Genomic DNA, 115238 nt, shown 5'->3' with positions numbered 1-115238 from the left:
GGTGACAGGTGAATACATTGGACCTCTTTCTCTGTGAAAAGGAAAATGTTTTACTCTTACTGGGATAAATGCTTGTTCTGGTTATAAGTTTGCCTTTCCTGAGCATAATGCTTAATCCAAAACCACCATCTATGGACTTACAGAATGCCTTATCAACTGTCATGGTATTCCACACAGTATTGCTTCTGACTAGGGAACTCATTTCACAGCCAGAGATGTGTGACCGTGGGCCCATGATCATGGAATCCACTGGTCTTACCATGTTCCCCACCATCCTGAAGTAGCTGGTCTGATAAAAAGATGGAATGACCTTTTAAAGACACAATTACAGCACCAGCTATGTGGCAGCAGCACGGAGGGCTGGGGCAGAGTTCTACAGAAGGCAGTACATGCTTTGAATCAGCATCTGATATAGGGTACAGTTTCTCCCATAGCCAGGATCCACTGGTCCAGGAATCAAGGGATGGAAAAGGGAATAGTTCCTGTCACTATCACTCCTAGTGACTCTCTAGGAAAGTGACTCTTGACTTCCTGTCTGCACAATTCTAGGTTGCGCTGGCCTAGAAATTTTGGTTCCAGAGTGGGAAGTGCTCCTGTCTGGAGCCACAACAAACATTCCATTGAACTGGAAGCTCAGACTTTCCCCTGGTTGTTTTGGGTTTCTTTTTTCTTTTTTTCTTTTTTTTAAAGATTTATTTATTTATTTATTTATTTATTTATTATATGTAAATACACTGTAGCTGTCTTCAGACACACCAGAAGAGGGCATCAGATCTCATTACGGATGGTTGTGAGCCACCATGTGGTTGTTGGGACTTGAACTCAGGACCTCTGGAAAAGCAGACAGTGCTCTTAACCGCTGAGCCATCTCTCCAGCCCCCTGTTTTGGGTTTCTAATGCCCTTAAACCAAAAGGCCAAGAGAGGTTAGGAGGAGTGATAGATCCAGATTACCATGGGGAAATTGGATTGCATCTTCATAATGGAGGTAAGAAGGATTATGTCTGAAATGCAGGAGATCCTTTAGGGCATCTCTTAGTACTACCGTGTCCTGTGATTAAAGTCAGTGGGAAACTACAACAGCTTAATCCAAGCAGGATGACAAAGGTCACAGATCCATCAGGAATAAAAGTGTCACTCCTCCAGGAAAAGAGCCAAGACCTGCTGAGGTGCTTGCAGAGGGTGGAAGAAATACAGAATGAAAGGTAAAGGAAGGTAGTTATAAATTCCACTAAGGCCACATGACCAGTTGCAGAATGAGGATTATAAGGGTCACAAGTACTTCTGTGTTGTTGTTGTTGTTGTTGTTGTTGTTGTTCCTGTTGTTGTTAAGAACACATTTGTAAGACTGGAGATGGCTCAGTGGTTAAGAGTGCTGAGTGCTCTTTCAGAGGTCCTGAGTTCAATTCCTAGTAACCACATGGTGGCTCACAACTATCTGTAATGAGATCTGGTGTCCTTTTCTGGTGTGTGTCTGAAGACAGGGTACTCATATAAATAAAAATAAATCAATCTTTTTTTAAAAAAAAAACAACAAAAAGAACACATTTGTAAAGATATTTGTGCTTTCTTCCAAATTTTTAACATCAATTAAGAGATTATCAATCAATATTTAAGTTGAGATACTAAAAGGATGTTCCCAAGGAACATTGACCTATTTTAAATTTACAGTGCATTTGTGATTGTATGAGGGATAGTTATATCATGTTAGGCATATTTGTGACCTTGTTATTGTTTCATTTAGACATGAGATATGATTTGTGTCAAGTTGACAAGGGATGGATTGCAATGGCTATTCCTGGTTGCCAACTTGACTACATCTGTAATGAACTACAACCCAGGGTGGAGGGCACACCCGTGATCCAGATCAGGAGGCTAGAAGACACAGACTTTTGACCCAGATCTTGATATAAGATGACATATGCTTTTGATTCAGATCTTGAGGCATAGTAGCCATGAAAAACCTAGGCCCAGGCAAGGGAGTGCACACCTTTAATTCCAGGGGACAAAGACAAGCAGATCATTGAGTTCAAGGCCAGCTTGGGACAGAGCAATATCCAAATCCATGCATGGTGACACGCATCTTTAATATGGGCCATACCGTCTGCTGAAGGACAATGGAAAAAGAAAGAGTTTGGTCTCTTTCACCTGCTTGCATTTGCCAGCACATCTGTTGGAACCCAATTCGTCGAGATTCCAGCTCATCCAGAGGACCAGCCTTGTGGGACTGAGCAACTACTAGATTCTTGGACTTCCCACTCACAGCTGCCCACTGTTGGGTTAGCTGGACTACAGACTCAATCATTCTAATAATTTCCCTTAATATGCAGAGATATTCCATAAGTCCTGGGACTCTAGGGAACCCTGACTAATAAATACGTGCCTTGTCTATACATTTCCATTGTACTGTCATTCTGATAGAACCTCTTGGGTCCCTCACATTGCCTACTTTCAATCTGTGACCTTGTTTTTGATGTAATTACTACATCTTAAGATTTATTTATTTTTATGCATATCTGTTTTCTGTTTACAGGTCTGTGCAAGGGTAGAAGGGTAGAACTCTGGAAATGGAGTTACAGACACTTGTGAGCTGCCATGTGGGTGCTGGGAATTGAACTCATGACCCCCTGGAAGAACAGCCAGTGCTCTTAACTGCTAAACTATCTCTCTAGACCCTAATTACTACTTCTTTATCTAATGAAGACCAGATATTTAGTCTTCTAAACTCAGAGGAAGCCATACTGTCTTAGATGATTTTTGGTCACAATAATGGAAGAGATGCAAGGAAGGAGTGTGAAACAGGTCCGTCTGCATCCTGGCTTGGATCCTGAAGGGTGCCTGGAAATGTTCTCCCAGCATCATCGTGGGTTAACAAAGTCACTCCCTAGGTTCTTTATATGGCTTTATCCCCCAGGTTTCTACAACCTGGAAAGCACAGAGAACTCATCTTGAGACTTCGAGTTATGCATCGTACTGCAGTGATCAAATCCATCTCGAAAAACACCACTCATTGGCCTGACAAGAGTTATTGTGTGGATCTCTCAGATTACACTTTCCAAAGTGGAAAAAAAAGCGTATGCACAGGACTCAGAAGTGATCTCTTTTATGATATCTGTAACAACTACTTCCCCAGGGTCACCTCTGCTCCACACAGATCTATTCTCTCTCTAGAGTCCCAGCTACTCTGCAAGGCCACAAGAATTTTTGCAGTTCCATGAAACCCTTTAGGCAGTGGCTGATACTTCAGAAAGAGATATTCTCCTTACATAGAGCAAGACCCAGGGAAGAAGTCGGTATTATAGGACTGAAAGTAAGAGTTTCTTACTAAGCAACAGAGATGCAAGTCCTCCTACAACTTACTGCAGCTTTTAACATTCAAGCGTTGCATGAAGAGAGGGAAGCAGATAGGAAGGTTGCAAGGCAACGAGGAAGGACCTGCCATTTGGTCTGCAGAGCTAGCATGTGTGCTGTGCATGCGTGTGTGCTGTGCATGCATGCGTGCTGTGCACACGTGTGTGCTGCCCCACCGCTTTGTGCTACTCTAGACTGGCAGTTCCCATCCGAAGGAGTTCTTGTCCCCAACGAACATGACAAAATCATAATGACTTTGTCTCATATGACAACATCTCAAGAAACTTTTGGTCTTCACAATTTGCCAAACACTGGCATCTACAAGTAGAGCTCAAACTAATTTTTTAAAAAAGGCTTTAAGGCCAGGCATAGTACCTGTAACTTAGGAAACTGAGGCAGGGGGATCATGAGTGTGAGGCCAGCCTGGATTCAGAGAAAAACTCTGTCTGCAAACAAAAGAGAGGAGTGTTTAATGGGAGACCCTAGCTCAAGTTTGGGGGTGAGGAAAGCTTCCTTGGAAAAGCGTCTCATGAGCTGTCCTGAAACACTCGTGGAAATCCAGCAGATGTGGGCTACTTTAGAGATTTTCCCTTTTTTTTTATAATATGGATCTCAGCCGAGCAAAAGCACAGGTTTGCGACTTTCTCTGAATGCCAAGATTGAGATAAATAGCCTAGCCCACACTCAGCTAAACAGTCCCCACATCTTTTCTTTTGTGGTTCCTGCACTATTGTTCTAGTCTAGGTTGGTTATTTTTCTTGTTACTGTGATAAAACAGCCTGGAAATATCAATTTAAGGGAAAAAATGTATTCCGGCTTAGCGTTTAACGTAAGCATTCCACCATGGTGAGGAAGACATGGCTGCAGGCAGGAAAGGCAGGTCAGCAGGAGCAGTCAGAAGGCCACATTTCACCAAGAGTCAGGAAGCAGAGAGAGATGAATCTGAGTTCCCTTCCTCCTTTTTCAATCCAGGACCCAAACAGTATTCGGGACCCCCACAAGAGAGATGGACCTCAGGAGAGCCGGGATCACACGAGTGGGACCCTGCCAGGACATAGTGTTGTGGCCTGCCAGTGTCAGTACTAAAGCAGGACTGTGGCCTGGTGTGGCAAGAAAATTGGTGGGTCACTTTTTAAATATTTCCCACAACAATGTAATATATAAGAAAATAAATTAATTTAAAAAGTTCACTGGAGGGCACACATTTGCCTTATTACAAATGCATCCAAGACAAGAGCAGACCAGATTCACATTTCTGGTCTCATACCTGGATGTGAGAATGGTTTGACCCTCTAAATTTTGGGGTCCATTAGGGGAAGAGAAACATTTCATTGTTTAGAGATGGGTGTGCCTGCAGCTCCGTGCAAGTTGAGTCCTCTGTTGCTAGCCAGTTGCTAAGTGCATTTTTCAGAGTGGATTATGTGTGTGCAGCACACACAGTTAAGAGGCGCAGACTGCCCATTATTATTAGGAAACAGTTGCGAATATAGCCCAGACCAAGTGGAGTCCCAGCTTGCTAAGCCATCCCCTACGCTCTTGCCTCGACTGGGCAAGAATCGATGTCTACACAGGGCTGTTTTCCTCCTGAGGTCTCCAAGGAGAGTCCACCCTCTGTGTTTTCGGGCTTTCTTAGGCTGCCTGCATTCCTTGATTCATAGTCTCTTCTGCCATCTTCAAAGGGCTTTACACTGCCTTCCAGTTTCTTATTTCTTTTCCACCTCTACTTTCATCCCTCTCCTAAATCTGTCACTACCACATCCCTGTTATAAACGCTCAGGATTACATTGGGTCAGCTGAGATAACAGAGACTAGCTTCCCCATGCCACAGTCATGGTCTCAAAGCTTGCTTTTCTTCATTAAGAAACATTCAGCTGTGACTCATTCCTAAAACTGATATAAACCCATCGTATGGCCCAGTTATTCTATTATCCACCTAAGAAAAATTAAAATGTATACCTATCCGGTCACTGACTCATACATGAGTGCTCTTTGCAGATCTTTAAAGGTTTATTTAAAACATTACAGATCTTTAAAACATTAAAACATTACAAACCTTCACATAATGATGCTCAGAAAACAAATATGTTCAAATGGATGTAATTTAAATAAACATGGTGTCCTTCAGAGGTCCATGCTAAAGGACTTGGTCCCTTGGGTACCAACACTGGGAGATACTGTGCTCCTTTAAGAGGCAGGGCCCTTGCTGAATTCTGAGGAGCTCCTGTCAGTTATTCTGCTTTCCAACTGTGAAGCAAGCTGTTTGCTCCATCATGTGCTCTGCTATGAAGATCAGCCATCTCCAGAGGCTCAAAGAATAGGGCCACCGAAGTTTGAACTGGAACCTTCCAAACTGACAAAGTAAACCTTATCTTTTTTTAAGTTAGCTGCCTCAGGTATCACATTACAGTACAGAGAAAGAGACTGATACCATAGGTTTTGAGAAAAAAAAAGAGCAGGTTTTGAGAATTCAAACACAGGCATCTGGAGAGATGTAATTATCTATCTACCAACTATTTAAGGCAACAGTTAGCTTTTTAATTTGTCAGGCTTCCAATATCTGTAGGTAATGAGCTCCTTAGAAGATGAGAACATTGTAATACTGGATATTCTGGACTTCTATTTCCAATAAATTAGTATCTTAGTTAGGTCTTTATTGCTGTGATAAAACACCATGACCAAAAAGAACTTAGGGTCCCCATATCACAGTTCACCATCAAAGGCAACCAGGGCAGGAACTCAAGCAAACAAGGAACCTGGAAGCAGGGGCTGTTGCAGAGGCCATGGAAGGAGCAGGGCTGCTTACTGGCTTGCTCCTCATGACTTGCTCACTCTGCTTTCCTGGAGAATCCAGAACCATCCAGGAGTAGCCTTACCCACAATGGGCTGAGCCCTCCCTCATCAATATCCAATTAAGAAAATGCCGTACAGGCTTGCCTCTAGCTAGACATTACGGGGGCATTTTCTCAGTTGGGGTTCCCTTGTCTCAGATGACTTCAGGTTGCATCAGGTTTACATAAAAACTAGCCAGTATAATCAGTATGTTGGACTAGGCTGCCACAGTAAGTGATGACGATGGTGACCGTGACTTTGTCCCATCACTTCCATTATGACCATTCAGGATATCTGACCATGTCTGCAGACATATTTACCTGCCCCGAATGGGCTCGGTGGGTGTGTACAACTGTTACGTAAAGGTCAGAGATACTATTAAATATTTCACAACGCACAGACAGCCCCATTTGGACCATTTAACCATCCCAAAGTTAATTTGAGAAACACCAAATCAGACCATCACTCCTAGTCAGTGTGGCCCTTTGAGCAGTATCTTTGGCGTGACGTCCAGCATCCGGGCTTCGGCTGAACCAGGAGATGCACTCTAAGATCCCCTGGCTCCTCAAACGCACACTGAAGTCTGAAATGGGCCAGAGAGATGCCTTCCAGTCCAGGCTGCACTCTAGTATCACTCTGGGTAGTTCTAATGATGCCCTGCTGGAGAATATCAACCCTGAGGTCTCTGAAATGTGATGCCATTCAATGTGGAGGAATCTAAAGCTGATGGAGACCCTGAGAACTAGAACCCACACTTCGCAAGATCCTCAGGTGAGTCCTAGGCATGGTAAGTTGGAGAAGACTTGGAGAGTAGACTGTGCCTGTAATTCCAGCAGTGAGGAGGCAGGAGATCTCAACATTCTGTCTCAAAAAAAGAAAAAAAAAATCAAGAAACCCTGTTTTTAACAGTTTTCTTCCTACTTTAAAAACAAACAAGCAAACAAACCTATTTCTTTTCTAAATATAAGATGCAGGTTTGTGGAGGCCATTCACTCGACCCCTACACGATGGAAGCTGTTCAAAATCTCCTTTAAACAATGCTCTTCTGTTTCCAAATGCTGAGTGTTCCAATGACTATACTTAGTGGTGCTACTTACAGGCAAACCCTTATATTCTAAGCAACTCCCAGCTTGTCGGAGGCTAGGAAAAGTCTTTCTTAACAAAGCAGTATGTGGAAAAGCACTCTGTCCATCAAGAAGCAGGGGCGTGGCCAACAGCAAGAAACTCTGAGACTTGCCTGGGAAAGTGGAGTCTGTAGCAGAGACACACCCAGACTGTGACAAAAGGACAGGAGAGATGACTTATGGTGAACAAACACGGACTGGGAGGAAATCCAGAAGAGCAGATGTTTGCAGAGAACTGGGAACGGAGGTGTGGATTCCCGGTGACCAATACAGACCTCGTCATTCAGGTCCCAGAGTGAGTTATGAGCAAACACATTCCAGCTTCTCATCTAAAATAAAGTAAGAAAAATAGAATGAGCTGTGGAAGAGAAAGGAGAGACGGAGAAATGGATTTCTTTACAGTGTTTGGTCTTTAAAATAGGAATTACGCTGCTCATCTCATAGAAGCTTTTAAAAAATAAAAATAAAAAACTAGGAGAGATTTGGTGACTTGCTGAAGGACCCAAGAGCAGGCTAAGATTTAAGCACAGTCTTCTTTCTCACTGCTGTTCACCAGACACACAGTATGTCCTCACATACTATGCGCTTGAGGTTCTGCCATATTGAATGGCATACTATGAAACACAGTTCGTAGCTCCCAGTGTTTACGGTGCGGGTTGCTTTGCTACCTTGCCTAAGGCCCCAGGAACGGCCGTGCCACCTGCCCCCACCCAGATGCCCTTGAATCCACGGATAAAAAACGTGGACACACACAGTTGTTCAATTTCAACTTGCTTTTTTGACACAATTGCTGGGCTCTGCTTATCTCCTGCCTGGAGAAGCCTGCCCTTATCAATACCCTTAGCTCCGCAGCTCTCCACCTGCGCTCAACTTTAGCTGTTCAGTTAAAAATACTCCAAGAGAAACATTCCCAACCACCTGCCTGTAGGAGCCGCCTGTGGCCACTCCATCCGAGATCTCACATAACTTGTCATCTTTTCTCCCTTTCCTCTCCTCTCCTCTCCTCTCCTCTCCTCTCCTCTCCTCTCCTCTCCTCTCCTCTCCTCTCCTCTCCTCTTCTCTCCTCTTCTTTCCTCTTCTTCCCTCCCCTGCCTTCCCCTGCCTTCCCCTCTCCTCTTCTCCCCTCCCCTCCCCTGCCTCACCCTCCCCTGCCTTCCCCTCTTCTCTCCTCTGTCCATTAGCCTTCCAGGACCTGGAAGTCCCGCCTATTCTTTTTGCCCAACAATTGGCTCATGGCTTCTTTACTGCTAGATCAAGAACCAATTGGGGAACAGTACCTTAGCATCAGAACCACCCCTATGTGTTTATATGTTCAAGACCCAAGTCACTCTAGCTCAGCATTCTAACTTATTTTATGGAGGTAATCAATTTGAACTGAAATAGAGTGCTAATCCAATATGGTCAGTGTCCTTCCATAAACAGGAAATCTAGAGAGACCATTTATAAAGACTGTGTGACTAAATCCAGGAAAGAAATGGTCATCAAAAAGCAAAGACACCGACCTGTGCTATAGTTCTCTCTTACGAGTCTCACAGAAGCCAGCCCTGTGGGCACCTTCATTTCCGACTTCTGGCCTCCAGAGCTGAGGCTCGAAGGCCTGCAGTTTAAGACACCCAGGTTGTGACACTTGATTATGACAGGCCTGGGAAAATGAAGAGACACTATGATCAGGAGTCAATCTTTAAAAAGGAAAAAGAAAAACCAGAAGCCATAACAGTGATGCATTAACTTAAACTGGCTAAGCAGGTGGCTACCAGGCTGGCCCACACTAGAAATTTCAGGAAGCAGCTGCACTCTCCAGAGATAGAGAACAAAAGGTTATCTGGATCCAGGGGTCTCGGGAAGGGAAGCCCCGCTGAGTGGGGCCCAGCCTGGGGGGCTGCCTGTCTCCAGGGGGATGCTGGGAATTTCCACTTGGAAGTGCAGAGAAGCTCAGAAACCAGAACCGCGGGTCATCTCCAGAAACTTTCCTTGGAGGCCCTGACGGCAGAGTATGACGGACCTCCAGCAGCCTTCCAGCGTCCGTCCGCTCACATCGGAGGTCAGAGCATCTCAGCGAGCCAGCTGGGCACACACAGACGAGACCGTACTGACGGTTCCCTGTCTACAAAGGCGCCTTCAAGAGTAGTACGCCTTCAAGACGACTCCATTTAGCATCCTTTGCAGGGCCTCCTTGCCAGTAGCCCTGCTAACTGCTAAGTGAAAGAGACGTCCTTGTCGGGAAACTCCTTCCTTAATGCCCCCTCGGTGTGCCTTTCTTTCATCTCCACTAAAATATTTTGGGGAAATCCGAGCATGCTCAGAGGCATTCATGCCTGCCATCTTTAGAACAAGCTTAAGCAAGCTGAACATCCCTCAAAGTATTCCTGTCCATGACCTTGAGCTGGGCATGGTTCAAAATGTGTCTGAGTGTGTACAGACGCCTCAGTGACGTCCCCAAGCTGCCTTTGTTCAGGGAGGATACTGCTTTGAAAAAATTCCCATTGTTCACCATATATATATGTATGTATGTGTGTATGTATATATATATATATAGAAATATGTATATATATATGTATATATGTATATATATATATATGTATATATGTATAAGTATGTATAAAACTTTGTACTCTTTCTTTCTTTTCTTTCTTTTCCTTCAGGGTCTCACTATGTATTCCTGGCTGGCCTGGAATTAACAAAGATCCGTCTACCTCTGCCTACAGAGTGCTGGGATTACAGACATACCCTGCCGTGTGTGGCTCTACTCTGATCTTTTAGTTTGGGTTTTGGTTGTTTTCATTCTATGCTCACCAAGATGTGAACTCCCTTGGTGATCGTCCTAGAATTTAACAGAGTTCACTTGTACCATAAGGTTCAGGTCTTTTGTTTTGAGGGGCGTTTTTGGGGGGTACATTTATTTTATTTTATATGTATGAGTGTTTTGCCTGCATGTGTGCCTGTGCACTACGTGCCTGGTACCTGCAGAGGCCAGAACAGTCTTAGGTCCCGCGGAACTGTAATTTCAAATGGTTATGTGCCACCTCGAAGATGCTGGGAACCAAATCCAGCTCCTCATCAAGAACAAGCACTGTAAACTGCGGAGCCATCCTCCAAACCTAATTTTTTATTTAATTTTTGAGATTATAATTACATCATCTCTCCTTTTCCTCCCACCAAGCCTTCCCATCTCCAAATTCACAGCCTCTTTTTCACCAATTGTTATTGAGTGCATGTATGTATGTATGTATGTATGTATGTATGTATGTATGTATGTGTATATACATATATATGCCTAAATATAACCTGTTGAGTCTGTGTAATGTTACTGGGGTGTATGTTTTCAGAGCTGACCATTTACCACTGGACAACCAGCTGGTGTGCTCTTCCCTGGGGAGGACCCCTCTTAGTCCCAGCGTTCCTCAGTTCTTTGTGGAGGGCTGAGGACTCACGGGCATGTCCATGGTCACTGCTATCACCCCTGCTCAGCTCACATTTGCACTGTCATGTTAATGAGCTCTTATGGGTGTCGCTTCTAATATTATAAGGGATAGCATCTCACAACAAACTCTCTACTCATCTGGCTCTTATGATCTTTCTGCCTACATTTTAAAAAAAAAAGAGCTAAGCCAGTCCGTGGTGGCGCACACCTTTAATCCCAGCACTTGGGAGGCAGAGGCAGGCAGATTTCTGAATTCGAGGCCAGCCTGGTCTACAGAGTGAGTCCCAGGACAGCCAGGACTACATAGAGAAACCCTGTCTCAGAAAAACAAACAAACAAACAAACAAACAACCCAAAAAACAAAAATACTTCTCTTTTACATTCCTCTTTAAAAAAAAAAAAACTTTAGTAACATAATTGTCTCTATATACCCATTTTCGTTCAACCTCAGCCACGCCCACAGACCTGACCTGCCATGATTTCACTGGTCCCCGTTTAATGACCTTATTCATGTCTGGTCCATGTAGTTCCCTGCATCACCTCCTCCAGCCCTCCCCTCCATCCTAGCATGGTCTATGTAGTCCCTCCATCCTTCTCTTTAGCCTGCCCCTCCATCCTAGCATGGTCTATGTAGTCCCTCCATCCTTCTCTCCAGCCTGCCCCTCCATCCCAGCATGGTCTATGTAGTCCCTCCATCCTTCTCTCCAGCCCTCCCCTCCATCCGGGCATGGTCTATGTAGTCCCTCCATCCTTCTCTCCAGCCTGCCTCTCCATCCCAGCATGGTCTATGTAGTCCCTCCATCCTTCTCTCCAGCCCTCCCCTCCATCCGGGCATGGTCTATGTAGTCCCTCCATCCTTCTCTCCAGCCTGCCTCTCCATCCTAGCATGGTCTATGTAGTCCCTCCATCCTTCTCTCCAGCCTGCCCCTCCATCCTAGCATGGTCTATGTAGTCCCTCCATCCTTCTCTCTAGCCTGCCCCTCCATCCCGGCATGGTCTATGTAGTCCCTCCATCCTTCTCTCCAGCCTGCCCCTCCATCCTAGCATTCCTTCCCATGAAAATAGTTTACCAGATGCGACTGCCTCACCTTGACCCCTCCCTCCAAGCTGACCTAAATATCCTAACTCTTGTCCCTCTTGCCTGCCCCAAGTAGGAGTCCCAGTCCTCCTGACCCTGGGTCCCCTGTTGCCTGTGTGGGTCCCTCCTACTTCTTTGCTCACACTTACCTCATCTGTGTCTTTAATCTCACCTTCTTCAGGCCCTTCCCCCCTCCATGGCTTGCTCAGCCCTGATTCCTCTTCATCCGTTTTGCTGAGTGTTCCCTCACGGTCTCACTCCTCAGTCATCCAGCTGTCCCTCATTATCATTCACCTTCCCTGGGACAGCACTGGCCAAATGACCAAATTCATTGTGTACTTCATGTATTCTGCACACACACACACACACACACACACACATACACACACACACACACACACACATCCTTAGATACATGCAGACATGTGCATGCACACACATACTCACAGACATACACGCACATATACATATACACATATGCATATAGATATATGCACACACATACACACATACACACATGTCATTGACATTTTAGAAACACATATACACACCCATATGTCATTGACATTTTAGAAAAAGGTAAAATAAATTTGTTTGTTTTTTAAAAGGTCTCTGTAGAGAGCATGTGTGAGACAGCTAGGGTTGTCAGGATGGACTAAAATAGAAGCTGGAAATAGTTTGGAGGACAAAGAATGTTGACACTGTAATCTCAGCCACTGACAGCCTTTGGAGAGCATTTCTAGTTAGCAAGCATACTAACTAGAATACTGTGAATACTGAATGTTTGCCCCTGTCACCGCCAAGATACTGGAGTCTCATTACATGAGGCTAAAAAAAAAAATCTATTTTAAAAATAGCTTCCTTACCTTTAACACTGAGAAGAAGCTGATACTTCAGCTTTTCTGAAGGACATAAGGTTGATATTGCTCTGCAGAGATAGTAAGGGAACTGTATTGACACCTGCTATTGTGTGCCAGGTCTGGAGCAGGGATGTTACACACGGAATCTGAGATAATGTAAGCTCAGGTCACGTACAGCCAGCTCTTCTGTGTCACATAACTGAGCAGACTGGGGTCCAGAGATATTAAAGCCTTTACAACCACAACACATCTTATGCATCGCAGACCTAAATTTGAACAGGAAGAAAGCCTGTGCTCTTCCTGGTTTATCAAACCATGTCCCCAGATGAAAAGCCTTAGCTACTACCCTGTGTCTTCCCAGAAACCATGGCAAATACAGCCTTGAAACTACAAACCTTCTGGAACTTTCCATCCCACAATATAAATAACAGTGAAATCCATTCTTAGTATGTAGGTTTCAAAATAACCTTTGCAAGAGTTTAGTAGGCCCACTATAACAAAGTGCCACAGGCTTGGTAGCTTAAATGACAAAAATTTACTGGAAGTCCAAAATAAAGGGGTCTGCAGCAGACTGAGCTTCCTCTGAGGCAGCAGCCTTCCCACTCTGTCCTTGTACAGCCCTTTCTCTGCAGGTATAGATTTTGGTGTCTCCACGTGTCTAAATGTCCTCTTAGATCCAGGGAACACATTAAATTGAGTTAGAACCCCTGACAATGTCATTTTAGCTTGACTGCTTCTCTAAGGCAAATATAGTCACCATCTGAGCTACATGAGGGTCAGAGCTTCAGAATGAATGTTAAAGGGACACACTTCAAACCATTACGATTTTCACAAGAAAAATAAAGACTCAGGCATTGTTCCTGTCTTACTCAGTGTTCCTATTGCTGTGATGAAATACCGTGACCAAAAGCAACTTGGAGAGAAAGTGATCTTTTTCTTTATGCAGCTCGACATCATGTCCATCACTGACAGAAGTGATGGGGAGGAATCAGAGGGCAGGAACTAGAGCACAGGCCACAGAGGAACACTGCTTACTAGCTTCCTCCCCAAAGCTTGCTCAGTCTGCTTTCTTAAATACCCCAAGACCACATGTCCAGGAGTGGCACCACCCACAGCGGGCTGGGTCCACTCACATCAATTACTAATTAAGAATATGTACCACAGTCTTGCCCACTGGCCATTCTGGTCAAGGTATTTTCTTAGTTGGGGTTCCCTCTTCCCAAATGACTCTTATCTTGTTTCAAGTTGACATAAAACTAGACAGCACAGGTGCCAAATCTTGAATTGTAGTTATCAAGATCCAATGCCCCTAAGGCATAAAATCCTATTGTTATGATATCATATTATGACATTAAAATTTTCATATATCTCAATTTAATTGAGTCCTCCTAAAATCCCACTGATCTCTAAGACACTGTGATCAACTAGATTTAGAAACAGGAGCAGGTAAGAAGTTCACATACACTAGAGTTCCCAGACAGCATTGAAGCCTTAAATGTTCATGCCTGGTCTTTCGTATTCTTTGACAGTTTCACTGCCACTGTGTGATCTGTAGCTTTTCTGTTTACAACCTATAGTTAAATCCTGTTGTCATTCTTCTACCCTGTGCTAGTCCAGAACCTGACAACTGGGGTGTCTGAATATGTGAAGAAAAACAACTAGACTTGATTTGAAGGATTGAAGTTCTTACCCCTGTATGAACTCTCCGGCATATGGTTTCACCAAGATCCATCCTGGTGACTTACTGACATTGCCTGAACCTCCAAGACCCAGCTCTGTTCAGACTGTTGAGGCTTCTTCCCCATCCAACTCCAGTGGCAGGTCGGCGAGATGTTACAGGCTAGTAAAACCCAGCAAGTATATATATCCCGCCTTTCCGCAGAGGAGAACCTTGGCTTTGACAGGGAAATTCTAGGATCTTTTGAAAATGTACAGATTCATGGATAACACATTGGCATACCTCAGTCCTTCAGATGGTGTGATTTGCATCTGTGGGTTGAACCAAATTAGATGGGAAAATAGGGTATGTCTAATATCTATCTGTTGGATGTAATTTTAAAGCACACGTGTCTGCCTTCCTGGTGGTCGTGGCTTGGCTTTGGGATCGCGCTGCCTCTGGTCTCACTCAGCTGTGCCAATGGCCAGTTGGATATTTTAGAGGGAGCTACTGTTGCTCCTTCAGCCCTTCCCATTTAGCATTGCCAAGCTGCCAACAACGGCCCCAGCTGCCCTCTTTCTCCTCCTGCCCACCTTAGCACCACAGATGGAAAACACTAGACAGCTTTATTATTTTAAAACTAGCCAGATAATTCAATGGCCAGGCAAAGAATTTCCTGCCCTAATCGTATCAGCTCCTTCCCTCCATCCTCTTGGCCCCTGCTCGCAGAGGAGGCTATAAACTCTAGAGGTCCCAAGACCTACATATCTGCAGCTTCCTTTTCCTTCCAAAGCCTGGTTACAAAAGAACCTTTCTCTGTGTCCCTTCTCTTCCTCCTGGGACCTGGAAGTCCCACCCTTTTCTCTTCACCCAACAATTGGCTTCTGCCTCCTTTATTGACACAATCAAGAACCAATTAGGGAATCAACACCTCTCCCCTACAATCTATCTATCTATCTATCTATCTATCTATCTATCTATCCATCCATCCATCCATCCATCCATCCATCCATCCATCCATCCATCTATCTATCTATCGAGTTATCTGTCCCAGTTTGCTTTCTATTGTTGTGGTAAAATACTATGATCAAAAGCAACTTGAGGAAAAAAAGAGTTTTTTGGCTTTCATGTCCCAGGTCACAGTCCATCACTGGAGGAAGCAAAGGCAGGAACTGAAGTAGCGACTACAAAGGAATGCTCCTTATTGGCTTGCTCCTCGACACCCATTCAGGAAGGTTTTTTTGTTTTTGTTTTTGGTTTTGTTTTGGTTTTTTTTTCAAGACAGGGTTTCTCTGTGTATCCCTGGCCATCCGGGGACTCACTCTGTAGACCAGGCTGGCCTAGAACTCAGAAATCCACATGCCTCTGCCTCCCAGAGTGCTGGGATTACAGGCGTGCACCACCACCGCCCTGCATTAGGCAGTTTATTTTACACAAACCAAACCTACCTGCTCAGGAATGGCTTCACCTCCAGCAGACTCGTTCCTCCTGAATGGATCACTAGTCAAGAAAACTCTCCGTAGCCCTGCCTACAGGCGACCTGATAGAGGCATTTTCTCAACGGAGGTTCCATCTTCTCAGATGGCTCTAGCTTGTATCAGGCTGACAAAAAAACTAACCACCTCATTATTGTCCTTTGGAACAGTGCAGTACATGACATCATTCTGTATGGCCTGTACATTGCATTCGGTTCATAAATAATCTAGAGATGATTTCAAGTACACGTGAGGATGTATACAGGTGATGTGTAGTGCTGTGGTGTTGTGTGTAAGGGACTTGAACACAAAAGGTGAGGTCCTGAGACTGATCCCTTGTGGAAATTGGAAAAAACTGGAAAGCAGGCCACGGTGGCCCAGGGTGTTCTCCCTCTCTGCCCCTGTGCTCTACACGTCTTTATACCCCTCACTGGTCTCCATCTGACTGACCCAAACCTGAAGTGACCATGGCCCCAGGATAGGTTTGTTACAACAAAGAGGCAGATAATGAAGTCCAGTCTTTGCTTTTGAGTTTCAAAATAAGCTTTGCAAAAGTGGTATTTTGAGATTGGAACGCTGATACCGCCAAAGACTTGTGACATAGAATCGTGCCATAGTATTTGGCATTAAATTCTGAGCCCGTGTTTCTAAATGAGCAGCAAAGAAAGTCTCTGTTAGTTTTAGTTGTTCTATAATTAAACAGGGAACAAGCTCTTTTAGTATAGATATTCTAATGAGAATAAAAAGCTAAGTTAAAAAGCAACTGTGCATAAACATTAACTGAGAGGATGGGGGGGGGGGATGATCCAGACCCCCCCAGGCTACCAGAAGGAAAGAACTACTACAGGTTTTTATATATGTTTCATTCCATATTCAATCCTGTTTTCAGAAGAAGCCTGGATGATATTGTTATTTTAATTGATCCCATTTGACAGAAGAAATTAAGAAGCAAAGAAATGAGGTGAGCTAGCAGGCTGCAGCTGTGGGCTCAGTCAGAACCCCCAATTCAAAGCCCCAATACTAGGGGCTTCATTCTGCCTTGTTCCTATTACAGGGAACGATAATGCAGCTTGCTTTTCAACAACTATGCATGGAAATTACTGCAATACTCTAACCGGATACTCTCTCACACAGCCTTATCATGTCCACTTCCGGAAGCCCATCAGGGACTAACCAGGACAGGGAAAATAGTCTCCTGCCATTTAGCACTATCTCCAAGATGGTGCTAAAGCCCTGAGGTATTCCAAGCTAGACTAAAAGCCAACATGCCAGATAAAGAAAAGTTATCCTTTCTGAAATGAGGTGCCGGTGTTGGGGTGAAACCTTCCTGCCTAAGCACATTCTGGCGCAGTCAACAGCTTCGTAGACTTCCCTGTGGTCTCAGTCAGCTGCCAGTTCTCTTCCCTCTCGCCAACCAGTGGGCCTCAGTTCCTGTTAAAGCCATACCCCGCCCATCTGAAGCATTTCCGTCTTACAGTCACAGGAGGTTGGCTCTTGAGATACACATAATCTATACGTTGACATATATACTTCACTCCTGCCTCAGAATCAGACTAGGGGGCTGGAATAGAACAATCGCCTCTCAGGGGGCCCCTCGCTGTGGTCACCTTGTCGCTTAAATCTGGCAGAGTCAGAGTGGAAACTCCACAGGGAGCCTTTCAATTCCTCAGCCCGTGGCAGCAGCCTCCACAGAGGCAGAGTCTCCCACAGAGCGGAGTCCTGTCCCAGCGCACCCTGGCTTTTTCTGTCTGCCTCATTAATAACCTGCGAAAGTGACAAGGGCACCAGCGGCAGGTGGGGGAGAAGGGGGGGCGGTCACCTTGCTTTTTCCAGGACACTCCTCCCAGAAGAGGAAATAGGCAGACTTGGTGGCTTTCCCCTATGTCACTCCAAACGATTCAGCTACTCAGACACTTTACAGCTCTTCTTAAACCAGCTGGTGTTTCCTGGTTTACATGGAGTAGGACAATGTTCCAGAGCTTCCTTGGGTGCCCTCTAGTAGAACTAATCTCACTTCAGTTTCCGAGTGCCTCAGTGAAGGGAACATTTATTCCCGCATTAACAGGCTCTGGCAGGCTTCTTGGGAGAGATACATCCATATTAGTGAAGGGAATGTGCTCACTGGAAGGCAGCCCGAGGACCATAAACATGGAGGTGTCGGCATGTCTTAATGTAGCTTTTCAAGGTTGAAGAGCACCGCAGCTTCCGTGAGCATCTTTTGCCCGGATCTGAGACGGCAGCCCTGTTCTCGCTCCGTCTGAGCCTTAGACTCTCACATCTGCCTATCTGTGTAATATTCATTCTTATACAGGGAGAGAGCTGAGGCAGTTTTTATCTTCCATAGAGCACTCTCCGGGTTGGACAGATTCTGTGCCCTTCTGTCTCAGTTTTGTTCCACTAAATCTATTAGCTTTGACTCACAGTCGTGTATGGCTAGGATCACGGAGTCGACACACACTACATGCGTACCTGCATTTGTTGCTTTTCTATTGTCGTGATAAAATAACCCAACTCAGGCAACTCTAAGGAGGAGAAGTGTATTTGGCTTGCAGTCCCAGTGGGGTAAGGGTGTCACGGCAGGGAGCATGGCGGCAAACAGCGGACATGGGGGCTGGAGCACAAGCTCATGGCTCACATCTTGGGTCGCAAGCAGGCAGCAGAGAGCACACTTGGAATGGCGGCGATCTTTTAACTCTCCAAGCCCACCTCTGGAGACACTTCCTTCAGCATGGTCGCACCTTCTAAGTTTTTCCCAAATAGCAGCACCAACTGGAGACCAAGCATTCAAATTCCCACCCCGTCCCACAACTGTTTGTGCACACCCTAAATATATGTTAACCCTCAACGTCTTTCAAGGCATCTGGATTTCTGGCAAGCGGCAGATAGAAGATGGCTAAGTGATCAGCTCTGTTGAGAACCGAGTCTCCAAAAAGCTTGTCAGTGTGTTACTGGAAGTGATCACCTCCCCAGGACTCTAAGGGGAAAGACTCTTAGACGTTTACACCCAGTTTCCTGTCCTTTTGTCCCTGTTTCCTTTCCTGACTTTGCTTTATGTTCCCTCTCTATGATAAGTCAGAGTTTCAGTGCAGTGAATTCTCCCAGCAGACCACTGAATCCGAGGATATCCTTGGGGAACCTCCAAAACACATTTAATCAGATGTAGAGATTTTCATTCCATTTAGAGTAGCATATTTCCAAGCCTGTTTGTGTGTGTGTGTGTGTGTGTGTGTGTGTGTGTGTGTGTGTGTGTGAGAGAGAGAGAGAGAGAGAGAGAGAGAGAGAGAGAGAGAGAGAGAGACTCTAAGTATCCCCTGCAGAAATATTTCTTCAGCCCTGCATTCCTTCAGCACAGCTATTTAGTTTACAGTAATGTAAGAGAAAGAAAGCGTTCTCTGGAGCAACTAAAAGATTCATGGAGGAGAGACCTGGTAGGGTGGACCCCAGCGGGAGAAGGCTGCTCCCTGAAAGGTTCCCTCTGCAGGGCTATTCAGCAGCGTTACTGTACACAGTACTAAGAGTTACTACTAAAGCCTGCTAAGAATGAACATTTTCTGCCTCGTCAGCACATTCGTAATGGGCTGGGTTCTTCAGCATGACCCGTGAGCACAGGTCAGTGTCTCTGAGTAACTGGATCTGTTCTCATCGACTTCTAGGTTTCAATGATGAATCCTGACACCCAAGAGTGGGGCAGAAGTCCTACCACTGCTCCTGTGCCTGTTCGCTCCTGGGAAGTTGTGTAGACAGTCTGAGCGAGCGCCTGTCAGTCATCAAGGTTTTATGATGTCAGTGACTATGCCGATAAGAGACTCTTTCACCTGAACTAGGCATGAAAAGAAATTTTCTTCTCAATGGGGAAAAATAGAATAAATTGCTTTCTACAGAGCCTGAGGCTGGCATATTAACATCCTTCTTCTTGCCCCAAGAGTAAGAATGGAAAAGAAGAGAAAAAGAAGATATTAGCAGTGGTTCTCAACCTTCCTAATGTTGTGACCCTTTAATACAGTTCTTCAGGTTGTGGTGACCCTCGTTCATAAATCTATTTTCCTTGCTATTTCACAACTATGACTTTGCTACTGTTAAGGATTGTAATGTAAATTTCTGATATATGACTTCAAAAAGGTCACAACCCAAAGGTTGAGAACCACCATATTAGAGGACAGAAGGCTAAAGGGGGGCGGGAGAAGCTAACTGCTAGAGAGACAAAGGATCTCTCAGCCCTGGGCCCCTGGCCATGGAAACCTCACCAGGAGAGAAGATACCACCAGAGACCCTCAGATACCACTGAGTTCCTTCTCAGTGAGCCCAGGACAGCCCCATCAGATGGCAGTGTTTAGGATTAGACGGCCATTTTGATCAAACTAACAGCCTTTACAGTCTGTACCTGTATTGTAAAGACAATTGCTTATACCCACTCTAGAGAAGGAATCTTCCCCGTGCTCAGGACAAGCACTTTGGTTTCTTTTTCTTTATCTTCACACACACACACATACACACACACACACACACACACACACACACACACACACACTCTTTACTTTTATGCATGCACATTAATTATGCATCACTGTGGGTTCTGCCCTGATATTTGCAGTGTACATACTGTGTTTTTTAAAGCATACTCACCTCACCTCACCTTTCCTGCTCCTCACCCATGCCTGCTCGTGTCCTTTGCCCCAGTTAGTCTTCTTCATGATTTTTAGGGGTGAGATGGGGTGGCAGGTTGTTTATTTTGGTTTTGGTGACACACTGCATTTTATTAGGGATTCTCATAGATTCCTGGTTAGGCTCTGGAGAGACGGCTCCACGGTTAAGAGCACTGATGCTCTTCCAGAGGTCCTGAGTTCAATTCCCAGCAACTACATGGTGGCTCACAACCATCTGCAGTGGGATCCAATGCCTTCTTCTGGTGTGTCTGAAGACAGCTACAGCATACTCACATGCATTAAAAAATAAGTAAAATAAATAAATAAACAAACTACTACCGTTGAAGAAAATATCTCTCCCACTGGCTATTAACTTCTATAGGGTGATCATAGCTTTGTGAGCATTTTCCCCTAGTCAATATTATCTACCTATAGATGTCTACCCAGTCCTCGTGGAGTGGCCAGGCCTGTGTTAATACCCATGTCTCACATGTGCTATGGCAGGTTGTTAACAGGCCCAGTTTGTGCAAGTCTTAGGCTGATAATCACAACTCTGTGGTGTCAAGGATACAAGGGCACTGTCATACTTCCCCCAATCCCACACATCCTCTGACTAGAGCATCCTTTCCTCCCCATCCACTGCAGTGTTGTCAGGGAGCCATGCGGACATCTGGCCTATGACTGAGCATCCTGCAGGTGATCGCTGTTAGGATTCCGTCTAAACTCTCCCCACAGTTACCTGGCAACAGCCAGGTAAACCTAGCCCACTGTAAGAGGGGCTGCTTGCCTCTCTTGCCTCTCTTACTCTCTTAGCCTCTCTCTTGCCCTCTTGGACTCTTCCTTCCCCTCCCCTTCCCCTCTCTCCATGTGGCCATGGCCGGCCTCTACTTCTCTCTCCTCTCTGCCTTTCTCTGCCTCTACTACACCCTTAACTCCCTTCCCCATGCCCTGAATAAACTCTATTCTATACTATACCTTCATGTTTCTGGTCCCTCAGGGGGAAGGGATGCCTGGGCATGAGCCCACTGAAGCACTGCCTACCCCCACACCACAGGAGAACATATTCTCACACCTATTTCTCTTTTCATAATCACAACAATCGCTGTCATTACTTGGACCAGTTTTGAGTCTCTATAATTCCCACCGCCACACTGTACAAGGGATTTTCTCTGACCAAAGCAGAAGGCAGCACCACCCAATGGCATAAGCATATTTATTCAGAGAGCAATTGTGTGAACACATTCCTGCTTAGCAAAACAAAAGTGGTAGCTTCCCCAGTCTGGCCTATGACCTCCCCAGCTTCAAGCTTTTGACTAGGCTCACAGAACCAGATGTGTCTTTACGGTGCCCTTAAGCTGGGGAAGAGTTCAGGCTTCAGACCTACTGGTTTTTAGTGGCTATTTAGTGGTCTAGGTTTCCTTCTTTGGAAACCTTTCTCCATTCCATGTGGACTGTGAAGTTACTGATTTTGCTCTAGGACAGTATCGAAATTAAACACTGTAAAACCTCCCTCTTGGCAGAATTTGTTTAAGGGGTAAGTACAGGGCATAGTGGCGCTGGGCAGAATTTGTTTAAGGGGTAAGTACAGGGCATAGTGGCGCTAATCAGAACCCTTCCCTGGATGGATCTTTGGGCCTTAGAATAGGAGCTTGTATCTTAGTAGGAGGCAAGGCAGAGATGTAAATTGAGCTGCAAACCAGCCTTCTTTATAGCCATATGGAAAAACCAAAACAGTACCATAAACATATAGGGTGTGTATGTGTGTGTGTGTGTATGTGTGTGTCAGAGACAGAGATAAAGCCAATGACAGAGAGTCAGAGAGACAGAGACAACTAGCACACAACATTATTCTGATGTTGGTTTCCTAGAGCTACCGTAACCTTGTTGGCTTAAATGAGGAGACCTCCTGTTCCACACAAAGCTAGAGACCGGAAGCTCCGTGGTGTCATTAAGGTGCACTGCCCTGCAGGAAGAGCTTGTTCTTTGTTCATCCAGTTCTTGGTGCTTGACATTCCCAGATGTTCCTTGGCTTGGGTTGCCGCACGCCATGCTCCGTTTTTCTCTTCGTGTCACCTTCCCCCCCCCCCCCCCCCCCCCGTGTTTCTCTTTCATCTGTGCACACTGTTCTGCCCCTTTAAGGAGAATACACATGGGTGCTTTTAAAGCCTGCCCTCCTGGATAATCCTCCTCTGCTCAAACCCTAATCGCATCCCTGACATACATATAAGAACATGCTCACTCTTTACCATATATGGTAACATTATATATTGCAGAGATTTTTTTTTAATTCCTCTCTTAAATATTACATCCAACCTCAGTTTCCTCTTCCTCCTCTCCTTCCAGTCCCTCCCTTCCACTCCCCTCTTTCCAGGTCCACTCTTCCTCTGTTTCCCTTCAGAAAGAGTCAGCTCTCCCAGGGATATAAGCAACCATGCCATATCAAGTTTCAATAACACTAGGCCCAGCCCCTCATATTAATGCTGGACCAGTAGGAGAAGAAAGGTCTCAACGCAGACAAAAGAGTCAGAGATGGCCCGCTCCCACTGTTGAGGGCCCAAATAAACACCAGGCTAACAACTATAACATACTTGGGGAGAACCTGGCTTAGACCCATGCTGGCTCCCTGATAGTTGGTTTAGTCTCTGTGAGCGCTTATGGTCCCGGTTGATTACGTGGATTTTCTTGTGGTGTAACTGGCCCGACGATCAGCTACACTCTTTTCAATTGTGTCTAAAAGAAAACAAACCAAGAAAAAAAAAAGCTCCAAAGATCAAATCAGGTACTCTGATGATACTCTTGACTTCATTTTCTGTCTTGGTTTCTTCAGGTCCCAGGCCAAGGTATCCTATAGATCCAGACAGGCAGACAGGACCCAGAACAATAGCACAGAGGGGCAGCGTTCCCCACAGGGTAGATTCAAAGAATTGGATTTCCTTAGCTCTGTTGGCCATTTTCGATCAGATGCCTGCTCTGAAGTAATCGCTGTGGCCAAGTAGATGAAATGTTCTGACTGGTTTTCTCCAAGTCTTTCTTTTCCTCCAGTTCTGTGGTTCTCAACCTCCCTAATGCTGCAACCCTTTAATACAGATCCTCGTGTTGTGGTGACCCCCAGTCATAACATTATTTTTGTCACCACTTCATAATTAATTTTGCTACTGTTATGAATCATAATGTAAATATTTTTTTGGAGAAAGAGGTTTGCCAAAGGGGTCATGACACCCAGGATGAGAACCACTGCCCCGGGGAGGAGGAATGAGCAGTTGGACGTGACAGCGGAGTGGTCACTGGAATAAAATGAAGCGCTCTTTGTTTAAGCACAATGAAAGCATGCAACTCCAGAAGAACGAACAGGTCTCCCACCTCACAACATATAAAAATCCCACCAAGTTCCACTCTTTATCCAACTACGTATGCCTGCCACGCCCATCATGAAAGGGTAGGTATCACAGTTTTACCAGCTCACCATGAAAATGTGTCCTGCTAACCTGAAATTTTCCAAAGATTACTTAGAAGTATTTGTATGTGTCTTGAGGTACTTTTGACCTTTAGAAAGGGATATTGTGATAGATAACATTAACAAATGTGTGAGTGTTGGATACATACTTTATTTCCCCAAAGATGCTGATCAAAGAATCTTGTCACAGGTTGTCTCAATGATTAGTTGAAATGTCTCTGTGCATTTGATTAACTAACTATAAAAATAATGTATTTAAGGAGTCTTTCTGGCCTAAGTGTGAGATTTTGTTTTCTGTAGCCAGTGATCTTTAGACTTCCAGTTACATACCCCCAACAGTAACTATGGGTTAGTTATATATTGTACGACACCCCATCAGGAAAGGACACAAGGAGCTAAAGATAAATCAATGGACACTTTAAAAATACCTCTGTGTTTATGTGTCTTAGGGTTTCTATTGCTGTAAAGAGACACCATAACCACAGCATCTCTTACAAAGGACAGTGTTTCCTTGGGACTGGCTTACAGATCACAGGTTTAAAACATTGTCATCATGGCAGGAAGCATGGTGGCACACAGGCAGACATGGTGCTGGAGAGGTGGAGAGATAGCTGAGAGTTCTACACACAGACTGGCAGACAGCAGGAAGAGAGTGAGACACTGGGCCTGGTTTGGGCATCTGAGACCTCAAATCCCACCTCCTGTGACACACTTCCTCCTACAAAGCCACACCTACTCCAACAAGGCCACACCTCCTAATAGTGTCACTCCCTATAGGCCTATGGGGCCATTTTCATTCAAACCGCCACTTAGTGCCTCATACATTGTACTATGAAGACCTTCCTCCCTTCCTCCTTTTCCTTCCTCCCCTTCCTCCCTTCCTCTTTTCCTTCCTCCCCTTCCTTCCTTCCTTCCTTCCTTCCTTCCTTCCTTCCTTCCTTCCTTTCTTCTCTTTTTAACTTAACAAACAAAACATTGTTTTAGTTCATTGGAACAACAACAATAATGAATTAGTTAAGTGTGATGTCATCATTGCATTTAGAAACATTTGCTGAACATTGTAGCGAAGTTGCAAGTCAGCTTATTTCACATTTGGTTTTATAGCTGTCAAAGTTGGAGACTTGAACTGATTGCCCTTGCCTGACGTGCATCCACCCCAAACTCAAATGCAACTTTTATTATATTAGGATAGATAATTAAGACTGAGATCGTAGAGTAGGGTACCACTAAGCAAAAGGTAACCTGAGGACGGTGAGGAAAGGGGTGGTGTGCAAGCTTAGGGGTGACATCTCCGAGCAACCAGCCCATCTGTATTCTGGAGGTATAGCTTGGGCGGTTGACGCCATCTCCTTCCACAGCGGTCTATTATGGTGAACCTCCAGAATGAACACTCTCACAAACTCACAGATATGAAAGAAGACGGGAGCCACCAGTTTGGCCCCTAAAAACTCAAGCCTCCAAATCTCAGTCCCAGGAATCACTCTTGCAAAGGTTTTTGTGGAACTTTAGTGAGTAAATTTCCCTATAAATTATTCATTCTTCAACTTAATTAAAAGTTGTTGCATTTTTATATTCTTATTTAAAGGGTTAAATAAACCACTTAAAAGATTGTACCAGAGGGTTTTTTTTTTTTTTACTGAATCTATTCAAGTCTTAATGCAGACGAAAATCACCTAATTAGTAAAACACATCCAAGAATCCAATTTCAAAATATTTCTCCATATTCGTTTCCAAAGCAAATGCTCTTTAACAGTCCTTATTAGCATGGTTCTCTCTCCTGAAGTGATGGATTGTGTGCAGATTTATTTTCATCTGATAAGAAGCACCGTGCCAACACATAAATAGACAATAACAAATTTGGAACAGCTGTCTCTTTGTCAAATAGCAATGCAGATTTTCAAGTTTAACAACATCCAAAGCCTCTGTCCCAAGATCATCTGGGAGCATCGGTAGGGATAAGACATTTCCAGTCACTTCTCATGTCATTACTAAGTATTACAAATAGCTCGCTGTGCGGCAATGTGTAAGATTTGTCGGATTAACCGTATCAGTGACTTTGTCACATGCCGTGCAGCCCCAGCCTCAGGATCTTTGCTGAGTCCCTCTCCCATGAGGGACTTCAGGGAAGGGTTCATGGATGAGCCTGGCTATAGTCCCTTCCTGGGATGCCTTCCTCCTCGCTGGTGTGGCTTCATTCCTGTAGCTGCTGCAGAAAATGCTGTTTCCATTAAAAATGCAATGTATTATTAAGAATATATCTATCTTGCTATTGCTAGCCTTAGTAGCTCATCAGAACGCAATTCTTTGCAGATTTCATTCCTGAACCCGGAGGTAACCAGTGTAATGATCTCTCAGGAGCATTTGAGACAACTGTGTTTTTGTTCACTTAACATCAGATCTCCCACAAGGTCTAATTTGCTGTAATATCCATTGTCATTGTTTTCATTTCTTTTTGACTGTCTATGGCAATTTATATACAGTCATCCCTCGTTATCCTGGAGAAGTGTTTCTGGGGTACTTCTGAAGTGTCCAGAGTCCATGGATAATTAGTTCCTTACGTAAAGTGGTGCAGTGTTTACATATATCCTATTTTATACACTCCTATATACTTTAAATCATACCTATATTGCTTATTGAACCTGATAAAATGTAAATACTGCCACTGGCCATTAGCCAGCATTGTTTAGGGAATAATGACAAGGACGAGAAGTTGTAATGTATTCATTACAAACACTCATTCAATACAAACACTTCCCTAAATGTCTCTATTTGTGGTTAGTAGAATCTGCTAATGTAAAACCTGAAGGCACAGGATTGGGGGGTGGGGGAGCACCAAAGAATGTACTCTATCTTCTCACACAATGTTGTTCTTCATTTAATTATTTCTACTGTGTGTGTGTGTGTGTGTGTGTGTGTGTGTGTGTGTGTGTGTGTGTGTGAATAACTGGGAGATATCTACCCCCACCAAAGGTATGTATTTTGCAAGGCACTTAACTGAGTGAAATCTTCTAAAGTATCATATTAACTATCACATGTCTTTAAATGAAGACAAAGACATTTGAAGAGAAAGAACACAGTAGGTTTGCCTTTTGTCTGGATATCAGAGTTCTAAAGGTCCTGCTGATTCTAAGCACTTAACCAGTACCCAAGACTCTTAAGATCAGGGTTTCATTAATAACAATGCACATGCATTGCCACTGGGCTACATTAACTCTAGTTTCTGCATCTGAAATAGGCTTATCGTTACTTTTGGAGTCTTGATCTACTTATCAGATCTGATCGCCATTATTTCCACCATGCTAGTGGGGCAGACAGTGAACTTTCAAAAGTAGGAACAATGTCAACTCTACTCTTTCCTAAGCTTTTCTAGGACAAAGCTTTGTTTTCTACTCAGAGGGCTCTGGTGTTTTATTTGCTTCTTTGTTTTAGCTGAAATGACATCTAATCTAGCTCAAACCAAACAATACCACAAGTCAACCCACATTGCAGCACATCACAGATAATCATAGGGAACTAGCTCTTGTCAGTACTATCAGCTCTCCTCCTCATAACGTTTGCCAAATAGGGTTTAATTGACTGGATACACTGACTAAATATGGAGCCTGTTTTAGTCTACATATTTGCAAAGCCACATTCTGTTTTTATGCAGGTAAAAGGAAAAAGAGGATTTGTAATATTCTTTCCCTTGCTTTTAGGAGCCTCCACGATCCACTCTGAAGAACAGAATTCACAGTCCAAGCTGTGGACTCACAACTACTCTGAGAATCTCATCCCTGAACCTCTAGACATGATCAGCCTGGTCTTTAGATGGATCTAAGGTTAGTTCCCCATGTGTCTAAATCAGCTAACTCCCCCAGTCACAATGATCAGTTAAGGAGACACAAAGAAAATCCGTTTGGAGCTGGGTGGTTCACACATGAAATCCCAGTACTGGGGAAGAAAGAACAAGAGGGCTGCCCATTTAAGGAGATGAGAGGTGGGGGGGGGGGGAGGAGGAGGAGGAAAAGGAAGTTGAGGAAAGAGGAAGAAAGAAACAGGGAGGGAAGGAGGGGAAAACAAAAAAACACTACTTGGACTTTAAAAACATATCTTAAGATGTCTATGACATCTCCAGAAAAAGGCTAACTCCCTCACCTACATTCACCCACTCTAGGGTCAGCTGTGCACAGACTGTAGCTCTCAGGAACCACCCAGTAAATCCCTGGAAGGAGATGACTGTTAAAAGTAAAAACAAAAGGTGTAAGACATAGGCCCTCAGGGACCCTGGGTGAAGAGTCCCTAAATCCAGCCTTTATCCCAGCACTTCTCAGCTACACAGGGTCGATACATCCCAGGCGACTTCACAGCTGTTTATCTAAATTGGCTCTATAGAGAAGCCACTTAGATAAATATCTATCACTTTCAATGGAAAATATCCCTCACCAACCCAACTCCCTCTTTTTTGTTTCTGTTTTTGTTTTTTCAAGACAGGGTTTCTCTGCATAGCCCTGGATATCCTAGAACTCACTCTGTAGACCAGGCTGGCCTCAAACTCAGAAATCTGCCTGCCTCTGCCTCCCAAGTACTGGGATTAAAGATATGCCACCACTGCCCAGCCCAACTCCCTCTTAGAGTTAGTTTTGATGTTACTTTTATTTCTTTTGACTCTGTTGATTATATAGTTATACTCTGAATCAAGAACAATTATGTCAAAAACAATATTAAACAGAGAATAATAGTGTACAATAAAACACCAAGAGATTTTACTGGGAAATTATCTGAGTTTTTCCAATCTTTGGTTTTCTTATCAGAAGATAGAAATCACTTTAAAAAGCTTTGAGTGTCTTGTAACAGTTACCTAAAAATATGACATGTTATGAGAGCTTGTGTACCGGGTACATAGCACTGGGTACAATTTAGATGCAAGACAGATCGATATAATCATAATGGTTCTACCATTTATAGAACCCTGCTTTCTATCTGCCAGGCACTTTAAATTGCACCATCCCCTAAAGGGCACTGTGACTGTCATTTGCCAGATGCCAGAACCTAGGTTGGGAGAGGGCAGATGTTAGCCGCTGGTAAGTGTGATGCCAGCATAGAAAGCCAGCTTGGTTTGACCTCAAACTTAAATACTTTCTACTACCCCCAAGCTGTTGTCAAGAAAAGGGCAAGCAAAAGATGGGGAGAAACTCATTTTCAGTTCTGAGAGCAATCAAGAGACTTCCAGTAGAGGAATGGCCTTGCCAGTTGTGTGCCAGAGGGCACACAACGTAGTTAGTAGAGAACAGAAGCAAACCTCAGTACATCGGAGCTCATTTCTTCAACCCTAGCACACTGATAGGCAGGGTAACTGATGGGCGCCATTTACGCCCTATTCATCTTGATCCAACAAGTAGGAAGACATGCAACATCTGACTGGTGAGCTTCAAAGAATGTATCACTCTCACCGTGTTCTATTTTCCTTTCCGTTTCAATCGAAGAGCCTGACCAAAAGCAACTTTGGGGGAGTGTATTTCATCTCAAAGGTCACAGTCCGTCACTGAAGAGAGTCAGGGCAGAAAGAGCCCCAAGCAAGAACTTGAAGCAGAAATCTGGGAGGGATGCTGCTTGCAGGCTTGCTTGTAGGCTCACACATAGCTAGTTTTCTAGCCCAGGACCAGGTGCCTACAGAATGACACCACCCACAGTGGGCTAGGTCCTCCAGCATCAAATATCAATCATGTCAATGCCTCCACAGACACTGGCCCACCTAATAGGCAATTCTTCTCTTAGCTTCAGGCGATGTCAAATTAATAGTTAAAAGTAACTAGAGCATCCCTCTTAAGTGTAGAGGACAACGGGTTTTTTTTTATTTTATATTTTATTTATTTATTTATATTTATTTTGCTTTTCCTTGCAGCCGATTTACACAAGCATGGTTTCCAGAGTCTCCCTGTACCTATGGGGTGTGTTTGAGTCTGGAGTTGCAGCTGAGGAGGTTCTAAAGCCATGACCAACATTCCAATATGACCCATATCAGAGATTACATTTTGGTTTCCATCTGTATAGCTCTCGGGCTATCTCAGTGGAGAATTCAGGCATCATTTTGAAACCTCCTAAAACTTCAGCAATAGCCACTCAGCAGACCCCAGGAGAAGATAAGCTAGGACAAGTTCAGAGCACACCATGAAGCCTGGTGTTGAGGTGAGCAGCCAGGTGTGTGGTAAAGAAGGTGAAAACAAGGTAAGTTTCGGCCACAGGGTGCAATGCAGTACTTACAAGGAAGACAGCCAGGTTGGATTTGATGTGGGAGGAGAGAGCAGATGAAGTCTCTCAGTGGACGAAGACATGACACGGTAGTATCTAAACCCCAGAGCGAAATAACCTGGTGATTATTTTTCAATGCAGTCAAGAATGAGTATACCTGGATCAATCTGCTTCCAGTGGCGGCTTCGTGAATTTCTGAGGACTGAGAGTCTGCAGTAGCAAAGTAGACCTGGGCACAGAGCTGAAGGGCTGCCTAGGAGATCTCTGCGAGAAACGGCAAAACCGCTTAGACTCTGGTGACAGCTCTCCTATGGGAAAAAGCACAGGAAGGTTGCAGGCAAGCCTGTAAAAAAGTAATGAGCTACCCCTGTGCTGGTGGAGAGCGGGAGTCAACAACCAGATGTTGGGTCTGATATGTGTCACCCTGAGATTTGTTCTTGGCCACCAGAGATAGGGAAGTCAGGGCAGGAAAGAGATAGGGGCTCAGCACCCTTATTATAGAGGCGGCACACCTTTGAAGATCTCTGGGGAAAGAAACATCGTGGAGATCAGAGGCATAAATAGGGAACTTTCCAGAAATGGCAAGGGTGCTAACGGGAACATTGGCGAGGTGGAGAGGATTACAGTTCCTGGATTAGAGAGAAGCATATAAAAACGTTGCAGAGCCCCTCTCCCTAGTACACCCAGAGCTGAATGCAAAGGGGCTTTCTGCTCGCCACACATCTCAGACACCCTCACATCTCTACCCTCCCCTTTCCCTTTCAACAATGAAGGGTGGCTCTGGGATGCTCAGGTTCGAGTCCCAGCCCTAGCAAGGATGCCCATTGTACTCCCCATATGGTTGTGGCTGCAGTCCGCAGCTAGTTACTTCTGTCACACCCCCCACCACCACCACCAACACACACACACACACACACACACACACACACTCCCCACTCCCCGCTGCCGCAGGCCAGCGCCCCTCCCGGGCGTGGGGTTTCTGTGGTTTCCCCCGCCTTTGTTTCAGGGTCTCCTGAGACAGGGACAAACAGTGCTTTCTCCTGAGATAGCTGAGGATTCTTGGTAGGGGTCTAGGAGAGGACGGGGATGCCTGTGGTGCATGGACGCTCCTGGGCTCCGGGCGGGGACCGGGAGGAGGGAGCGCAGCGGGAGCCGCGGGGGCCGCGCTGCAGAAGGGGAGGAGAATGGGGAGGAGCTGGGGGGCCGGCGGGCGGGGAAGGAGGGGTCTTAAGGGGCGGCGAGCCCAGGTCGGACTTCCTCGGAGCCTGGTGATCAGCCGCGCTCCCACCTATCCCTCTAACTCGCTGCCGCCACCCTGCCCAGTGTCCTCCGGAGTCCCGGACCCGAGCACGGTGAGCGCGGTGCAGAGGCCGGGTCGCTGCGGGCACAGAGGGTGCTGGGAGGAGGGGATGAATTTGCGGGACCCGAAGAAGTTTCTAGGGTCTGAGCGGGGCCCAGCGCCTTCACTCTCACCCTCTTCTCTCTTCTGCAGATGTGGAAACGCTGCCTGGCGCTCGCGCTGGTGACCATCGTCCTGGTCCACGGCGAGGTAAGTGACCGGTCTCTGGGGTTTGCGCCCCAGCGGTCGAGTGTGCACTCCAGGGATGCTCTCTGGGGGTGGGACTGCAGGTCCCCCGTCCTTCCGACGGAGTGGGATTCTGGCACGCTCGGAGCAGAAATTCTACCTAACAAACTTAGATCTCAATTCTGAAGTAGTTTGGGCCATGAGCTGGAGCCTCACCACGCCTAATATGGAGGGAGGCTGGGGAGTGGGGAGAGGGGATAGGAGCCGGAGCAGCCTCAGAGTTCAAAAAGGCGCCTTGAGTTCTGTTCACTTCAGAGGACACTGAGAATAGTTATGGACTTTTCCTTTCCAAGTCTTTCCTGGTTGGGGGAGATTTAAAAGATCTTTTTTTTTAAACAGCAAAATGAAATTTCCTTTCTCCTTCATAGAGTGAATTGAGATTCCCTGAAATGCATTTTCTTCTTTGTAAAATGCCCTGGGTTTTTTGTTGTTGTTGTCATTGTTACTATCTGGGCCCCATAAGAGCCTTTTACAATCCAAAATCCCCTTAAACTTAGTTGAGCAACTGTGGGAATCTGCGACTCTACCCTTTGGGGGCCTCTGGTTTCCAGTTAAAACATGTAGAGTTTCTCTCTCTCTCTCTCTCTCTCTCTCTCTCTCTCTCTCTCTCTCTCTCTCTCTCTCTCTCCCTCCCCCCCCTCTCTCTCTGTAATGTTTTCTTTTCAACTCCAGTGACCTTCCTGAGACACTACAAACAAACCAACAAACCCTATGAGCACAAGCCCCTCCATTAACTCAAAGGTTTATGGACAGAAAATAAACAATTCAAAATTCCCTGGGCTCCAGTCTCCAGAAAAGTGAGGTCAGAAACTAAACATTTGATAATTGTGGCAGGCAATGTGGAAGGAATTAAAACGCATGAGAGAGAAGAAATGGAATGCACAGTACAAAAGAAACAGCTCCCTGGTGGGCGGCTTATAGCCCCTCCGAGGTTCTCTTTCATTTTACAGTTTAACCCCACCCTTTGCGTCACAGCTTGACTCTAGCCCAGAATTCATAAATGCATGCAGTCTTCAGGACTTTAAACACACACACACACACACACACACACACACTGTACTGGTGTGTGTGTGTTCCTTTTAATTCACTGTATCATTGATTGAGGTAGAAACAGGCTACTTTTACTCCCAGTGAAATAAAAGCAGCAAGTATTTATTAGGTAGCTACTCCTAGAATTAAGATTCTACTTTAAACATAGGGAAACTGAGTCAGAGACGTTTATGTAACTTATAAAATTAGTTACAATAATGAGGGCAAGATGCGAACCCAAGCCGTCTGGCTCCAGACTCCGGGCAATCCATCACTACTGGCCCGGCTTGCAAACATGAAGGCTTAGAATTTTACCAAGTACTTTATAGCACTCGGATCACTTCTGCTATTTCTTTTAAAGCCTTTTAGCCCTGTGAAGTGGGCTTTGTTAGTTCCATTCTACAGGGCAGGGAACAAAGTTAAGGAAACTCATGAAATTGCCCATGTTCATATAATGATCGGCTCTGGAAGTGGATCGCTATGTGACCATATCCCTCCACCTCTCGGGGACTCCTGGAGCCCCTCTTACTCCTCAGCCATTTTCTCTGAGTAGAGGAAATAGCCCCAACTTTTAACCCTGGTTAAAGAATGCTCCTCCGTCCTTGTGATGGCCCTCAAAACTGTTAGCTAGCGGCTCTTATCTTTAATTCCAACACTTTGGAAGCAAAGGCAGCTAGATCTCTGTGAGTTCAAAGCCAGCCTGGTCTTAATAGTGAGTTTCAGAACAGCTAGAGCTACATAATGAGACCCTGCCTCAGATAATGAGGATGAATTAAGACAATGATAAAATAGCCAGGCAGTGGTGGCACACGCCTTTGTTCCCAGCGCTCAGGAGGCAGAGGCAGGTGGATCTCTGTGAGTTCTAGACTAGCCTGGTCTACAAAGAGAGTTCCAGGACAGCCAGGGCTACATAGAGAAACCATCTTGGAAAAAAAAAACAAATAAAAAATAATCAATCAATTAAAAAGAGCTGCTGTTCTGTGATTGATGACGTGAATTCCTGTTAATTTCACAGCCAGCTTAAGAATTGCCAGCTACTCTCTGAAAAGACAGAACTGTTTGCAGAAGTAAGGAGTATGGGGTCTGTGTCTCATCAGCCCTGAGACTGTGAGCCCCAAGGTCTGGGATCTGTTCTAGGTAACCCGCTCCTCATTCCAGCCTCCTCATCCCACTGCATAGCAGAGAACGCTCACCCCAGGTAGTAAGGCCCCTAGCTGCAATTCCCTGCTGGAGCTCTCTGGAAGAACATTCAGTTCCCAGGCAAAACCTGCAGGGGAAGACGCAAAGTGCTGAGGCATGAAAACCAGAGGAGCTGGTGCAGAAAGGTGCCGTGAAGTCGCAAACATGCACATTGAAGGGGGATCACAGACAGGAGCCGCAACCGCCTCGCATTTCATGACTCTACTTTATTAACGATTAGTATCTTTTAATCAACCAAGCCTTTGTTGCCTGACCTTCCAGATAATACTTGGCAAGTTTTAATGCACGTGTTAAATACTACATCTCTACTCATGGATAAAAAAAAAAAAAAAAGCAAATTAACTCTCTTCATGGGAGACGTGACTTGGAATACCTTTTAAACACTATAGTTGCAGTTAATGATGCTTGCAGTAGAATTTTTTTTCCCTTGTTAGCTATAAGAACATTTAGCAAACACTCAAATATGGTATTTCTAGTCTTTTGGCATGAATCCATTTTAGTAAAATTTAGATCTGTTAGGTTGTGCAAATATTGTTGAACTCTCAAAAAGAATGAGACAAAAGATACAGAGAGTTTTCTTGGGTTCTCTTTGCTTTAATGATCAAACCCAAAGATTTATTTCACTATTTTAAAGCTGTGATTGTTTTACAAATCCTGTTGGTTTTTGAAAAAGCCCAAAGTCTTTGGAGTCAGCTTCGGAATCAGAGCTGTTCCTTCTTGGGTAAGGGTATCTGGGATGTTCTTAATGCTAGTGTGTAAATTCTATTTGGTTAGATTTGAGAAACTGCTACTAAATCTCACTAAGGGGGAGTATTGCATTGTTTCCGTAGTTTCCATGCGCTAATACCTGCCACCTCAGAGTAACAGTGAGATTGTTTGGTCCCTTTGCAGTTTCTCTACTTTACCTCCAGGATGTCCCTGCAGCCAGCCTCCTGCACAATAATGCCCCGCCCATATGAGCACATGCGCATGCGCTCTTCAGAGCTCTGCGCATGGCTCTAGAGAAACACATTGGACAGGACTAGGCTCTGGTTGGGGCAGCAGCAGAGAAGGCTTCTACTAAGATCTCCTGGCCTGCTCTCTCTTTCCATACCCATCCTATTGAAATGACCACTATTTTGGGGGGAACTAGGCAATGGGGGGGGGCGGGGAGTGGTATAGAGAATTCCAGGTATAAGTTTGTGTGCCCCTGGAGTCTTGAGGAGTGTAATTCAGTTCCTCTGACATGACAGGCCAGAGAAGACACAGAGCCCAACTGCCTGCTTCAAGAGGATAATCTTAGTAAGTGTCCAAGTGCCCCCTACATGCCCTGGCTTAGTTATACTCTGCATTCTGGCTCTAGAAATTCATTATTATAAATTACATATACAAGGGACAGATTTACAGAGGCGATCACTCATTCCAGCAAGGAATCCACACTTGAGCCATGAGCTGGGAATGTGTCTCTTGAGACAGTAGCGTGGAGAAGCACTAGCAGCTCCACAGACAGATGTGCTGAGCTTAGCTGTTAGGCATGCCAGGCTAGCAAACTGTCAGGGCTTTGTCCCTAGGAAGCCACACTTCTTAATGTCACTTACATCTCCACACATGCACACAGTTAACCATTAGATTAGTATCTGCCAGGCTGGGAAGGGTTGGGAGCACCTCTGCATTCTATAGAATTGTTTGTGAGTCTACAGTGTACCCACACTCCCCAACTACAGCTTCAGAGAACATGCAGCTTACACATTAGCCCGCAAAATGATCTCCTGTTTATCCTGTAGCAAATAAACGACTTGCTGTGATTCTGAAGGCGCGGGTGGGAACATGCTGGACACCACTGAATAACCAAAACAGATGGGCCAGCACCTGGCAGATGGAGGTGCTGCTGCTCTCAATGTCTTTGGAAGGTGGATGCAGTGTAGTTCCTATCAAAGTGAACTGGGTGACAGGAAGCTTGGGCGAACAAGTTGAAAGGCTGTTGTAGTAGGAAGTGGCTGTAGGGATTATGGCTAAGATGGATATAAAGATAAAAGAAGTGGTTGGGGGTGCTGGAGAGATGGCTCAGAGGTTAAGAACACAGACTGCTCTTCCTGAGGTCCTGAGTTCAATTCCCAGCAACCACATGGTGGCTCACAACCATCTGTAATGGGATCTGACACCCTCTTCTGGTGTGTCTAAAGACAGCCACAATGCACTTATCATATATAACAAATAAACAAATAAATAAAATCTTTAAAGAAAAGAAAAGAAGTGGTTGACTAGACAGTAGTGCAAGCCTGGGCAAGAATTAAAAATAAAAGATAAGCTGTAAATACCCAGGGCCACATTGGTGGGTTGGAATGTGATGGTTTCTTTTTCTTTCTCCTCTCCATATAACTGGACATCCAGAAGAACACTTTGAATAAGCATCTATTTTATTGACTTCATAATACCCACTGTTATACTATTAGGAAAAATTAAATATGTTAATTCTGTAAGTCAGATGAAGAATGACCTTGGAGGTAAAATACACATGCCTTCCCAGGTTGCCCAATTTCAAACTCTGTGGCTTTGGCAAGGATGCCTTCTCCAAGAGGGAGCCATGAAGGGCACAGAACTTCCCCTCACTGTTCCCATCAGGCCAAGAATGCTCTGCACCCATACACAGAAGACTCCAGCATGATGTGCACAGCTTGATTCCTGAGCCCCGTTTCCGTGCAGTCTGGTGGTGGGTCAGGAGTGTGGGTTAGAATAACATTATTAGGGCTGGAGAGATGGCTCAGCGGTGAAGAGCGCTGACTGCTCTTCCAGAGGTCCTGAGTTCAAATCTTAGCAACCACGTGGTGGCTCACAGCCATCTGTGATGAGATTGGATGCCCTATTCTGGTGTGTGTGAAGACAGCTACAGTATACTTACATACAATAAATAAATAAAACTTTAGAAAAAATGTAAAACTAAAGAATAACATTATTAGCAAGTGACCTTAAGGACAATATAGAAAGTTCTAGACTAGCCAGACCTACATAGTAAGACCCAACTTCAAAAAAAATTTTTTTTCTGTTAAATTGACATAGGTCCTCCCATAATTTTGAAAATTTCCTTTTTTAAAAGATGTATTTATTTTATGTCTATGAATATTCTACCTGCACGTATGCCTGTGTACCCCCTGTGTACCTTTTCCCCTTGGAGGTCAGAAAAGGGTATATGTCCCCTGGAACAGGACTTAGAGATGGTTGTAATTGGCCATGTGCATGCTGGGAAATCAAACCCAGGTCTTCTTCAAGAACAAGGGCTCTTAACCTCTGAGCCATCTCTCCAGCTCTCAAAATTTCTCTGTGTTAATAAAATCCATATATCTCCAACATGTAGCTTAATGACCGTTCACACCAGGACATTCTCAGGGAGCCACTACCCAGTGAAGACAAAGGAAGCTGGTGAGAAAGGCTCTGAGCTCAAGGCAGAAAAGTCGCATAGTGGAAACCGGATGTCAAAGGGTTTGTCCCAGCATGCATTTCATCATTCCTTGGTGAAGAGAGATTTTCTTTTAATCAGTCTCTTGGTGTCTAGTGACATTTGGCAGATTCTTAATCCATGTTTTAGCAATAATGAATTTTTACATATCAGTGAAAAGGTTAACTCACTCTCTCCAGGAGTCTTGTGATTTAGATGTTATGTAAGTATTTGGATGTGTAGCTAATTGTTATATTTAAGGAAAGTCTTCATAAGATGCCAATCATGTTATTTAGAAGAGCTGTAAAATTAGAACTGCCCAGACATCTAGTTGAAGAAGGGAGGGCACAGCCATGGGCACGACTTTGGGCTGTGTTAGAAAACCTTACCCATAGGGGTAATTTTATTCTTTGTTCCAGTCATTTCTGTATTTTCTAAGGTTTCTTTTTTTTAAAAAATGTATTTATTTCATGTATGTGAGTACACTGTTGCTGTCTTCAGACACACCAGAAGAGGGCATCAGATCCCATTACAGATGGTTGTGAGCCACCATGTGGTTGCTGGGAATTGAACTCATGAGCTCTGGAAGAGCAGTCAGTGCTCTTAACCACTGAGCCATCTCCCCAGCCCCCATTTTCTAAACTTTTATGAATGTATCTTACCTTCATGTTGTATGGGAACACAATACTTTTTTCTCATGTGTATGGTCGTGTGATTTGTGTATATGGGTCAATGTTGACGTGTGTGTGGACACTTAATAGGGCATCATGGAAATGCATGTAAATGTGTGTGGAGACCCAAGATTGATATTGGATGCCATCTTCTATCCTTCTCCACCTTATTAGCCAAGGAATCTCAGTTGCACACAGAGCTCAGAGATATGACTAGACAGTGATCTTACTCCAAGGGTTCCCTATTTCTGCCTTCAAAGTACTGGCTGTAGGGAGACCACCATGCCTGTCCAGCATTTATGTGCATTTTGGGCATCTGAATTCCATTCCTCACAGTTGTACAGGCAGTGCTTTTCCACTGAGCCATCTCTCCAGCCCAGCATTAGCTTTTTCTTTAAAGTGACATTAGGAGGATAAATTCTTCTTGTAAAAGGAAATGGTCACAGGAATCCTCATGATGATGAAATATCAAAAGAATAGGAGTAACAGGGGTGGCCTTAGGAAAATATGGAAGGCAAGTTCAACAACTAGTCGGTCGGCCGGGGAGTGGTGGCGGCGCACGCCTTTAATCCCAGCACTTGGGAGGCAGAGGCAGGTGGATTTCTGAGTTTGAGGCCAGCCTGGTCTACAGAGTGAGTTCCAGGACAGCCAGGGCTACACAGAGAAACCCTGTCTCGAAAAAAACAAAAAAACAACAAAAAAAAAAAAACCAAAAAAAACCCAAAAAAAGCCCCAACTAGTCGGTCTTCCAAAGAATTGAATTGATCAAGTCAGTAGTAGTAGTATGTGATGGTCTTATTAAACACCATAGGCAATGAAAATAAGTACCTGCCAACACTGGAGTAAATGGCCTGCTGAGATAGCGTGAGCAAAGCATTCCTACAGTTCCCTGTACATTCCCCTACCCATGACAGACATGACTAATCAATCACAGAATTCTTTCCTACGGAATTCAGAGGTTTGAAAATCTCATTCAACAATACTCCTTGTAGCTATTAGCAACCAGAGTCTCTGTGTCAGATCCAAGCTATTTGTCATTTCTGCTGGAATAATCAATCCAGTTTGGCAAGCACTGACAATTTTTAAATGAAATTAGGATAAATAGACAGGAGAATTCAGGATGGTCTGGGTGACATAGACAACAGAGAGAAGAGGTGTTGGAATTGAGGTTTAAAGTCTCAGGAGAAGCCATATACCGGTTCCGGACCCAAGCATCTAAATAAAACAAACCCTTTCATGGTGGCCATCAGCGAGGATGAAGCAGTGAGCCATTTCTTGGCTGCAGTAATGAAATGCACTCTTGCCCTAGCTAAGCCTGGAAGAATTGCTGCTATCACAGAAAGCAGCCTCTGCATTAGCAGAGTCTGGCAGTAACTTGCTAATAGAATGCTCTCTGGGTAGTTGGAGTACAAAATATAGCCTATAAATTTGCATTTTCTGCTTTGGTTGAAAGACCTCCGTGCAATCTCCTCACGGACTTTTTATGTCCTCATTTGGAAGTGATCACTATTACACTATCCCCAGGATTAAGTCTAAATTTATGATGCCTGGTATGTCCTCTGAATAGTGTGCCAGGCACTATTTGTGACCAATCAGGCCATTGCCAGAAGAACCATGTGACATATGGCAAAAGCTATGTTGTGTTGCAGGCACATGTGTGTGTTCTTGTGTGAGTGTGTGTGTGTCTGTATATGTGTGTCTCCCAGTGTCTGTCTGTGTACATGTGGGTGTATGTGTGTGTCTGTGTGTGTGTTTGTGTGTGTGTGTGTGTGTGTGTGTGTGATGGGATGTTTGAATCTATGTAGGGAAAGTGACTTTTTCTCCTTTCTTGTTTTCAAAATTAAAGTCCTGCGTCTGAGGGAAAAAATTATCTTCCTCCAGTCTTTCCTTTATCCCTCATTGATACTTAATAAATATGACTTAGTAAGCCTCAGGCATTACCGCATGGCCCTTCCTGGGGTGTGAAACCAGTCACTTTACACACTTCCTTCCGTTAGCAGCAGCATGAGACTAATAGGACTACAAGGTCTTTTCCTGGAGGCGCTGCCTGCATCATCACCCTAGACAGCCCAAATGGCTGTGGCCGTTACGGACGCCAGGAATGAGCAGTCCGTCCTCACCTCTTGCATCTGGTTTAGAGAATTCTGAGAGACGGCAGTGGGATGTGTGGCCCCTGCCCACCCAGAATTCCAGGGGCTGCTCCTGGGCAGCTGGGACCGTTTCTGCCTACTGACCTTGGCTTCTCTGTCAGCATGGCAACTGTGGTGGCATCTTGTACAGAACTTTATCTAAAATGGTGTCTCTTCTGGGCTCTGGTGTTTTCCTGTTTTCTTGTCATTTTGAGGTTCCCCACATCTCCCCCTTCATTGTCCCTTGTTCTTGACCCGGGTATCTCCAAGTCTGTTTTCTTTGCCTGTTCATCTGTTTTTAGTTAAACTAAAGCATTGAAACCTAGACCCAGCTCTACCAAGCCCCACCACTGAGCATGCCCCCCTAGCCCTCATGGTAGAATCTTGCTTGTGTGCCTCAGGCTAGCCTTGAATTTGCAATGCCCCTGCCTCTGCATCCCTCGGTGCTGAGATGACAGGTTGGTGCCACGCTGCCTGGCCCCCAAGGACTGTCTTTTACATAGACCCTACTACAGAGCACTTTTGTTATTAAGAGTGTCAATGACCATGTGGAGAATGAGATAGTCCGTGATGCAGAGGTTCGGGGACATGTTTCTCGACTGTCAGGACTGCAGAGCCTGGTTCTCTGAAGGAAAATATCGGGTCCTGGTAAGAGAGCAGTGCTCCACCCGGAGCTCTCAGCCTGACTCCAGCTTCACGTGCTCACAGCTGCCTGGTCCCAGCTCAGGGCTCCTCCCCGCCACCCTCCCCCTCTCTCTCCTCATCCTTACTGTCTAGCCTTTCCTCTCACATTCTCCCCACTCCCCTTCTAGACATCACCCTGAAGTGCATACTCTGTTAGGAGCTGACAGAATACCTACAAACCTCCCACTTGTCTTCACACAGTTTAAACTCACAGATGCTGACGTGCTTCTCCGTATCACGCCTCTGAAATAATTCATTCTCTCAAAATCAACTAGAAAGAGGAAAGCCAACAGTCTCACACACTTATGCTCCCTGTGGGGCACTAAGTTAGAGCTTTTGGTCTCGTGAAGCAGTTCTCAGCCTGTGGGTCCCAACAACCCTTTCACAGGGCTGCCTATGACCACCAGAAAACGCAGATAATGATTCACAACAGTAGCAAAATTACAGTTATAAAGTAGAAATGAATTAGTTTTATGATGGGGGGGGTCACTACAACATGAGGAACTGTATTAAAGGACCCCAGCGTTAGGGACATGGAGAACGTCTGGTCAGTAGGAGAAGTAGACAGGGAAGGTCACGGCCTCAGAACCGTCCAGTGTGAGAAACAGTAGGACAGGGCTGAGAAGCTACCCTGTGCTGACTGAGGTCCAGGAAAGCCTTTCAGAGGAAGTAACCTGCAGCTGAACTTGGAAAGGAACTACAGTGTAGCACAGGCAGAAAGAGAGCTTCTATTTAATCCTCCAAACAGGTAAGTAACTGTTATAAGGCTCATTTTACCCATGAAGAAACTATTCTGTTACTTTACATCCCCTCCCTAACCAATAGCAGAGCCAGGATATAAAACCCAGGGTTTGACATCCCAGAGTCAAAGCTGGTTTGTGTTCCCATGTCTGATTTCCAGGAGCCAGGCTCTGGAAACAATGTTGCTTGTGGTACGGCTTCAGCACCGTCCGGTCCTCCTGGACGTCACCAACGACTCAAGGCACATCAGTGCTAAATGACTGTAGTGCCTAGCTGATACTGCAGCCTGGCCTGCTCCACCCACATGAACCCCGACTCGAATCCAGCCCCAGCTGCTTCTCTGACGTGTGCGGAACTGCAGTTATTATGTGGGAACATGGGCAGCTAATGGCCAGGGACTTGGGAGATGTTTTAAGGCAGTTTCTGTGTCCTTGAAACATATTCACAACTGTTTCATACTGTGTGAGGCCAAACTGCAAAATGGCTCTAAACTCCGATCTGATTGTTAAGTATGGCTGCACAGATAGCCTGGCTGCGGGGCCGGTGGGGCCAATCCCATCCTGCACTGTACCCATAAAGCCATGGGCCCTGAAACAGGGCCCCTCTGCCACTCATAAGAAAGCCCTCCTCCCCCCAGCCTAGATTAGCAGAGCTTCCCAAAGCTAACATTACCCCTGAGTCATAAGCCTTTTGGACTGTGGCTGCCATTTCTATGTCTGTACATTTTAACTAGTTGTAGTTTCCTCAGAGTCCTGGGGCCTCCGTCAAAAAAAGCTAGTTCTTTTTACGAACAAGCTAAAATAACACAACTGGAAACTTTTTTTAAAACACGGTCCTTCGGCCTTACAGTGTGCATCCTTTGGATATTACTCACTTCAATCTGGGTGGGGTGGGGAACTGTAAGTTCTCAGGAACGAATAAGATCATCCCCAGCTCCCTATGATGGATTAACAGAATTTCCCCCAGCCTATAGCCGGATTCCAGCTCCTGGGACGAAATGTCTTAGATAGAGAGAGCCCTCAGCCTGGAGCCTGTCAGAAGCTGTGTCCCCTGTTTGCATTCGCTGAACAAAGAGCTACAGGCTTCCTGGCCTGGCTCCCCTCCTCCCTCATTCGCCCCTGCTCTGGGAGAGGCCAGCTAAAGTCTAGACAGCAGCGGCTGCTTGGCACCCTGCCTTCCCAGCAGCCTGCGGGGCTCTGCGGCCCCGCCTCCCTCGGCACCACCGCTCTCTCTGGTCTCTTCCCTTGCTCATTTCCTGCTTTTCTCAAAGTCAGCCCCCCGAGTTGTCTTGGGGGACTGGCATGTACCCACACACACACACACGTAAGAAGCAAGTGAGTGAATTCTGAGCCTGCCCAGGATTCGGCTGCTTCGTGAGGTTCTGAACTGAGAGACGTTCCCGCTGGCCACATGGCTGAGATTACTGTCCTTGGAGGGAGCTAGCTTCAAGCAAGCTCCCTCCATCTTGGGCCAGAGAAGGCAGGGATGAATAGCCCAGTGGTACCGCAAGTGTGGACTGAGACAAACCTTTAACCCCTCACCCCCACAAAAGAGTGGGAGTGGCCTGAGGTATAAAAGCTATAAGTCCACATATTTTGTATCATCAAAATACTCTTACTTAGAAGTAGGATATTTGATTAGCTCTTACCTCAATTTCCCATCCATGGGGACCCATGGGAAAGAGGGGCTGGCCAAGGACCAAAAAAAAAAAAAACAGTGAAGGAAGGCAGGAGGCCCCTGGGTCCCCCTCTTATGTATTGAGTACGTCATCGAAGCCAGGACTGCGATGCCTCAGGTGCCTTTGTGCCCTGCAATCCCAAGTCCTGAGTGCTCCACAGATGAGTCGTTTGGTTTTCTAGTTCAAATGGCAACTGTGTATCAACACAGGGGTGGGGATGGGGGTGGCGGCTGGAATATCCCAGATCCCCCTGGGATTTAGGGAGGGATCTAAAAACAACCACGACAGTGACAAAACAAAGATCAACCCACACTCCGAAGATTTTCGTGACAAAACCAACTTTCTCCCGACTTTTGTAAATGTTGACATTTTTCCTTCAGATGCAGTATTACAAAGGGCTTACAAAATCGGCTGTGTGGAAATGTTGTTTGGAATCCTTCTTGTCTCTCACCGTGTTGCCTGGCCCATGACCAGGATCTAGGAGCTCCTGAGCAGGTGTTGATGGATGTCCTGCCTCCGTCCCCTGGCCCTGATCTGTGAATCAGCAATGAGTGTTTGGGGCTGTGTCAGGCACTGGTCTTTGTCTCCTGTCCTCGACACTGAGATCCAGTGACCTTAGTAAGCAAGCCAAGGTCAGCCCGGATGCTTCAGCCCACTGCTGTGCTTGGTACCATGCCCTGGCTCCTGATTTCAGGCCCTAGTAGATAGCCCTGACTTCTGGTCATAAACAGGAGCTAGCCATGCGATGTCTGCCCTTCCTAATAAAAGTTCTTATACAAATTAGAACTGTTCACATGTATGCACACATATTTGCGCATCCACACGCATGCACACTGGCTTAAACTTCACCCCTCAGGAAACAAAGCCTGTCTGCCAGAATCTCATAGTAAGACTTTCCTCAACAACAGATCCCTGTGGAATCCAGTGGGGAGGGGCAAATGTGCAGTGGAGTTTTCTCTGATGAACCGCCTTGTCGTACCTTCTGGCTTCTGTATACAGTCACGGTGCCTAAGCCTGGGCACAATGCGTATCTGCTGTGATTATGAAACTTAACTGCTCGTGAACTCGTGTCAGTCGGTCAGTCATTCTGCTTTAACCAAAAATGGTCAAAACATCTGCAATGAGTTAAGCCAACTAAGTTTTGGAGAGGGAGCGCTATCTGGAGCATAGCATTTATAAGAGAGCAAGACAATGGATAAAGCCAGCCAGGGGAATTCCTGGTGACTGTCCCAGGGATCAATGGAAGGTTTAAACCACAGAGTGGTACTGAAACTGGAGGAATGTCTGCTGGAGCAGCTCTGTCTAGTGGAGTGGATGTGCGTGAGCCCAGACACCCAAGTCCCCTTTACTGACAGCCTCTATCCTGAGGACCCAGGAAGCTTCATAGCTTCTTGCTGACCTAGCCCGGTTCACCGAAGCTTCTGTTGGAGAGAGGCAAAGGTATTGCAGCCATTCATTCACAAATAGCTAGTTCAGGCTTCTCACAATGCTGTAGCTAGGATTCCGAGGTCAATTAGGGTGGGGCCGCGCGACCCCAGAAACTGCAGGCTCTTCTAGTCCCAAGAATTTTTGGATGTGATTGTGGCGGGTCACCTTTCTGTCGCTTCCCCGTGTCCCCTTCATTTGCCACGTTCCTGTCTTAACCTGTGTTGCCTTGGGTTACTGACTGGCACGCGGAGAATCAGATTTTCTGGGTAGGCATTTATTTCAAAGGCAGGGCTTTCTCTTTCTGCATCAGTCGGTATCTGCATCTTGTTCATCCAAGATTCCTGCAGTGCACCACGGGCTGGCTAAGGGCCAAGAAAAACCCAGCCGAGGAACACCCGTTGACTTTGGCCTCTTCAATTTCCCTTCTGGACGGTGGAGGGGGAGAGTGAGGGCTGCCATCCAGGGGCTTACTAAAGACTGGTGTAGTAAGTTCACTCTTCATGTGGCAGGACGACGTGCGTGCCACACGTGCGCCCCACCCTTGGGCTTTCCGACTATTGAAACACTGACCCCCAAGAGAATCAAAGTGCTCAAGGAAGCTCACGCTGGAAAAGGGCAAAGGCAGAGCCTAGTGCCTGTGGGGGGCGGGGACGGGGGCGGGGCATGCGTCCTAGGAGGAGCTTTAACACAGTTCTTCCAACTTGTCCAATCACCTTTCGAGAGGGTCCAGAGCCAGTGATGAGGGCCACACCCTTACCTAAATTACTTAGCACACCTTATGATACCCGCTGTTTAAACCATTAGGACCCTGAAGATGGACTTGGGGGATGGCACTTTTCCTAACGTGGCCGCAGTGAATAAATCTCCTCCTTTCTACTTCTACTATTACTTGTTTTCAATTGGTTTAATGAGGCTGGGAGACCCAGCCTGGCTTATTTTAGGGGTTATTTATTTTCAAAGCTTTCATTATTAATTAATTAAATAATTAATTAATTGTGTGTGTGTGTGTGCGTGTGTGTGTGTGTGTGTGTGTGTGTGTGTGTAAGAGGCATCGGTTCCCTGAGCTGACGTTACAGTTGGTTGTGAGCTACCTGATGTGGGTCCCAGGAACTGAACTCTTTGTCTTCTGAAAAAGCTGTGTGCACTCTTAACTAAGCCTCCTCTCCAGACCCTTATTTCTTTTTTCTTTCTTTTTTTTTTTTTTGTTTTTGTTTTTGTTTTTTTGAGACAGGGTTTCTCTGTGTAGCCCTGGCTATCCTGGAACTCACTGTAGACCAGGCTGGCCTCGAACTCAGAAATCTGCCTGCCTCTCAGACCCTTATTTCTTAATAAAATTTACTATTTTGTAAGGAATTTATAAGTTATAATTATAAATTATAATTTTCAGGAAAATTATAAAGTAAGCGCCTTTCTTCTAGAAATACAACCAGGAAAAGGTTTGCCTATTTTCTACTAAAGGACCTGTTTAATTTGATCTGTAGGAGATATGGAACTTTTTGTTTGTTTATACATTTGATATTTTAGGCATTTTTCAAAATCTACCCCCCTCCCCAAATCTTGAGTGGTGATACAGAATCCTGTAAGAACAACTGATGTTGGAGGATTTTGAATTGATTCCGTCTTTTTATAGCTTAGGACACTGCATTTTCCTCAGAGTCCCTTCCTATGTCCAATCAAACAGAAGGCTCCTTATGCCTTGCTTAAGTTGTCCCACTGAATGGTGGTTTGATTCAGAGCCTGCTCTCCACACAGGCTGATTCCGGGCTGACTGGGCATTTTTACAGGTGATGTCATCATTTTGCTCAGTGTAAGTGGCATTGCCATTTAGGGTTCGTGCTCACTCCTGTTACAATGACCTGCAATGTAAAGACCCCATTCCCAGGCGGCTGGTTTTGAATTACAGGAAATGTCTTCTTTCTGCTGGGGCATGGGGTGGGGCTTGCTGTGTGGCTGGCTTGTTGGCTGTGTATCTGTGTGTTTGTAGTGTGAGAGTGTATGTGAGTGTGTGTGGATTTGTAGTGTGGGTGTATGTGTTTGTAGTATGAGTTTGTAGTGTGTGTGTGGTGAATGTGTGTGCATGCGTGTATGTAGTGTGAGTGCATTTGTATACGTAGTGTGTGTTTATGTTTGTAGTGTGTGTGCCCGCGTGTGTGCACACGCAAGTGAGCATGTAGTGTGAATGTGCTTGACTCCTAGGTAACCGAATACTATTATAGGCTATAGGCTACCAATCTGTGGCCTCAGATGTGACACTGACCATATTCAGAAAGCCATTAACATTCTCTGTAAGGGAGAAACAAAGATTAAGGATGTCTAAGGCTGAGAGCATTCAAAGCATGAACTATTCCATGGTGATTCTCATCCTAGAAATGTAACCCAGAATGGCCTCAAACTCATGGGCAATCCTCCAGCCTCAGCTGTCAAACGCTGGGATTATGTGTGAGTCCAGCTGCCATGAATATTTCAAGCTAGTGTTCCAGGTGCTAATCCAGACAACTTTCTTGAGTCTCTATCCAACCCTGGGTCTCAGTGTACCCATTTCATGGAGCTGATATAGGACCTATCCGGAGCCCTGGGCTAGTCCAAGGGAAGAGTCTTCTGGGAGTGCCTTGGGTCTATGCATGTTCTGTCCATGCCTACGTCTGGATATTAGGGCTACCAAGCAAAAGCACTCAAGAATTTTCTCAGAATTAAGACAGGGACTCTAACGGACTTGATTTCACTGTGTAGACCAGACTAATCCAAACCCCACCCAAGTGCTGGGGTTAAAGGCCTAGATACCACATCTGGCTTTCTCTGGTGTTTAACTTTCACTACCTCTTCTCCAGGAACTTAGCAAATGCTACCACAGACTCTGCTGTCAGAGTTACCAGCTGTGTGGACTCTCGTGTCTCCATGGTCACCACGGCAGTCCTAGCCACCGTCATGCCATGTTTGTGTTACTACAGGAGCAGCCTAAGATGTTCAGTTTGTTCATTCAGCATCTCTAGCCATCTCTACAAAAGCCCCATCCACATACGTCACTCTCTGTGCAGTGCCCTCCACTGTCCCTATCTTCTCAGTGGCTCTGGGCCCTTGTCGCACCTCCTCCCCTGTCTTCCGGTTGTACCCTGTACCACAGTCACATTGGCCTTTTCCTGTTCTGGGAGCATGACAAATCCCATCCCGCCTTCCCTTCCCTTCTCTTTGAGTGGACCAACAGTCCACGCTTCCGTTTTCAGCTCAGATGTTACCAACTGTACCCAGTAAGGACGCCTTCTCTCTCAGCTCTCCGTAACCCATACCTGTCTCCCCCAGCGCCTCGGTGTGAAAGGGACTTGCTTTTGTTTACTAACAATCCTTCTAGAATGCATTCTCCTTAAAAAATGGGGCCTTTGTCTGTTCACCAATGGTTCCCCAGTTCCTAGAGTTGCGTCTATTAAATAATGCGTGCTTAGTAAGTACCTGCTGAATTATCCAAGGACTAAATGGTAAACAAGGCTGCCTTGTTTAATGTGATGCCCTTCCTGCCTTTGATTGTGTCCCCGCATCACCATCTCCGCGCCAGAGTCTTCAGACATCTCCTGTGCTGAGGACAGAAGTCGACAACACCTGCCCATGCACACTTCGCTTAACCATGAACGTCCTAGCAGCGCTGACTTTGCCCAGTCAGACACCTGGATTCTAATCCTTTCAGGCCCTAAAGAAGTTGAACCGTTTAGCAGAGGCTATCTGAGTCGTAAGCATTTTTGGTCTTTAATTTCCATGCTCAGCAGTTCTGCCGTAAGTGGGCACCATTCCCAGAGGAAGCGAACATCCAGAACTGTAGGATTAAACGTTACATTCTTGTTGGTCATTCTTTCCCCATTGCCCACACGTTTCTTTCTCTCCTGACTTTGCTGTGCACTGAGACCTTGACTTCGGGGAATCCTTCCTGCGCTTGTGCCCCTGCGCCAGCTGTAGGGCGATGTCTCCAAACAAGGAAGCAAAAAAACGTTCAGCGCTGCTGGATAAACACCTTCAGATCCCAAAGGGGAAGTCCTTTATCGCAGAAAAGATCCACTCCACAGCACTGTGAACGGCACTGAACGGAGACCTGGAGAGCAGGGAGGTACACCTCCCAACCCCCAAATGACCTGCACAGGGCTTTCCAAACTCTCTTACTTTTGACCCACAGATCAGGGGTTTTCTAACTCACCTCTGCACGGTCGCTCCACCACTAGGTTAAGTAGGCCGCATTTCTCCCGGGTCGGTCAGTTTAAATCAAAGGGTGGTGGTTTTAGGAATGATCCTGTTACATAGTACTTGGGATGCTTTTGTTCCATAAATGCAAATCTGGCCATAACCGAGTACAGCTTCTGTTACCCATTTTAGACAGAAAAGAAGGTCTTTGTGCACTGTTGATACAGGCTGAGGGGACTCATGGGATTTTATTCTCTACCCCCCCCCATGCCCACCCCACCCCAAATAGTAGATGGTCTTAGTGCAATGGAACTGAATACCTCCCCACCACTCTTCAGGCTTCCTGTCAGCTGAGACCTGGTCCTAGCTAGTTTATGTCGATCTTGAAGCTCTTTCTTCCTAGCTGTTCCAAGGGAACAATGCAAGGCAGAAATGTTTCAATAATAAAATGTGGGCGTTTTCAACAATTTAGTCTCAAAATATTAACAGCAGTGTGGGGGGGGGGGTTGGAGAGAGAGAAGGGGGGCTGAAGAGATGGCTCAGCAATTAAGAGCACGGACTCCTCTTCCAGAGGTCCTGAGTTCAATTCCCAGCAACCACATGGTGGCTCACAACCATCCATAATGGGATCTGACGCCCTCTTCAGTTGTGTCTGAGGACAGCGACAGTGTACTCACATATGTGTACTCACATATATGAATAAATAAAAAGAAAAGGGGGGGAGAGAGAGAAAGACAGAGAGGGGGAGGGAGGGAGAGAGAGAGAACTCGAATCTAAACAAGAAAACGATGAGAAAAAGTTTTGACAAGATATATCCACCTCATTGTCTGGGAAAGCCCCAAATATGTGGTTTATTTAGCTCTTGTGTGATTCCTGTCGTGAACTAAGCTGTTCAAAGTCTAAACATAGGAAATAACAGACCTTTTTTTAAAAAATACATTTTCATTCCCTTATGTGGTACAGTTTGGTGTGCATTCGATGGCATGTGTGTGGAAGTCAGGAGATGATCTGTTGGTCAGGTGTCTCCTTCCCCAGTGTGGCCTCAGGGATTGAACTCGGGACACTGGGCTGGGCAGCGAGCCTTGCCTGCCACGTCCTCTCACTAGACACAACCATAATGCTGGAGTCCCTGGGTCTTGGACATTGAAAGCAGAGCCAAAGTGAGGCTTCTGTGCAAAAGAGACATTGGAGGGGAGGGTAAAGACAACAGGATGCATTATGGTCGGGTATGAAATTGTCAGAAAAGGGAAGCTAATAAATATTTTTAGAAATATATAATTAAGTCAAAAGTTAGTATGAAAAATATGTAAGATTTCTTAATACTGGTTACATGTTGAAACGGAAACATTTGGGAAATACAGCTTAAAGAAAATTTTTAGCTTTTATTTGTTTTTACAAAGTGCTCCTTTTGGCTTTTTTTTTTTTTTTTTTTTTTTTTTTTTTTTTTTTTAGAAAAGTGGCTAGTGTTAAATTAATAGAAGACCTTGCATCTGCATCTGGTATTTTTCGATTGTCGTCCAGACAACTGTCAGTTATGTTGGTTGCTTTTCTGGTGAGCAAACATAACCTGACAAGTTAGAACATTCTAGCAACAACCACAGGAGGAGAGGCTTGCTTTGGCCCACACTTTCAGAAAGAGTTCAGCCCATCATAGCAAGGAAGGCATGGTGACCAGAGTGGTCAAGTCCCTGCTGCCGGGGACTTGCTCCTGGGGGTCCTTGTCACAGCCACCAACCAAGAAGCAGAGACAATTAGAGCAAACCAAGGATGATCTAATCTTCAAAGGCCTTCTTCCCCTAGTGACCTATTTCCTAGCCAGACCCTACCTCATAAGGGATGGATCTGTAGCCTTTAAAACAGTGCCAACAGCCAAGTTCAAAATACTTAAAAGGCTTAACTCACTAGCCTGGGTTGGGAGGACATTTCAGATTTGACCTACAGCATCACCTAGCCATAGACTACACTGGTTGTGCATAGCCTTGCGTCACCATTATCAGACTGCAGTGTTTCTGTTGCTTGAAACCCCATGTGTGTGTTCACTTCAAACCTAAACTACAAGCTGTTCAGACATGGGCTGTGTCTTGTTCTTCGAGCTTACAGCACACGGGCATAGCATGGTTTGAGGGAGAAAGTGTGTGTGTATGTGTGTGTGTGTGTGTGTGTGTATCTGTGCGTGTGTCTGTGTGTATGTGTGTGTGTCCATCTGTCTGTCTGTCTGTCTGCGTGAGCACATGGACATAGCGTGGTTTGAGGGAGAAAGTGTGTGTATCCGTGTGTCTCTCTCTGTGTGTGTGTCTGTGTCTGTGTGTCTGCATCTGTCTGTCTGCATGTTATTTTAATGTTTGATTATTTGCCTGTTTCATTATCGTCTTTAAAATGGAGCCTACTCATTTCACCTTGGACAGCAATAAGAATCGTTCGAAGATTAATTTGTGTTTGGAGCCTTAACTTCCTCCACTGGAACTGGTTTTATGTAGTTCTTAATTTGGTCTTGAAAGATTGATCTTTCTCTAAAGCTAATTGTTAAAAACCTGGGAACTGTCAGATCTTCCCACCTGGCAGAGAAGAGAGAGCATGGTTAAAAATCGGTCCTGGTAAGTCATAAGTATCCCTTATGGCTGCAGAAATCTTGGGGCAGTCCCAAACTTGTCCTAGACCTGTACCCCACTTTTCTAGTCTGAGAGTCTGGGCGCAAGTATGGGTAGATGAGGATGTGAGCTCAGTGGTTTCCAGTCTAAAGCCAGAGTAGAGAGCAGGGCCACCGCCAGCGCGCAGTGACTGTCAGAACCCCTACCAGATAGATGACTGGGGCTGCCAGCATCTGGGAAAATACTAGTAGATGCATCCTGGGTGGGCCCTACCCGCTAACCATCGCACAGTTTTCTAACTGTGCTTGTGACTGAGCCAGACGCTCATGATATTCAGTCTTTATCTATTAGGCCTAAAGTACAGTCATGTGTGCTGGTCTCTTGGGGGACTCTGACCTTTCCCTGGACTTCCGAACCACAGGATCCCAGAACCACTGCTTATGGTTAAGGGCCATACAAAAATATACTCCCAAGAAATGTCTCCTCTCCAGGAGAGATTTATTAAGCTCCCCTGCTGGGAATGATTAACTACTGAGCACTTTATTACCCGGAAGCAGCTCATAGGCACCATCTTCTTTTGGTGACAATGTATGAAATGACCTTTTTAAAGAAGCAAAGGAGATTTATAATGATAACACCGAGAAGGGTAAGCAGCCACTTTGCCCCAATTTCCCAGTGGAGGGGCTCCCTCACCCCAATCTCCCAGCATCCTAGTAACAGGACCTCTAAGAATCCTATGACTGTTGAAGCAGGGGCTGCAAGAGGCAGTCCACGCCCTGTGTAGTAATTTCTCAGATTCCTCACTATTTCTAAGTTCATAAAAAATTCCATTTGGGTTTTTTAGGATCTATTCGTCCCGTTGACATCCAGTTCCCAAATCTGTAGCTGGGTTTCTGGGGACCCTCATTCATCAATTCCTACTCTATAAAATAATTCTCCTCCATAGACTCATCATCAAGGCGATTGTGGCCATAGTTTGTGCCCGCTGGGTCTGCCTGGAGCTCCATGAAGGGTCCCCTTTACCTTGAGATGTTTCAGAGGCTGGAAGCCACATCCACAGACACTTCCTGTTTGTCCTGTTGTCCTGTTGCCCTGTATCCCTGAACTTCCTAGAATTACTGGCTACGTAATAAAATAGAAATGGAGCATGAGACCTCCCTTCCTGGCCCTCAGCCTCAGATGCAAAAGCAGACAGTGAAGAAAACTTTGTTCTAACAACTTATTCTTCCTTCCTTGCTGCTGAAGGGAACCATTGGTTCACACTTAGCATCCTTGAGAGCTGGGATAGGGAATCCGAGGAAACTCGGCCGGACCCAGGAGCCCAGAAGCAGGCAAGCTGGAGAAGTACCACCTGCCTCAGGCAGTTCCCTGGAAGACTATTCCTGGGACTCCAGGTTTCTCCTGGCCAGCAGTTTCCATGGCAACACAATGTCTGAGCACTTCTAATTACATCTGTCTGCTTCTCTTAGAACCCTACTGAGCCACACACATATGGAGACTTCATTTAGTTGGGAGTTTCTGAGTTTTAACCCCTTCAGCGCTCTTAGACTAGGAAAAAAAAATGTTTGTTAGAATATTGAAATCTTGACACAGGACTCCCAAAAGACTCCCAGGGCTCTGTCTGCTTTTAGACCAGAGAGCCATGTTTCCCAACTACACCAGGTCTCCTACTTCCATCTAGTTCATCATATCTGACCTCCCTGTCATCCGGCTAGCCCCAGCCCATGCCGTTGACCAATGAGCTCAGTCTCAGTTGGACGTCACAATTCTGTCGACGAGTACCCAATCCCAGGGAAAGCACACTATTTAGGTCCAGCTAAGCATGGGCCCTTTCTCCCAATTCTCTTTCCAGTAAATTCCAGCCCATTGCCAGGATAGCACATGAGCCAGAAGGAGTGTCAGGAGCCAAGCCTCAAACATTCTGCCAGGAGCCGGGAGACCCAAATGTCTGCCAAAAAAGAAGGGACGAAGAAAGGCAAGTCTTGTTTCAGGTCTGTCTTAGGGTTTCCGTTGCTGCAAAGAGACACCATGACTAAGGCAACTCTTATAAAGGACAACATTTAACTGGGGCTGGCTTACAGGTTCAGAGGTTCAGTCCATTAACGTCATGGCAGGAAGCATGGCAGCGTCCAGGCAGACATGGTGCTGGCGGAGCGGAGAGTTCTACATCTTGACCCAAAGGAAGCCAGAAGGAGACTGTGAGCCACAGATGAGGAGAAGGGTCTCTTCCACACTGGGCAGAGCTTGAGCTCCAGGAGTCCTCAAAGCCCACCCCCACAGTCGCACACATCCTCCCACAAGGCCACACCTATTACAACAAGGCCACACCTCCTAATAGTGCCACTTCCCATGGGCCAAGCATATTCAAACCACCACAAAGTCTAGGTTTGGGGATAGTGACGGGGCAAGGGCCATAGAAAGAGGTCACAAAACAACTGTGCCAATAACAAGTCGCCATTTCTCTTGCTTTGTCTCACTTGCTCCCCTTTGCCTCTGCTTCACTGCTGACTGGGCCACCGTGGTGTCAGGCTGCTTTTCCTCAGCCTGACTGTATTCCCTGTAGCCACGCCTGACTTCTGCCGTGTTCTTTCTCTCCTTTCTTATCCATTCAGCATACCTCAGTTACAGCATACATTCATCATAGGCAAAAGACACAGCCGAAAGCTCTTTCAGCCTCCCGTTGCCTCGAGAGCTGCCTATCAGCTGATGTGTGCCCATAGAGACACACACTGTGTCTTTTGTGGGTCTTGGGCTATCCCAGATTGGTAAAACTTCAGGCTGAATGTTGATGGACTGGTGGAGAGGAGTGAGGTATTTGGACTCTTTCTACAGAAGAACTCATCCTTGCATTAGCTCCAGAAGAGGAGTTGGTATTGTCACCGTGCCTTGCTGTCCCAACCCAGGGTGATGTGACTCAAGTCTGACTATACTCTTTTAGTTAAGGTTGATTGGATGACATGGGTGATATACTAGGGTCTACAAAAGGACCCTAAAGTTTAACCTACATCCCCTAGAAAGCTCAGTTGGAAAGGAAAGAAATATATACACTTACTCTACTCACAGGTCTCTCACCCTACTCTATACAGTCAAGGAATCTAGAAGGAAGAACATTCCTGGCAATGAGGCCAAGGATGGCAAGGCCTCATTAAAGAGTGACATCACATAAGAGAGAGGAAAAGATCATGTGCTGAGCATTTGTTAATGAGTCTAAGTAAGTGCTGGTGGATGAGAGTCGGGCAGCCAACCTGTGAAAGGCCATGGGAACCAATTTGCAGGACAATGGCTTCTCTTCAGAATAGACAACTGTGGTGGTTTAAATAAGAATAGCCCTCCCACCCCCAAGCTCATAAGTTTGAATATTTCAAATAGTATCATGAAGGAGTGACACTATTTGAAAGGATTAGAAGGATTAAGAGGTGTGGCCTTGTCAGAGGGAGTGTGCCACTGAGGGTGGGCTTTGAGGTTTTGAAAGCATATGCCAAACCCAGACTCACTCTACCTGCTTGCACACCACACATGCCTGCCACCATGCTCCCTGCCGTGATGATTGTGGACTAAACCTCTGGAAGTGTGAGTGAGCCCCCAGTTATATGTTTTCTTCCATAAGAGTTGCATTGGTCATGGTGTCTTGTCACAGCAGTAGAACAGTGACTAAGGCAGGGAGCCGTGTACAAATTGGGATCATGGAATTAAGCTGCAGATAGGTGTGAGGAGTAGAGTAAGCTGCTCCCTAATCAAGGAAGCCACTGTGGCTCTTTTGCCACAGTTAATTCCTTCCCTAGCAAGCATGTTTGGCCAGCAATGCCCAGATACTGCTTGACTTGACTAACAGGGAGCAAGATGGCTCTTGGTTTTAGCCATCTCTCTCCTTCCTCCCACCAAATCAGAACAATGCACTCTGCATTCCATTGAGATTTCTGAAGAATGAATGCTAATTGGTTCCTGGCTGGGGAAACCTGGGAAGATGGAGAGTCAGCTTGCTGGGACTGAGAACGAGAGTGAGCGAGCAGGGATGTTCGTGCAGATGTGGCTGTCGCCGCAGGGGATGCTTCTAAAATTGGCTGTCTGGGACCACTCAGTCAGCTGCCCCAGAGTGTTCACCACTCAGAACTGAGAGAATTGGGAATTTCGGTGTGGGAGAATTTACAAAAGAGGAAGAAGAAAGGAAACGAGACTCTCAGTCAACCATTTTTCTTGAACTACATGTGGAAATAATTGGTGCATGAATGCAGAGTAACTGTGAGGCCTGGCAGCACAGGGCATACCTCAGTGACAGGTTCCTGGCAGGAAAAGAGACTGTGACTCTCCAGAGAATTTCCGTTGGCCATTTTCTCTCTTTCTTCCCCCTCCCCTTTTTTCAAACAAGGCAAATGTAAGTAGAATTAAAACTTAATTAGTAGCATCCGAGTGGGGTAGAAAGTTCCAGCAGGTTCCTCACAGGTGAAGTCAGCCCACTTGGCATCCATTGTTTAGTCTAGAGCTGTGGCTCTCAACCTTCCTAAGGCCACGACCCTTTAATACAGTTCCCCGTGTTGTGCTGACCCCCCAACCATACCATAAAATCATTTCATTGCTACTTCATAACGGTAATTTTGCTATTGTTATGAATTATAATGTAAATCTATGCTATGCAGGATGGTCTTTTGTGACCTCTGTGGAAGGGTCCTTCAACCCCAAAGGGGTAGCGACCCAGGGGTTAAGAAGTGCTGCTGCAGAGTGACCCTGGAGAGAATAGGAAAGCGTTGTTTATGAAGTCCTTGGACTATGGGAATCTACTCCAGTGCCACCAGCAATATCCTTGAAATTCCATCCAAAAGGCAAGTGCAAAGGATGGGCATGGTGGACGTGCCTGGCATCCCAGTACCCTGGGGATGAGGCAAGAGTACTGATAGTTCAGTACCAGCCCTGAGCTACACACACGATTTGAGTCAAATTAGGGCTACATAGTGAGACCGCCCCCCAATCTCAAAAAGTCTATAAAGACTCATTCTCTACATTTCTTACTTGGGAGATAAACACTTGATATTCAGGATCACATGAAATAGTACATCTTTGAGCTACTTAATGGAATTCAAACCGTATAAGGGAGCATTGTGTCTGGACCCTGGGTATTATAAGTTGGTAAACTAAGGCTCAGAGTTATGAAGCTTCCCTAAGTCATACTGTATAGGAGGCAGGGTCCCTCTCCTAGGTCCAGCTTGCCTCTTAGTGCCTGATTCAGAGCTGAAATGCTCTCGCCGCCTCACCCCAGCGTTTCCCAAGTCACTTCTCACTCAACTGTACTCTCCTATCCTCCAGAGTGCTCAGCTAGCCAGGTTCCTTCCCAGTTTCCCAGAATCTCCCTCCGCTACCCCCTCGGCAGCTTTACCTTCCCAGTCCTCACATGGTAGGCAGGCTACAGAGAAGGGAGAGAGCCTGGACCCAACCCGCACTGTGCTAGCCAAGCCCTGTGCTATACACAGTCTGCTACTGCATCTGCCTGGAAAGAAGGCGTCCTTTATGATGACAGAGACCCCTGGTGTGCTGGTGGGCACACACTCTGCAGTTCTTGGGTTCTGTTTCCGATTTCCCCTCCCCTCCCCAGCTGCCCTCAGCCTTGCACCCCACCCTTTCCTCCTGAACCCATAAGCTCTTCTTCCCCTACCTCCCACTCCTACACAGACGACATCCAGATGTGCATCCCTATCCCTATTCCAGCTGCCAGTGTCCTATTGTCTGCTTAGACTCGTGTCCATGCCTGACTCTGCCTACCTCGTGTCCCCCTACCCTCTTTCCAAGGCTGCGTCTCTGACAAAGACCTTCCTCTACCTGATGGTCCCCCAAGACTAAAGGCCTCCACGGCTCCTTCCTTTCCCATCACCCAGTGTATTGGCAGACCTCCATGTTCTTTAGAAGGTTTTAGTGTCCTTTAATTATATCTCTACCATCCTCCCATGAGTGGTCTCAGCACATTTCTCCGTCTCTCTCTTTGTTTCTCTCTGTGTCCACAGGGCTATGGGTAGACCCTGCCATGCTGCAGGGAGTGCTACAAGAGTGGCCCCCCTTTTGGCAGGATTACAGATGTCAACATGCCTGTCTCAGCCCCCCAGCTATGTTAGAATCCTCTCAAAGATGGAGGCAGCGCCCTCAGTTCCTTTTAAACTTATGCTATATATTCCTTGGGCCGTGCAGGTCACAGACTATTATCTTCATGGATGTTTTGTTTGTTCGCTTGATTGCTTGCTTGCTTGTTTTGAGGTAATGTCATTTTACCTCCTAGGTGAGTATGGAAGCCCTAGACTCAGGTAACCTTCCCCACTCAGAGCTGGAGGTGCAGGTAGGCCATAGCCAGCTGGGCCCTCAGAGCATAACCCTGGCTGTCGGAACCCTGTGTAGCCCTGGCTGGCCGAGAACTCACATTGATCTGCCTGCCTCTTTCTCGCAAGTGCTGGGATTGCAGGCATGTGCTATCACCGGTCTTTAGTTAATATGGCGTTCATCAGATCTAAGTTTCAATGCATGTAAGTGATTTACTCCCCTTATTTGAAGAAGCCTGGAGAGCTATGCATATACCCCACACTGGCTGTTAAAGTGAACAAACCTTAGGCTGCAAGCTGAAGAACAGAGAATGAATCTCTTGTGCGGATCTACTAGGCTAATTTCGAATAGATAAATGTTCTATGATAGGAAGTTTCATCAGGAAGTCTAAGTTTTGACTGGTATACAAAAAAATATGTATTTGAGACAAAACAAAACAAAAAACGAAAAACAAGAGCCGGGCGGTGGTGGCGCACACCTGTAATCCCAGCACTCTGGGAGGCAGAGGCAGGTGGATTTCTGAGTTCGAGGCCAGCCTGGTCTACAGAGTGAGTTCCAGGACAGCCAGGGCTACACAGAGAAACCCTGTCTCGATAAAACCAAATCTAAAAAACCAAAAGAAAAAAAAAAGAAAAACAAAAATACAAAAATATCTTGTTTTTCTTTTATTCATATACAACCAAATGGGTTAATATTTCTTTTGCCTCTAAGTAGTAGATACTATTGTATGCCTGTCCCGAGAAGATTTAAGGTCCCCTCCTTTTTTGGTTGTTGTTTCTTTTGGCAAATTAAAAACAGCCATTACAGTGTAGTTCACAAAATACCACAGTCTGCAGAAACTTCTCATCTTGTATAACTGAAACTTTGAATTCCCAAATGGCATTTAATGTGAAAACTGTTCTCTGAGAGAGGGTCTGTGGGAAGCCAAAGCATGCAAGCCAGTTGCTTGAGATAAGCCATAAGTGTGCAGGCTACTCTGCAGGGCTCTAACAGGCCCAAAGCCATTGTTAGAAAGGCCTGTTTAAGAAGGAAACAATGAAGCCAACGGAGAGCTGTACGGACCTCGGTGCTAATTAAGCATCTGTTTCCTTGCTTTTACTAGCCATTCCCTCCCAGAACCCTGAGCTCCATTTTGCATTCGCAGTTGCAAGTTCTTATAGAGTCCCACCCCAAACATTCAAGCTTTAGGCCTCCCCAAATCCATGTGTGGCCCTGGTCTGTTCAACTTGAGGTAAGGCGGTGGCTGGAAACACACACAGGCAAAGGACACTTGAGTGTGGGCTTGGCACAAATGCTTTGTGTACTGCCAAGCTAGTCAGACCTAGGGCTCTACAGCGCTTCTCCCCCTTCCTGGTCTTTTCCTGTCCATTGGCACGCCTGCACACTCCTTTTCAAAGAACAAGTGTGGAGTCTGCCTAGGGTCATGTGACAGATGCTCCAGCTAGATTTTAGCAGCTGGAAGAGGTTTCATTTTCTCCTCTGAATTCTCCAGCTTTTTTATGAACTTGTCCTCGGGGAGAGCATCTGAGAGGCCTTGATAGTCTCATGACGTTTCCAAGGCTAATTTCAGTGAAGCAAGGAGAACCTTTCTCATGTAAACAAAGCTGCTTTGCTATGGAGCAGTGGCAAATGGGGCCGCATATCCACCTCTGGCATAAGCAGGACAGGGTGAGAGAAGGGATGGGGGTGAGGTGGGGGCACGAACAGAGATAGCAGCAGTGCTGACCCAGTTCCAGCTCCGGAAACAATGACGGTGCACTAAGCCGTCATTGCTGAATTGCTTAGGAACGTCCGTCCTTGCCAGAGCTCATGTTTTGCAGAAATTGTTTACTTCGCAACGTTTTTTGGAAACCTTTCAACGTATATTTTGTGCTGTTCAACCCAGAGACTCGGGCACAGAGTCACCTCTACTGTTTTTTGCAAAGAACTTCCTTTTTTCATTTGCACACTGGGCTGCAGGTGGTCTGTTCCTTGGCTTTAGTTTGTAGAGAGACAGAATGGTTTATTGGCACAAGACTGGATTTGAGAGCTGGAGGCCAGGGCCAAGGGCATAATGAATGTCATCTTAGGGACAATCGTTATGCTAGAATCTCAAATCGGGAAGAGCTTAGTGTCAAGCTCCTTTTAGAGAGCACCCCCTCCCCCAAAAGATAAGAAAAATTGCCAAGCAGTGCCTAAGAGCACTTGCTGTCTTTCCAGAGGACCAAAGTTCAGTTCCCAGAACCCATGTTTGCTGCTTCATGACCACCCGTAACTCAAACTCCAGGAGAGCCAGTACCCTCTTCTAGCATCCTTGGGCACCCACAGCATATCCTTATACACACACACACACACACACACACACACACACACACACACCAATTTTAAAAATAAGTTTAGTTGATTTAAAAATTGCTGTGTAATCACACAGCATCATTCACACGCCAGAGCTGAAAGTTTTCAACTGGTAAAAGGCATTCACTTGCCAAGAAGAATCTGTAGTGTGAAATTAGCCCTGAGACTAATTCTTCAAAGTCTAGCTTTCCATACACGTTCAGAAGACAACATGGAGACAAGTCAAAGGTGAGAAAGGTCCTAGCTACAATTTCCTAGTGCTTTTCTATTTGGAGGCTATGTTAGTTTGTGTCAACCTGACACAGGCTGGAGAGGAGAGGACCTCATCTGAGACAATGCCTCCAGAAGATCAGGCTATAAGGAAATCTGTAGGACATTTTCTTAATTAATGATTGATGGGGGAGGGTCCAGCCCACCCTGGTGGTGCCATCCCTGGACTGGTGGGTCTGTCTTCTCTAAGAAAGCGGCCTGAGCAAGCCCATGAGGAACAGGGCAGTAAGCAGCGTTCCTCCATGACCTCTGCCTCAGTTCCTGCCTTTAGGTTCCTGACCTGCTGGAGTTCCTGTCCTGACCTTTGATGATGAACAGAGATGTAGACATGGAAGTCAAATGAAACCTTTCCTCTCCAAGTTGTATTTGGTCGTGGTGTTACATCACTGTAATAGTAACCCTAACTAAAACTGCAGCCGATATTTTATTGAGTATGTATGTATGTATGTATGTATGTATTTTAATTGTTGTTGCTTAGGGTTTTTTGCTTCATTTTGTAGTATTGGGTTGGTTTGTTGTTGTTTTAGACAGTAATCTTGTTATGAAGCCCACAACGGCCTCAAACTCGACATCTTCATGCCTCAATCTCTCATGTGCCACTATACAGGTGTTTTGTTGGCTTTTAAAGCTACATCTTGGGAGTCCATGCTTCAGGAATATAGCCCCTTATAATACTTAGTCTATCATGAGTACACTCAGATCTATGTGTCTGCTCACACTTTTATAAGAATGGACATGCCTGAGACCTTGTATGGAGACCGTGCACAGGCCGATGTGGTTATCTTTCCCAAAAGTCATTATGACTGACGACAGCATAAGCAGTTCTACTTCATTTGAGAGAATTGCACATCATCCCTGTGCCATGCACAGTTGGCCCCTCTGCCTGCAGTGCCCTCTCTTGGCTTTACTTGAGACTCATGGACCAGGTCAACTTGTGTCCCTTTTCTGTCTTGCCTGTCACCAGTGCTGCCACGGAGCCTTTCTGAATTTCAAACACCCCTGCATTTGTTGCATACAACTGAAAATGCCAACACTGGAACAGAAATGGTGAGGACAGATGTCTGCAGAGACTCACACTGTTGTGGGTGTTGAGTCTCTTGAGTTAGAGTCAGTATGTCAGCCCCTGGCCTCAGGCGTTTGCAACCCCTGACTAGGTTACTTGCCTTAGACTTCCTGACCAGAGCCAGGCACTCCACAGAATCCCATCTATGATTCTAAGGAACTTTCCAGCAGCCTTAGGAAAGGCTCCAATACTTTGGTTGCCAAAGGGTTTAATGGGTGACTTTGAATGGCACAAAGAAATGCTTCTCTAGAGGAAGTGTACTTCGGTGTTGACCTTGACTTCTGCAATCAAGCATTCTCACCATGAATGAGGAGGTGAGGTAATGGCTTAGAGCACCACAGGTTAGACAGCCTTCCCACACTGGCGATCGGTCTGTCTGTGTCCCTGGAGAGTCTCCCGTCCTCTCCCTCACCCCTGCTCTTCTCACTGAGAGGACAGAGCAGGGCAGAGCTGCCACAGCCAGGAAGGTTCTTCTGCAATGCGGCTCAGGGCTGTGCGAGACAAAGAGAGAGATTGCCACCTATTGACAGATATATCACCTGCAAAGAGACCGCTTGTATAACGTTGGAGGCTCTGCTCTTTGAAAGGCCCTCCAGGGGCTGCTGGGCCCTTTGCATTTTGCATCCTGTCAGTTCCGCTTGGGCGGTACCTTTCCACTGACATTGAGACAGGGAAGAATGGGGACATGACAGTCCAAGGTGACTGTGACGGCATTTCGGAGGGAAAACTGAAAATAAATCACCCCCTGTCGTGACAGCCACTTCCTGCTCTACAGCACACAGCATGACTCAGTTAATTCTCAAGACAGTTCCAATCTTCAGTGTTTTATGCCTGCACCCGGGGAAACAGGATGCAAGAGAATATCTTACTGGAAAATAAAGAAGAGGGTTGGATATGAGAGTTGCGTGTGGGATCTAAACACCTAACACAGTCAGCATTTTCTCCTTCCGCTTGCTGTTACAACACCCATATTCCCATTATAATTTCCCCAACCTTAACGCATATGGATGGAAGAGTAAACCAAACATAGAGGAATCATTCGCCTTTGCTTGGAGAAATGTCCAACTCTATCACTTTTTGTTACTGGGCCTCTAAGGTCAGCTTCCTCACCTGTAAAATAGAGATATGACATGGGAACTAGGAACTTATATAGTGCCTAAGTAGCATTGGCAATGGTAGGTCACTTTGAAGGATGCCAGGACCTTCTCTCTCTCTCTCTCTCTCTCTCTCTCTCTCTCTCTCTCTCTCTCTCTCTCTCTCTCTCTCTCTCTCTCTCGGGTTTGGGAAACTTAGGCAAATTATTTGGCCTTTTGGAGCCTCAAATTGCTCGTTTATAAAATGGAGCTATGCATGTCCTTATCGTGTTAGCCACGTAGTAAGGTGAAATTCTGTGTGTAAAAACATTCAAATTTTAATTGTACTCTTCAAGTATTAGTTGTTAGAGCACAAGAGAAAGGTATTCTCCAAACATATGTCTGAGAACTACTTCTGCAAATGACTTGTGTTTGAATTCAGACTCCACATAACAGTGGTGTTTTGTTGTGGTGGTGGTTGTTGTTTGTGATATTTACCAAACTGGGAGGTAGGAGGGGGGTAGCTCATGGGGTAAAGATACTTGTGGCCAAGCCTGATGACCAGAGTTCGATCCCTGGAACTCACTCGATGGAAAGAGACCCTCCCACCCCATACGTTGTCCTCTGACCTCCACACTTGTGTAAGGACTAGTTAAGTACACACTGGAAACATTTTGAGTTTTTCCTTGACCGCAGACACAGGCCCAAGCACACTGTGTGTGCATTTGTGTGTCTCTAGCCCCTGTGACGGGCCCAGGGGTTAAAGTGTTCAGCGGTGAAGAGACCGCTGGAATTACCTTTACGACAATCAGCGACGACGGCTTTTGCTTTTCCCTTCTAGCTCTGCTTTTTTGTTGTTGTTGTTGTTGTTCGGAGGCACAGCTTCCACAAGAGGGAGGGCCCTGTCTGTCTGAAGAGTTTGCTCAATTTTATTCCCCCTCTCTGTTTACGAAACAGAGATCTAAATCCATCCTCCAGCCTTCTGGGAATTACTTCCTCTTTTCTTCACTGTCTGCCAGCGTTTTTGAATTCTCCTTAGCAACATTTTTAAAAAAATCAGTTTAGCAACCGCATGTAAGCCAATGGGATCTGAGCATGCAAATGAGTTATAGACCAATGAGAGCACTGCATGGCATTCAAGGGGGCTTATGGGAGACGAGACTGAGCTGGAGTTTGCAGAGCAGCCTCGAGGTGGCAGCAGAGCAGCTATTTTGGACCCATCTTACTTGTCAAGTCTCTACTTTTTGTGTGTGCATGCGTGTGTCTGTCTGTCTGTCTGTGTCCTGTTCTTGGTCCTCCCTTCCTGTTTAAGATATTTACTATTACAATAAGCCTTGAAAGTATGAGTTTAGATAAACGGTAGGCAAGGGCTGGAAGCATGGACTTTGCCCTTACCCCAGTCATTCCTAGAGTTCTTCCGTCTTTGTTTTATAACCAGCTCCAGCCCGTAGTCTAAGGCCTGGAAGCCTTGGGTGAGTCAGCCTGGCCAGCCTAGTGGAACAGGGGACCCAGGGGAATCACTGTCTTTGTTTATCCACCACTACCACAGAGCTGGGGCTTGAATGTCATGGGAGTCAAGGAATGTACCACCAACAAACCGGTCCTATCAAAACCTGCATGTGGCACACAGACCTTCCCTCCCCTGCAGTTCTGAAAAATCTGTCCTGAACAGGAAACCTGACCTGCAAGAGGCTTGAGGGCTATTCTCTCTTTGGGGTGGGTTTGGTCCTCTCCGTCTTATAGCCTGGGCACACACAGACAGTAGCTGAATATCAATATCAATAGCATATCCACGTGCTAGCCATCCTCTCCCCTTTCAGATGGTTTTGCTCTAAATACCTTGGTGTTAAGATGTCTGGATGTGTCTCCAGTGTTAGCATTTCTTTCTCCTCATCCTCAAAGAACCTGTTAAGGTGTGGAATCTTCAGAAAGTGCCATATTATTCTCTCGTACACACCTGCTCCCCGGAACACCCATTGTGGCGGCGCTTCCGTGTGTGTGTGTGTGTGTGTGTGTGTGTGTGTGTGTGTTCCTCCCTGAGAGTCACAGAGTTCATGAGATCGAAGATTGCCCGGTGTATCTCTAGCCTTTAGCATAGTGCTAGCTTCATCATAAATGCTCAATCTGTAATTTTTTTTAAATGAGGAAGAATGCTAGAAAGTCACTCTTGCTTCGCCTTTAGGGGAACAATCTTCAGTGCCTGAACCCGAGCCAGAACAGTGCCTGTGGATAACTTTTGGCACACCAGAGCCCCAAGCCTGAAAAGTCGTTAGCACCGTTGGTTCGTCCTGTGGTGGGCCCCTCTCAGTAACATGGCTTCCTTTATGGTCTGTGTTTTAGGAGGAACCAAGAAGCAAATCCAAGATCTGCGCTAACGTGTTTTGTGGCGCTGGCCGGGAATGTGCCGTCACGGAGAAGGGGGAGCCCACGTGCCTCTGCATTGAGGTGAGTCCGGGCATGGAGGGGAGTGACTGTTGGGGGAGCTTGAGGACTAACTCAGTAGGAAATGTGCGCACTGCAGTCAGAGCCTCGGGACCTGCACAGATGCCTGGTGAATCTGTGACCGCAGTACTGGTGGAGAGGAGGCAAATCCACGGAGTTCACTGACCAGCCTTTCTAGCCAAATCATGAGCTCCAGACATAGTGAGAACTCTATCTCAGAAAACTATGCCAAGAGCATCCAAGGACAACACAATATGGATCTTTGGCCTCTATACACACATGAACACCAAAAAAGAAAAAAACTTATGTTAGCAAGAAAATAGATCCAGCTGGGCAGTGGTGGCGCATGCCTTTAATCCCAGCACTTGGGAGGCAGAGGCAGGAGGATTTCTGAGTTTGAGGCCAGCCTGGTCTACAGAGTGAGTTCTAGGCAGCCAGGGCTACACAGAGAAACCCTGTCTCAAAAAAATGAGAAAAAAAAACTAGGTACAGTCTAGTTGTTCATCAGCACATGAACGGATGATGAAAATGTGGTACATGTAGACAATGAAATATTATCCAGGGCTGGAGAAGTGGCTCAGCGGCTAAGAGCACTGACTGCTCTTCCAGAGGTCCTGGGTTCAATTCCCAGCAACCACCTGGTGGCTCACTACCATATGTAATGGGATCCAGTGGCCTCTTCTGGTATGTCTGAAGTCAGTGACAGTGTACTCATATACGCAAAATAACTTTTAAACTGATATAAAAAAGGAAAATGAACTCTGTAGGAAAATAGATGGACCTAGAAGGTGTGATATTAAGTGAGGCGATTCAAACTCAGGGATAAAAACAAAATGTGTGTTCTTTCCTATGTGGATCCGAGACCAACACATACAACAGAGAGGTGTGCAGGAGGGTCAAATCGAGGCTGAGAGGGGAAAGGGGGTTACGATGAGGTCAGTGGGAGAGGAGGGATGGAATCCGGACAAAGGGTCTCGTGAGTCATGAAAGGATGTACATCAAAAGTCTTCTCTAGTTTCCAGTCTGTCATAGTTTTTACCTTTTGAGTTTTGGGTTTATTTGTTTTTGTGCTGCATCTGAAGGATCAAGAACTCTTTAGCTTTCCATACGAATCCAACACATGTCCGCCCGTTGAGGTAGTGGTTGTGAGCGTTGACCGCTCTTTGTAATTCCTCTGACTGATGGTGTAACAAGATGTCACATGACTAGTCACAAGTATATTGACCCACTTTGAAAAAGTAACCTAAAAAAATTTTCTGAGGAGAGACTCTGAGAGGGAATGGTTCCTTTTTTCCTTCGACTTAAAACTCCATGAAGTCACTCCATTGTAGTGTTTATTTGATAAGTAAACTGTGCTGAAACATATGAAATTAGGTGTGGTATTACATTTTAAACTTTTCTTTAAATTAAAAGGTTACCAATTGTTTATTTGCCAAATAGCATAGGTATTTAGATATTTGTACTAAGGACTCTCAGTTCTCACTAGTCTTAGGTAACTGGCATTAACAACTTTTCTAAAGCCAAGAGTTTCCCCTATTTTATACAAAAGAAATACGCTATTCCTTCACTTACGGCTCTGTATGCAGTTTATGTTGCTGTCTTTGGGGGCCGTGGCAGCCGCCCAGATCAACACAGAGTTTATAGATTTCTTTAGCTCATTTTTAAACAACCACATAATATTTAGAGATGTTACTGTATTCATTAGTATCCTTAGAGATGGATATTTAAGTGATTCTCTGGGTTGATTATCACTACAACAATAGCATCATTTTACAAATACCCTCTATTTCTTAGAATAGATCGCCACTGGTAGTCTGCTAGGTCAAAGGATATGCAAAATTTCAAATTATCAGACAAAATGTCAGCTTTGAAGTTTTGTTTTTAAATAGCATTTGAAAGGCAAAATAAGCCTTTGAGAAATAAGCAGGCTTTAATAAATTTTCATTCTTAATATGAATGTAAATACACTGGCCATCAAACTATCCTGTATCCTGGAAGTGGAGTCATTGCATCTGAAGGGAAAATCTAGAAACCTAAAACCTGATCCTATGAGGATCCCTTCACCCTGGAGGTCTGCATTAGAAGCTTGTATGCTACCATGTGGTGGCATAAATTAAAAACCTGACTTCTAGTCTCAGTTTGTCCATGGTAATTGTGTGATTCTACCCAAACAAATTCCCAGGGGTTGCTGTAAAGATAAGTCCATGTTGGTTTTGCCTAGCATGGAAAACATGGTGAGCACCAGTAGTCAGTGCCGGCTGAATGAACAAATGAGGTCCACCGTTCTTGCCTTGGAGGAGTCAGAGTCACTTCCTGGCTTGGGACTCTGGTTCTTTTTACACCTGTTTTTGGTTTCCCCCCCCCCCTTCATACCTGGAGTAACTCTAGTCTGCCTACAAGCTGAATGAACTTTACTCCATATTTCTGTCCATAATGATTTCCTGTAGTCTTTCACCCTCTCTGTCAGCCTTTCAACAACGTTGTGAAATTAGGACAAAAGCTGAATGGCTCTCAAATACCACAGAGAAGAAGTCCTTGTAATTAGGCCCTGGAAGAAATGTGTGTGTGTGTGTGTGTGTGTGTATGTGAGAGAGAGAGAGAGAGAAAGAGAGAGAGAGAGACAGACAGAGAGACAGAGACAGAGACAGAGATAGAGAGTTTGTATACTCCCAACTCTGAACTCTGGCTGTTTTGCGTCACGGAATAAAGGATTAATCTGTTTCTGTTTCTATAACGAAATGCCTGAGTTAGGCACTTTTCTAAAACACAGACTTGTATACTTCTCACAGTTTTGGAGGCTGTGAGGTACAAAATCAAAGCAAGTTCATTTATTGTCTGGTGAGGGCCTGGTCTCTACTTGCAAGCAAACATTTAAACACTGTATTCTCACAAGGAAAGAAGAGAAGGGCCAAAGACACAAATGCTCTGTGAAATGGCTTTTGCAAAGGCCTTAATTCTGTTCGTGAGGAAGGAGCCCTGGTAGCTTCATCCCCTCCTGGAAGCCTACCCTCTTCATACTATTGCATTGGAGGATCCTTGCAATACAACTGTTACAGCAACAGCAGGTGTTTGTGTACTCACACTGGACCAGGATAGACAGAGGGACGTGGAGAACTTGGGGTAGTAGAGTGTCTGCTGTATCAAGTATAGTAGAGTCACTGATGCCCAGAACTGGGGTCCCCTGGGCTCTGGTCACTCTCCATCTCTGATGGTGGTTTGTCAGCCCCTGACAAGATGGCTGGGTGAGTGTGTATGGCCTCCATGGCTACACAAACCCCCTCCTGCCGCTCTGTTGCAGCAATGCAAACCTCACAAGAGGCCTGTGTGCGGCAGTAATGGCAAGACCTACCTCAACCACTGTGAACTTCATAGAGACGCCTGCCTCACCGGATCCAAGATCCAGGTTGATTATGATGGACACTGCAAAGGTAAGGCTGTCATCGCTGAATGGGGAGACAGAGACAGAAACCAGAGCAGTGTGGCCTGGGTCCATTCACCAAGTCCACAACTACCCAGAGCTGGGGAGTGCCGGGAGGCAGGGGGACAGCCCTGGTGGGGGGCAGGGGGACAGCCCGGTGGGTCTTCTTTCTTTTTCTTGATTCTTCTTGAGGCAGCAGAGGGGGAAGAGTGTTGATGGTGGGGATGAGACTTAGTCTTACAAGAAATTTAGGGTTGCTGTATAATAATAATGTTTTCCTATCTCAATTCTAAGTCACTTTGCTTCAGTAGCTGACCTGCCTTCTGAGTTCTTCTGAGGCAGGAGGAGAAAAGCCATTTAACAGTCATCCTAAAACAGCAGGAGATTAAGCAAAGTGGCCTTTGTTCTATCCTGCAGCCTGCTAGTTGAAGTCTCAGGAAGAAAAAGGGACACTTTGAAAAGTGATTTTAGTGTTTATTTCTAAGTTGCAAAATTTTTCCTATGAAAGCTCTCTAAGGGAAAAGGGAAAAGGGCTTGTAAGAAAGTGGGGATACAGGGTCTAAGAAAAAGGGGGAAGGGGAATGTTCTCTTCTCTTTGTCTTCAACACTTATGCATCTTCCAGAATACATGATCACATGGTAAAAAGTTCATCACAACTTTACACATAAATTCAAATCGTAAATCAAATAAGTTTACAACAGAGGATGTTTGCATGCATACCCATTAGGCATAATTATCTGGCTAAACATTCATCACCTGTCACAGCTCCACAGGTTTCTGGACAGTTAAAAACCATAACTAAGTTATTAGTGACGTTTTGTATAGTAAACCCAGTCAATATGTTATCTTCTGCCTCAACACCTATAATAAATTGTCAGTTCCCTTTTTACGACCTTTGGTTAATGGTTTTAACATTTTGGAATGTGTTCTGAGTAGTAGACGGCTGCTTACTATCTCAGAAGCAATTAAGTCATGACACTAAAGACTGGCAGAGTTCTCATTGCAGTGCTGACCATCACAAAAGACCTAATAGCAGCCCCTCTCTAGAAGGCTTACTAAATACTGATACCGTTTTAGGAATTCTTACAGGATCATCAGTAAGAATTAAGAAGTCATCTATTTGTCTATATAGCATCACTACAAGACAGAGCATCTTCATTGTTCTGCAGAGATCTGCCCCAAAGGGTGGGCTGATATCTAGTGATTGTTATATATATTTGATAATAACAGCAAAAGCATATTAATAACAGGAATCTTTCCTAAAATGGATATTTCCTGGGCCTTGCCTATCCAAGCAAATCTGCCGTGGATTTTTTTAACCTAGGGTGAACCCATCTCAGGAAGATCATCTGCTAGTTATTAGCCCGTCCAATGTCAGCTCCTGGCAGGGGAGACCTCCTTGCTTGTTGGAGATGTTCCCTCCTAACATTCACGAGCCTGCTAGGTTTGACCTGGCTGGCTGGGGCCTTTTCCTGATGTTTCCTGCATCAGACCTGGGCCTGCTTTCAGCATTATCTGCAGCTGGAGAGTAGGTAAGGTGACTGCATCAATAGTCCACAATAGCAAAAAGGGTCCATAAAGGACTTCCATACCTTTTAGAAAAAAATAGGTCAATTTCTCTCTACCTTGATTTTAAAATTAGAGCATTTCTCAACCTAGCAATATTTCATTTTCCTTTATTATACACACTTACCATTTTCCAGGATTGGGAAAACAGAATTTCCAAGCATGGTTGGTAATTATTCACCAGACCTTTCCAAGTTTAGAAAGTCCATCCTTGACTTCCTGGAAAAACACAACGCTTTGTCCCAGATATCAGTCTCCTCTCCAACCTCTGTGCAGAATTAATCTCCTTGTGAAATTTCAAAACCCCAGGAATTGCTCAACCCGGCAGGAAGGAATATAAATCTAGAAGGGCAATCCCTTGTGCACGGGCAGGAAGGATCCCCATCCTTAGACCCTACAAGAAAGAAAAGCTCAGGTTTTAAGACAGGGGACTGGAGAGATGGCTCACTGGTTAAAATGCTGACTATTTCAGAGGACCTGAGTTCAGTTCCCAGCAGCCACACAGAAGCTAGCAACCATCTGTAACTCCAGTTCCAGGGGATGTCATGTTCTCTTCTGACCTTCAGGCACCAACCAAGCAAGCTGACACACAGACATACAGGCAGGCAAAACACCCACACACATAAAATAAAAATAAACAAATCTAAAGGAAGGAAGGAAGGAAAGAAGGAAGGAAGGAAGGAAGGAAGGAAGGAAGGAAGGAAGGAAAGAAGGAAGGAAGGAAGGAAGGAAGGAAGGATTTAAGATAAAACACGGTTGCAAGACTTTGCAGTTTTAATCCTAGAAACAGACATTTTCTTTTATTCTTCTCTTTGTATTACACATCTTCTCCTTTCGTCTTGCAGAAAAGAAGTCTGTGAGTCCATCCGCCAGCCCCGGTAAGTGCCTGACCTTTCTCTGTGTGTGTGCATCTTAGGATGGAGACTTTTCATGGAGGAAGCATCTTTTCTTCCACAGATCCTGTTGAGCTGCCAAGGTCATCTGTGGGTCGGGACTTTTGATCCAGATCTGATCTAAGCACAAAACTGCTTAGTAAAACTCAGTAAAACCACAAAACTGCATTTTTGAGATGTTCATTTGATTTGGAATCCTCTGGTCAAAGGGGCTGTTTGGGTCTGAATGTTGGTTTACATTTTTACTGTAGCCGGTGAGCTCTTGTAAGATGTGCTCATCTCATGGGCCCATCGACATCAGAAGACACAGCTCTTTTTGAAAGAGGATAGTTGGGAATCTCAGTATGAAGACTGCCAGAGGTTTCTATTAAAATTATATTAAAATCTCAACATGGTTTATAGTCCCAGACCTCACAGTAACCTTGTGGATCTCACTGAGGTATAAAGGCTCAGAGAATTAAGTCCCTTCCCTAAATCACACAGCTAGGAAAGGCAGAGTTGGAAAGGCACGCATGTTTATTCCCTGGCCCTGTATCCCCTTCATGGTCTAGCATGTCCTGTCTTCCAGGAATTTCCTTTGCCCGAGTCTCTACCCTGCCTCTCTACCCACTTGATTCCCACCTGCGGCTCCCACGTGGCTTGTAACAGCACCCAGAGGAGGGCTGAGGCACGGCCCTTCCATGGTCTCATTTCCTGTAGTTTATACTAAAGGGTGATGGGAGAAAGTTTTGAAAGGCTCAGGCTGTGAAATGGGAGAGCAGCAATCCAGCAACATGAATGGCTCTATGGTTTCATTTATTGATGTGTTAAGACCTTCCACTCATCTCAGAACCAAGGGAGTTTCTCTAATGAGTGAATGTTTTTCTCCCTTGTTCCCTAACATTCATGAAAACATCCTTTATTTCTCTTCCTTATTTTTTTCTTAAATAACAACTCCTGTTTCAAGTTTCTAAGTTTCTAGTCCACTGGTCTTCAACCTTCCTATTACTGCGACTATTTAATACAGTTCCTCATGCTTTGGTGACCCCCCCACAACCATAAAATTTTTGTTGCTTCTTCATAAGTGTAACTTTGCTACTGTTGTGAATCGTAATGTAAATATCTGATATGCAGCCCCCAGTCTAGTCTTTATAGGTGTCTCCTGGCGGAGACACATTTCTGTACTCTGGTGCAATAATCCTGCCTCCCTGGATGCTTTGAAGACTCAATAGGGTGACACATGCAAAACTGATTGGCATGAGGCTCCATGCATGGAGTGCTGATGACCCCGGGGTTTGCCTCCTCACACCCACCTCACATCCCTCTCCTCCCTGCAGTTGTCTGCTATCAAGCTAACCGTGATGAGCTCCGACGTCGCATCATCCAGTGGCTGGAAGCCGAGATCATTCCAGATGGCTGGTTCTCTAAAGGCAGTAACTACAGTGAGATCCTAGACAAGTACTTTAAGGTAAGCAGGGCCACAGCCAACTGTGTTCAGCCCTGGGGAAAGCAGGACACCATCTTCCTCTTATGTGACTCCCAGGAGACACAGGGCTCTTTAGAGTGCCTAAGCGTGTCCTCTTCACCGGTCATGTTACGGAGCTGTGAAAGGTGCCTTGTGACCTGCTTGACCGGTGGGTGGACAGCAGTTGACCTTTGGGATCCAACATGAATATGCTATTCATTCCCTTAAAACCATCAGAGTCTCTAGGAGCTATGGGAAATGTGACCAGGCTCTCTCCTGCCCAGTGTAACACTTCAGGCTGGCACAGGGCACCTTCTGCTACACCAGACCCACCTCAGCATCTTTCCTGCCCGGCTTGCCATTTCTTCATGACACAACCTTGGCCATTCACAGCTTCTTCATCTGAGAAGAGATAAGGAATGCTTAGGACTAGAGATTATTCCAAATCCTCATAAAGTGGCTGTTTATCATATTACCATGTCTACCATAGAAGAGACATATCCATTGGAGACCCAGAGAGATAGTGATTTTGAAGGAGAAATGAGTGAGGAACTTGTGTCTGGTAGGGGTTGTGTGCACCACACGCAGAGACCATTGGAAGAAGCAGTTAAGGGCACTCTGCTAGCTAATTGACAAGAACATAGACACATGCCTACAATATTCCCAACACACGGACACTCCCTGTACTCAGTCACACATTCAGGTACTGCATGCCCACAGAAGCGTCAAGCCCCTGCGCTTTCCTGATGCACATGATGAGGTCAGTGCTTTAGGTACCCACTCCAGTGCCTGTTCACAAAGCCCGCTGTCCCAACAACTAGTCAGCCAGAATTTAGAGTAACTCCATACATCCAAGGGACTTCCTGGAAACTCTTGCCCCCGCCCCCCAAATACATTTCATCCAGTCTAGTCTGTGGATTCTTTAGCTGGCATCATGGATACTTATAGATGATGAGATGCTGGCTTGGGTTGAAGTAAATAGTTGCTCATTTAAGGCAGTGGTTCTCAACCTTCCTGATGTGCAACCCTTTAATAAGGTTCCTCATGTTGTAGTGACCCCAACCATAAAGTTATTTTTGTTCCTACTTCATGACTGTAATTTTGCTACTGTTATGAATTATCATGTAAATATCTATGTTTACTGGTGGTCTTAGGCAACCCCAAAGGGGCCATGACCCACAGGTTGAGAACTGCTGATTTAAGGCATCTCCTGTATTATTAGATAGATGTTTTCTCTGCTGTGACAGAGATTTAAATTCTGTATTCCTAGTTTTTGATATTACACTGGAGAAAAAAGCATAGCTCTTCCCACCCTCTGCATGCAATGTCTCAGCCACTGCCAAAGCCTGAAGGCACAAGCAGGTCTCCACAGAAAACCGCAACTCTTCACTGAGCAGGAGAGTCAGATGGGAACAGAACGTCACACAAAGAAGATGATATTTGGGCCTGGGTGGCGGCCACATCTGATGATCTGCGCTCAGTTTCCAGGTCCCACATGGTGAAAAAGGAAAACCAACTCCTTTGACCTTCACATGCATCTTATGTCATGACACCCCGAACTTACACATACATGCATGCATACAAACATAAACAATAAATAAATGTAATTTTAATTTTTTTAGGAAAATTATTTTTCCTGAAGCCAAACGAGTAGTGTCTGTAAGGCTTATTGTAAGTAGTCACTCAATCCTGTCCTTACAACACAGAGTTGTTGGGAACATGACACTATTTCCAAGGGGCCACTTGGCATCTGGTAATCATTTGTAGATGGCACCTGGCCTCAGGCACTTCTGATACCTGCTATTAAATCTGATTGCCAAGTACCCAGGCCACAGGGCCACCCAATACATCTCCATGTCCCCAAGCAGTAACACTCTTGGAGGCTCCTAATACCATCCTAGCATGGCCGCTTGGGAAAGCAGCTTTTCTCTGGAGAACTGTACTCAGAAGGCTTGCTCACAGATTACAAACACAAAGCTCCTCTTCCAAGACATCTGAGGGAGATGGCGCCCTACCAGGTCCACAGCTGCCTGTAGGTGAGAGATTTAATATCTCAGAGCCCAGTTCTTCATCCCAGCTGGCTTTCCTCACACAAGATAGTTGAACAGCGAATCTAACCAGAATGTGAGTAGGGCCCAAACTGCCTTTCTCCTGCAGACACCATTTCTTTTGATGAACAAAGAACAGAATAAAGCTGGTCGGTGGTAGTGCACGCCTGTAATCCCAGCACTCTGGGAGGCAGAGGCAAGGGGATTTCTGAGTTCGAGGCCAGGCTGGTCTACAGAGTGAGTTCCAGGACAGTCAGGGCTATACAGAGAAACCCTGTCTCAGAAAAACCAAATCCAAAAAATAAAACCAAAAAAATAAAAAAAAAAGAGGAGGAGGAGGAGGAGGAAGAAGAGGAGGAGGAGGAGGAAGAGGAGGAGGAGGAGGAGGAGGAGGAGGCTGGTAGAGCCTTTCATCCCCATGCTATACACACCCTGTGGCACTAGACAGGAGACTCTTGGAGGCTGGCACTGAAACGGGAGCCAGCCTTTCTACCTCCCAACCCCAGCACCATACACCCCATTGTGTCTGCTGCTTCCTGTGAGTACCGGGCTCAACCCATCTCCTCTGAACTCTACGTTAACATACAAGGATGGTTCCCAAGCACGGGTCTCAAAATACTCATCTTCTTTTCTATAGTCATAAAACCAAAAGGGGAAATGTTACTGTCTCAGAAATAGAGCTACAGAGATGGGCATACAGAAATATCTGGTCTTTGCAACTGGTTAGTGGAGTGAATTGTGCTGGATTCTGGCTAGATATTGAAAGGCCACTGGGTTTACTGCTATTTCTAGGCAGGTACCAGACTTAGGAAATGACACTGCCTAGAGCTGGGATGGCCCGTTAGTTCTAGGTCTGCGTTCCGGTTCCCTGATAACTGAGGGGTGTACACAAAGCACTGGCTTTTAGGATCCCACTGGACTGTAAGTACCAGGTCCAGAGCACTCAGTCCATGGCTGTGCAGCCACTGGTGATGTAAGTACTAGGTCCAGATCGCCTAGTCAACAGCTATACAGCCACTGCAGAACCATTGCTTTCTCTTCGCTCACTCTCGTCACCAGACAGATAACAGGGTTTGTTCTAGTTGTCCTCAGGAAAGTTCCCTGGTCCTCAGAATGCTCCACGGTCAAGTTTATTGAATTGCACATCCTTAATTAATCAAAACCTCACAAGTGAATTATTGGGAAATGTCCTCAGGGTAAGCATACACTGAATGCATAAAGAATATCTAAGGTATGTTCCTAAGAATCAAGATAAGAGTGATAAGCAGGTTCTAAGCAAAGGCTTAATGGTTGTTTCATGTATTTTCCTCACTGTATACGCCATGGAAATTTTACATGTGACCCATGGCAGCCACGAGAGAAGAAAAAGTGGCTATGTTTTGCCCTTCCCTCAGAATCTAGGTAGACATTTCCTCCAGACTCTCTTACACAGTGTAAGGAACCAACTTGAAATTAACATGGAGATGCTGATCATTTCCCAGCATGGCCTTCAGAAAGTGTGGGGCGTGAGGGGGTACCACTGGACCTAGTTAGGAGAGCAGGCGCCTCCAACGTGGAATCAGATCTAAGCCTTTGGAGTCCTGTTGCTAGGACTTGGGCTCCTTGAATAGTTGCAGATGACTGAAGTCTTGGTTTAGAGGGAATAATGCTTGACCCCACCACTCCCTGTTCAGTTGTGTTCTTGGGGTATCAACAGGTCATCTGCCTGCACAGACTGGCCTGAGGACCTGTGCACACATCTGCACTGGAGCCCCAGTGCAGAGTATAGGGGAAAGGAGGCTGGTCTTAAACAGCAAGATAGACTTCTGTGAGTCCCAAAGGTCACTTACACTGCTACTGCACCTGAGCAACCTGTTAGAATCAGAAACCCTGGGCTTCACCTCCTAGATTATACGTTGCTGCTTATAATGCCACACCTTGCTATGTGTTCACTAGGGTGTGAGACAGTGACTTTGCCGATGGTCTGAATCCGGGTCTATAGGACAGTGTCAGGGACTGGGTTAGACATCTGTGCAGGCTGCCCTCCTGAGCAGGATCCACACTGAAAGAGCCCCTCCCCCCACGGCTTCTGCCCAGGCACTTTCACTGGAGTACCACTTCCTAGTTGGGTACACAGTGATCTGAGCCATTACTACTGTGGTTCCTCGTGGCCAGGCTAGGATAGGGTTGGAGTGTATTAAGAGTGATATGGACTGAGGGGTCAGGCCGGAGGGTGCACCAATAAAACTGATGCTCTCTAAGCACTCCTGAGAGGTCTCTTCATTCCTCGATAGAGCTTTGATAATGGTGATTCTCACCTGGACTCCAGTGAATTCCTGAAATTCGTGGAACAGAATGAAACAGCCATCAACATCACCACGTATGCTGACCAGGAGAACAACAAACTGCTCAGGTGAGGAGTGGGTACTTGGGCATAGGGTCCCCAGGGAAGGTTGCCTGAGAGGGGGCGGGATTTGAACTCCTTCCATCAGCAAAGATACTGCCAGAGGCAATGTGAAAGAAACAGAAAACTGGGGCTTCTGCCCCAGTCTATTCTGTGAACATTACAAAACTGGAATATCAAGCCACATTAATATCTGATCAAGCAGTTACTGTTTGGGGTTAGAACTTGCAAGGAAAAAAGAATGTAATTTCAGAATAAATTATCAAGGTAATTTCATACCTAAATTGCTTCTGGGTATTCTATTGTTGATCTTCTGAAGGAACTATTAATGTATTCTCTAGTTGAAGACCTAAAATCATTCCTGGTGTTTATGATGATCCAAGCTGTTCCATGTAGATTTCTCTAATTGTTATCAGTGTACGTCCTTAGTGTTGTCTTAGAAAAATACTAATAAACAAAGAAGCTTCTGGTATGGAACTGGTACATCAGTAAGAAGTAAACATGGGAAGGGTGCCTCTCTTTTGTTCAAAACAATTTTAAAGTGCAGCTTTTGTGATTCTTCCTAGTCATAGTCATTGACCTTATGGAAAATAAACTCAGAAAGATTGAATAATTAGTTCAAGGTCATTTGAGTAGAAAGTGGCTGAGCCAGGGCCCAAGTCTCAGGCAACAGAGGGGTGATAGAGCTGAGGAGGCTCAATTAAACTTCTGAAAGAACTCTCTGGAATGATGATGTTGTGATTCTTGATTAAATTTAATAATCTTTTGTTGGCATTAATATTATTTGGAGGGTTTGTTATACCCCCTTGTTATCATTAAATATATTAGGGGTTTCTACCATATAGTTCCTAAATAAAAGACACAGAGCCTTTAGATTTCTAATAAAACAAAAAAACAAAAACAAAACAAACAAAAACAAAAAACCCACCATCAACCCTCTATGCTACTTTCCTGTCAAAATCCTCAAGATATCACTTGCCATTCCACCTGGGCCACTCCTACTCCAACAGGCGGGCCCTCACTCACCATCCAGCTACCCCGAGGTGACTTCCTTCTTTCTTCCTCCTTTTCCTTCTTGTCTCTCCTCCAACCCCAAGCCCATGAACCTTTGCTCCGCTTCCTTTCCTTCTGCCCAGCCCAGGCTGTAGGCTCTTTTATTAACTGATCAGGGATAACTTGGGGGGGGGGGCAAGGTTTATACAACAAAAGCTGGTATATGTGCAGATCTCCTCATGGGGGGAGCAACCAGATCTTGGGGGCCATCGTTTGAATTCAAGCAGCACCAGACCAATCCACTACATTCTTTCAAGTCCTATATTCCTTTTCACATCATCTGTGATCTCTCTTCTGATGTCATCACACTTCTGGAATGGTTGACTTGACAGTCATACCACAGATGACAGTCTATACTAGAGGAAGGTACGCAAATGGTGGAAGCATTTGTTAACTAAGGTGGACAAAATTAGTCACAAGAAATTAGTTGTTCTTGGGGAAGTGTTGAGCAGCTTAAGTGATCTGGAACCCAGCTTAATAAGCTGGTTGGAGGTTTGCAGGTCATGGTGTGACAGGTCAAGGGGGAGAGAGGCATTTTTCGCTGTGCAGTCATCTTGCCTGGGCCTCCAGGGGTCTGTGAGCCTGGTGGTTGCTGCCTCTCTTAGGGGAGAAGCCAGGGCCTTGCTGATGGTGTTTCTCCTGTGTTTCGTTTCAGAGGCCTCTGTGTGGATGCCCTCATTGAACTATCTGATGAGAACGCTGACTGGAAACTCAGCTTCCAAGAGTTCCTCAAGTGTCTCAACCCAGCCTTCAACCCTCCTGAGAAGAGTATGTCCAATCTAGAAACTGAGTGTTGTTGGGGATGGAAGCATTGTGGGGAAGGAAAGACTGGTAAAACTCTCCAGAGATAACTGATCTAGCTCCCATGCATGAAACTGGGCTGTCACCAGCCCATCATCTCCATGATGAGGTTGAGGCCATAAACGTATGGAGCACTTGTCCAAGAGAGACAAGGCCGTCCTTGTCTGAGAAGAAGGAGGACCTCTAAGTACCCAGACTGTATCAAAAACACCACCCCATTCAAATCTCACCTCCCAACTGTTGCCTTTGTTTATGGTCCAACAGAGTGCGCCCTGGAGGACGAAACCTATGCAGATGGAGCCGAGACCGAGGTGGACTGCAATCGCTGTGTCTGTTCCTGTGGACACTGGGTCTGCACAGCATTGACCTGTGATGGTGAGCCATGCTTAGTGCAGAAGGAGGGAGTGGTGCTGTGACTTGAATGAGTGAAGTTGACGGGGTAGGATGAGGAAAAGAAAGGCCAGGGACTGGAAGGAAGCAGTAGGCCGTCAGCTCCTCGAGAAACACTGTGTGTAAAGCGCTTGTTCCAGGTGTGTCAGGCATGACAATCACTTCAGAGGCCTCCGGTGAGAGAGAAGGGTGACCCACAGCATGAATAAATAGCAATATGAGACACAAACCATCAGCAGGAAAGAAAACACTGAACTGTGAGAGGTGCATGCCAGTGCTCTTTGCATCCTAACCAACTTGATCCTTGTGACACTTAAGGAAATACTGTATATTTTATAAGAGTCAGGTGGGCAGAAGTCAAGAAGACTTAACTTGCCAAACCATGTAGGAAAAACATCAAAGAAGTGTAAAGAAATAAGTTAAAAATTAAGATTGTTGAGACATGGGCAAGATGGATTGGGGACATATAGGTGTCAGAGTTTGGGAGGTAGAACGGTGGTCAAAGAGTAAGTTAGAACCCCTTGTGTCCTATCAGAGACCTCTACTACAGTGATGCCAAAGATCAAGAAGAACTTATATTAAAGCCAGGCTCAAGCAAAGACCCAGACAAAAGTAAATCAGAGACCAGTCTTAAAGCCAGGTCCAGAATAACGCCCATGTCAGTTAGAACCAGACTTAAAAGTTATACCTTCAGGAGTGACTCAGATTATATTTTAAGAAGTTAACTGGTGCCGGGCAGTGGTGGCACACGCCTGTAATCCCAGCACTTGGGAGGCAGAGGCAGGAGGATTTCTGAGTTCAAGGCCAGCGCTGGTCTACAGAGTGAGTTCCAGGACAGCCAGGGCTATACAGAGAAACCCTGTCTCGAAAAACCAAAAAAAAAAAAAAAAAAAAAAAAAGTTAACTGGTACTTAATATTATGTTCAGGGAGACCAGGTAAGATGGTGACTGAGAGACAGTAATCAAAGCCCCAGGAATGCCCAATAGGCAAGGAGCCCAGAATACCAACATTTAAGTGGAAGCCAGTGTTAGCCATAGGTTCAGGACCTTCCTAGGACCAAGTTTGCTTCAACATGAGAGAGTAGGTGCCCAGCCTAACCATAGGGACAGATGAAAAAGAAGAAGAGACTGCTAAGAGACAAGCATTTCCTAGAAGTTACTGGAACTGTTAGCCAGATACACACGTGGCAGCTACTGAAGCCATCTGAGGGCCCCTTTACACATCAACCCAGACTGCCTCAACCAGGAAGCATCCTCAGTTTATCTTCCCCAAATTCCTTTCCATATATCGAATTGCTCTTGTTCTGGCTTTGAAGGTATTCCTCCTCCTCCTCCTCCTCCTCCTCCTCCTCCTCCTCCTCCTTCTCCTCCATTTCTAAGATGTAGCAGCCAGTGTGCACTGACTTACGGAACCCTAAGCACCATCATCTGGATAAGTCCAATCACAGTGCATCAGACAGAATTTAATCCCATGAGACTGTCTGTTGCCATAGCCACAGAGAGGGCTGCATGCCCTCCACCCAGAAAGTACAGTCTATGGAGCCTCAACACATCTTGGTGTACAGGCTGCGTGACGTAAGAGGAGACTGAAGAGGCATTTTTAGGCCAGTACCTGAAAACTAGCAGAACCATTTCATATCACAAATCTCAAAGTCACAAACAATCAGGGGCGTTGAGATAATGCCCAAAGGAGTCAGAGCATGAGAAGTGGCTATGACGGACGGCTTGATTATCCGTGTCTACTGTTTCCTAATGGTAAATATTGTGTCCAGTAAATGGATTCCCAGGCACCCTTCCAAACCTTCTAGATTGTAATCTGCCAAAAGAACATCTTGAGGATCTTTGAAGGATTTGGGTTTTGTTTGGTCATTTGTTTGGACTTTATGTTTATTTTTACTGTTTTTTATCGTTGTACTTGAGATATATTTGTTAGATGTTGTAGTAATCAACCCTGGGTATGCGGAATGACCTAGGGAACTCTTCAAAAAGTACAAACTCTGGTACCCAAGCTCCCTCCCACCCCAATCAATTATATCAAAATTCCAGCAGGCGAAAGCCAGGCGATTTGAATTTATTTTCTCTTTGTTTTGCAGTTCTAGGGGGTTGAGATGGGGGTGGTGAGGCGGTTTGCATGCTGGGCAAGCACTCTGCCGGTGAACTACATCCTGAGCTAAAAATTACACTTGCAAGTGTTCTCTGGGGCATTGTGAGGGTGTGGGGATGGCTGAGAATGGCTGCCCCAGAGGAATTTCCTGAGCCGGTCCCGGTTGTCACCATTGCTGAGCCGGTCCCGGTTGTCACCATTGCTGAGCCGGTCCCGGTTGTCACCATTGCTGAGCCAGTCCCGGTTGTCACCATTGCTGAGCCGGTCCCGGTTGTCACCATTGCTGAGCCGGTCCCGGTTGTCACCATTGCTGAGCCAGTCCCGGTTGTCACCATTGCTGAGCCGGTCCCGGTTGTCACCATTGCTTTTCTGTAGGACTAGCGTGTCTTCTGGGTGTACATTAAAGAAAATAGCAGGAACAGAAGCCAAAGAATTTGGGTAGATTTCTTGTTTCTATTACCTTGGATGTTGTAATACTCAGAGAAAAGTGGACCCTTTAACTCTCCCTCCATGGGTAGTGTCTTCCCTGGCTTAGCACAGCCCTCTTGCTCTGAACTTTGATTCTTCTTACAGGAAAGAATCAGAAGGGGGTCCCGACCCACACAGAGGAGGAGAAGACAAGATATGCCCAGGAACTCCAGAAGCATCAGGTGAGTAGCAATCACAGTGCCCGTTCAAACCAGACTTGATATATTTATTACATGTAAGTACACTAGAGCTGTCTTCAGACACCCAAGAAGAGGGCATCAGATCTCATTATGGATGGTTGTGAGTCATACATGTGGTTGCTGGGATTTGAACTCAGGACCTCTGGAAGAGCAGTCAGTGCTCTTAACCACTGAGCCATCTCTCCAGCCCTCAAACCAGACTCTTAACACCACCAAGAAGATGTCTAGTGCCTCACAAGTTGAGAGAACCTCACTTTGTTCAACACAGGAGATCCCAGATGATGACCCGTCATCTGTACCATCCCACTGTGATCAGACCCTTCCCTGAAGGAGTAACTGTGACAGGGGTGGGAGGGGCTGGGGTACCTCTAGAAAACCTTCTATCAGCCATCACCTGAGAGCTGCTGCCAGAACAGGATTCTTAGCATTTCTGTCCTCCAACATGTGTAAGATCAGAGAAACCCTGAGGCAGCGAGACATCAAGCTGGTGGTGCTCACTGAGAAACGCTGTATGAGGCAGCTGGACATGGAGTACCAGCTGAGTCTCACAGATGCCGGCCATGGTTGCTGGCATTTCCTTGCTCAGTTTTTAACTTGAAGTAGAATTCACATGTCATAAAACTTACCCCTCTCAAATACACAATGTTGGCTAGGTGGTGGTGGCACACACCTTTAATCCCAGCACTCTGGAAGAGGGAGAAGCAGGTAGATCCCTGAGTTCAAGGCCAGTGTGGGCTACAAGCCAGGGTAACACAGAGAAGCCCTGTCTCAAAGAAAAAACAAAAATAAATGAATTAGTGAAATTAATATTACACCATAACACTATGTGATAATTAATGAAGTTAAATATGCAACTATGCAAGTGAATGTCTTTCAGTGCATTCCTAAGTGTGTCAGCTACTCCCCTCTGTCTAATTCCGGGGAATTTTAACCTCCCCAGAAAAACCCATGCACATTAGAAATTGCTCCTCATTCTCCTTGTCCTCTGCCTCTGACAGTTGCTAATCTATCTCTGGACTCGGAATCCACATCCTGTAGAAGTATTAAAAAACAGTAGGGCCCAGAGGGGCATCTATCTGGGCTGGAACTTGACTATTCAACTGTCCAAGTATCCTTTGAAGCCTTCATCTTAACGTCTTCAATGGTAACAGAAGAGGAATACTACACCAGGTCTTACAACAGGGCCTGACTCATTCCCCCAAAGATGTACAGACAGCCAACAGGAGCTTAACCCCATTAGACATCAGAGGGGTGCCTGATCTGGGTACGTCCTGCAGAACGACCCTTTTCTGTCTGACCTCTTCCACTGAGCATAATGCTCTTCCGAGTCGTGCTGGTAGCCTGAGTCCACTTCATTCATCTTTATGTGAGCGTCATTCCATATATGTGACAGCTTGTGTCTGCATGCAATGTGATAGGTGTTTAGGTGACTTCTGACTCTAAAGACCCATGCTGGTGTGAACGTTATTGTACAAGTTCCTGCGCGGACGTATGTTTTCACTCCCCCTATATCTTTAGGAATAGAAGCTGAACCGCAGATGTTTAATCCCTCGGAGCTTGCCAGACTGTTTTCCAAACACCCTTCGCTGTACATCCTCCCCAGCAGGTCTCCGTTTCCTTTGTATCCATGCCAACGTGTGTTACTACACACGTGCTCTTTATTCATCCGACCAACTGGATGTGTAGTGGTATGTCATTGTGTTTCCATGTGCACCCATCTACCATCTAATGGGGTTAAGCCCTGTTTGGCTGTCTGTACATCTTTGGAAGAATGTGTCAGGCCCTGTTGTAAGACCTGGTGTAGAACTGCTCTCCTGTAAAGTTGAAAGCGTTAAGATGTAGACCTCAAATTATTCTCAAGGGCACTAGGAATGCTGAATAAGTTGAATCCCAGGCAAGGTGCCTCAGACCTATTGTTTTTACTACATCTGTGGGGTTTGGATTCAGAACACTTTCCCTTTAGTACCCTTCTATCCTTAAAACTGGGACAATAATATCCAATTCATAAGATGTTCATACAGGGTCAGCTGGTAATTCCATAGACTACTTCTAAAGGACCATGCCACAAATTGACATAACCTCATGTTTATCACTCAAGGAGGAACCACACGTGACTAAAATCTAGCATAATCACGTCTGCTGGTGCTATGGAAAGTCTGGGGAGCTATATGAACGCAATCAACCATTTAATGTCTTTGTAATGATTATATCCTCTTGCATCTCAAAGGGAACAGCGGAAAAGACCAAGAACGGAAACACCAAAGAGATCTAAGAAGAGGCATGTCGTCGCACCGGGTCCGGAGCCCAGCACCTCCTCTTCAGGGCTGAGCCCGGTACACACCGAGTCCGCAGCAATCACCAAATCACCAGTATTTGCTTGTATGGCAGCGAATCTTATTTTGTTTGTTTTGCAGTAAAGGAAATGAGGGCGGCCAGCTAGCGAGGGAAGGCCACAGCCTTCATCTCTAGGAATGCTTTAAGAGAAACTAAAGGGTACCTGGGGGAGGGCGGTGGGAGGGGGAGGCAAGCAAGGAAACAGCGTGGGGTTGGCAGGGGAGCAGAGGCAGGTCTGAGGGAAGCCTTTCTGGGGTCCCAGCAGCCGCGGGGAGAGTCCAGGAAAAACATGGGATGTCAGGGGAAGCACTGAGCTGGCCCTACGGAGGAAGTGGGGGGAGCATTGTGGGGGGAAACCCTGCCGCTTTGACCCTTGTCGCCACTGTCAGCATGACCGACCTGCAGCAAATCTGCTTCTCCTTTTGGTCCCAACAGTCACCGTCTACACGGCCCCCCACTAGTTACGGTCTCCCCTCAGGCTTGGATGGAGTTTCCTGGAGGGTGTGTTTAAATGATGCAGATTCGTATGTACTTCAAGCGCCATGGAGACCTAACCAAAATTTTAAAATACATTTTTCTTTTTTTACCAAAGGTGCTATTTCTCTGTAAACAGACTTTTTTTTTCCGCAAGCTGACTTCATTCCTCAGTTATTACCATTATATTATTGTTTTTTTTTAATATTTCATTTTTTGACTAGATATTAAGCTTTTGTAATTATGTTTTCATTAGTCCTACCATTTCAGAAGTGAAGATGAAAGGAGTTTGGGCATTTTTCCAGGTACAGGGAACTCTGTAACACAGGCGACCCCTTACCCTGCCACATTACTAGACTGGATGCAGTCCAGAGCTACCGCACTCCCACCCAGGGCTTCCAGAAGATCAGCCACGAAGCACGAGAGGCCCCTCAGACAGAAGCCATAGGACACAGCATCTTCATAGACGGTTGCTGAGATCCAAAAAGTTAACCTGGTTTTGTTTCGTGTAAGACGTCCCAAGTGTGGAAGCGCAGGCTATCCCAGCCTGCTGTGATCTGTGGCTAACTGGCAGAACACGCGACTGCGGGCCTGGCTGCTCCGATTTCTGGGTGTCCGTTTCCTTAGTGAACTGAGAAGAATGCATCTTGGGGTTTAATAAATGGTAGTTTGTGGTTTAGGCAACTGGTCTGGAGAGAGCTAAGGTGTCCTGTGATGAGCTACTTTCTCCTTAGGATAGATGAATTCATACCATAAGAAAAGACAGCCAGGAATAGCAATGCCAGGTTTTGCTTTGGTAGAAACAATCCTAGCAGGTGGCTGGGTGTGAGGACTTCATGGTCACCCAGGGAGGGAGTGCGAAGGACAGTTAGCAGCTTCCTTAGCAGTGGTGCACAATAGTGCAATCTCTGGAGTCAGAGGATTCCGCGTACAGGTGATGATACACGTTTTCGGACTTGAGAGCGGTTAAAACTGGAGATTGAATCTGGATTGAGTTTTAACTCAGCACCAGGGGAGAAACTGTGGTTGAAAGTCAATCCTTTCTTTGGGCCTCTGATTCTCGGACTCCCTTATTGTCCTGTTTCGTGTGCATTTAACATAGCAAAAAAAAAAAAATCAAAACATTATCTCATTTGCAAAATTCAAACCTGTAGACCACCTAAATAAGCTATGGAGATTTTCCTGCATAGGCGAGTGTGGAATGCTGAGCCAGAAGTGGAATTCCTCCTAAATAGTTTTCCTGTCTCATCTGAACAGAGATGATCGGCTCTGCTGAGTGTTCCACGCCACCCCTCTCAAAAGCTCAGAGCCCCAGTCCTGCAGTCCAGACTTAGGCCCCCTCTCCAAGTGCCTTGGAGAGCTTACAGCAGCAATGCCTTCATCAAAAGTTTTGCTGGTTCTTGGGCATGATGGGAGAGGGCGGGAGTATCAATTTGTTCAGGTAGCTTCAGTGTCTGTTGACCAGTCGTCTTTAGAACCCTGTAACACTGAATACCCCAGGACAAGCCCACATTCCTCTCAGGTTCTGCTACTTCAGTTGTCTGAACCACCGTAGATTCAGGTGATCCTTGAACCGTTCATGAAAAGCTGCTAAGTAGCCTGGTTTGGGAAAACTTGGGTGGAGATTGTTGGGGCCAACAAGCAGTATCACATCTATGTCACTTCCTAGAGTCCTCTAGAAGCCTGTAGTGCCGGCAAGGCCGCAAGCTCTCTGGACTTTCTCTGTGGTTTGGTTTGGTTTTATTAACATCAGTGTCTGTTAAGATGCAGGACCAGGGAGGTCTTTCCACATACATGTACCAGGACTCTGGATACTACTGTCAGTCTTGGGGAAGCAGGCTCCTCCATCGGCTACCAAGTCCATGTGAACACTCTGAACGCCTTAGTGACTCCTATGACCTAGATAGTTAAACTTCAGGAAACAGTTTCAACAGCTCTCCGTTCCCATGTGGTTGCAAAAATGCATTTGGATTTACTGTGCTTCCATATTCCATTTAACTGGTTTTTGTTATTTCTGATTTTTGTTACTATTAATAAATAAAAGTAAAATAAAATAATAGTTGGTTTCCTTACCTCCAATGAAGGCCAAATGAAATTATGAGGATATTAGCCTTTTACCACGTAAAAGTAGCCTCTGAGTTCCTCTGAGCGTTGAGGGAGGTGATATAAATACATAATTATCTCCTTCTCTTTGATGCTAAGCATTGGGCCGCCATGCATGGCCACAGTCAATTCTCCTCAGCAGTTTGACCAATTATGAGTTTCTGCAATAACTGTTGCCCCTAGCTGACCAAGGCTGACAGCAACAAAAATCTGTGGTGGTAAAGAAGTATCTAGAAGACAATTTAACAGGCACAGCCCAGCTGCTTAAAGCAATAGCCATAGCGTCTCTCTCCCACTGGATTTTTTTTAACCTCTCTCTCTGGCTTACAGTACCAAACATAAAGTCCAACCAGAAGACAGTTAGTTGTACCAGTAATAGTTGTACCTGGAAAATGGTTATCCAGCAGGCATGTCCATAACTATGTGTAACAATTCTTCCCCAGCAGCAGATCTGTAAGACACTCAAAGGCTACAATTGTTTGTTTGTTTTTCAAGATGGGGTTTCTCTGTCTAATGGCCCTGACTGTCCTGGAACTCATTTTGTAGACCAGGCTGGCTTCAAACTCTCAGAAATCCACTTGCCCCTTGTCTTTCAAATGCCAGGGCTAAAGATGTGTGCCTGGATGCCCAGCTCCCAAGACTACAATTCTATAATGAAACTTCTTTTATGTGGATTAGAGAGGATCCACCATTGTCCGTTTCAAGCAAGTGCCAGTTGGCATGGGACTCAGCAGCTAAGATGGCTCTGTCTAACTTGGTTAAGGAGAAGAGTTAGTATAAGGTTAGAGTCTGTTTCAAAGAGATCTTGAGAAATTCACAACAGCAGTGATAAAGTGGCTAGAATGGGCTAAGAAAAATACAGCGTGTGGAGAAGAATCCAAGCTGAACACAGCCCCAAATGTATGACTTCCGTCCTAGTTAAGGTCACGATTGCAGTGCCTAAACACCATGACCGAAAGCAACATGCGGTGGACAGGGTTTGTATCACTCACAGTTTCCTATAAAGTACCTCATCAAAAGCAGTGAGGGCAGGAACTTAAGGAGGACAGGAACCTGGAGGCAGGAGCAGGTGCAGGGGCCATGGAGGGCGCTGCTTATGAGTTTCTTTCTCATGGTTTTCTCAGCATGCTTTCATATAGAGCCCAGGACCACCAGCCCAGGGACGGCACCACCCACAAGGAGCTGGTTTCTCCCATCAATCACGATTAAATTTTCCCACAGGCTTGCCTACAGCCCCGTCTTAATGATTTCTCAATTGAGCTTCCTTCCTCTGATGACACTAGTTTATATCACGACATAAAATTAGCCAGCACAACTTCCTAGAGGAAGTGTCATCCAAAATGTAAGCCAGCCAGTTCTGGTGACAAAAGACAGACCATCCTGTCACAGAGGGATGTTTATAGCTATGTGTGTTTACATTAAGAAAAAAAAAGCAGATCCCAAATAAATAACCTTAGGATGCACCTCGAGATCTTAGGGGGAAAAAACAAAAACAACAGATGTTAAATACAATTCAGGGAAGAAATTTATTAAATAAAGACTAAAATAACAATACTTAGACTCAAGCAAAGAGCTGTTTCGTTGAAAAGATAAAAATTATAAACTTCTAGCTGAACTAAGTAACAAAGGAGAAAAAAATACCCTAATAAAATTAGAGATGAAGGGGGGGGGGGTGTAACAACTGATTGCAGTGAAATCCAAATCATATTTGACAAACTTACATCTAAAAAAAAAAACTAGAAAATATGGAAGAAATGAATCTATTTCCAAAGCATATGACCTGTTAAAAATACACTGACACATATTTATAACAGGCAACACAATTGAAGTTTTAATAAAAAGTTCCCCTCAATAAAAGCCCAAGACTGAATACAACCACTGAGAAATTCTACCCAACCATTAAAAAAAAATAGCAATACTCTTGAAACTGTTCCCCAAAATAAAAAGGGAAGGCACCCTAAGTACACATTCTGCAAAGCCAGCATTACCTCCATACCAAAACTAGATAAGAATGCAGACAAGAGGAACGACAATAAACCAGTGGGCCAAGTTCCCTGATGAAACTTGACAGCAAAATTCTCAGTAAAATACTGGCCAATTAAATTCACGAACACACTAAAAACATCACATACTATAGCAAAGTGGCTTCATCCCAGGGATAAAAGGCTGGCCCGACACACATAAATTAGTAAATATAATACAATATGAATATAGAAATAAGGACAGGAATGACATGGTAAAAAGTCTTTGACCAAACTCCACATCTATTCGTGGTAAAAGTTCTGACAAAACTAGGGACAAAAGAAACACATGACAACATAAGAAACATCATCTTTTCAGTCTTTTAGGCAACACTGAGCGGGGGAAGCTAAAAGCATTTGCTCTAAAATTAGGAATGAGACAAGATGCCTATTCTCACCACTGTTTAATGGATGACCTAAATCTCATTGAGAAGAGTTAAGACAAGAAATAAAAGAGATACAAATAAGAAAGAGGTCAAAGTATCCTCATAGGCAAAAACAAAACAAACAAAATGGCAGGAGGAATCAGTCCTCTTGGGAGATTTCTCAGCAGTAAGAACACTTGCTGAGCAAACAGAGGTCCAGCCCAGCTGCAGGTTCAATGAGAGACCCTGCTTCAAGCGATGAAGGTCGAAACACTCAATATTCTCTTCTGGCCTCTATGTTATATGGGAGGCAGGGGGTGGGACGCACCCTACAGCAACAAAGACTAAACATAACCGAGGAGATGAAAGACGTTTGCAATACAGCCTTTAAAACACTGAAGAATAAACAAGATGACAAGCACCCCCTCCCCCAGTACATGGATTGTCAAGGTTAATATTGTGACAATAGCTACGTTGCCAGAAGCCGTCTACAGGTTCAACACAATCTTCATTTAAATTCCATTCTTCACAAAACTAGGGAAAACAATTCTAAAGCTTGTATAAGAATACAAAAGACCAAGAGCTAATGAAATCACAAACAGAGAAAGTAATGCTGGAGGAATTCAAATAACTAATTGTAAATCACAGACACATAGTAACAAAAACCATCTGATCCTGAACCCCACCCTCAGCCGCCCGCTGAGAGATGGAGATGGAGATGGAATAATGGACCCAGAAGAAACTCACACAGCTACAGCTACCTATGTCTGACAAAAATATGAATCTGTCAAAAAATGAAATACATGAAAAAGAGGGTGGCGGGACAGCCTCTTCAACAGATGATACTCTTCTGTTAGTGTACAGAAGGATGAGAAACTAAGTCTTGTCTCTTTCCCTACACAAGAATCTATTCAAATGTAGCAAAGAACTCAGCATGAGAGCGGAAGCTTTGAAATTTCTGGAGAAAACAGTCAACCTCCTTAAAGTTAGGGGCACAGATAAGTACTTCCTGAGAAGAACGTAATGGCACGGGAAACAGTCCCAAGGATTGATACCTGAGATTACAGAAAGTGAGGCAGCCTCCGCAAATAAAACAGCCACTAGAGCAGTGGTTCTCAACCTTCCTAATGCAGTGACCCTTTAACACACTTCATGTTGTGGTGACCCCTGACCATAAAACTATTTCCATTGCTACTTCATAACTCCAATTTTGCTAGTGTTATGAATTGTAATGTAAATATCTGATATGCAGGATATCTGATATGAGCCCCGCCCCAAGGGGTTGTGGCCCACAGGTAGAGAACCACTGCACTAGAGTAAAAAGATAGCCCCCATCTGAGGAAACTCTCCACCAATTACATGTCAGACAGGAGACCGATACCCAGGATACATAAAAAACTGCAAAATGTGCATGGCAAAAAATTAAATCAATAAAGAGAATTAATGCCAGCCTTCAAACAAATGGCAAATAAATATTTCAAGAGACTTCAGCATTCTTAACCATCGGGGAAATGCAAATTGAAAGAAGTAATTTCAGATTCCATTTCTGCCCAGTCAGAACGATTCTTATAAAGCAAATGACAATAGGTTCTGGCAAGAATGTGGGAAGGAAGGACCTTCACCCATGACTGGTGGGCGTGTAACCTCGTGTGGTCACTTCAGAAGCAGCATGGCGGTCTGTCAATAAACCAAGGGTAGTACTGCAGTTTGACTCAGATACACTGTTAGCACCCACTGCCCACAATAGCTGAGAAATAGGACCAGCCCGGGTATCTATTGATGAATGAAAAGGTAGAATATAAATGATTAGATCGATCTAATCAGATCAATTAGATGAAGATGCAGATGAAGATGCAGATGCTGTCAGACCCTTGGAGTAAATTTAGCATAGAGATGGGACAAGAAGACATCCATGGACTGCTGGTGCCAGGCGCTGTTGCACACCATGACCCGCACCCTTGGGGTTGACCTGGCTGAAGTGACGGGAAGCAGAGGTACAATGGGCACATATACAGAGAGGCAGCGATTGGGTGGGATTGGGATTGGTTCTGATGAAGATGCAGCAGCATCCTGGAAACTCAGGTGGTTTGTTATTCACAGCTGAAGATGGAGGCAGGCTAGCTAACCTGGGTAAGGCATCTCTGTTAGGGGAGCAGCCTCAGGCTACAGTTCCTCTGGGAGGAAGACGCTGTGGTTGATACTCTTGGTACACACTTGTCAACATCACACAGACCAGGGAGTCTTGCCATTTTCATGAGAGCGAGGCACTGGCATCCTCGACACAACCATGTTTATGTCAACGGTACGCACTCACTCAGGAGATGCATCTATTCCACACATCTCCCCCTTTCTTTTTTCTTAACTGCTCCTGACACAGCTCTGCTTCTAACCCAGCTCTGTGCAGTGTCCAGAACCAACAGAGAAAGAAAGAAAAATGTCTCCTCGTCTATGCCTCTGGGCTCGCTTATTTGGGTCATTCCGATCAAAACCAGGAAACCCTTGTAAACCGATGAAGTCCTTCCCTGAAGCATGCCTGTCTGGCTTGTCAGAGCTGCACCTCGAAGACCACTAGGACCCACGGGTGCACATAATCTAAAATCTAACCAGCTCCTAAGTTCACGTGCTTATTCAAACACCTGTGCTTATTCAAACCCCTGAGTGACTCCTTCAAGTCTTAGCACTTTCAAAAGCCAGTTGTCTTGGAAACACTGTTCCTGCCTCTGGCTCAGCTCGAAGTTTGTAAGAGCCAGGCCACAAAGTTGTAGTACAATCCTTGTAGGCTTTGGTGAATCTCGGCAACATTTTCCAATTTGGTGGGTTATCTCTCTCTCTCTCTCTCTTCATACCCTTGAGGTGGCTATGTTAATTTGCTGATTGGCTTACAAAGGATAGTGTAACGGGACGCCAGTCCCTTCCTAAGGCCCTGTACCCAGGAGCAAGCCTGCAGTTAAAGCAACTCCATGAACTAGATTCCACAACGCCTGGTCCTGACATGATTCTGAAAACTCAGTCTTGAATACCAAGTAACCCCCTGGGTTAAGGCGAGATTTTGCCATGTTGATTCAGTCAGAAGGAGGCCAGGCAACATCTCCAAGGATACTCTGAATAAATCCTTGTGCCTATGGAGCCCTAGGCTATACAGGCTTGTTTGATCTTCTTTAAGGATTTGAAAGGCAGTGTGTCTCATGATAGCACACCATTTGGTTTGGATTTTGTGGATCAGATCACACAAACACAGGAAAGCAGTTAAAAATATTAATGTCTTCCCCAACTATCTTGCCCTAAACGAGGCTGCTGTGAAGGATTAAGTTGACAGCACCCTAAAGCTCCCAATGGCCCAGACCCAAGGTGCGATATCACTGTGGGTTGAGAACCCCATTCTTGTAATCCCTTTCCTCAGTATCAGTGTCTGAGGTGTCAGGTAAGTCGGGGCAAGGATGGCATGTGAATCAAAGTTGCCTCTCTGTCTATTCAGGTCCTGGTGGCATCGTAAGAGCTGCAGCTGTCACTGTCTGTGGTTCTCTCAGGGACAGAGGGAGTTTAAGAAAGATTCTACATCCCCACCATGTAGTAAGGATACATGCTCTACTATGTTCATAGCAGCCCTATTTATAATTGCCAGATGCTGGAAAGAACCCAGGTATCCCTCAACAGAAGAGTGGATGCAAAAAATGTGGTATATCTACACAATGGAGTACTATTCAGCCATTAGAAACAATGAATTCATGAAATTCTTAGGCAAATGGATGGAGCTAGAGAACATCATACTAAGTGAGGTAACCCAGACTCAAAAGGTGAATCATGGTATGCACTCACTAATAAGTGGTTATTAACCTAGAAAACTGGAATACCCAAAACATAATCCACACATCAAATGAGATACAAGAAGAAAGGAGGAGTGGCCCCTGGTCCTGGAAAGACTCAGTGAAACAGTATTCGGCAAAACCAGAACGGGGAAGTGGGAAGGGGTGGGAGGGAGGACGGGGGAAGAGAAGGGGGCTTACGGGACTTTCGGGGAGTGGGGGGGCTAGAAAAGGGGAAATCATTTGAAATGTAAATAAATTATATCGAATAAAAATAAAAAAAAAAAAGAAAGATTCTACAAACCAAAAGGACAAACGGGAGTTCATTCCAAGGCTTCAGCTGTGTATCTAGCTCTTACCTTTCCTGCTCTTTTTTCCTAAGGAGCCAACCACCCCTTCTTCTGGAAACCAAGCGCGCATGTCCCAAACACAGCCAAAGAATTGATGGAGCTGAGAGGTTTTTCTGTTCTGTCTATGGTTCCTCGAAATCTTCAAAGTACTAACGTGTCTCTAGATTATGCTGCCTCATGGTTTACACCCAACACATGCAAGTGGCCTCCTCCTTACCTGGATTGGTGCCCTTCTCATGAGAATGCTCCCTTGCCTAACAAATGTCAGTGCCCTGTGGTCAAGGTTCCCATTCAGGCACCGATTATGAAATCCTGCCTGGCTTTGAGACTGAGATTCAGGGAATGAAGCAAGACAGATTCGTGTACTGAAAGGCCTCGGTGGAGCGAGCCATGGATTCTGACAGAGACCCACCAGCAGTTGGAAACTCTGAGTGTCTGAATGTGGAGGCAGGTTTGTTGTATAGAGCTGAATGAGGAGGCTGGCTAACCTTGGCAGGGCTTCTCTGTAGGGGAGTCGTCTCAGGGTACCGGGAAGAGGAAGCTGCGGTAGATACTTTCTGCACATGGTGCCAACACTTGGCATCCTTGATATGGCCGTGCCCCTGTCAACAACACACATTCTCTTGGGACCTCATCCGGTCCCCACAATTACACTGTAGGATGTAGCAGGTAAATGTTGCTTTCTTAATAGGGGAGCCTTCCTGTCAATAAGATACAAATGCATGATAAAAAATACTTCTTAGAGTCTATCAAGGAAAACATAATAGGTTAAAATCATCTTATAGAACAAGTGCATTTGTATGTGTGCTTATAGCTGCTTTCAAAGACGTTACACAATATACATTCCCACCGAAAGTACGTATCTCCGTAAGTCAGCTGCCCTGTGCCAGCGAACTCTCTGGTTACCAAGGAGGAATATGAGGCTTCCTGTGGGTTTATTCTTCATTACTGATTTTACTGTTCTGTTTGAGAGACTGCGCATCTCTCTATGGCTTGGATTCTGCCTTTTCCTCATGTTTCTGTGGTTTGTTAGCCTTGTTTGCTCTAGGTCAGTAATAATTAGTTCTTCATGTCCTAAGTACCAGCAATTATTTTCTCCTACTTTGCTCGTCCTTCCTTGACTTGTGTGTGGTATTCTTTTTTTTTTCTTTCTTTTTTATCCTCTCAAACTTCACTGCTTATGTAAGTCCACTTATTCACAATTCCTTTGTCATTAATGTGTGCCATGGAGAAGCTGAAGAGAAAACAACCACCGCAGAACAACACAAAAGCCCTCAAAAGGAACACCAAACAAACAAACAAACAAAAAACCGCAACCACAACAAAAACTCTCTGGAGAGAATTCAGAACATGGTGTAATGCAGTCATTACCAGAATTGACATGTGTATAAGCCAAATCTAGAAGAGCAATTTCGGGAATATTCCAGAATCAAGTATTTTTATATTTTATGTTTTATGATTCATTACGACTGATTTCTAGTTCTTTTGTTGAGATAAAGTAGAGGCTAGGTCAATACCATTTATGGATGGTCTAAGCATTTTCTAAGTGCTTGTATTAAGTGCTTGGATGCATCAGGAACCAGTGTGGAACTAGAGGGGGTAATGATCTCTGCTTCGAGAAGCCCATATTCCAGTAAGGAGAGGTAGATAGCAGGATAATACAAGGTAAATTATATATGTAAGAAAGCCATAGGATAGCAAAATGAGGGAGATTGAAAGAGTGCGGGATGGGAGACATCTGGGTTTCAGACTTTAAGCAGGATCAAGGCAAGCCTCATTGGAAAAAAGTGTAAAGAAAGGAAGTTGAGGAGATTGCGTATTGAGGTAATGGCTGAACTCGAGGGAGCCAGAGCAGGAGTGTCAGTAGAGAGGGAGGGTGTGGTGGGTACCAACAGGGACAAGTGACGGGTGGGAAGGAAGTTACAGGAGGGAGATTATTTCTTAACAGCCATGTTAAGACTTGGGTTTTAGCAGGGCGGTGGTGGTGCATGCCTGTAATCCCAGCACTCTGGGAGGCAGAGGCAGGCAGATTTCAGAGTTCGAGGCCAGCCTGATCTACAGAGTGAATTCCAGGACAGCCAGGGCAACACAGAGAAACCCTGTCTCGAAAAAAAACAAATCCAAAAAACAAAACAAAACAAACAAACAAACAAAAACCCCAAAAGACTTGGGTTTTACTCTACATGAGAGGACATCTACAGTTCAGTGAGTGGGGAAACAGTGAGTGCTTCTCACTCTGCCTGTGTGCCCAGTCCTTAAAACTCCTTCTGTATCTTCGTGTCAACCTGAACTATTCTCTCCTACACGTTTGTATGTTCAGTGACCCATGAAGCAGACCTTACAGTGATTCTGATGAAGTGAAGAGTGTTGGATTCCTATTGGGAAGAGCTCTGGGTCCATAGATACTGGTATCAGGCATGGAGAGAGCAGTTGGGATGGCAAGTACAATCGGAGTCAGCCTCTTGTCCTAGGGAAAAGTGTCAGCAGGCTGTGTTATCTCATGAGCACAGTGTAACAAAGATAAGAAACCGGTCTGGGAAACTAAATCAGCACTGTGAAGCCAGCAATCACCGGTGAGCTTTCTAAACCAAACTCTGAGGTTGGATGTAGTAGTGAATGCCTCTAATCCCAAGAGGCACAGGGAGGGAAGGGGTCACCATGATTATGGAGTCCTATTCATTCCAGATTTTCACGAATTAAAGAACACAGCTAGGAAGGCAAGGACAGTTTCTCAAAAGCAGAGGGACAATCCCCTGAGCAGCAGAGCAGGCAGCTGTTGACCTTGGCAGCTAGCCTCAAGGAGGAGGAGGCTGGAGATTATGATGTCTAGAGGAAAGGAAGCAGACAGGACCAGCAGTGTTTGAGGTCTGCCAGGAGAATGCATTGCTACAGCAAACAAAAAGGGTAAGATTGTGAGTGAGCCAAGGATACATTGTTTAAATCCAGACATGCTGGAATTGTCATTATGTGAAAGACGTCTCTGCTTACAGAAGAAAAGGGACTTTATCTTCCTAGTTCCTGACCTCATTTTAAGTACAGAAACTACCAGAATTTCTCCTTATCAAAGAATTGAGATGACTCTGTCCACTCTAATATTCTTTCCCTAGATCTATATGCAGAGCTGGTAAACAGCTATCTGATTCATTTATCTTTTGAGAGACAGTCTCACCCTGAAGTCCAGGCAGGTCTCAACTTCACCATTCTCCTGCCTCAGCCTCTCAAGCATTGAGATTATAGGGTTTTTTCTATGTTCTTACTCTTCCACAAATACCTTTCCTTCCCTTTCTCTCCCTTCCTGTAAGCCCCGATATATTTAATTGGGATGATATTTTTCTACTGTTGTACTTTTACACTTACTTATTTTTGTGTATGCATGGTGGAGCCTTCACACACACACCGTGTGAATGTGGAGTTAGGGTACAACTTATGGAAGCCTGTTTTATCGTTCTACCACACGGGTTCTGAGGCTCTAACTCAGTTATTAGATTCAGCAGCAAGTGTTGTTTTACCTGCTGGTTATCTCATGGGCATCTTTTTTTGTCTTTTCTGATTTTTGCAAATTACTAAACAAAGTAAAAGTTTCATTTAATCATTTTCAATAAAATAATAATAGTTACTATTACTCTTATTATGTCCTTGACCCCCCCTAACTCCTACACCTACAATCTCCTTCCCCTACACCCTTTTAGGATTAAATGAGCTAATGTGTGTTAATTTAAACTTTTCTGGCATATAGGAAATATTATGTCAAGTATCATGATTATCAATTTCTTCATCTCAAATATTGCCTCAGTTTTTATACTGGCCCTGTGTCAAAATATTTCACAGATAAGGAACAGATAGGCATATACTTAGGAACTTTTACAAGACAACAGAACTAGGGCTGGAGAGATGGCTCAGTGGTCAAGAGCACTGATTGCTCTTCCAAAGGTCCTGAGTTCAAATCTCAGCAACCACATGGTGGCTCACAACCGTCTGTAAGGAGATCTGCCCTCTTCTGTTATGTCTGAAGACAGCTATAGTGTACATATAACAATAAAGAAATCTTAAAAAAAAAAAAAAGGCTACAGAATTAGAAATGAACAGAGACAGGAATCAAATCCTCGTGCCTCCCATTCTATAACGTTTTCCCTTTTTTCATGTTATGTTAACATGAAACACTAATTTCCAGTTATCGCTCTTAAAATGAGATTGCTGAAGTCACAGAATTAGTACATGCATCTCCCACCTATGACAGTTTGAATGACATCAGCACACTCAGGCCAGGCAACTTAGAGTGGTCCACATCCTGTTTTGTCTTCCCATAGGTCTGAGCAATCATTAGCACATAGCTTAAAACTTGCCTTGAGAATAAAAATAACGGGGTAGGGGCGTGGCTCGGTGGTTAAGAGCATTCACTGCTTTGGCAGAGAGAGGACCAGGGTTTGTTTCCCAACATCAGGCAGCTCACAATTTCTTGTCACTCTAGCTCCAGGGGACTTAATGCCCTCTGGTGCCCATGGGCATCTGCATGCATACTGGTAGCATAGCTCACACGGGCAGGCATGCATACATACAAATAAATATGCAAGTATTTAAAAATAATAAAGTTTTAAAAAAGAATATAGATATCATTTCTGTACAAATGCACAGGTTCATCCCCCTGGTTTGTCTCCTTCCTAGAATGTCCTATGCAGAGATTTTAGAAGCAGATATATTCTTTATGCCCACTAATCAAATTACTTTATTACCTGAATTATCTAACTCACAAAGTTAAGATTTTGTTTCAAAAGTTTACATTTTGTTTCTCAGTGGGAGTGGGGGCTGTCTCTGACTCTTTTGCCTGCTTTTGAGACCCTTTGCTTCCTACTGACTTGCCATGTCAAACCTTGATATGAGGGTTTGTGCCTAGCCATATTGTAACTTGTTATGCAGGGTTTGGTTGATGTCCTGCTCTTTTCGGAATGGAAACAGAGGAGGAGTGGATCTAGAGAAAGGGGAAGGGAGGAGAGGGACTGGGGGAAGAGAGGAGAGAGGAAATTGCAATTGGATACAATATTTGAGAGAATAAATACATTTAAAAATATTCCCGGAACAATTTTCTATTTTTCTTAATGTCTTATTACCATTTTCTCCTCTGTCTATAATCTAAGCTTGAGTCCTGTGAGCTCAAACAACAGGAAAGACCCAGGCACATCCGGGTCCCCAAAATAGAGCAAAGGAAGATGCCCAAGTTCACATGTGCTGCTATAACAATGTATCATCACCATGATGGCTTATTCCTGGTTCGGAAGGGTCAGGGGTGGGGGAGGGGTAAGCCACTGACAGAGCCTATGTCTGACAAGAACTCCCTTTGTGGTTCATACACAGCACCCCTCGTCTGTCCCCACATGGTAGAAGGGACAAGGGACCCTGTCACACTGACACTCAGCTCACCCCTTTGCCTTACTGACTCAGCTACTCCCCAGGGACTCTTATCCCTGTTACTTCTGCTGTAAGAATTTCAAAGAGTAAATTTGAGGGGAAGATAAAATTTAGACCCTAGCAGAGTGGTAAATAAAATCTATTTACAAAAACCACAGAGATGGCAAAGGTTTTGAAATCTAGATACAAAGAATAATGAAGATAAAAGTCACTGGACAAACAGAAGAGTTCAAGTGAGCCTCAGCTTTGAATATCTGATCTTTCTATAGCCAGTGATACATAAAAGGACTTTAGCAAACATATTCATGATAATCTGGGAGAGCATCTCTTTACTAGGCTCTCCTTGCTTGGCAAATCACATCCTTACCAAAACAAAGAAAAACCTGCTGTAGAGGAAGCTAGGCTGTCTACCCTGTGCTCTGAACTCACCCACTCATCCAGCGTGGACATCCGTCCATCCCAGCGAGACAGACTCACCACACAGTCCTCCAGAATTTCAGTCTTCTTTCATTGTGCAATGAAAACTTCTGAATTTTACTCAGAATTTGGAAGAGAGAGATTAAATAAAACAAATCTTTAAGCAAAAGAGAAGAAAGCGAGATAAAGAAATAAGACTCTATTAATATGTAACACTCTGAACTCCTTGGTTTTGTTTGGGGATGAGGGGGGGGGTCTTGTTTTTGTTTGTTTGTTTTGCTTTGTTCTAAGATTTTAGTTAGTAAGTATCCAAGACAACAAAGAACAAGAAAAACCAGGAAATCCATTGACTAAAGGGAAGGCAGATTCAAATCTTTTTTTAAAGGAATTATTTATTTATTTTATGTATATGAGTACACTGTAGCTGTCTTCAGACACACCAGAAGAGGGCATCAGATCCCATTGCTGTGGTTGTGAGTCACCATGTGATTGCTGGGATTTGAACCCAGGACCTCTAGAGAGCAGTCAGTGCTCTTAACCACTGAGCCGTCTCTCCAGCTTCCATTCAAATCTTTTAATAGTAGTTATAGTCATTGAACCTTTTCTCTGAAAAGGGGGGGGGGGGGAAGAAAACATAGACATTAGTTCTGTATTAGAAGCAGTTCAGCAGCAATGCCTTCTTAAAGCCATGCAAGAAGGAAAAACAGTGAGTAAGGAGTCCTTTGTTTCCCCTAAGAACCATATCTCTCTTAAGTGAGCTCTAAAAATACTCTTAAGAGTATTTTCTTAACTGCTGCTGTCCATTTGTAAGATAAAATTTTGATTTACTAGTCCATTCATTCATTCACTCAACAAATATTTTTGGAGAGCAATTAGAGGGGGGTGGGAAGGAAACAGGAAGGGAAAAATATACGATTTCCTATCAGCACTCAGAGATAAAAAGGGAAACCAGCATCCCAGGCCCTGCACCTCAGGGTAGCCCATGCTTGTCTGCTAGGTGTGTGGGGCTGGGACCTATGGTGAGGAAGCTGAGTCATAGGTCAGCAACTCACATCACATTCCAGGATGCTCTGGGGGAAATGATCTCAGCAGAGGAAAGGTTGCAGACCAGGCTGCTCCCCTTCCTGTCTCTCTGCAAACGTCTAGCTTTAGTGTTACAGCTCTTCTGTTGTTCTCCTCAGTCCTGTGGCCTAGCCGCTCCCCTTGCTCAATTCTCCGAGTCAGTGTCTTTATCTCACGCTGCCCCACCCATGCTAGCCTTCTACGCTCTTCTCCTCTTATTTTACTCACCCTCGCATGCTTAGTACTTAGGTTACACCATTAGCAATTGCTATGGCAAATTGAATACTACCATATAACAGCAGCCAGCACCCTAGAAATCTCTTCATGCACCCCAACTCCAAGGGTCATCACTATTGTGACTTCCTTCACATAGCATCGATGGCTTTTCCTGGTATTGAGTTTCATGTCAATGGGCTCCTATGGTGACATATGACACCTGCTTACTGTGTGTTTCTTTCCCACTAACAGTATATGAAAGTTTCTTTCGGGAGTGTAAGAAACCATTATTCACTGGTATGTATCTAGCAGGATGTGGCACCGAGCAGAAGCTCAACAAATATTTGATGTGCAAAGGAACAAAATATTGAATAAATAAAAATGACCATGAGAGACTGGCTTCAGATTTGAGACAAGTCTTGGGAACCGGTCAAGAGTTTGTGACACAGATCGAGAAAAGAAAGGTATTCCAAGAGAGGCAGAGTCTGCACAAAGGCATGGCACTATGAAAAAAAAACAGTCTGAAAGCCACAGGTATTGGTTAGCCCCAAGCTGGGAGAAACGGCTGTGTGAGGAGACCCTGCAGCTGCAGAGCTGGGAAAACAGGCAGATGCCAGATTTCAAAGGCCCTGTATGTATAAATAAATAAATAAATAAATAAATAAATAAATAAATAAGAAGACGGCTTTTTAGGTATTTCTAAGGATCTTGAAATTTAAGGAGATTAAGAAAAAAACAACAGTATTTTTGAAGTCGTGTATCCTGGTGTTCTTAGACAGTCTGAGGCCCACTGTGATGTTCACAGACAACAAGCTCTTCTAGATGGTAGGAGAGACTTAGACGTCTGGCAGATAAGTGAGCCCCTCTTTTTCCCTTTGAAGGCAAGGTCAGCTCATGTGGGAAATTCAAATGTACCGAGTCTATCTGGTTCGTCCTGTTTGGTCAGACTTGGAGAAGAATATAGAAACTCTGCCACACTCACCCACTAGACACGGCTATGAGGTGACTCTATCCCAACACAGAGAAGACAGAGATGCTCTGCGTATCTTTACCACCCACGAAGGCTTAACATCTTACACCAGTGGTTCTCAAACTTGAGCGCAGGTTAGAAACACCTTGCGGCCATATCAAAACTCAGTGCTAAGCTCCCCAGGGTTTACGTTCCACGGGTCATGATGTGACCCAAGAACTGAGCCGTCCTTGAGTTCCCTATGGTGACAGTGTTGCTGGCCTGAGGAACTACTACCCTGCATCCAAACAAAAACTGGGTCCAGCAGTGACCATCTGTAATGCCAGCCCTGGGACATCAGAGACAGACAGATTCCTGGAGCTTGCTGCCCGGCAAGCACCAGAGGAGCTGAATCAGAGCAGGGCATGGTCGTGCAAACCGCAGAGGTAGGCAGGTCTTTGAGTTCGAGGCCAGGCTAGTCTAGAAATTGAGTTCAGGACAGTTGAGGCTACACAGAGAAACCCTGTCTCAAAAAAAAAAAAGAAAAGAAAAAAGAAAAAAGAAAGAAAGAAAAAAGAAAAGAAAAGAAAAAAGAAAAAGAGAAAGAAAGAAAGAAAGAAAGAAAGAAAGAAAGAAAGAAAGAAAGAAAGAAAGAAAGAAAGAAAGAAAGAAAGAGAAAAGAAAAAAGAAAACAAAACAAAATGAAGTGTATGAAGTGTATAGCAACTGAAGAAGAGTACCAGCACCGGCCTCTTCATCCATGCTTGCACACACACACACACACACACCGGACACACACATATCATGTGTGAAGTTCCAGGCACACTGTTAGTGACCACAAAACAGCAGCTATGACTGACTACTCAGTCTGTCACACCAGAAAACTCATGTGTTTAGCAGAGGAACAGAAGCCTCATTGGGAGTAAGAGCTGCCCCTGTCTGGCCAAGAGAAGTTATTCTCCAGAACATAGTCCTTTCTTTTTCTAACCCAGGGAGACTCCACCTCACTACCCTCCCTGACTCCAGGCTACAAACTCATGTTCCTGAGGTTTCTTTAAATCCCCAAAGTGCTCAGAAGTGCCTGACACACTTAGTACTCAGGTAATGGGTGGTGTCTTCCGGGGTTGGGAGTGGGGGAGGGGAGGCGCAGCCCATGTCTCCTCCCCTCAGGCCTGCACTTACTGGGGTACCGCCGGATGGATCTGATTGGCTGGTTGTTGGTGTCCGTCTCCGTGATGTGGCAGACGTACTTTTCATTTAACTTGACTGGGTATCTGAGGACGGAGTACACGCGGTACAGGCCGTTCATCTGCTCCTCCAGGACCTCCACCGTACTGTGGTTGCTCAGGTCCCTCTCTCCCCGGTCCAACCAGGTCACGTTGGGTGTGAGGTACCAGCCTTTGGATGTGCAAGTAACCACATCTTCATCGTCAAGCTTGTCAAACTTCACCTGGGGCATTTCAGAATCTGGTTGGGGGAAAAAATAACAAAGTAATTAGTTCCTGTTTTGTTTTAGTCCCGGGAGGCTCAAGCCTTCAGTGTTTATGCTAAAACCCTGAAGGAGACAACATGTTCTGAGCGCCACCATATCAGAAAATTTGGCCCAAGCATAAAGAGAGAACAACAGGATACGCGCACTCTCTTGCCATCTAGGCCCCTGCTGCTGCTGCTATTTGGAGGATCTTTCCTTCTCTGTGGGTTCATTCCAAACTCTCCACCCACCTCAGATGCCCCAGTTGAGACCACATCACCCAGAACAAACCAGATTTCATCTGACCTCGGAAGTTCAGCAGGGTCAGGCCCACTTAGTACTTAGATAGGCTAATTGCAGAAGATAAGTAATAAATGGGACACATTCCTCTAATTTCCATTACTCAGAAGGCTGAGACTGGGGGACTATAGTGAGTTCAAGGCCAGGCTGGCCTACGTAGAAAAATACTGTCTCAAAAACACAAAACAAAAGAAAACAACAACAAAAAAAAATTGAGAAACAATACTCACTGCCTTCCCACCTCTTTCAACTCTTACCCTGGAGGGAGACAGCCTGGCGGGACTCACAGTACCATGGGCTCTCTGTCAGAAAGGACAGTTTTTCATGCAATACTGGAGGGTAAGGGTCCCTGGGGGAATGTGGGTTTGCCCAATCAGTGTTTTTAAAACTACTTTTTAGATTTAAATGTTTAAATTTCATGTCTGTGTGTTGCCTGCACACAAGTCTATGCACCATGTACATGCCCAGTGCTCACGGAGGCCGGAAGTGTGGTTGGTTAACCACCTGGAGCTGGAGTTATAGACAGTTGTGAGCCACGCAGGTGCTAGGCATCAAGTCGGTGCTCTTAACGGAGAAGCAATCTCCATGGCCTATGCTCCGTGAAACCTATGGTGAGAAGAGTGAAGCCATGGGAAGGCCCAGTGTCCTCCAGCCTCCTGACTCCCAGTTGAGCGCCATTCACACTAAACCGTGTCTGACCTTAGCACCTTCCTGGGGGACTATTGTGTATCAGATGGAGGGGTGGGTGTAGGGGGAGTGGGGGTGGCAGTTGTCATGTGTAACACTTGGGATTCAACCAGTGCAGCTTTGGCTACCCTCTGGTTCATTCATATTAAATTAGTGAGTGAGACATACTGGTACAGACACAACACGTTTTGCTCAGAGAAACCGTTTTGTTGTTGTTGTTGTTTTGTTTGGTTTTTGGTTTGGCTTTTGTAGACAGGGTCTCTCTGTGTAGCCCTGGCTAACCTGGAACTCACTCTGTAGACCAGGCTGGCCTCGAACTCAGAAATCCGCCTGCCTCTGCCTCCCAAGTGTTGGGATTAAAGGCATGCACCACCACTTCCCGGCTCAGAGAAACCATTTTAACTAAAGTACATTGGTGTTCCACTAGGAATGAAGTAATCTGAGTTGGAAGAATGACACCACCCGGAGAGATGATCTGGAGCCTCTCCTTGTGGACCTAGAGCAGATTTGAAAGCAAGATTGTCTGAGAAGTTCCTTTACCTTCCACGATCAACTTGACTGTGCTCTCGCCTCTCCCGTTGGGGGTGACAGCGCTGCACTTGTACAAGGCTTCGTCCAAGAAATCCACGTTTCGCAGTAGAAGGGACAGAATGCCCTCGGAAATCTCACTCCGATCCACAGAGACTCTTCCTTCATACAAGGCATTTTGGTCCTCGAGTTGCTCTTCGTTGTCGTAAAACTGGTAAACCACCTTTGTGAAAACTTGAAAGAAATCATAGTAGCTGAAAAATCGGTAAAACTCACGGTCCTCCGCGTCGTATTCCTCTACTATGTCTTCTCTTTCCCAGTAAAACTCAAGGTTCTCTGTGCTGTCTATGAAGGAGAACTCGCAGTCGAGGGTCACGTCGGTGAACGGGTGGGCCCGCACCTCTTCTGTTGATGCTGGATTGTCAAAGAAGAAATAAGTTAGGAAAGGCCAGGGACCACAGCGTTGGGTAAGGAACAACGCTATGACACAGATGACACAGAGCCGTTACTGCAGGAGACTGACGGTTTATAAAATCATTAGAAGGCTGGAGAATTGTGCCCAGGACGATATGGCTTGGCTGAGTATGTGCAAGGACAATGAGGCTCGTCACATGTGTGCTTGGCATTCTGCCACGGCGTGGCAGTGGAGACCCATCAGATCGAACCTGTCAGGAAGCTGTGTCGCTGCGGGTGTGGGCTCCAAAGCCGAGCTGTGCTTGCCAGGTTCTCCCTGGCAAAAGAAAGCTGCCGCATGCACCGCCCACCATAACCTTTGCATCTCGTCCATGAGTTACCAGCTCAGCCCTTATGTAAGCATGGCTGACTGACAGAGCAGGCGTCACTCCCACAAGCTTAATGTCAAAAAACGATCCTGAAACTGCTCTTTACTCTCTGCTTCAGTGATCCAGGAAGGCACACTGGAGTGCCAGAAAGGTCGTTAGTATGTGGAAATCTTTCAGTAAACTAAGCTCTCCTACCTGTCACACAAATGCCTCGAGACAGGACAGAGTTCGCATTAGGGGCCTGACAGTTATGGGGACCACAGCCAAGGACTATACACAACTCATGGGGTCTTAGCATTGGTATAGATTCCTGGCTGTGGGGGTGGAAAGAGAGAGAGAGAGGGGGGGGGGGAGAGAGGGAGAGAGAGAGGGGGGGGAGAGAGAGAGAGAGAGAGAGAGAGAGAGAGAGAGAGAGAGAGAGAGAGAGAATTGACAGAAGTACCTGACTCAATATTTTCAAACTATTTCCACTTTGAAGTTGCCATCAGCAACAGATGGAGACTGAAGCTTGACATTGCGATCTGACTCTCTCTCTCCCTCTCTCCCTCTCTCTCTCTCTCTCTCTCTCATTCTCTCTCTCTCTGTCTCTCTCCAAAGACATGACAGACAGCAAAAGGGACAAATTGGTGAGAGGGAGCCTCAGCAAGGGCTCCACTGTATATAAAATCTGTGATGAAATAGAAGAAAACTAAGTTAAGCACTAAAAGCAAGTCTGGGAAGCAAGGACACTTCCTTAACCCCCAGACCCCCAGCAGAGGACACGGCAGACAGAAGGCACAGTCTGCCCACCTCCGCACACAGATTATTAAATTAACAATCAAAAAGCAGTCACACTCCCTAATATGAGTGGTCCCCATTCTGTCTTAGTCCAGAAAAGAACAAAAGCAGCTGACCAACCTACAAGAACTAAGAATGCCTGTGTGAATGCTTGGGCGATCTTTTTCGTGCCCTCGTACCTGAGTGAGACACGGCATCGTCTTCAGTCTCAGGCCTTTGTACTGAGATGACAATCATACCATGCCTCTGGCTCTCTTGAGACCCCCCACCCCTTTGTTTGTGTGTCTGTGTCTGTCTGTGTGTGTGGTTTCGTGTGTGTGTGTGTGTGTGTGTGTGTGTGTGTGTGCGCGCATATGTGTCTGTGTCTCTGTGTGTGTCTGTGTCCAGGAGAACTCTGACTTTATCCGTTTACGTTTATTTTGTGTTTATGATATACTAAGCACATTTTAAGACCTTTCGTTCCTTTATTTAACTTTAGTCTGCAAACTAGAGATGCTCTCTAATACTAGGAGGTGGGTTGTCCAGGAACACACAGTTCACTTTGTGGGGGGTAGTAGACTCTGCTGAGTCTCTGGACTCTAGTTCCAAAGCTCTCCCTCTGAAATGTGCTTTTTCAGCTAATAGTAGTCATTCTTTCTAAAGCCAATGGGCAAATCAATTACCAAGGAAACGGATGAATGGATACAAAGAAAAGCAGGGCAGGGGGGCAGCATAGGAAGCAACATGTTATGTAATGCATGGAAGGATGGGTTTGCGCATTTTTAACAGCAGTTTTTAAAGCCCTGGTCTGAAAATTTACAAGCCCAAGCTCTGGTTCTAAACAACTCCTTACTAATCATGTGGCATCAAGCAGCTTCTGTAGATATAATTTCTGTAGATATAATTAGGACACCACCTGCTCTGAGTAGTTGTGAAACACCTTGGGATTTTAGTGACTGTTTTTATATGACATGGCTCAGTCATCTTCCAGAGGGACACAAGAAAGGGAACAGATGTGTACTCACTCCAATCTCTCCCTTAAGTATATGTATTCTACTCCTTAAGGGATCATTGATCTTAGCGTCTCATCTAGGGTTCAGCCTAGGAGGTTTTGCTACAGCCGTGCCCTTTACAACCTTGGAAGAAAAGGCTTCACAGTCTAGAACCTCAAAGTGCCAGCCAATATAGAAAACATATCGTTATCGCAGAGAGCTGTGACCTCCTCTTTCTCAGCAGCATCAACACCCATTCTTTTTAATAGCTTGGACAGCACTTTAGTGTGACCGTCAACTCACTTTGCCTTTGTCCCCTACACACACACACACACACACACACACACACACACACACTCATATGCACCTCAATCATCAAGTGAAAAGAGCCAAGAAATATTGCCCAGTGAACCAAGGCTTGTATTAAGTCCCAAGTTATCTCTGAGGCCTAAGGATACCTTCAAACTGATGCTGCCTCTCAGAGGGCCACTGAGGGAGGGCTCCTGTGAGATGCATGCACCGTAAGGACTTAATATGCTAGGTTACTCTGTGGAACTTGCAGAGTTTGCGCAGCAGCTTTTCATAAACTTTGCTTATATACTTCAGGTTAGAGCATACACAGCAGCTCTTTATAAACTTTTTAAATAAACTTCGCTCATATATTTCAGGGTAGATCAATTACATTAACAGTTCCAAAATCTGCTCCTGCTTTAGCACTAATGTTTTTACAGACTTGAATATAAAAAGTTTTAAAAAGAAATTGTGTTGTAAGACCAAATATTCTGATACTATAACATTGGGTACTTTTCAAAGTCAATTATTGGTGGGGGTTCTGAGTGTGTCTTTATTTCTGTTGGGAAGTTTGCACTGAGCCTGGGGATTAAGTTAGTCATGTGGCTATAGCTTCAAAGGGACAAACAAAATTTGGAGGGCGGGGATTCTCATTAAAATAGAACTAATGGTTTTATAAAATGTATATTATACGTTCCCACCCATCTCACCACGTTCTGTAAGGCAAATATAATATTTGTTTCTCATAGTTAACAAATAACAAGACTGAGATTTGAAGAGATTAAATCATGTGCTTGGTTGGTTGTATTTATTTATTTATTTATTAATCACTGTCCTCACAATCTCCAAAATGGTTTCACAAATTCAAAGTGTTTGAAAAATCACTCACCTGCTCCATGAAGAAGTAGAAGTAGGTTAACCCACACCAAAAAGAAAGCCATTCTGTGAGGAACAAAAGGGTAGACATTTGCTTCAGCTGACAGAAAACCCGGGCACCACAGTCACCAATGGGGGGGGGGGTGTCTTTATCATATCACCTTACATTCCAGACTCAGCGAAGACGCCCTCAGCAGCTAACCTGTCTCTCTAACCTGGACTCCATGTGTGACTGTCGACTAAGTCACTCCACTCCCCATTTGAGGACTTCTACCATAGAAGTCCATCTATCTCTGCGTGTAGATGAAGACACTACACTCAAACGGAGTCCAGCCTCCCGCCTGGCTGCATTTCTAATCATTCCTCCACGCTTTAAGTTCCACTAATACATCCCAGCATCACAATGCCATACCCCCAACACACACATACACACACACACACACACACACACACACAGGCATACACACACAGAGACATAAACACACACACATACACACAGAGACATACACACACACACAGAGACATAAACACACACACACAGACACACACACATACACACACACACAGAGCAGTGCCTGTATCATTACTGACAGCATTTAAGGGGTAATATGACAGATAAGAGCCACCAGCTATAGCCAAAATGTCATGGAGGAAAAGTTCTAAAAATACAATGTGTTTTTTATAACTCAATGAGATTTTCTCAACTCTTTCTGGTATGAGAGTTTTTCAGCATTAAGAAAGATAGACGCCCAGGCCTTCCCGACTGCCTCCAACTGCAGGGAAACAGAATTTTCAACTCTCTGCAGTTCCTCTGCCCTCTGCACTGCCATGGACTTCTCTTATGCATTAATAAAGCTTGGAGTCCAGATTAGAGAGACAGGTTAGCTGCTTGTTTTCAATGGTCATAACAGTAATGTAGGTTTAATGTAAAATAATTTTTAATAGCCGAGAATACTGAAATCACCTTCAACTTATCTACTTTGCATTATAGCTATTTATATTCACATCTAACTACAGATCCACTCTTCACTCAAGAACGGGACTAGGCACTGCTCTTATTCAAAAGATCCATCAGAGTAGTCCATATATTTTTAGATCCAATAAATATTTGTTAATAGAACTAAGTGAATCTGGCTTTTTTTTTTTAAACAAAGTTTCACGGTCTAAAAAGGAGGGTGGGGAATAAAACGACTTCTCCAAAAAACTCAAAACAAACAAAAGAGATTGATACACTAGCACTAAGGAGAGTAAATTATTCTAAAACAGAAAATCCCAGCCATATAGACAGGCCTCGCCTCTAGTGGTTATATCGTCTTGAAGTCTGTCTGGTTTGCAGAAAAACCACAGAGAAGTCTATGATCCATCACCCAGGCAACATGCTCCTTATGGGACCAGACACCGTTGGAGTAGACACTCAACACTTCCGTTACACTGTGGGGTGTTTGACTGGCCAGCAGTTCCTCCCAAATAGGCATTCTCTTTACACAAAGAGCTTACCTGCATGCCAGCTGGTTTCTCGGGTAAGAGGCAACTGAGGAGGGACCAGCAGGCCTTCGAAGGGATAGCTGTGTGGCAGTCCTCAGGGAGAGGGCTCAGCGACACTGCTATTACCAACCTGTTGCCACAGATGTTCAGTAAGGAACTTTGAGACGACAATATGTCTACAAAGTTGCTAGCTTGAAAGTCTTTCCATGAGTCATGATGAGAATTAAAAAGAAAATTCTAAACCTCTGCTGAGCACTTATTCTAAACTCATTTTTTTAAGTCAAAAATTTGAAGTCTAATAAAATAGCATGTGGGAAATATTTGCTATATAATTCTGGTGGGAAAAAAGCAAAGTACAAAATTTTATATGCATACAGTGCATGATGTCAACCTTGTCTGGGTGGTGGGATTTCAATTCTAGTAGTTTCATTACATGTTCCTGAATTAGTGACAGATGTTATACACATCCCGTGGTACAGAGAATGAGGGTCCAGAAAGGAGCGAGCAAAAGAGATTTCTCCCTTAGTTTCTTCCTCCTGAGCGTAAGTCCAGATTGTGTCCTACTGAAGCATTATTAACACACAGACTTGCATTCAGTAATGGAAGGCTCTGTATTAAGACATGGGTCTCTCTTTCCCATCCACACAGCCCGTGGATTACCATCCCATCTTACCTGGGTTGACTGCCTCCTGACCCTCAGAACAGCCAAGATGAACTACAGTCCAGGATGTGAGTGAGTCTGTCTGTCAGTCGACCTACTCCTTAAGGCAGGGCAGATAACATGGTGCCTAGAACTGCAGGGAGCCTGCAGGTGGGAGTCACGTAGGATCATACACTTTATGCTCATTTGCGACTGGTTTCTGTCACAGATAGATTGGCATGATGTCTTCAAGAGGCATTTTGCATAACAGTGTTCCACCCACTGTATGGATTGATCACATTTTATCAATCCTCTACCCATTTATGGGTTTGGGATTGATTCCGGTTGTCCACTTCAATGAATAAAGCTGTTATAAACGTTCGTGTGTGCGTGCTTATGATGACTTTTTCCTTTTTGCATGCTCTCTTTGGTATATTCCCGAGACTGGATCTGCTAAGTCATGTAACTCCTGTCTTATCCCTTTTCAGACCATCCGGATGGGTTTCCAAAGTGACTAACCCATTTTCCATTTCCACCACCAGCTTATGAGATAGATCATAGCCTATGAGCCCATTTGCACATTTGCACATTTACTTTAGCTTTTCTTTTTCTTTCTTCTTTTCTTTTCTTTTTTTCCTTTTGGATTTGGTTTTTTTGAGACAGGGTTTCTCTGTGTAGCCCTGGCTGTCCTGGAACTCACTCTGTAGACCAAACTGGCCTCGAACTCAGAAATCTGCCTGCCTCTGCCTCCCAGAGTGCTGGGATTACAGGCGTGCGCCACCACCGCTCGGCTACTTTAGCTTTTCTAGGTGGGCATAAGTAGATTACTGTGGCTTTTACTCATTTTTCCTGGATGATTAACAGTGTTGATCTTTTTTTTCCCCTGTGTTCAGCTGGTATGCAGATTGTTTCTTTTCTAAAATTGCATTTTTTCAATGATCTGTGCTTTCTATTCCTACACAGGAAGTCCTACACACTTGAAGGCAGTGTGGTGTTTCGAATTGAGATATTCCCCCATATCCTTGGGCACCTAAATACTTGATCCCCAATTGGTGACATTTTTTGGATAGGTTTGGGGGTGTGGTCTTGTTGAGAAAAGTATGTCACTGGGTGTGGGTTCTGAGGTTTAAGGTTTCAAAAGCCATGAATCCTTTCCAGTGTGCTGTCTTTGATTTTCCTGCTTGGGGTTCCTGGGTTCCAGAGATGTGAGCTCTCAGCTGAGTCTGTGTGGCACCTGCTTCTTCTGCCCCGATAACACGGACTGGAAGTGCAATCAATTTTTGTCTATACATTGTCAGTCATGGTGTTTTATCGCAGCCACAGAGTAGTAACTAAGCCAGGCAATGATTTAATGTTTTAAAGAATTATGACTACTACAAATAAATTCCATTGTGTTGGCACCCAGATCCATCATATCTTGTGACTTGGAAAGTTAATTAATTCTCCCATATCTTGGTTTTATTATATGTAAAATGGTATTAATACTATCTAATCTATAGTTTGGAGATGGCATTGAGTAAAATATTGATTACAAATCCCATAGGACAGTATATGGCACTTAGAACCAATATATGTTACCTTTTTAAAATAATAATAAAAAAAATGTGTGTGGGTATTTTGCCTGTGCATCGGTCTGTGCACCAAGTATGAGCTTGGTGCCCTTGGAAGCCAGAAGAGGGCATCAGAGCCGTTAGGACTGATGTTACTGGTGGTATATGAGCTGGTGTGTGGGAGCTGGGAGTTAAATGCGGGTCCTCTGGAAGCGCAGCCAGTGCTCTTAACTGCTGGGCAGCTCTCCAGCCCCTATTTTTAGTAATTGTACTTTTCAATGTATATCCACATAGTGATTGTGTTGGCTTACAGACAATTCCGCTAGGCTCCGCCCAAAAGCAACCTAGCAACAGCTTGCATCATCGCTTGCCAGGTGGGAGCCAGGTACACCAGCCTCCTTCTTCAACTCTCTTTCTTTCTCTGTTCCCACGTGTTCCAAGCCAGCCTCACATTTTCTTCTTCTGTCCTCACTGTTTCCCCTTTCTCTGCCTCCAGGCTCCCACTCCCTTCCCTCCCCCCCACCCACAATAAACTTCCTAATATCACGTCTGTCACGAGGCGTGATTTTTCAGGGGGACACCTCGGCACGGGCTTACCAGGTCTTCCCTTACTCCCACCGCTGCATTTATATTTCATAACAATTTGGTCAATGAGTATTTGTAAATTAATAAGTTTGGAGTTTACTTTAGATCATTTATCATTGAGTAAAGACTAGGGAAACACAACATAAGAATGAAAAGGGCCAGCCATGATGTTACATCACTTTAGTTCCAGCACTTAGGAGGCAGAGGCAGGTGGATTTCTGTGAGTTCAAGGCTAAATTCATATAGTGAGTGTCTGGACAGCTAAAGTAAGCTACATAATGAGACCTTGTCTCCCCAAAACCGTGTCAATCTAGTTATGAAATATAGGCTAAGCAAGTAGTTAAAATAAGAAAATATAGAATCACTCAAGCTCTCCCTCAAAACAATATTCCATCACATTTTAGATGGGAAGAAAAAAAGCTTAAGATGAAGCAAACCCAATGGTTGTATCATGTGGCACTAATAAATGCTCAGCCAAAGATACTCACATGCAAAAAGATCAGTTATTACCTGGGTGTTCAAAATAAAGAGAGTCCAACTGTCAACAAAGTAGCCTATTTTGAGGAAAGGCATACAGGAAACTGTTCAATCTATCAGTCCTTCACCAGGAACAAATCAAAGCCGAAGATGAACTGCTGCTAACTAAACTGGATGAATTTTAACTATCTGAAGACTTGCTTTGGAAACACAGAAGATGACTCCGTAGGATGTACTCAAATGCTACACTCTCCAGCAAAGTACAATGATCATGTATGCTATCGTGAGGAAATAGTTATCTTTGTACACTTACTAAAAATGATAATTAATAAAAATAAAAGGAATCACTAAAGTTTTACCTACCTACATTTAGTTTTGTCTCAACAGGCAGTTACTGCTCTGAGCTTGTTTGTTGTTTGTTTGGACAGGGTCACTGCGTAGCCCTGGCCAGCCTAGAACCCAGTATATACAGTAGGCTGTCCTCAAACATTCCTCTGCCTCCCGAGTGCTGGGACTAAAGCAATACATCACCATGGCTGGCCACTGAGTCACTGAGTTGTTTCAAAACTTTAACTACAGTGATAAGAAGATAAAAGAAGTTTAATCTATCTTAGGGGTGTGTAGATAAACCAAAATGAAAGGGATTCTGCAGAGGAAATAATTCAAAACTCAGTGTTCCAGTCTGAGCATTTGACTTACACCTGATAGGCAGTGGTCTTTGCACAAAGTTTTCACAACTGGCAAAAATGACTGGAACTCTCTGTGTCTCATTCTAGTTTTCTAGGTTCTTGTTCCAGGTTTCCTTCGGGCTTCCTTGGGTTAGATTCATTCCTAAGAGAGAATGAGAATCTCACACATACACGCCCATATCCACTTCTGTCTTCGATGGGCTTTCTGATCATCTGTGGTCCTGAAGTAGGGTCACATAACAAAAGCATAGCACCTCAAATTTTGTTTTCACCTAGGAGCTTGCCAACTAGATGGTCTACTCTGGCTGGTGTCTGATATGCACAGAATTCCCAGTCTCAACAAACTCCCTATGATTCTAATAATCACAATATTTTTGAAATGCCATAAGTAGGTAGATGCCCTTTGAAATCCTGCCTAGTCACTATTTGAAAAATCTTGTCACTCTGAATAAGGGGAAAAAAGTACACGAGGCTCAGTTCAATGAAGCAGTGTGTCGTAATTTAAAGGTCATGGACTTTGGAGTCACACAGACGTAATGATAAATTTCTACAATGCCTGTCACTGTTTATGTCATACAAGACATTTACTCTTTATTTCTCAGCTTAGGTTTCCTCCCCTCTAAAATGGGGGAAAAAAATCTCCTTTTATTAAATCATATTAAATTTTAAGTTGTTTGAAATGTAATTTATCTGATGTAGAAAATAAAATTAAATGTCAAGTTCTTGATAAATGTAGATGATTAATAGATATTAGTCTGCGTTTAACTAAAAAACGTTTATAAATATACTGCTACTCAGAAGCTGAGGTACTGTGGGGATTGGAGATATAATCTAAAGGAAGACACTCCTCTCAAAGAAAGAAAGAAAGAAAGAAAGACGAGTCAGATGCACTGCTCCAATCAGTGAAATTATCTGAAAGAAATTACACCATAAAGATGCATAGACTGGAGATCACCACGTAAAGGGAAACACATCAGACTGAAAGACAAAGGTCCCACATCTTCTCTCATACAATAACATAGATTTTAAAATCTATCTCTCCATATGTAGAAAAGATATATATATATATACATATATATATATACATATATATATATATAGTGTGTGTGTGTGTATGTGTGTGAATGTGTGTGTGTGTGTGTGTGTATGTGTGTGTGTGTGGTGTGTGTTTATGTGCGTATGCAGAAAAAGGACTGAGTGGAAGGAGGAAGGGTTTGGTTTGAAAGGGAGGGGTAAGGAGGAGGCAACAAATACTGCAGCCCTCATATGCAGAACATATGTGTACCTAACATGACAGCAGAAGGGGGTGGTCTGGAGGCAGGGGCTGTGGTGGCTAGGGACAGTGAGGGTGGATTGAGGAGGTAAAGACACAATGATACACATGCAGAAAGAAGTTGCGAAGAAACACATTACATATTAAACTTTCATAAAGATTAATTATAAACAAATCATGCCAGGAATAAATGGTAGGGAGTTGAATACAGGGGCATGAACAAAAAAATGAAAATAAAGACCTTGTCTTTACATGGGAGCCTATTCGGATTGCGGAGATACACTGTTTACATTGATATTGATAGTTTTCTTGTTATAGCTTCAAAAATAATACCATGTTCAAGTTTTACAAGACAGTTTCTGTTCCATGATCTTACACCTATCCCAAATGCAACAAATATTGATAGCTCAAATCTTTATCAAAATAGGTCATTCTTCACGCAGTATAGTAAAAATTTTGCCCATTTCTTTGCTACAGCTCCATTTTCTACCCTCTTTCCTCCACTGTTTATTTACAAAGGGCTTCCTGTCCCATTCAGGACTGTCTGCATAGCTTCAGTTTCTAGTATTGAGATCATCTTTTCCCTATTGCCTGATGTGTAATCTTAATTCTTTTCCCGAATCATATTTTTTTATTTGACATTGCTACTGTTTGTTGTTTTATCAAAGGTACACATTTTTAAAGCAT

At 45.0% G+C, this 115238-nt stretch overlaps 2 protein-coding genes and 1 long non-coding RNA gene across 3 annotated transcripts; 1 reads left to right on the top strand and 2 right to left on the bottom strand.

The window, feature by feature from the left end:
- The first annotated feature begins 31331 nt into the window (after positions 1–31331).
- On the top strand, positions 31332–85602 carry Fstl1 (follistatin like 1). The gene is made up of 11 exons (XM_052158508.1): positions 31332–31470; positions 31611–31667; positions 64802–64906; positions 68202–68331; positions 70734–70766; positions 72098–72228; positions 76547–76665; positions 78365–78477; positions 78775–78885; positions 81578–81654; positions 83900–85602. The coding sequence occupies exons 2-11, from the start codon at positions 31611–31613 to the stop codon at positions 83942–83944; spliced, it is 921 nt and encodes a 306-aa protein (XP_052014468.1). The 5' UTR covers positions 31332–31470; the 3' UTR covers positions 83945–85602.
- On the bottom strand, positions 61018–63480 carry LOC127665895 (uncharacterized). Its single transcript, XR_007973519.1, has 3 exons — positions 63259–63480; positions 62382–62498; positions 61018–61879 (listed from the first exon to the last, which is right to left on the bottom strand). It is a non-coding gene; the product is annotated as an uncharacterized LOC127665895 (long non-coding RNA).
- A 13714-nt stretch (positions 85603–99316) lies between the features above and the next one.
- LOC127665645 (V-set domain-containing T-cell activation inhibitor 1-like) lies at positions 99317–104908 on the bottom strand. The gene is made up of 4 exons (XM_052158136.1): positions 104821–104908; positions 104168–104635; positions 102352–102636; positions 99317–99548 (listed from the first exon to the last, which is right to left on the bottom strand). The coding sequence occupies exons 1-4, from the start codon at positions 104906–104908 to the stop codon at positions 99517–99519; spliced, it is 873 nt and encodes a 290-aa protein (XP_052014096.1). The 3' UTR covers positions 99317–99516.
- Between the last annotated feature and the right edge of the window lie 10330 nt (positions 104909–115238).

The sequence above is a fragment of the Apodemus sylvaticus genome, chromosome 15, assembly GCF_947179515.1.
Source record: "Apodemus sylvaticus chromosome 15, mApoSyl1.1, whole genome shotgun sequence".
Taxonomy (NCBI): Eukaryota; Metazoa; Chordata; class Mammalia; order Rodentia; family Muridae; genus Apodemus; species Apodemus sylvaticus.
Note: the sequence above shows the minus strand (reverse complement) of the source record. Positions and strands in the feature narration are given on the sequence as shown.

Coding starts and splice junctions, on each gene's coding strand:
- Fstl1 (XM_052158508.1), top strand. CDS start 31,611: ATGTGGAAACGCTGCCTGGCGCTCGCGCTGGTGACCATCGTCCTGGTC. Junction 70,767..72,097: donor GAGTCCATCCGCCAGCCCCG/GTAAGTGCCTGA, acceptor TCCTCCCTGCAG/TTGTCTGCTATCAAGCTAAC. Junction 78,886..81,577: donor CACAGCATTGACCTGTGATG/GTGAGCCATGCT, acceptor TTCTTCTTACAG/GAAAGAATCAGAAGGGGGTC.
- LOC127665645 (XM_052158136.1), bottom strand. CDS start 104,908: ATGCGGCAGCTTTCTTTTGCCAGGGAGAACCTGGCAAGCACAGCTCGG. Junction 104,636..104,820: donor GCGACACAGCTTCCTGACAG/GTTCGATCTGAT, acceptor TCTGTGTCATAG/CGTTGTTCCTTACCCAACGC. Junction 99,549..102,351: donor ATCCATCCGGCGGTACCCCA/GTAAGTGCAGGC, acceptor CCCCCTTTTCAG/AGAAAAGGTTCAATGACTAT.